Source organism: Mauremys reevesii, linkage group 2, assembly GCF_016161935.1.
Source record: "Mauremys reevesii isolate NIE-2019 linkage group 2, ASM1616193v1, whole genome shotgun sequence".
In the NCBI taxonomy this organism is placed as follows: Eukaryota; Metazoa; Chordata; order Testudines; family Geoemydidae; genus Mauremys; species Mauremys reevesii.
The window spans coordinates 162,175,295-162,319,473 of record NC_052624.1 but is presented as its reverse complement, the minus strand read 5'-3'; the positions used below and the strand labels follow the sequence as shown (position 1 = coordinate 162,319,473).

Below are 144,179 nucleotides of genomic sequence, written 5' to 3'. Positions count from 1 at the left end.
CATCATTCCTACTTGCTTAGCCACCAGGTATAAGGTTTTAATATCTGTGACAACTGCTACAGGACAATCAGAATTGGAACCTGCAGTTCCTTCTTCTGGATCTGAATCTGAGCTTTCATCTGAGCTTTCATCTGAGCTTAAATCTACAATTTCTATTCCTTGCCTCCTTCTACCTGGATTCATATTTTCCTCATCTGAACCATCAAAACTTTCCACTGGAGAGAATCCTGGGTATCTAGGATAACTTTCCATGAAATGTCTATGGCTTACATCCAAAGTGTCTCCACACTGACGCAGGACATCTCTTAGTCCACTAAAGTCTGGCGTGGTAGGGCGTTCTACCAATACACTAGGTGATACCAGCATATACCACGGGGGTGTAGAGGACCCACGAAATTCCTGGGGTCTAGGCAATGTTGATTGCCCAAATGCCAATAAATGTCCACCCAAAGGGACTGGATTTTCTACTCTATATGGTGCTAATGTAACATTGGGTGGAGGAGCAGGAATTCTATTCCCTGCTTGTTGTTGTAGCTCTCTTTGTAACTTAGAGATCACTACATCACATGCATTAGCTACCTGTGTTACCTGTGATACAGCCTCTTCTAACCCTTGAACAATGACCGATTCTAAAGGTACACTCACAGAAGCTGTCTCTACAGAAGTAGAGATCTTTTTCTCTTTCTCTGCTTCTCTGTTTGTGTCACTAACTGCTTCACTGACTGTGACACTTGTCTCCGCCTCCTGAACTGTCACTTCAGAACTTCCGTCTCTTATCAGCAGACTGTCAGTTTTCTCTGCACTGCCAATTTCCTCTGACTCCACAGATTCAACTTGCAAATTCGCTTCTGAAGGTACTGTGTCTGCTTGAGCTAATTCTCTTGTTTTACTTCTAGTCACTGGTCCAATATGATTTCCTACCTCTGTTGGTTCCACCATACCAATAGGAATGGGAATCAATTCTTCAACCTCCTCTGCTATATTTTCTCCCTTTTCTAGTTCTTTAATCTTTTCCAACAGCCGACCACGGTCCACTCTATAGGCTACCAGCATCTGCTGAACTTCCCTGAGTAACTCCATCTTTTTATCCAATTTCTTTCCCAATGAACTACAAGCTACAAGCAAGCATTCAACAGCTATTCCCTTCACCACCTTAGCTCTTTTCTTTTTCTGCTCTGTTTCATCCTCAAATACATTACTCACAAAACCCCACGGGTTTCTCTGCTCAGAAATCATTTCACTATTTCTCAGCTGCTCCAAACCTCCACCATGTTCCTGAATATATTTCCTAGCAAAGTTTTCCAAAGCTAAACTGCTAGAAATTCCAACACACTCCACTCCTGTTCTATCTTCACTTTTAACACTCTTACTACGAAATAGAGAATTCATCTCTTTCTTTTCCTAGTATTTTCACTAGAATCTAGTATATTCACTAGAATCAATCCTCTGTTGATTTACTTCTGATACACAAAAAGGCGTCCCTTTTACAGAAAACAACAGGATATTACCCCTTGTACACCGGTTTAAACACTGTATCATAAAAGTCCCAAGTAAATAGAGGGAGTGGGGATACTCTCTTCTCTCTTCTCTCGATGGCTTATAGCAGATCGAGAGGTCTTTCCCCTCTGTCGGGACCTGCCAAATATCGGGGAATACTGAGGCAGACGGATCAGAGGTGCAGTCCGGAAGAGTTAATGGGACTAAGATAAGGTATCTTTGAACTATTCAAGTTCTGACTGATTGAGGCCTTTCTGGCGGCTATGAATACCTTGCTTTATTAACTCCCCGCCACCACTAGTGTGGGTCATAGGATCCAGATGCTACTGCGAATTATTTTATTCGGTACCATTCATTAACTTCTTCAACATATAAAAACCCCTTTCTGTGCGCGCTTATCACTTTAAAACAATATTACTTTAATATTCAGTTATCAATACAAAACCTTTAGGCAAAAGTGAAAGTAAAGACCTTAAGATTGCTTAACCACAATACAAAACGGAAATACTGGGCGTGCTGCCAGCAGCAATAACCACAGTTGATTCTGACTTTGGTTTAAAAGAAAGATTTCAGAGTTTTACTGAAATTTTTAACCATTTACTTACGGTTCAAAGAAATTCCCTGAAATTCCTGTCACACACTCCTTAAATCTCCTCCTGGCTGGCTCGCCAGTCTGTTGCCTGATTTGGGGAGGGTTAGTAGGGACAGTGGAATTTATCCACTTAATTTAGGTTTATTTAATACTTAATTTTCTAATTAATTAAGAATGTTAGTAATAATTAATAGATATTAATAATATGGGTATGGCTCGCCAATATGTGTGATCAGAAGATAAAAGTTCGTCTTGAATCAGGCTTCACAGAATTTAATACAAGGAGATTGGGGTATAACAGGAATTACACTGAGACAAAGTTTAGTCAAACAAGACCTTTTATTTAAAATCAATGAAACAAGAAGTAAATGTAAAATGTTAAAAGCAGTTTGATTACAAAGTTACAAAATATCCCAGTTCTTTAAGAGATATGATATATTACACAGTTCTAATGCACTTTGCAGCAAATAGTACTAAAGTGAATTTCACACCTCTGCTAGAGGAAGTATAGTTATAAAGAAACTGGTTATAAATTAAACCCTTCTTAGCATAGATGCTTTAAAGGTGAAGTAGAAATTAAGAATTATTTCATACTCACAACTTTGAAAAGAATTAATACTACGACTTAGTATTGACAGCTTTCATAGGAGAAAAAGGCTTCGAAGCAGGTTGAGACGACCAGGAAACAGAGAGATGTATCGCCTACCCTAATGGTGGATTATCACACCTTTTATAGGTAAAAATCCTTCCCTTTATGCCCAAATTTGTCTTTTCCCCATGGAAAGGTGAGGGTACCTGTTTTCATAGGCTGACCTTTGTGTACGTATTAAATGACGCATCTGCGGGTGTATGTGTTACATTTGTGGTCAAAAATACCCTCCTTTTTACCCTAACTAGGTGAAAGGTTAGCAGATATTCAGAAAGTCCCTAGACAATTTGCGTAGGTTTGTTTCCTAGTATCACTTTTCTGAGTAAGGGTCTTAAAGGTTGCTTTCAGCATCACAGAGGAAATAGGCCAGGATGTCTGGTTTAGAAGCTTCTAGGTATCTTGCATTTATAGCTATTGCAAATTCTATTAATCTATGCAGCCTACACACTTTTATCAAAAAGACATTTTATACAGACCAACAGATTAATCCTCAGGGCTACAAGCTTTCGTGGGTGAATACCCACTTCTTCGGATGCAAGCAGTCAAATATAATGCCACTTTTGAAGATACGACTTGTACAACTCTTACAGCATACTCCAGACAATGGAACATTTAGCGTAAGAATAAATAGATAGTGTATGTAGTGTCAGTAGACAAGGAGGCATGAAGGTCTAGAAATAGCAAATAAGGACTGGTATGTGTCTGAGAGAAGATGTAGTCTAGAGGTTATGACACCGGATTGGGAGTTAGGAGACCTGAATTCTGCTTCTCACTCTGTCACTGAATTGCTGTGTGAGGCTGGGCCAGTCATTTCACCTTTGTGTGCCTTTATTTTCACACACTCCCTGTCCCAAATCTTTCTCAGACTTGTGTTTTTAGATTATATGATCCTTCCATCAGGGATTGTCTCTTACAATGCTTGGCACAATGAGACCCAGAATTCAGCTAAGGCCACTAGGTGCTACAGTAATGTAAAAAGTAAGTAATAAAAATAGTATTGTGGGAAATAGCATACAGCTGATAGTTCCAGGCACCATAGAAGAAGCAGATCATGTGATGCATTTTATACACAGAGTGTGACATGGGGGAAGGAGTGACAGAACTTTTCAGGTAGCTTTAGCTTCATCATTGATTCACCCGTGACTTTCATGGGAAATAGATGAATTCATTTCTACAGCTGGAAACCTGATTTGAAGCTTTCCTAAGGGTTCTTTTATAAGCAAATGAAGCCAGATGGTAACATCTGTTTAGAAGTGATTCTGGGATTTTAGTACAGAAGTAACATACTACATTATTTAAAGTTTTAATTTAGCTGATGTCTTAACTATTCATACATCGTGGGGAGGAGGGAAAGGGAAGGGAGAAGGAAGAATTACCTAGAGATTTAAGATACTTGTCATTTTGCTTGCTATGGATCTGATATGCACATGAGTGTAATAAAGCAATGCTAACAATACATTTGTTTTATAATTGGTACTACTGTCATAAAATCCACCAAATCCAGGAGTATGGAGTGGCAATAAGCAGCATTAACTCTAGGTGGGATCTCCGCAGAGTGTTGGAAGCTATGGAATGCATGATGCCATGGAGAGTTGCTGGTCTTCTGCCCTCCCCTTCCTTCCCCTGAAAAACCCTGTAGATCTCCTTCCATGCTGGCTCCCTAGCAGAGGGTCTCCCTTTCACACCCCATGAGGGATTTCAGCCTATGGAGGCTCCCCTCCACTAAGTGGAGGGAGCAACCAGGTACATCAATATTACATACCGTATGTAAGATTTCACCTTTTAGAAAAGCCAAAGATCCCCTGCGGGAAAAGAATAGTCAAAATTTCAAGCAGGAAGTATTTCTTTGCTGACTCTAATTTTATCTATATTATCATGCCAAATTCTCACTACACATTCCTAATTTAATTTCTACCAGGAAAAAGGACACCCTGTATTAGTTCTCTGGAGTATTTAACAAAAAATCAGATTGATAATATTTAATGCAATGGGTTGCTAGAAGTGCCTCATTAGAAACTCTATACTAATTTAGTATTAAAAATTAATTTACTTTCTGTTTAACTTGAAATTCAGAGTAAACAGACTAAGATTGTCTGTTGGGTCATGACTAAAGTTAAATTGTTACTGAGCAAATTGGTATGACTCTACCGATTGCTTTCCAATTAGTGGTGTTTGAGCTCATGTGCTGCTGTAGGATGACTTGGTAAGGTTTAGATAGTCAGTGATGTCTTTTTTTCCTTCTAGAGCCAAAGTTCTTATCTATTGCAAGCCCTCTCTTAGGAGAACTGAGCTGATAATGAATTGAATAATAAAAAGAAATGTTGAGATGTTTTTATAAACATAGAAATCAGAAGAGTATATTTGGATCCATTTGGATAAAAGGTACAGAGTCCTGCATGTGTCCTAGAAAAAAGACAGAAGCATACATATTTAGCAAAATAGTAATAGGGGTTGGCCCCTCCTCTTCCCTTCCCATTGCAAGAGAGGAGGATTGGTCTGGAAAGAGAGCCAGTCCCTCAGGTAGCCCTTGGATATTCAGCTCTAAATATTTAGTCTCCCAGAGTCTATTGCCCTTTTTCAGGGTTTACCTTCTACCCCTCTTCCTGGGGACTATTGCTGTGCTGTCATTCAAGGTGGCTTTGGAAGTGGTGCATCTTGCCACTGTCTCCTCCTTGTCTGGACTACATCTGTTACCAGCAGCCTCTAAGTGGAGCAACTTTCTTACCATTCACTACCCCTTCATGTGGTAAGTTCCCCCTTTTAAGCTCCTTCTCCTCCAGGCTGAAGAGGCGTTACAGGGGCATCTTGTTAACATTGAACAGGCCCAGAAGAGTTTATTAGTCTCGTCCATACCAGTGTGAGGGCATGTCCCTTCACAACAATGCATCCATCCAGCACATTGCAGTCAGACTCAAGTATGCATCCTAGACTCTGATCTAAGATAAAGATAAATCACAAATAGACATGCGTGTAGTAATATGAATAATGTATTATTAGCTCATGAATAAAGTAGGTTGGAATTACATCAAAATATGCCATGACTTTAAGTCTGTTATCGGGGGCCATTCCTTGAAGGAACTGTGTATCCTACTTGGCAGATGAGTACCCCCCTTTAAAGTGGTGTAAAGCCTCATTTTCTAGTCCTACAGGGCATAAGATAAGAGAGTTTAACATTATGACTTTTTTATATCTGTGCATGAAAAAGCATCTATTAGTGCAGGACTGAAACAGGCTCACTGTGGGCATAGATCAGGTTTGATTTTGGGAGAGAAATTCCACATATAGAGGGAGTAAGAGGAAAAAACACTTTTCTAATGGTTTGATGGGGTTTTTTGTTTTTGTTGTTGTTGTTGTTGCTGCTGTTTGGTTTTTTTTGTTTTGTTTTTTTAAGATGGCAGGTGTTGTAACTGCTTAGTGGTTTGAAATGTTAAAGTAAGTCTTAAGAGAGATGTCCTGATAGATGATAGAAAAGGCAGTTAAATGTACATGCTATATTCATTTTTATAGAGGTACGAGATTTGACACGTGTGTGTGTGTGTGTGTGTGTGTGTGTGTGTGTGTGTGTGTTATAGGCAGTATCCATAGTGTGACTAGTGAGGAAACTGAGAATGTTACAAGGAGCTGAAAGGGAGCAGGAGAGGGAGACAAAGCTGTGATGAAGTGGGGAGAAATGGGAGCTAAGAAGTGTGTTATGAGGAAATTAACAACTCTGTCTGCAGAGCAGAGTTTGAATATTGTGCAGTAAATAATTCATGTGTCACCCATTGAAAAACAAGGGTAAAACAAAATATAGAATAGCTGCTCATTAAGTACAGTTCATTCTGTATACTGAGGCAGGGGTCCTGTGTAAAAAGTAGTATGTAATCATGCACACATACAAAATGGAAAATAACTGCCTAGGAAGGAGTACTGTGGAAAAGGATCTGGGGGTCATAGTGCATCACAAGCTAAATATGAGTCAACAGTGTAACTCTGTTGCAAAAAAAGCAAACATTCTGGGATGTATTAGCAGGAGTAGTGTAAGCAAGACATGGGAAGTAATTCTTCTGCTCTACTCCATGCTTATTAGGCCTCAACTGGAGTATTGTGTCCAGTTCTGGGCACCACATTTCAAGAAAGATGTGGACAAATTGGAGAAATTCCAGAGAAGAGCAACGAAAATGATTAAATGTCTAGAAAACACGACCTATGAAGGAAGATTGAAAAAATTTTGGTTTGTTTAATCTGGAGAAGAGAAGACTGAGAGGTGACATGATAACTGTTTTCAAGTACATAAAAGGTCGTTACAAGGAAGAGGGAGAAAAATTGTTCTTCTTAACTGCTGAGGATAGGACAAGAAGCAATGGGCTTAAACTGCAGCAAGGGAGGTTTAGGTTGGACATTAGGAAAAAGTTCCTAACTGTCAGAGTGGTTAAGCACTGGAATAAATTGCCTCGGGAGGTTGTGGAATCTCCATCATTGAGGATTTTTAAGAACAGGTTGGACAAACACCTGTCAGGGATGGTCTAGATCAGTGGTTCTTAAACTAGGGCCACCACTTGTTCAGGAAGAGCCCCTGGTGGGCTGAGCTGGTTTGTTTACCTGCCGTGTCCACAGGTTCGGCCGATCACAGCTCCCACTGGCCATGGTTCACCACTCCAGGCCAATGCGGGCTGCAGAAAGTGGCGCGGGCCGAGGGACATGCTGGCTGCCCTTCCTGCAGTCTCCACTGCAGCCAGTGGGAGCCGCGATCGGCCGAACCTGTGGACGCAGCAGGTAAACAAACCATCCTGGCCTGCCAGGGGCTTTCCCTGAACAAGCAGTGGCCCTAGTTTGAGAACCAGTGGTCTAGATAATACTTAGTCCTGCCTTGAGTGCAGGGGACAGGACTAGATGACCTCTCGAGGTCCCTTCCAGTTCTATGATTCTATGTAATTAAATTGCCATAATGCATACACACAAGGGGATTGAATTAAGGTAGCATAAACCATCTTTAATTCTGGCATTTTCTGAGTTTTGGGTGTTTGACTTTTCACAACCTTAATATTGTTTTAACATAGTACTTTGTGTGTACAACATATATAAAATATCAAGTATTGGTGTGATAAAATTTGGGTTTGAGTTTTACCTCTAATTGGATTTTTCTGATTTTGAAATGAGGACAACCTTTTGAGGGATTTTTTCTTTGTGACTCTATTGTTAATGTAGAACAGGAGCCTGGATTAGGTGTTTTTTTATTTTTTTCTTTGAATCTGGGCTATTTAAAATATCTCAAGTCAGGAAACCACAAAATAATAAACTGCATATGCATAAATGTATGTGCATAGGGTCTGATCTTACAAATCCTAATTTTACAGATCTGCAGAGTCCCTTTGTCCTCTGAGGGACTAATCATGTACAAAAAGTCACATGCACATTTGAATTTTAAGGATGGGGTCATACTGTGTAAAGTATCAGGGAGTTGCCGTGTTAGTCTGTATCCACAAAAACAGCGAGGAGTCCAGTGGCACCTTAAAGACTAACAGATTTATTTGGGCATAAGCTTCCATGGGTAAAAAACCCACTTTACCCACGAAAGCTTATGCCCAAATAAATCTGTTAGTCTTTAAGGTGCCACTGGACTCCTTGTTGATACTGTGTAAAGTAATATGTAATTCATATATAAAATAAACAAACTAGGCTGAGTTGGAAGTGAACAGTTTTTGTATTGCTACCTTAAGTAAAAACATTGTTTCTTGTGTTGTAGCCGTGTTGGTCCCAGGATATTATAGAGACCAGGTGGGTGAGGTAATATCTTTTAAGGAGCCGACTTCTGTTGGCGAAAGAAAAGCTTTTGAGCTACACAGAGGTTTTCTTCAGGTCCTGAAGAACTCTGTGTAGCTGTAAGTAGCTCACCCGTCTTGTCTTTCTTAAGTAAAAATTGGCATTACCTGTCAGCTATACTTGTTGAGTAGCCCTGAATGCTAGAGGAGTCTTCACAGACCTGTGGTAATGTAGACTTGGTAGGTCTAGCTTCTTGTGGAAAACCATGCTTTTCAAAAAGCTGTAGGAAATCATGACTCCATAAAACAGACCAGGCTGTTTATAAAACCCCCATTGCTCACATCTACTGTCAAAGTTTGGATGGAATAGAAAGAGAGGGTTTGCTGAAGAAAGTAAGAAATCTCAGGAGTTAAGTGCAAATTGTCATTGTTTTATTATTTGCAAATGGCTCATAAACATAAACACTAGTAAAGCTGACAAATTTTATAACAAGTTTATAATATGTGGTAGAGCTGTGAAAGCTCAGAGAAAAGCTGCTCGGACAGCAAGTTGTCATTTTATTTCTTCAACTCTATCCAGGTTAATAGGCTCTTTTAGTATACGCATAAATTTTCATAATAATAAACATTCCATTCATTACAAATATTAAAACTCAAGAGGGAATTTACATTCTTTCCACATTGGTACTATTATGAAATTGTAATTTTGTTACCTCCACTACAAGGCATAAAAATGCTTTTTATTTAGAAATCTAATATAGGATGCTGGAAGATTTAAGTCCTGTGTTACCTCTAGAACAGGGGTCGGCAACCTCTGGCACACGGCTTGCCAGGGTAAGCACCCTGACTAGCTGGGCCAGTTTGTTTACCTGCCGTGTCAGCTGGTTCAGCCGATCGCGGCTCCCACTGGCCAAGGTTCACCGTCCCAGGCCAACAAGGGCGGCGGGAAGCTGCGGCCAGCACATCCCTTGCCTGTGCCGCTTCCCACAGTCCGCATTGGCCTGGGACAGCGGTGGGAGCCGCGATCAGCCGAACCTGCTGACGCGGCAGGTAAACAAACTGGCCCGGCCCGCCAGGGTGCTTATCCTGGCAAGCCACGTGCCAGAGATTGATGACCCCTGATCTAGAAGATTGTCTCATTTACAGGGTCTCCACAGCATTATTTGAAATCAGTGAGAATGTTGCCCTTGATATTAATGGATTTAGTATCAGATCCTTATTGCTTGTAGTAAGTTTTAGTTTACATTCTCTAACCCCAATACACTTTTTCTTTCAGTTGCTCAAAATTTTCCTTGATTCTTGGTCTTATTCCAAAGATTTGTGTTTTCGCTTGCTTGTTTTATTTTTGGGAAATTTAAGCAAAATTCATTCACCCATTTTTGAGATATGGGCATTTTTTTTACTGTTTGTATATTGGGACTGAAATTTCGCACTTTGTATAATTCAAAAGCAGTCAACATTGTAAACACCAAGCTTAACTTACTTTTAGGGTCCTGGTAGTGTGAGGAAAAACAATCCAGTTTGGGAGAAGATCTGTCCAATATTTTTAAAGTTATGGAGTTTTTCAGTTTGAATATTCATGTATACACATTAGTACATGTGATGCTCAGTCAGAAAGAGTAAGCAACTAGCAGGCTACCCAAATTCAACCTTTAAGGACATACTAGAAAAGTATATAAATGGTAATTAGGGCTATTTCTTATAAATAGCTAACAAAACCATATTAGATAGACTAAAGCTTTGAAATGTATGCCTGCATTGTTAGAGAACTGGAGTTAATGCTATTTGTATGTGTTTACTTATATCTTGTTAGATGTAAACCATGTCTATCACTATGTTCTATTGATTCAAAGATCAAAAGGGAATATTAACCATTTGATGAAGTTTGGTGTAACAATATCATTGTCTTTATTTCTTTTTTGAAGTTTGTAGTAAACTACCTGTAAATGGTGGAAGATGGGCAGTTGCAATATGTTAATCTATGCAGCTAATTAGCTGTGGTATATAGGAAATAGGAGATTCTACTTCAAAGCCACAATGCCGCACCCAAGGAATGCCTGCTGTCAAGAGGCTGCCAGAGAACTATAAAAAGAACACTAGGGCACTGATCCTGTATCTCAGATCTGCGTAAGCTTTGTCAGGGGAAGTTTGAGTCACAAGACTGAGGTCTCCAGCTCCAGTCTGGATCACCCTTATATTGGACATTGGACTATAACCTATGGAACTAATTCTGAAAGAACTCTTTGTAACTCTGAAGCTCACCACCTCTACTGTGAAACTGACCTAAGAACTTTATTCGTATCTGTATGTATAATGATCTTTTACCCAATACACACTCTTTTCTTTTTTAATAAATTTTAGTTTAGCTAATAAGAATTGGCTGTATTTGGGTAAGATTCATTGACCTGGTGGGCAATGTGTCTGATTCTTTGGGGTTGGTAGAACTTTTTATATGATGAACTCTATTTTCAGTATCCTCATCATATTTGACTTTGCTGTCTGGGTGGGAGCCCAAGGTCGGATTGTTTTAAGGGAACTGTGTTTTGGCTTCTGACCATTGTAGAAGCTGTTTTGTTCTGGCTTGGTGAATCTAAGTACTAGAATAACCCCCAGTTCTGGGGATTGTCTGCCCCATTCTTTGCAGTTTGCTCTGATTGAGTAATCTCAGCATGCCCCCCCTGGGACCCAAGTCACAGGAAGTTTTTTTCTATCAATATTTTATTTTTCCTGCAGCCTGAAGCAGAAAATTTAGATTGTTGTGTACATACTCAGTGCTTTACCTTTATGGTGCCTTTGACTGCTTAGGGTCCTCTGAGCTAAATGTCTCATTTAAGCTCTCCATAGTTAAGAAAATGTGAGTTAAGGCTTTATTTAAGAACATCTCTGTTAAGGAGACATGGAGTTGAACTTGGGGTAGGGATGGGGGAAGGCAATGGTACTCTTTTAAGCTTTGCAAACTTGACATGCCCACCTGATGTGCCATGGCAAACTGTGCAGATTTGGCTTCTTTCCTAAATGTAAAGAGTTTTTCAAAGCACTTCCCTTTTGCTCACAGTATTGACTCAGTATTGGCTGGAGTAAACTTTAGCCATGATACTTTTCATCTTTGTGCTGATTTTGGCTAGGCATTGGGAGAGCTGGGACATGCTGCTGTTTGTTTGATGTAGAGCAAGATGACAGATGTGTGCAATTAGCATTTCAACTTGTGTTGCCTCCAGTTTCTTGACAGCTTCATATAGAAATAGACTTTTATCTGAAAATGGGATTGAACTTGGGGAGGGGAGGGCTCATCAGGTGGGGATCCCAGAGCTAGAGGAGCTGGTTCTCATAATGTCCATCTTGTTCTGATCTAAGAAGAAAGACTTGAGTCTTTGCAACATAGTTCCATTTTCACCCTTGCAGCTTCATGGAGTTAGGACAGGAATATCTGGTGAGCAGCAGTATCAAAAGCAGACGAGGATGCTTATCCTTCTCTTGTTGATGAACTGGAAGTCATTCCACTAGAGAAACAAGTGCTGCCTCGGTGTAATGCCCTGCCCTTAATCTTGACTGAGAATAGTTCCAGATACTTGCTGCTAATAGCTGGCACAGTCATTTTTAGATTAGTTTATTGATTAATTTAATTAGAAACTGGGAAGAAGTTCATGAGGTGTCTTGTGTCAAATAATGGTTTCTTTAGCACTAGTCATACCATTGCATATTTTATGGTGGGTGACAGTCTGTGTTAGTAGCCTTACTCCAGGCATTCTCTACTCTCATAATCTAGAAAGGACAAGGTTCAGAGTCACAGGTGATCACCTTGATTGCTGTCACTTCTTCCATGAATACTATTTGTTGGAACAAGTCAAATTCTTCAAAGGAGAGGTTGTGTTTCTCGTCCTGTTCTTGGTTTGTTGCTTTTAGTGTCCCAAAGGTCATCTCAGTTGCGGTTGATCTCTGTGAAATAAGACTAAATCCTCACAGTAAGAAATGTTGTGGTTTGGGGGTGAGTAGAAGCAGTCTTGGATTATGACAAAATGTATAGTTTGGAAAATTTCTGCAGGCATAATCTTGCTGTTTCAGTGACAGAAGGAAGTTTGGCTTTTTTTCCTCCTTGATAACATTGGCATAGGATTGAACATTATACAAGTTTGCATTAAATGCCATTTTAAATGCAAAATATAACATTAATAAATATTTTTTTGTGGAGCCACTGTGGTCAGATTATTGGGTTTTGTTAATATATAGTGGATTTGTCCAGACTTAACTAAATATTGATGTCAGACAAATTGTTGGCTTTAAACTTCATAAAGGATTTGAGCTTGATTAGATATAGAATGTTTGGCATCTGATAATGCTCATAAAATTACTGAGCTTATTTAGATTTTTCTGCTGGCAGCCTGACTTGTAATGACTGCCAAAAGAAAAATCTTCAACTCTTCTGAGATTCTATAGCTGGTTTCAGAAAGTTCGATGTATTTTAATACTTAGAAAAGCTAACAAACTTTAAGGGTAATAAAAAGAATGGTATTACATTAGCTTTCATCAAATTAACTCATGCTATGCTAATGACTTAGAAACCAGCTTCCCTTAAATCATTTGTTCCAGTGTAGCTATGTCTTTAATTTTATCTTTACTTAATATGACTGCAAAGTGTGTGGGTATCTGAAAATGGATGCAGTGACAAGTATTTGATCTTTTTATTTTTTTTAACCCCAGAAAGAATGTCATTTTCTTAAAGTACATATTCTATCATGTTGATTATATGTTGATTTAGGACTTGGCAGGAAACTGTGCACAGTGATGGGTAGACAACTGCACAGATTTCTCTTTGCTCGTATTTTTTGTCACTAATTATTCATATATTCTCCCCGATTTAACAGTGCCAATGATTAGTATTCGTTTTAGCAAGCTTAGTTTTTATGAAGATGTGTCCCATCAACTAGTGTGCACCATGGCAAAAAGACTACTTTTCATGTATATGATGATTATACTGCTTTCACTTCCAATGATCTCAAAGCACTTTACAAACATAAATTAAGCTACACAAAACTCTTGCAGAGTAGCTAAGTAATATTATGCATATTTCAAAGATGACTAAGGTGAAGCACAGAGATGTTAAGTGAAGTGATCTGTTGTTAACACAAAGTGTCAATTCAGAATAGGGAGTCAAGCAATCCTGATTCCTAGAACTATTAATTAACCAGTAGATCACAGTCCCTCTTGGGGTCTATTTAACAACTTAAAGCAAAATTCTCTTCTGAAAATTTCTCTATAAAAATGAGTAACATTGTTTATGGACTTTTGCTTCTACATCATACTTGTGCCAAAAAAATAGCATAAACATATTCAAAGTCCATCCATAAGCACCACAAACATGCCACTGCAGTAAAGGCAGCCACTTCCCCCAAATCAGTCAGGGTTTTACCTTGCCCAGCCCCAGCCCTCTACAGGGCTTTTCCAACCCCTCCAGGGCCAGAGTGGGTGCTCAACCTGCTACAATACCCATACTGGGGGAGAGGGGATATGCAGGTACATTTTCTTCATGCTGCTGAAAGAAGCATGCAGTGTAGATGTACATTTAAAGGGATCTCAAATAAGTGTTGGTGCTAGTCCTCTTTCTGTACCCCGCTGGGATCAGAGAAAGGACATGAGTGTAATTTCTCCCTTTCTCTGAAGGACAGGAAAGATGATATATCAGATTTTCCTACCCTGTTCCATGGAGATCACGGTCCATGTAAACAGCACTAGTATGCTCTTCCGACTTAAGGCTTGTCTTCACTATGGAGCTAAATCGGTGCTACTGCAGTCGATGCAGCAGCATTGATTTAGCGAGTACATTGAAGATGTGCTCAATCGATGGGAGAGAGCACTCCCATCGATTTCTGTACTCCACCTCAACAAGAGGCAGAAGCAATGTCAGCGGGAGAGTAGCTCCCATCAGCATAGCATAGTGTGGACCCCACGGTAAGTAGATCTAAGCTACATCGACTTGAGTAAAACTACTAACATAACTCAAATTGTGTAGCTTAGATCAACCAGCAGCTGTAGTGTAGACCAGGCCTTAGTGTCTGCAAAGAGGCTTGGGTGAGGCAGGATGATGCCAACATATCAACTTTTTTCTTGTTTTCACAGAGGCCCCAGCATGGATGATGCTAGACTAAGGGTACGTCTACACTACGGGATTATTCCGAATTTACATAAACTGGTTTTGCAAAACAGATTGTATAAAATCGAGTGCGCGCGGCCACACTAAACACATTAAATCGGTGGTGTGCGTCCATGGTCCGAGGCTAGCGTCGATTTCTGGAGCGTTGCACTGTGGGTAGCTATCCTGTAGCTATCCCATAGTTCCCGCAGCCTCCCCCGCCCCTTGGCATTTCCGGGTTGAGATCCCAGTGCCTGATGGGGCAAAAATCATTGTCGCGGGTGGTTCTGGGTACAGCCTCACCCCTCCCTCCCTGAGCAGCAGACAACCGTTTCGCGCCTTTTTTGCTTGGTGAACCGTGCAGACGCCATAGCACAGCAAGCATGGACCCTGCTCAGCTCCATACCGCAATCGTGAATGTTTTAAACACCTCGCGCACTCTCGTGCAGTCTATGGTGAACCAGGACCTTCAAACCGAGGCGAGGAGGAGGCAGATACGGCAGCGCGGCGATGACAGTGATGAGGACGTAGACACAGAATTCTCTCAAACCGCGGGCCCCTGCGCTTTGGAGATCCTGATGGTAATGGGGCAGATTCTATCCATTGAACGCCGATTTTGGGCCCGAGAAACAAGCACTGACTGGTGGGACCGCATTGTGTTGCAGGTGTGGGACGATTCCCAGTGGCTGCAAAACTTTCGCATGCGTAAGGGCACTTTCATGGAACTTTGTGACTTGCTTGCCCCTGCCCTGAAACGCCATAATACCAAGATGAGAGCAGCCCTCAAAGTAGAGAAGCGAGTGGCGATAGCCCTGTGGAAGCTTGCAACGCCAGACAGCTACCGGTCAGTCGGGAATCAATTTGGAGTTGGAAAATCTACTGTGGGGGCTGCTGTGATGCAAGTAGCCAAAGCAATCACTAAGCTGCTGCTATGAAAGGTTGTGACTCTGGGAAACGTGCAGGCCATAGTGGATGGCTTTGCTGCACTGGGATTCCCTAACTGTGGGGGGGGGGCGATAGATGGAACCCATATCCCTATCTTGGCACCGCAGCGCCAGGGCACCCAGTACGTAAACCGGAAGGGGTACTTTTCAATGGTGCTGCAAGCACTGGTGGATCACAAGGGACGTTTCACAAACATCCACGTGGGATGGCCAGGGAGGGTTCATGACGCTCGCGTCTTCAGAAGCACTACTCTGATTAAACGGCTGCAGCAAGGGAATTACTTCCCAGACCAGAAAATAACAGTTGGGGATGTTGAAATGCCTGTCGTTATCCTGGGGGACCCAGCCTACCCCTTGATGCCATGGCTCATGAAGCCATACACAGGCAGCCTGGACAGTGGTCAGGATCTGTTCAATTACAGGCTGAGCAAGTGCAGAATGGTGGTGGAATGTGCATTTGGCCGTTTAAAGGCGCGCTGGCGGACATTACTGACTCGCTCAGACCTCAGCCAAACCAATGTCCCCTATGTTATTACTGCTTGCTGTATTCTCCACAATCTCTGTGAGAGTAAGGGAAGACCTTTATGGCGGGGTGGGAGGCTGAGGCTAATCACCTGGCCGCTGATTACGCGCAGCCAGACACCAGGGAGATTAGAAGAGCACACCAGGAAGCGGTGCGCATCAGAGAAGCTTTGAAAACGAGCTTCATCAATGGCCAGGGTACAGTGTGACTGCTGTGTTTGTTGATGAACACCCAACCCCCTTGATTGACTCAGTCCCTGTAAGCAACTCCCCCTCCCCCTTCGAGTACAGCTTACTTATGCAAATAAAGTCACTCTCATTTAAAAAGCATGAATTCTTTATTAATTCATTATAAAAAGAGGGAGAGAAGTAAGGGTGTGGTTTGGGAGGAGGATAGGAGGGACGGAGAAGGCCATTAAAAAAAATTCACAGTAACGACAGCCTTCTGGTTGGGCTTTCCACGGGGGTGGAGTGGGCGGGTGCACGGAGCCTCCCCCCACGCGTTCTTACACGTCTGGGTGAGGAGGATGTGGAACATGGTGAGGGTTGAGGGTGGTTATACAGGGGCTGCAGCGGCACCCTGTGATCCTGCTGCCGTTCCTGAAGCTCCACCAGACGCCAGAGCATGTCAGTTTGATCACGCAGCAGCCCCAGAGTTGCATCCCGCCATCGCTGATCTTCCTGCCGCCACCGCTGATTTTCCTGCCGGTCTTCCTGCCGCCACCTCTCATCTCGGTTGTCCCTCCTGTCCTCACGTTCATCCCTCCTGTCCTCACGTTCACTGGCCTCTTTCCTGTAATTTGATACCACGTCCTTCCACTCATTCAGATGAGCTCTTTCATTGCGTGTAACTTCCATAATATCCGAGAACATCTCATCTCGCGTCTTCTTTTTCCTCCGCCTTATCTGTGCTAGCCTTTGGGATGGAGGAGGGATGGTTGAAAAATTTGCAGCTGCATGAGGGAGATAAATATTTAGAAAGATACATTTTACAGAACAATGGTTATACTCTTTCACAGTGAACATCACTATTCACCTAGCACATGTGATTTCCCTACAAGGTCGCATTTTTCATCTTAATAGTGAGTGCTTGCAGCCCTGGAGTTACAGACCTCACAGACACAGGTCCAGGCATCAGAATTCAGCTTGCATGCGGCCATGGTAAGCCACTGTCTTTCGGCTTCTGTAGTGATTTATCCCTCCCCCCCAACGCATGGCTAATACCACGCTAGCTCCCTGCTAATCAACAACCTTCCCACCCCCCCCCACCCACTGCGTGGCTGGTAGCTTGGGGAAGATCGCCGGTGACCAAACACAAAAAAGATCATTGGCATTTCACTCCTCCCCTCCCCCCGCTTCGCTACGTCCAGGAAAGGTTTTTTTTTAAGCTGCTGCAGTCCATGAACCCAGTAGTAAAATGGCCATCCCCCTTACTTAAATTCCTGATTTTTAACCAGGTTATCCTGAACGATATCACTTTGCTGAGGATAACACAACAAGATAAAGAGCGGATGCTTCTTGAATGCCAGCAGTCACCGGGACCATACGCTGCTATGCTTTGCCACGCAATGATACCTGATTACCTGCTACATGCATGGCGTGGTAAAGTGTCCTACCATGGTGGGCGGAACGAGGCTGCCTTGCCCAGAAACCTTCTGAAAAGGCTTCTGGAGTACCTACAGGAGCGCTTCATCGAGATGTCCCTGGAGGATTTCCTCTCAATCCCCGGACATGTTAACAAACTTTTCTAAGTAACTATACTGTCTGCGAATGCATCTCAAGTCCTCAGGGCAAATCAATCATTAAAAAAGGCTTGCTTAAAAAACAATGTTTGCTATTTGCAAAGGTACACTCACCAGAGCTCCCTTCCATGGCGCCATTGTCTGGGATAGTTGCTTGTGAGGGCTGGGAGGAGGGTAATTCCGTCAGGGTGATAAAAAGCTCCTGGCTGCTGGGGCTCACGGAGTGCTGTGTGCTCTCTGCTAGGTCTTCCTCCTCTTCTTCATCTTCATCTTCCCCTTCTGCATAATCCTCAGCCATGGCAGAGATTACAACCCCCACCTCGGAATCCACGATCAGGGGTGGGGTAGTGGTGGCGGACCCCCCCAGAATTGCATGCAGCTCAGCATAGAAGCGGCATGTTTTTCGACCTGCCCCGGACCTTCCATTTGCTTCTTTGGTTTTCTGGTAGGCTTGTCTGAGCTCCTTAACTTTCACTCTGCACTGCACTGAGTCCCTGCTGTGGCCTTTATCCGTCATAGCCTTAGAAATTCTTTCAAATACTTTTTCATTTCGTCTTTTGGAACGCAGTTCTGTTAGCACTGAATCCTCTCCCCGTATAGCGATCAGATCCAGTACCTCCCGTGCAGTCCATGCTGGGGCTCTTTTTCGATTCTCAGGAGACTGCATTGTTACCTGTGCTGATGAGCTGTGCGTGGTCACCTGTGCTGATGAGCTCTCCACGCTGGGGAAGCAGGAAATGAATTTCAAAAGTTCGCGGGGCTTTTCCTGTCTACCTGGCCAGTGCATCCGAGTTCAGAATGCTGTCCAGAGCGGTCAGTGGTGCACTGTGGGATACCGCCCGGAGGCCAATACCGTCGATTTGCGGCCACACTAACCCTATTCCGATATGTTAATACCGATATTAGCGCTACTCCTCTCGTCGGGGAGGAGTACAGAAACCGATTTAAAGAGCCATTAAAATCGATATAAGGTGCCTCCTAGTGTGGACGGTTGTGGCGTTAAATCGGATTTACGCTCCTAAAACCGATTTAAACGCCTAGTGTAGACCAGGCTTAATATTTAGCTGCTTTTCACAAAGGGGTGGGCACCAGTATGTACCTCTACATCTCTCTTCCTTACCAAGGATTTTCCACTTCTTTCCATCAGGCCTGTGGTGTGGGATCAATAGCTAGACTACATATTGCTCAAATAGCCACACTGGCAGAAAGCAACATGATTCACAACAGTGACCTCATGATCTGAGAACTTTCATAACTCAGCCAGAGGTTATTGGTTCATTACAGGAGTGGGTGGATGAGGTTCTGTGGTCTGCAATGTACAGGAAGTCAGACTAGATTATTATGATGGTCCCTCCTGACCTTAAAATCTATGTGTCTATTAGTTCTGTGCAAAAAATCGCCTATGAGAAACATTGCTCTGTGCACCCAAAGTTTTGAAATATCATGTTTTGTGTGTTCATGAATCATATTTATTATTAGCTTATGAGAGATTTTCCATTACATTTTATTAGCTCTCTTTCCTCTTGGATCTGCAGACTACCCTTGCATGGCATAAGTATCCTCATTGCACAATACACAGGTGACTGGTAACTGTTGATAGTGGTCTGGCACAATGGCAGCCCCCCACCCCCTCGCCACCATAGCCACAATCAACTTCCTGGGGACTGCCAAGGCACCCTCCAGCAACACCCTCTTGAGCACGGTGCCCCCCTGACTACACTGCCCTGTCACCCACCCTTAAGGCCAGCCCTGATAGCCTTAGGGAAATTGGCAACCTGTATGAATTTTTTTTTTGGTGCCCTGACCCCCGCTGCCTTCCCGAGCCCTCCACCTATCCCTTCATCCCCCCTCCCTGCTGCCTTCCCCACCCATCTCCCTATTGCTCTGGCCCCCACTGCTTCCCCCACCCATCCATCTATCGTCCTAGTTCCCGCTGCTTCCCTGGGCTCCCCACTCCACCTCCCAGAACCCCTGGACCCCACTGCCTCCCCCACATTGCCCCGACTAACTCACTGAGTTCCCTTCTCACACCCAAGGCAGGCTAGTCCAGACCCATACTCGAGCAGGTAACTGTGGCTGGCAGTGAAGAAGGGATGGGACTCCGCAGGCTTCCCCACACCCCCTCTGGCAGAGAGCTATGCTACCAGTCCAGCCTCACTTCCCTGCTCTAGGTGCCACTTAGTGGGGCTCCGCAGGAGCGCTAGCTGCTGGTGCCTTTCATAGTCATATCCCTTCAACAGCGCTGACTCCCACCCTGGCAGAAATCGGGGAGATCGGGGGGAGGAATGTGACTGCGCTTGCCTCCTCCCACACATCGCTTATAGTACAATGACTATGCCATGTTTCGGAACACCAATTGCATTTACATGCACAAACTTTACTACCACCCCCAAAGCAAACAAACAACCCCCCAGAAACATTTTGACTATATTCATCCTAACATGGGCATAATTCTTTAGAGAATAGTGTGCCTTGCTGTACAGAGTCAGCAGCACACAGTAATTGGATGTTGGACAGCTTGGGAATGATCATATAAATACATTAAAAGAAATATTTGTCAGTTGTGAACTTTTGCATCACTTAAGACAGAAACATGGTATAGGTCATGTTCAATGCAGTGAGAAGTAGGTCTTTATTCTTTGTCAGACTGTCAGCTCTTACATTCAGCTCAGCCTCCCCTCAACGTCCTAGTACAAAACAGCATGTATCAGATGGTCCTCTGATAAAGATAAGAGGCCATCACTTATGATAGAAGAAAGTTAACTGTTTAATGTATTTCTCCTTTTTATTTTTGGAATGAACAGAACACTTATGATAGAAGAAAGTTAACTGTTTAATGTATTTCTCCTTTTTATTTTTGGAATGAACAGAACTTTCAATTTTTATCTTCAATTATGAAGTTTATGAATAGCTCGTCTTATCTTGATTTTCCATGAGTCATGGCCTATATTTTAAAAGTGATTTGGGGCATCTCCATTTTTGAGTGCCCAGTTTGTTACACCTTAAAAGGCCTGAGTTCCTGAAAGTGCTGAGCATTTGCCCTCTGAAAATTAGCCCCCTTTGAAGAGTCTTGGGTTGAACACCTGCAGCCACTTTTTAAAATGAAGGTCCATTTGTCTGAAAGAGAGAAGAATGTGAAGTGGTTAAGAGCCACCAACTCTCACTACTGCTACCAAGGTCTGTCCAGTTATATGCAATTATGCAGTTAGAAATGTAGGGATCTAGTCTTTTCTATCACTTTATCAGGGATTCCATTAATGTCAATGGGACAGACGGTTGCAGGACAAGAGGAAAATATGCCCTCCAATTATTACATGTTTTCTATATTTTATGAGAAATATACACAAATATTGTTGTGATGCAAATTAATTTAATACATGTCACCATTGTGAGATATTACCAATTTATATGTACCTTTGTATATATAATCTAATCTAATTTTAGGGCTTAATATTGATGCTTCACTGTAATATCTGAATACTTTACACATAAAATTGATAGCAATAACAAAGTCCCTAGTGGACTTTATGAAATTTCTGGCACTTCTCTGTTTTCAAGCTATAGACTTTTTTGAGGGGTGGAGTATGGATTTTGTTTTTGATTCTTTTTGGTTGGGAGTTTTAAATAGAAGGTGGTGTCAATAATGAGGGTGTCATTCTTATGTTGGAAAATCCTTTAAAAAAAATGAATCTTTGGCAACATTTCCTAAGACAGTCAAACTCTGGATTTACCTAATTTCCTGTGGAAGTTTGTTATAAATATCTTAAATTAAGACACTATAAGACACAGATGCTATGTAGGAAAGATGTGGAGTATTTCTGTACCACAGATGTAGCAGGAAGTGTAATAGAAGGATATGTATAGAAACGGGCAGAGAACTTGTCTAAGCACTGTCAAGAGATGAAAGCCACATATCCCCAATATTTCCAAATAGTCCTCATACTCTGAACTATTCACCGAAAAGTTTATACTTTCAATGAAAGCAAGTTTTTGTAGATAGCAAACAGGGCTGCTTAGAACAACATTAACTTGCTGCCAATTTTTGTTTTCCATGGTAGGTTCATTTGTCTTAACTTCTCCCACATTTCATCATTATTTCACCCCTTTTTGAAGTCTACGGATTCTCTGCAGATCTCTGCATGAATTCCATTTTTGTACTGTAAGTTTGTTTTGCAACATCCCAAGTAGGAGTTTTTGGCTTGTGTAGAATTATGTAGACTGTTTTGTAGCAAGTTTTCACCATTTGAACCATCAGTTCATATGGCCCCTGGAAACTAGCCACCCACAGACACACAAACAGTGTTGGGGAGGGAACAAATGACTGACAGAAGTAACTTTAATCCACTACTGATAAATAAAGTAAGATTCTCTCTCCTCAGGCTGTGTCAGCAAAAGTATTATAGGAACCAGTTATAGTCTCAGTTGCTCTGTTGTGAATCCAGAATAACTCCATAGTTACTGCAGTAAGTGAGAGCAGACTTTGACCCATTTAAAGGAAATGGGATAGATATAACTTCAGCTTGTCAGGTACTGTATGTGAAAAGGCCATCCAGAATGTGACAGTGTTCACTAGAGACTAATAAGTATAAATAGCTAACCCAAATAGAGGAAATTATAAGGAAGCAATTAAAGAATGCCATAAAGATTTTTACATTTCAGAGGAAGCCACCTGATGGTGTGACAAAAGTGTAGATTAAGGGAGCCCAATATTAAAATGATAGATTGAACAACCAAGTAATCCTTAATGGAGCCAGGGCATTTGATTGGTTTAATAATGTTTAATTGCATATTAATTACACATGAATGGTAAATGCTTGATTGACAGGAACTGGGTTTTGTATGAAACTCACATGAACTAAGAAAATGGTCCAGTTCCTCAGCTGATGTAAATCAGTGTAGATCCATTAAAGTCAGTGATGCTATATTGATTATATCAGCTGACGATCTGGCACATCAGCTTCATTGATGCAAAGTCAATTTTATGTTCTGCAGCCAGATGGAAAACATCAAATTTTACAACTAAATTCTTTCTGTTCTAATGTAAATCAGTATGACAAGAGAAAATTAGTTTCCTTGCCTCCATATTATAATGTATGGCATCCAATAGTATGGGTGTTAATCATGGGTTAGACCTGCTCATTCCACCATAATGGAGGCATCTTCAGCTACATTTTTTCTGTCACTTCTTCTGAGTTCAGACTCTCTTCCACTGCAGCAGTACGCTATGACTCCAGGAGGTTGTGAACAGAGCAAAACCACATAAAAGAGATGGAAAATATAAGTATCACACCTGTAGATGATAGCATGAACAGAATAAAAACTATACTATTTACAAACTAAATTATGAGTACATTTTTCAGTCATCTACAGGATTTAGGAGCCTAAGTTCCATTTTCAAAAGTGACTTAGGGACAAATTTTCAAAGGCGTTTAGGCACCTAATAGGGTTTTCAAAAGTGTCTGTCTGTATTTTTAGGAGTCTAAATAACTTTGAAACTCTTTGACTTTCAGTGAGACTTAGGCTCCTAAATTGCAAAGTAACTTTAGAAAATTGAACTTAGGCTTCTTAGTCAGTTAGGGTAATTTTCAAAATTACCCATATTCAGAAAATTTTGATCTCTAGGGAAAATCTATCCAGATTAGTGTAAATATCCTCTATTATAAGAAATGAAAATTACTTTCCTTATCTGTAATTTTTATTTCCTGCACCATGGATGTGTACTGGTCTGGAAGTTACTCATGGGACGTAGCAAGCCATACAAGCCAATTCCTTGGGAATTTTATTTGCTTTATTATGCTTTGTCCAGACTAGGAGCATTTTAATTAATTGCTGTTCAAAGGTATGTTAGTTCCTAGTGTAGGCAGCTTTTAACTCTCTTAAAAACCTGTCAGCTGGTCATAGTCAATGCTAGGCTTCCAAAAGGCTGTGAAAGCTGAGGAAAGAATGTCATTCTTACAGTGCTTGATGAAGCAGTTGCAAATGTCAAGTAGCTGTATTGCAAATCTCGTTGTACAGAGCTCTTTGTTTCTCAGTCCAAAGCTACGAGGATCCACTTACAGAATATACTTTCTTATATGCTTGGTATATGTTTGATTTGCTCTATTCAGAAACTGAGTATTTACAGTCTTCAAATATTCTTAGAGGTAACTATGAAAGAAGAATAAGGTCTCTGAGGCCACGCCTACACTGGAGAGGCCTATACTGGCAAACCCTCTTAGTGTAGATGTATCTTATAATGGCAAAAAAAAGTAGTGTTTTCTGGTATTGCTTATACCAGTTCTTGGAACATCATAAACTATACCAGCAAATAGACTTTTTACTGGTATAACTGCATCTATGCTGAGGCTTATATTGGAATAGCTATGTCAGTAAAAAGTCACACCCCTAACTGACATAGCTCTGCTGGTGTTGACAAGGCCTCACTTTTTCCATTCTTTGTTGCAGCATAGATAGTTTTTAAAGCCCATTTCACGTCCAAAGCATGAAGCTATCTTTTTAGTCATATTAGAATTAAGAGTAAAAACAAGGAAGAGAAATTGATGGGTTTTAGGGAAACTCTCTTCTTTTCTGGCTGTGTACAGTCAAGTTAAAACTGAAGATAGCAAATAAGGAATTATATAGACCCAATTAATCTGATGTCCTCAGCAGTTTGTTTTGCATAGATTCCAAGACCAGAGGGACCATAGTGATCATCTACTATGACGTCCCATAGATATAACATAGGCCATAGATCTTCCCAAAAATAATTCCTAGAGCATAACTTTAAAAAAAAAATCCAACTTTGATTTAAATTTTTTCAGTGAGATTGAAAGTACATCACAACTCTTGGTAATTCTTTTTCAGTGGTTAATTACGATGATGGTTAAAAATGTACACCTTAATTCCCATTTGAATTTGTTTAGCTTCAACTTCCAGCCACTGGATCATGTTATAACTTTTTATGCTAGATTCAAGATCCTGTTATTGAATATATGACTGCAATCATATCATTCCATGACCTTGTCTTTGTTAAGCTAAATAACTTGAGCTCCTTGATGCTATCACTATAAGACATGTTTTCTAATTCTTTAAACATTCCTGTGGCTTTTCTCTGAAACCTCTCCAATTTATCAATTTACCAGTCCTTCTTGAATTGTGATCACAGAACTGGACATAGTATTATAACAGCGGTTGCATTGATAAAAATGTTAAATAGCATAGGGCTGAGAAATGATCTCTGAGGGACCCCACTAGCAACATACCTGTTCAATGATGGTTCCCTGTTTACAATTACATTCTGAGACCTATCAGCCAACTTTTAATTAATTTAATGTGTGCCATGTTAATTTTATATCATTCTAATTTTCAATCCATATGCATATTGTACCGTCAAACTATTTATATGATGGCAACACTGTTACCTGTATCAACCATCAAAAAACTCATCAAAACAAGATATTAGGTTAGTTTGACAATTATTTTTCATAAATACATGTTGATTTGCATTAATTATATCACCCCACTTTCGTTTTTCAATAATTAAGTCCCATATCAACTGCTCCTTGATCTTGCCTGGGATTGGTGTGAGATGACTGGCCTATAAATACCCATGTCATCCCATTTACCCTTTTAAAATATTCACACACTGTTAGCTTTGTTCCAGTTTTCCTGAAGTTCCCCAGTGTTCCAAGACCTACTGAAAATCAACATTAACAATCCAGAGAGCTCATTAGACAACTCTTTTATAACACTTGGATGCAAGTTATTCAGACCTGGTGATTTTAAAATGTCCAACTCTAGCACCTGCTGTTTAACATCCCCCTGAGATACTAATGGAATGGAAAGAGTGTTATCATATGATATGACTACATCATCTCTGCCTCCCCCAATGTAGAACAGAAATATTTATTGAATACTTCCACCTTTTCTGAATTATATTGATAATTCTAAATTTCCATCTGGTGATAGACCAATGCCATTGTCAGGATTCTTTTTGTTCCTAATACACTTAAAAAAACCAAACCCTTCTCATTTTTTTATTTAACTCTGCTGTCCACAGATTTCTCTTTGTATTCCTATACTTCCCTTATCAACTTTATACAGTTCCTCACTTCTGATTTATATTATTGTAACAGGAAATTCTCACACTTTGCATAGATTCTCTACAACTTGAAACCTTTAAATGAAGATTTGAGGACTTCAGTAATTCAGCCAGAGGTTGTGGACCTATTACAGGAGTGGCTAGGGCAGGTTTTGTTGCCTGAAATGTTCAGGGGTCAGATTAGACCAGGGGTTCTCAAATTTCATTGCACCGCAACTCCCTTCTCACAACAAAAATTACTACATGACCCCAGAAGGGGGGACCAAAGCCTGAGCACTGGTGTGTGCATGTGGGAAGCTCAAGGGCTTCAGCCCCAGGTCGGGGGGCCTGTAATCTGAGCCCTGCCACCCAGGGCCGAAGCAGAAGCCTGAGACCTGCCACCCAGGGCTGAAGCCATCAGGTTTCATCTTTAGACTCGGGCCCCAGCAAGACTAATGCCAGCCCTGGCAACCCCATTAAAATAGAGTTGCAACCCACTTTGGGGTCCTGACCCACAGTTTGAGAACTGCTGGACTAGATGATCACAATGGTCTCCTTTGGCCTTAAAGTCTGTGAGAAAGTAGCCACTGCTACAGAGTTAGTGCACAGGTGGGCTTACTCTCCACCCCTGCCTCCACCACCTCCCTCTGCAGTCTCAGTTTCAGAATTTGCCCTGGGCCCCCAAAAAATTGTATGGTCCTGCTTACACTTCTGTTCCCTCCATAACAATGGCAGTGCTTAATACAACTAATACTTAATAAAACTAAACATTACTTATTTAGAAAAAAAGCATTTCTGAGAAAACATACCTTTAAAAATACCAAAACAGACTATAGGCATATCTTGCTTTTCCCCTAATGCTTACCATTTCCTGAATCTGGGAAGGGCCTACTGTTTCAGCTCCCCTCCACAGCCACTCTCTCTCTCTCTCTCTCTCTCTGAGTCAGCCTGTCTCCCCAGATAGCTACTGACAAATTATACCCCTTTCCCTAAGAAAAGCTTTTTAACTCTTTAGGATTCTTTTGATTGCTAACCTCCTCACTTTGGCAGAATAAAGCTTGCAACCTAGTAGAGATCGAGACAGGATTCTTGAAACTAACAGCTTGGCTTTCAAATATGTGTTGGGTGTCTTTATCTAGACATATTGTGTTGCTTTCCTGATTGCTCTTCCCACAGCCTCCAATTAAGTTGGAATTTCCTGCATGACTATATTGATCTAATAATCAAATTTACCATATCTCCCCTGGATGACAAGTTCACATACAGTGCTCATAAATGGTGACATCTCCATGTTCACAAATTAATACACAGCAATTCCACATCTGTAACACCTTAGTCAGTACTTCAAATAAATCAAAGCAAGACTTCACTAAGAAAATAACTAATTTTACCATATCAACAAAAGGTTTTCCCTAAAAGTCTTAAAAACACAGGCAAATACGAATTGACATGCTGGATCCAATGTGAGGTCCACCTCATCCAATATCCACTCTCAGACAACAGCCAGCAACAGAAGATTCAGAGGAAGGTACAACTGTTCCATGGCAGGCCGATGTGGGATAATCTGTCCCTCTCCCGGCCCCTCTTCCACCACTACCACAGACACACACACATTCATATCTCATCCTGATATCTGATAATTAGTAATTGATATAAACTTTGGAGCATGAGGTTTAATATCCCTTCCAAAAATGTTATTGGCATTAACTATTATAACTCTGGGTATTCTTGTTATTTCTGAACATGTTTTTTCTTTCTTGTTTAACTAAACACAGCAGGCAAAGACTATTTTAAAAAAAGTAAAGGGCTGCACAGAGGGACCTTAACTATCCTTGAAAGTGAAAAGACAAAGGGCATAGTTGATGCAACATGTTTTTTGCAGGATGAATCTTCCTTGTCGTATATTCAATAACATTCAGACTCAAGGTGAAGAGGTAGCTCTGTTAGGGAAGGTGTCACAGAAAAGAGCATCTATGGACATCTTGGAAAAAGAAAAATCTGCTTATATTGTGCGATGGAAACACAGTACCTAGAATTTCCATGTGGAACAGTAATTTTGCTTGTTTTCTGTTATGGTTGCTTTGCCACATTGGAATTATTATTTCTGGATACTTTTACACCATCAGCTCAGGATTAAACAAAGACTGCGAATGGCTTGCCAACTACAAAACCAGTTTCTCCTCCCTTGGTTTTCACACCTCAGCTGCTAGAAGAGGGCCTCATCCTCCCTGATTGAACTAACCTTGTTATCTCTAGCTTGCTTCTTGCTTGCTTATATATACCTGCCCCTGGAAATTTCCACTACATGCATCCGGTGAAGTGGGTATTCACCCACGAAAGCTCATGCTCCAAAACGTCTGTTAGTCTATAGGTGCCACAGGACTCTTTGCTATTTTTGGATGGTTCAGCTATTATTTAACAATACAGAAGGTTCATCCCATGAATTTGTTAGCAATCAAGTACTTAAAGGTGAAACCCCCACTGTATTTCTCATGTAAAATACAAAATGTCCACTTTTAATATAGACACTGGTTCAATTATAGTGCCTTTGTCTAGAAAAAATGATGATTTGTCTTTCCCTATAGCATGAAAACAAATGCTGTTTATTTTTTTCAATCACAGAACCAATTTACCATGAAAAATATTCACAGTTAGAAAGTGAATTGTTTCTCAGGGATACACAGTGGAGCACGTAGGCACAACTTCTTATCCTCTTGGGGGCAGAAACTGTAAATTAGATTTTAATAGTCCAAATACAGGCAATATAAATTTATATAACAAGACTTGGCAATGAAGAGAGAAATTTCTCATTATGTATACTTTGGAAAAACGCCATCAGTTAATACTGGAATAGCCTAAGATGGTTGTTTAAAAGCAAACATTATAGTAAAACATTATGAACTGTACCTAGAAATTTAGGAATGCCACATAATAAACAGGATTAAATACTTAGCACCTATTTTACCTTAGACTGGAATAACGTGCATAGAGGAATGCAACTCTATAGAGTTTCCAGTTAATTCTTCCACTGGGGAGGCAGGGGTCAGACTACAGTGGGGTGCAGAGAGATGGTGGTACTCTTCCAAGCTCTTCCCACAAAGTAAGCTCATCCCACTTGAGTCACTGGAATGAGACATCATTGTCAGTAAATTTTTGCAGATCTATCATCCTCCCTCTGCTCTCTTACATGAAGAATAAATAGTTAATCATGTTGACGTTTACATTATCATCACTGGGGATGTGAGTTAACATCTGACTGAGGCAATAGGTGGAATTCACATCTCTCAGAATGTTTGTGTTCTTTGCAGACTCATGCAGACATCTCTGAATCATATGTGCTTGGTTCCAATGTTTTGCATTTCCTTTGAAACCATAACAGGCAGAGATTTACTTAAAATAAATAAATAAATAAATAAAAAAGATAAAAGAAAGCTTCAGAGAGGCACCAGTATGGTGTATGAATGCATATGAGACGTTCCCAAGCCCTGAGGGAGAGGGCAGGCAGACTTGCTCTCTACCACAAAACCAGAAACTGCTGGTTCCATTCCCCAAAACCACATATCTCAGAGGATCCTCTGGAGCCAAAGGACATCTATACTGAGCCCCAAATCTACTGGCACCCAAGTGCCTCTAGGCATTACTGCTTTGAGAACCTCAAATGGCACTCTCAGTGTAGGGGTTATGCCTAGGAAAAAGGGGTGTGGCCTGGACATACTTGTAATGATCTTGGGGTTCATTAAATATCAAATCAGTGAATAGGAAAGGAATAGAACTTTAATAAAACAAACTGGAGAGGTTCTGCAGTGAGCTGCTGCACACAGCCATGCTGTGTTCACAACCCCCACCTCCAGGGCACATCTCCAAACTTCTACATTCATAATACTGTCTCTTATGAGGAATCATCTCTAAATTGTAATCTCCTACAAACATATTTCTACAATACTTGCGTCTGGCTGATCCATGGCTGCTGGCAGACACCTTAGAAGCCTTTGCCTGCTTCCTTGCACCAGAGCTGACACTTGGTGAGGCCAGGTTCAGGGAAACACAAAGGTAGCTTAAAGCAGAGGGGAGCATGAGGACTATATAGTGTTAAAAAGAAGTCTATAAAATATTAAAGGGCAGCAAACAAAATCTTCTTTCAGGGTTGAACCATGACTTTTCAAACTTTGTGAGTTTTGTGCATACTTGGGCACTAAGCCAACCCTGACAAATTTGTAAGCAATTGCACAGCTTAGAAATGATTTTAACATATTTGCTGAAATTTATTACTATTTTATTGTAAACACTTTTATGCCACATAACTAGGATGTTGTTACTGCTTATGTATACAATCTCTGCATCACATGGAAGGGCATTGAGGGCATTCAATAATATCTGAACACTTCTGATGGTGCTCAGTTCATGGCAGCAGTAAACTCACCAGCCAGAATTTGAAAAGGAGAGATGATGACATCAAGAGTAAAATACCCCAGTAAGAGAAGTTGTCAAGGTTCCTTCCCCCACTCTGAACTTTAGGGTACAGATGTGGGGACCTGCATGGACACTTCTAAGCTTAATTACCAGCTTAGATCTGGTCTCGCTGCCACCACTCTCAAACTAACTCCCTTTTTTGGATAGTCTTGAGAGACTTCCTCACCAATTCCCTGGTGAACACCGATCCAACCCCTTGGATCTTAACACAAGGAGAATTTAACCATCCCCCCTCTTTTCCCCCACCAATTCCTGGTGAGTCCAGATCCAATCCCCTTGGATCTTAAAACAAGGAAAAATCAATCAGGTTCTTAAAAAGAAGGCTTTTAATTAAAGAAAAGAAAGGTAAAAGAAAGAAAAAATGTAAACCCTCTGGGAGACAGCATACCAGCGTATCTCACAGACAATAGATTGAAAACACAGGATGTTCCCCTGGGCAGAAATCTTAGTACACACAAGAATATCCAGTTACCCAATTTGATTCTTCCTCTAATTGCACAAGACAGGTTACAAAGAAATAAACAAATCTATGTATTCCTTTCTAAAACTTACTACTCTGATAAGAGGCTGGTTCCTTGATCTTTTTTTCTCCGGCTGAAACTGAAACTGACTAAACAAAGGAAACTTCCCTCCTTCCTTTTGAAACATCTTGTTCCCCCATTGGTTCCTCTGGTCAGGTGTCAGCTAGGCTAGGTGAACTTCTTAGCCCTTTATAGGTAAAAGAGGCATTAACCCTTAACTATCTGTTTATGACAGAAGTAATGTCACAATAATTACATGGTTCACAGTACAGACGGTGTGGTTATTAAGTAGTTCTAGAGAAGCTAATTAAGCGAATAAAAATTCTTTTTAAACCAGTTTAATCTGGGGGTTTTCATAGCTCCTGAACAACATCAAAATTGAGACTTTAGAGATGAACAAAAAGAAAACAAAAAATTGGGAATTGTGTACTGTACTGATTAGAGATGCTAGCCTATGGAAAGGAAATGGGTGCCATGAGCAGAACACATGAAAGGGCCAGTGATAGACCAAAACAAAACTATAGCTCATTAAAATCATATTAAAATGTGAATGTAATGTTTCTGTATTTCTTTCCCTGTTATTGCTGACTACCAAAGTACCCCCCACCCCACAGAACTAAGGTTACTTTATAACAGCTTTCCAACCCTTTCTAATTAATTCATTGATATCAAAATTAGGCACAGATGAACTAGGTTGGAGATTAAAAACAAAAGCCCTTCAAACCTTTCCCCATTAGAACCAAACTCAAAATGAATCTTTGTGAAGAGTCTGAAATACTTGAAAGACTTGGTTTTAGTTGAGATTGGCTTTTGGAACCAGAAATAAGAGAGGCTGGTTTATGAATATTTTCCTGAATGCAAGCACTGTGTGTGCTTCATTGGGATTCATGCAATGTAACAGAGTGGCAGGCTTCTCCTGTCGCCCCAGCCTCTCAGCAGGTGTTGGAACCCTACAGGGATAGTGCAGTATGTGCTGTCCTGCTCTACCTGCTAGAAAGAGGGATTGTGCCTCCTGAGGCAGCATGGATCTCCATTTCCTTCAACACAGACCCACTGTGGAAAACACAATCTGTTGCTAAGTAGGTCTTTTTCAGATGCGTGGAGTACTCATTCAACAGTGTTTGTTGTGAGGTTCTATTTAAGCGGTTGTAGGATTATATAGTATTCTGCATTTCAGAATAAAGGGAAGTGCACCTTTTACAAGGTGGCCACCTGGAAAAGGGAGGGAGAGAGAGAGGAGTTTGCTCTAAGTAGGGTGCACTATAGACAAGTGGTTTTCAAACTGCGGGTCATGACCCAGTACTGGGTCGCGGAATGTAAGGCACTGGGTTGTGGCGGCTCTGGTCAGCACCGCCGACTGGGCCGTTAAAAGTCCCATGGGAGATGCTGCCTGGCTAAGGCAGGCTAGTTCCTACCTGTTCTGACACTGCGCTGCACCCTGGAAGTGGCCAGCAGCAGGTCCAGCTCCTAGGCAAGGAGGCCATGCACTGCCTCCATCCTGAGCACCCACTCGGCACTCCCATTGGAAGTACCCAGGAAGCCTGCCTTAGCACTCCCACTGAGTCACTCACTGGGAGCCACCGGGGTAAGCCTGCACCCCACCCCACGGCTCAATCCCCTGCCCAAGCACTGGGCACCCCCAAACCCAGAGTCCCCTCCTGTACCCCAAACTCCTCATCCCTGTGTGACATTGCAGTCTATATGATTTTATAAAAATTCAATAATGACTGAATATAATGTAACTGGACTATCCTGTATGCTAAAGGTCTTTTGTAAGGTATCATTACAAAGCTTATTATCTACTGAGTGTGATCATCCTATTTGTATAAATGTACCACTCTTGCATCTGAAACTAGAAATATGAAATATAACTCTGAGGGTCTATTGTAATTATTCAAAGTGTGGGCCATTAATGGTGGTTTGGAATCTTGATGATTCCCGTTAACCAGGACAATTGTCTGCAGATGGGTGTGTTCTACCTGTAAATATTCCTGTATATGTATGTACTGGCAAGTGGGCTTGGGGTTTTACAGTGACATGTGATCATGTCACATGAACTGGAATCCATCTTTAACCTGGTGCTTTTCCAATGACGGGGGGTGGAAACCCAGAGAGAGACAAAGGATTCCTGCCTTATGCAAAAGATATATAGAGGGGTGGAACAGAACAAAGAGAGATCCATCATGAAGAATCCCCTAGCTACCACCTGAGCTGAAACAAGAGTTGTACCAGGGGAAAAAATTGTGCCCAGGCCTGGAAGCGGCCAATCTGAGGAAAAAACGTACTGAAGCATCTCTGAGGGTGAGATTATCTGTATTCAGTTTGATTAGACATAGATTTGCACATTTTATTTTATTTTGCTTGGTGACTTACCTTGCTCTGTCTGTTACTACTTGGAACCACTTAAATCCTACTTTATGCATTTAATAAAATCACTTTTTACTTATTAATTAACTCACAGAGTATGTATTAATACCTAGGGGAGCAAACGACTGTGCATATCTCTCTATCAGTGTCATAGAGGGCAAACAATTTATGAGTTTACCCTGCATGAGCTTTATACAGGGTAAAACAGATTTATTTCAGTTTAGACCCCATTGGAGGTTGGGCATCTGAGTGTTAAAGACAGGAACACTTCTGTTAGCTGCTTTCAAGTAAACCTGCAGCTTTGGGGCAAGTAATTCAGACCCTGGGTCTTTGTTGGAGCAGATGGGAGTGTCTGGCTCAGCAAGACAGGGTGCTGGAGTCCCGAGCTGGCAGGGAAAGCAGGGGGCAGAAGTAGTCTTGGAACATCAGGTGCCAGCTCCCAGGGGGTTTCTGTGATCCAACCTGTCACACCCTGGCCCCATCCTAGAGCTTGCACCTCCATACCAGAGCCCTGACCCTCTCCTGCACCTCAACTCCCTGCCCCAGCCCAGAGCCCCCTACCACACCCTGAACCCCTCATTTTGGCCCCACCCTGCAGCCCTTACCCCCACACCCAAACCCTCTGCCCAGCTCTGAGCCCATCCCACCCCTCATCCCCAGCTCCATTGGGTCATATGCATTAATAATTTTCTTCAACTGGGTCACCAGAAAAAAAATTGAAAACCACTGCTATAGACAGGCCCCTGTGTTTTCTACAATTTTGCAACCATAGAATTGTCCAATGCCTCATAACTTGACTGTGGAATCTAAGCTTCCACTGAGCAGTTCTAATTGATAAAGTGACTGCCAAAACTGAATTGTAGATTTCTGTGTTTATTGTGTCTCAAGACTTTCCAGATCAAATTTGCTCATTGTTGAACACCTAAGAGTTTGGCCAAATACCCTGTGGATTAGGAACATTTTAAAAAGTTTATATGCTTTAAGTTTCACCAGCCCCTGCAGAGATCTTAAACCATATCCCCTGTGCTTTACCCAACAGTTTACTGCCAGGGAGTATATAGCTATATAGATATTGATACACACATACACAGGAAGATGTTCACAATGACAGGAAGCTAGACCATTATGAGTAGTAAATGGCTGAAATGGCTGCAAAGTTGCCAATGTTTAGCATGACAGAAATACAGTATGTCAGAAAGGCAGGAAGGGAATTGGATAGCTCTTTGATGTATATGGAACAGGAAAGATACTACTGTGCCAAGGAAGATAAATTGGAAAATAATCTGTGGTCATGAACAAGGTACTAAGCAGTGGAAGGATGGTAAATGCACATGTATGTTGAGTGTGGTACAGAGTACTGGGAGTATATGGTTAGTGTTTGTGCTGCAGGTGAATGGCATACAGGTGTAATGGAGTCACGTTATGTGGTAATTAACACATCTCCAGTAGTACTGTTGGTGTCACTAGGCATAACCCTAGGTAACTCGGGAGGATGGAAGACCACGAGTGTCGATGAAGCCCTCCTGCTCTAGGCCTAAGTGAACCAAAGCTCCTCCATGTTGAACTTTAACCAACCTAAAATGCCAGTAGCTGAAAAACAGAATGTATAACAGTTCAGTTATCAGTTGCAACACAGCTCAAACCAGTCTCAAGATAACTGCAGAAGGAAAAATCACTAACAAGCTGCAGCTGCCAAGGTTGATGTAACTGCTACAGGGGGAAGAAGGGGGGGGTGAAGAAAGGGGGGAATTAGCTTGGGTATAAAAGAAGGGAAAGCTGCTTGTATCTGTGTGCTTGATTTGAGACATATTAGCCTCCTTGCACCCGCTTTGAGATCTCAAATAAACTTTGTCTGCTTCTCCACCCTGGTGTGTTCATTGGCGCGAAGCACACCGGGCAACGAACCCCGCTGTTGCCCCCTCGGGCCCTCTGTGCCGGCAACAGTACTATCCTTTGTACAGAAACACTACTACAGTATGAGCATGTGGTTGAGAAGAAAAAACTCTCAGAAAAGATAAAGTCAAATGAATAGGAAAGTCAAATGGAATTGGGAAGATACAAGTACTGGGAACTAGATCTGGCCTGTAAAGAGGAAGCAAAACCAGACAAAGACGTAAGCAAAAGAAACCATAATTTGTGAACAAGTTTTGAGTATACTTACCTTTTTATATCTACATTTTTATAAAGGTGCACTTAAGCTCAGCATGTGAAACAAACAGCTGTTGTCCCCAGAACATGCTACTGCACATAGACAGCAACTTTATCTGATGCTGGTGGGTACCCATGCCCCTTGCCCCTTTCCCCGCCTCTGGCCCCACCCTGACTCCACCCCATCTCTGCCCATGGCCCCACCCTCATTCCAACCCCAATCCCAAAGTCCCCGCCCCAACTCCACCCCCTCCCTGCCCCTATTGGATACCTTCCCAAAATCCCTGCCCCAACCCCGCCTCGTCCCCCAGTGCGCCACGTTCCCCCTTCTCCCCCCTCCCTCCCTGCCCCATGAATCAGCTGTTTCACAGTGCTGGGAGGGAAGAGGGAGAAGCAGGACGTGGCGGTGTGCTTGCGGAGTAGGCGGAGGCAGAGGTGAGCTGGAGCGGGGGGGTAGGGTGGGGCCCTGGGGAGCTGCCAGTGGGTACTGACACCCTCCAATTTTTTTCTGTGGGTGCACCAGCCCTGGAGCACCCACGGACTTGGCGCTTATGCTACTGCACATGCTGCACATGCTACTACAAATTAAACAATAGAAACCTGCAAATTTCACACCCTGTTGTGAGTGTTACAAATGCAGCTTCAGATTTTATACTTGCAATTTAGGCATGCATTTTTTGAAAATGTATTTTAATTTCATTACATTTTTGAAAATGTATTTCTTCCAGTTCTACTATATTGCTAACCAACTGCCTTTGAATCGTACTTCTTCCCTTCCTCTGAGTCTGCCCTTAGGCATGCAAAATAAGACATCATGATGTTTTCTGTGAAAATCCAGTGAAGTCAGTGGGAGTCTTTCCATTCACTTCAGTGGGCTTTGAATCAGAACCTTAATAGTTAAAAAAACTAGGCACACACATTTCTGTCCTCAGTGGCTCTGTCGGAGATCACTGAACAAGAAAATGTATTGAGTCTTGTAGGAATTGTGTTGTGAATTCAGAATTATCTAACAACTAACAGAATAAAGCTTTTTAAACTATAGGCCTAATACACATATTTAATTTAATGTAGCATTTAGAATCACTAATTAATAAATTAATAATTAAATAGTTACCATAGTAGAAGGACCAATGTATAAAATAAACTACTGTGCAGTAACAAAGCTATATATTTATATTATACATTTTCCTAATGTTCATTTTTGGAATTGTTTAGCAATCACCATTGTCAATGCAGCTTAATACAGCTACAACAAATTAAGTTTATTTTATATTAAATGTCTGCATAACACCAACCTTCTAATCTATTTAATTTCTACTATTAAACAGTATTTACAAAAATATGATGCATCATTAACCTATATTTTTTCATATGTAATAATTTTTATATCTTGAGAATTATTCGCTCAGTCCTGCCAGGTGCTGAGAACTCTGTCCCTGAGCCAACAAAGCACTTACATACATGCTTAACTTTAAGCACAGGAAAGTCAACAGTGTGACAGGGTTGGCCCCAGTGTGGACAGTTTTTTTTTTTAACCCCAACACACACCCATTCAGCCAGCCATTGAGCAGGCCAAGCAAAAAACCCACATCTGGGTGGTAAAGCGATGTGGTGTCCCCAGAAGGTTGCTTTCAGGGTGACCACTCTGCTCACCACCCCTAGGGCCAGCTCTGTTAGTGGACTTAAATGGGACTACTCACAAGCTTAAAGTTTGGTACATGCTTAAGTACCTTTCAAACCCTGTGAGTCTCAAACGTGGGTCTGGTAGGGATCCTGGGGAATCATTACATTCCAATTCTCCACCTTGCAGCTCTCAGACAACAGAGCGTGTGTGTGTGTGTGTGTGTGTGTTTCATAAAGCCCAACCCAGGCACAAGGCCACTGTTTGGGAGAGCTCCAAGGGTCCTGACTGGGCCACAGCCCCCATTTAAACCAGAAGAGGAATATGAACTTATCTATTAAACCAGTCTTCACCATGCAATGGACCACTGGTCTGGTGTTTACCTGCTCCTGCCTTCTGACCTCCTGGTTCCTGCCCTCTAGTTCCATTGTCCAAACCTGACCTCCTGACTCATAGTAACTAGCTCTTGATCCCTGCCCTCTGGTTTGTCTCTCGATTCTGATCTCCTAGCCTTGCAACCTGGCCTGATTCCTGACCCTAATTAATTAATTAATTGGTTCCCAGACCCTCAGATTGCATCCAACACTAACCCCTAGGTCAGGCTGCCAGCACTCCAGCCCTGACAAGACCTTCCTGAATCAGGGCCCAAAATGCCTCAAACTCAAGGTTCCTTGAATAAATGTTAAAGATACAGATTTTGTCTTCACTGAAAACAGATCTCTACTCTTTCTTAAAATATACATTTACACCCCTATAAATAAAACCAAAATAAGACTCCAGGTAATAGTAGGTGAAAAGCGAGTGGGGACCATTAGAAAACATCAAATAGGACTTTGGCTATGTTAAGCTAAGTAATGGGTGAAACTCAAGTTATGGGGTGTTTGTTTGTTTCCAATTAACAGAACTGTAAAACCGGTGAAAAAATGTCTTAATTTTTTCTTGACATTTTCTGCCAGTTTAGGTAAGTTTGTGCTCCTCTGATTTTGCTCTTCTGTGAAATTCAATTAAATTCCTTCTACAATTTTCAGATAAAAAAAGAAAACGACAAAAAACAAAACTTGACGTGCAAATGATTAATTATGAAGTCACTTTCAACTCTGAATTGCTTTTTTTTTTAAAAAAGGACCCATATTATATTCATAAAAGACATGAAAAATATGTCATTGAGACTATTTCACACACCTCTAGTGATTAAAATTTCAGTTAAAAATCTTGGAAAGTCATTCTCTCTCTATCCCAAGTATTTTAACTGATCACCACTCAAATTTGCCAGCATTGGAGATACCACCATTTCCCCCGCTAACATTGGAATAAAATGTTGGTCACTATTTACCTCTCCCTTACCTCCCTCACAGGCCATAAGTATCTGTCTGCTGAATGTTTTTGTTTGATTGATTTCATTTTAGTCTGTGTCTTCCTGCCTAAAAGCAGGAAGTGCTAAGACACATGAAATTTAAAAATGAAATATATCAATCCTTCTCAAACCTTAAAAAAGTTAGAGTTATTTTATCTTCTGCTTGCTACTCATGCAAATAACATTAGCTCCACCTCTGTAAAGCACTCTCAGGGGTAAGACATCTTAAAAGATTTGGCAGTATAAAGTCAGCAACCTCCATTTTAAAAATATATAGTGAAAAGGCATAAGATCTTGATTATTTTTTGTTTAACTGCAACCTAAATAAGAACAAAAGTTTCACTATGAAAAAGGCCAGTAAATCCTGATTATAAAAATATATTGTCTATTTAAACGTTACAGAAATAGTCTGATCATCATACTTTGTGAACAGTATGTTTTTATAATCTGGATTTTGGGTTTTTTTTCCCCTTTGTGCCCCCAATGATAACATGCCAGTGTACATCAATTATCCCATTCTCTGTGGAGAAAGAAAATAAAAAAACTTTATTCCTCTGTCCTACCTTCTTCCATTTTCCGTTCTTAAATCTCTCACCTTCCCTGCAACTGAGAAGAATTGGAGTGGGTACAGAAGTTCTTTCAGAAGAAGAAGGCAAAAATTAAATCAGGAGGAAATCATTTTCACTGGTTCTGAGAAGATGAAAACCTAAGAAAGGGCCTTGCTTAATTTCCAAAAGGGTCACTAATACACAAGAGTGAGAAGATGACTTTAGAGATGCCATTGTTAGGACTCCAGAGAGTTTCCATGAGATAAGAAAGACAGGTAAACTTTAGGAAGCCCAGCTGGGAGAAAAGCAAAATAGGTGAATGGACTTGGGGAAGTCTACCAACAGCTTCTGCACAAATTGATGGAGCTTAGCTGATGCCATAGGAAACTGAGGAATAATGGACATCATACCCTTCTGTTAACAGAATATCTGACATCATCTCACTGACTTGGGCATCAGCTTAACTCTGGCCCTGGTAAGGTGTGCACCAGGGAGAAAGAAAACTCCTTTGCAACCATTACACCCTAATGCAGGGATTGGCAACCTTTGGCCCACGGCCCACCAGGGTCGCCAGGGTAAGCACACTGGCGGGCTGGGATGGTTTGTTTACTTGCTGCATCCACAGGTTCGGCTGATCGTGGCTCCCACTGGCTGCAGTTCACCGCTCCAGGCCAACAGGGGCTGTGGGAAGCGGTGCGGGCAGAGGGATGTGCTGGCCGCTGCTGGCGGGCTGCGTGCCCAAAGTTGCCAATCCCGCCCTAATGCATATATGCAAAGAACCAGGGACTTTCTGGCCCACAGACACTACCTCTTTGCATTAGCTAATATAGTGTGTCCTACTATTTGCAATAACATTCCCAGAGCTAAGAACTACCAGAAAACTAGCACACTATCAAAAAAAAAAAGTTGTCATCCTCAAGCAAATAACATTAACAATGAGAAGCACAAAGCTGAAGAGCCAGAAGACAAATGCAGACAAAAGAAAGTATCCACCTCCATTAACAGAGACAGAAGTGTCTCAGACTGTGTAGTATTTGAGCATATTTGATTGAAAGTGTGAAGAGAGATGACTGAAAAACGAGGTGCCAAAATGAAAGGAAAAATAAAATGAAAGAAGGCAGGCCAAAGGAATCCAAGGAACTGTGTATGATTAAATTGAAAACTGAAAGGGAAACAAGGGACAATGATATTCAAAAATTTCAAGGTCTACTTGTGACCTATTAGCAATTCCTACTAATTTGTATTTGTAAGGTTTAAAAAGATGACAGCTGGATTTTGTGAGGCAAGAAATCCAGCATAACATCTCTCTTTAGGCAGCATTCTCCTGCTTGAAAAAAATGCCACTTTCAAGTGTAATGTCTGTAAGGAAAGAGCTTTCAAGAAATTCAGAGTTGAAAATTTTAAGATGAAAAAGAAAATTCTAAGAAAGGAGTAAGTATTTTGTCAAATTTTATTTGCACACATTCATTACTATTAATGAGAGCTGTGCATATGAATACAGCAGCTCGGGAGGAAGCACAGTCTTGTGGTTGAGTTTCTGGCTTTGGACTCAGGAGGACTATATTCAATTCCTAGGTCTACTCCTATGCGATTATGGGTGTAATAACAACACTTCCCTAACTTACTAAGGTGTTGTGAGAGTAAATGTGTTTGTGAGATTCTTATATATCAGGGTGATGAGGGACACCTCAGTAGCTAGAAAGCAATGATAAACCTACAGCAAAGAAGTCCCAACACAGCAACTGTTCCTCCATCCTTTTCAAGAAACATTTAACAGGCCCGACTGCTTTGCCCACTGAGATCTCTGAATTGATCTAGTTGGCTCTTCATAACCCCTCCATGATGTAAGCATGCCCTGAAAGTCTTTCAAATTCAGGAAAAATATTTGTGTTGAAGTTTCAGTGACAGATCCTCAGTTGGTGTAAAAATAGGAATAGCTTCATGAAAGTCAATGGAGCTATGCAGATTTATACCAACTAAGAATATGCTTCTCACTATTTTTATACTCTACATTTACAGGTGAAGAAATGGTTCCATTTGCAGTTCTGACCAGTAAAGAACTATGCAAACAAATTGATTGTGGAGAGCTATCCCCTCCTAATAACAGAATCAGCAGAAGGATAAGAGGAAGTAGAGTAAGAGCTAAGAGGTTTTAGCAAAATAGAATGGTAGCAAAGAATGTGAGTGGCTAGTATATGGGCAGGATGCAAGGAAGCAAAACCATGGTAGTGATTACAAAAAAATTCATCTAGTAGTTTCAGAGACCCCTGATATTTCCTTTCATTCCCTACCAAACAAAGTCCAAAGCAACGGGCCAAAAAAGTCATGACCTAGCAAAGAGATCAAGAAAAGTCTGCAAATCCTAGAAAAGAGTGGACCAGTAGACAGAAACATCAGGTTAGCCTTACCAACAATTCCCCTGAAGCAACTAATTCAAGGTCCCTCCATCACCAGTGTGCACCCAAAATTCAGAATATTCAAAAGACTGCATAGTTCTCAATGTACTCCAAAGAATCCTTAAGTGAGGAAGCAACAGACAGATGTGTCACGGTGGATACACTGAGAAAGTGATAATTGCACCAAGAAGAACATGACATAGGCTTGCTCCCGTGATGAAGAGACTTCTTGCTCCCTGCCTTGAGATGATTTTAGCTGCTGTTCAGGGACTGCTTGAGAATCTGAAAAAGACAGGAGAGACAGAGAGATGGAACTGTATTGAGCCAAACATAAATTCAATGAATATTTAAAATGAGAGAACTAAACCCTGAAAACTTAGCAAATAAACCAAAATTCCATAATCAAAACCAAAGAATTTCAAAATGTAATAACAAGATGAACAGGACCACCATTCAAAAATCCCCTTTTAGAGAGGATTTGTAAATCATTAGGACCTGAACAATCTGAAGTGTGTCATTTCCTAAGTCTCAAGGAGAGGAGAATGTCTCCTGTTAATTATTCAATGGAAGAGCGTATGGTGTGCATTGATACCAAAGTGAAATCCAGCATCTTCAGGGATGAACATCATTTAGAGCACTTTTACAAACAAATTCCCTGAATTTCTCTCAACTTGTTCATTTTGTAAATTAATTCATAATTTTACACTACATAATTTCTGAGTAGCTTCTGAAGATCTTTAAGGATCATAAAAGATTAGATGAAATAGTGCAGAGATAAAAATAGTATACAAGCTGAAGATCCTAGAGCCAAGGAGCAGCATAATGGGAACCCAGGTCTGTATTTTTAAAGAGAGCTTAAAAAGGCTTATTTTTCAGTTTTCTCACTCTGGTAATCAGTGAGCTGTAGCCTCTCTCAGAGTATGGCTCAGCTGTCAAAGAATACAAGCTCTTGAATTAAAATATTTCTAAATCCAAACCAAAATTTGTTATATTGAATAGCTGGGAAAGCATTTCCTCTCATTTATTAATCTCATCTATTTTTTACAGAATTCAGGATTTCTATATTCCTATCAAAATATACAAAATCTAAATCCTCTCAAGTTGCAAACATGGACTGTCAACTGCTGTATCCATGAAATATTATAGAAAGGGCTTGATATTTTTTTCATAAACTAATCCATTTTCCCATACGTATTTTATCTATCAAAGCAGCAGGGAAGATTGGAAATAATCTATTCCATATTCAGAGTTTGGAAAAACAGCAATAACCAGATTTAGTTTGCACTCTTCCAATTTTTAATAATTGTCACAGGTAAGGCATCAGTGAATGTTTTCAGTTTAGCATATTTACTTTGTGCCATTTTCTACACTGTACCTCAAAATGAATACGTTAAAAGACTGCCCAGAATGCATTTCATGACTACAGCCTACTAAAATGTTATTAGATTTCTAAAATAGTCCAAGAACTTACTGAAGAGTTCCCTTTGGGCCCTGTAACAATCCTACATAGGGATGCACCTTGTAAATATAAGGATGCTGTTAGCCTCTAAGTAGAACATACTTTAATGTGGGGGGGAGGTTGGCCCTCTCCCAATACCAGGAGAAAGGGGAAGGTGCGGTGGAGCATGGGTGGGACCTCGGGGAGGGAAGAGGCCGAGTGGGGCTGGGTTCTGAGGGTGGAACGGGGGCTGGGCCGTGGTCCAGGTGCCGGGGCTCACAAATGATTAATCCAGCCCTGAAGTCAAGAGCCTTTGGATCATCTTCTGTGTGATCTGTGGCTGCACAGGTGGAGTAAGGCAAAACAGTGCCGCAGACCAGAGTAAAGCCCAGGGCCTGCAGCAGCCAAAGCACCAGACACCTGCTGCACTGACAGTGAGATCTAACTGAGCTACAGTGGAGAACCACGTGACCAGAACTGCGATAGTGAGAAACTGCAAGTAAACTGGAGCCAAGAGCAATGAGTGGCTAGGGAGAACAAGGTGGGGATCCTGGACAAAGAGGGTCAAATGTAGGGAGATGTCATCAGATAAAGGGAGCCTTGAATGCTGAACTCAGAGGGCAGGGGGGATGCAAACCCAATGGGATGGTCAATCCTGGGGAGAAGGGTCCCACCATCAAAAGTCTTAGGCACGTAGCCACAACCAGAGCAGATGTCTTACTCACAGTATCACCACAGTGCAGCCAGGTCTTCAGAATGTGGCAAAGGGTGAATAAGGAATAGGCTGTGAATATTCTTGACTTCCAGAAACTATTGTTTACTACTGTTGCCTGTGCCCATAGTATGGGATTCCTTGATCATTTAAGCTTTTCAATTCATCCCTCTCCTTTTTTGTTGTTGTTTAAAATTGTTGTTTAATAAATAATATATGGTTTAAAGTCAATGTAGTATCACTGGGCCAGGTAAGTGGCCAGTGAGCAGAAAGTAGGCTGGAGTGGGGATACCCTAGCCCCTGACTTGACAGCCCTATGACAAGAGTGGGGGTTAAATCCTCCAGGGAACCGGGTACCCAGTCTTATTGGGATTATGAGGACTCCATTGCATGAGAGAAAGAAAGAGGAGTCTCCAAGGACAGGCAGGCAACCGGGTAAAGGGAGGTGGGGTGGTGACTCAGATACATTTGCTATCCAATTCCACCGGGGTAGTAGAGAAGCCATTTCCCCATGATAGTGGGTCCGTTCCTCTGCTTACATAATTCTGGAGTTGGAATGCTGTATAAAACTGCTGAGAAACTCTTTGGAAAAGATGGAGCTTGTTAACTTATAGGACCTAGAAGTCAGCAGGAATTAGGGGCAGAGAAAGGGAGGTTCAGCAGGAAACATTAGGAACCACTTGGGATTTAATTGGAAAGCAAGGCAGCACCATTTCCCCACAGGACTGATCCTGTAGCTACTGAAGTCAGTGACAAAACGCCCATTGATTTCAATGAGAGCTGGATTGACCCGTTTGTGCCAAGGCAGTTAGCATTTTCAAATATCTTTTAGGATGTTGCCATGATGCACGTCATGACCATAAAATGCACTCATGTTCAGGGACGGCTCCAGGCCCCAGCACGCCAAGCGCGTGCTTGGGGCGGCATGCCGCGGGGGGCGCTCTGCTGGTCGCCAGGAGGGTGGCAGGCGGCTCCGGCGGACCTCCCGCAGGCGTCCCTGCGGAGGGTCCGCTGGTCCCGTGGGTTTGGTGAGGCATCTGCAGGCACAACTGCGGGAGGTCCACCGGAACCGCGGGACCAGCGACCCTCCGCAGGCACGTCTGCGGGAGGTCCACTGCAGCGGCGGGACCAGCGACCGGCAGAACGCCCCCCTGCGGTGTGCCGCCGTGCTTGGGGTCATGAAATGGCTAGAGCCGCCCCTGCTCATGTTTACATGGACATTGAGACAACACAATGCACCAAATTTGCTGTCAGCCTCTGACTTGCACACATGAAACTCTCTGTGCACACAACCTGCAATTAACAGTTGATTTCTGTCACTGTATTTACTATTTGATTAGAACAGGCTCTTTGCACTGCACAAAATGAAGGCCAACTGAAAGTCCTACAGTTATTCCACAGTCCTCGAATTCTTGCCTGTCCTCATGCTTTACAGGGGCAATAATTCCTCTCTTCTCTGCATGTCTTACAAAGTACTATGGACTGCATTATGAGGAACAGTCCTGCAATTGGGAGATGCAATACCACAGGGGAAGCAATGGAAGCTGTGCCCTTACTACCCTAACCCTTTGTGATGTGTAACTTCCTTCCAAAACAGAGCTGTGGTGTCCTTCCAGCTTCCTCTGTAGTGTTCTATGACTCCAGGAGAGTAGGGATGGAACAGATCCTACACATCCTTGAAGTCAAAGGTTACAATTACGTCTCTTGTGTGTTGAGGTGGAGAAGAGGGAGGGATGTGGAGAAAAGGTTTATCAGCATCCCCTCCACCTCTGCACTGCACTGGGCATAAGGAAGAGAAATGATAAGTAAAAGCCATTGTGTGCACTACTGGGTTTCCATTGACTTCAGTTGGAGAATCTGATAATAGAATTTGGTCCTCAATATTTTAGATAGATCAACAGCATCAATTGCACTCCATAAAATAAAATATTTACCTCACGCCACATCTCCCTCTCCCAATTAACACATTATTCATATTTTAAACAAATTAATAATAATCTTTCCCCAACCTTCACCTCCTAGTTACAAATGATTTTTGACCTTTTTTTAAAAAGTGTCTGGTGTTTGTTTATGGCATGTCTCCTGAGTCCCTGGTCTAGGTCCAGTTCTTGTCAGTAATAACCAAAAGTCATTACTCACTTGATAGAGAGAGAGAGCACACATGACTGAGTGTGGGTAAGACAAACAAGACAAGGTTTTTAAAATAACCCAGCCAACCAAGAAAACAGCTAAATAGTTTGGAGCCAATCAATGGCCTCTGAACCAGCAGTGTTCAGCTTAGGAAGACATCCGGGAAGCCCACCACGAGAACAGTAACCATTCTGCATGCATGCAGCATCCTCTATAGCCTGATTACTAAGTTCAGTGGCTCATGTTACATTATTTGCTGATCCTAACTCATTCTAAAAAGACAGGTGTCCTTATGACAAAAAACATCAGCACACTCTCGCTGCAGTCTCAAACAGAAAGAACAAGATTTGCTTGGGTATGGCGAATGAAAGCTCTCTCACATCTTAAAAGCCACTCTCTGTGTTAGGGTAGAGACAGAATAGCAGGCCAGTGTGGCAGAAGTTTGCACCTGTCCAGTGAATAAATAGAGCTTTGGTTTCCAGAGATTTAAATCCAGAACCTTTCCTAAACTCTATTTTTAAGGATAAATAAAAATGAAATAAAATCTCAACAGCCAAAAAAGCCCTCTTGACTTAATTATTTTTCATTCTTTGTCAGAGATTTTTTTTCACTAGCTTCTTAACCCTGGGAATGACCAGATTGCTCTCTGATGAATGTCACCTCAGTAGCAGCAGTATCATCCTTTTATCTGCTCTTGACAAATCTCATCTTGTTCCACTCATATCCATTCAGAATGCTACTGCAAATATCATTTTCCTCATCCATAACTTTGATCATATAATCCCTGTCTTTGCATCTCTCCATTGGCTACCCCCTTTCTATTGCATCTAACATAAGTTACTTGTCTTCACTTTCAAAGCCCTTCACAGACCTATCACCTCTCATTCACTATTCAGATGTCAACTCCCACCTCCAATCAGCCCATGGTGCCAGCTTCCATCACTCACTTGTTACATTTCCAAACAAGCACCTTTCTCCCATGTAACCCTTCATGCTTGGGAGGTGCTTTCTGTAAACATCCACAAAACTAACTCATTCTTCTTCTTCAAATCCCTCCTCTAAATTCTTTTGTTATTGTACCTACAAAAAATTGACAATGGTTAGGTTACTGGTGTGCTGAGACCAATCCCTATCATGCTGATCAATATTGTCTCAGTGTTTCCTTGCACTTCCCTATTTTCCTGTATCCCTTTGCTGTCTTTTTTCTTATCGTTAGATTGCAAGCTTTTGGGGCAGGGATCATCTTTTTGTTTTCAGTTTTTACCACCCTTGTACAATAGGGTCCTGATTCATGACAAGGATTCTGGAGTGCTATAGTAATACAAATACATAAATAATAATGAATAACAGGTAGAATGCAAGCCTAAGGGACAGGTAGCAGTATGCAAACCTATAGGTCCTGGCAACACTTGAAATACTGCTGATAAAATAATTAAACATTTGGTGACTGCAGATATATTATATAGATACATACATAAATAAACACTCTTCTATTCTTCCTTCCTTCTGTGAAATTCAGTTGAGTAGCAATTTGAGAATAAAGATACTTAAAATATGCTATATCATAAGCACAAGTCCTTAAGTCCCATTCAAGTCAACAGGATTTAAATATATGCTGAACTATAAATGAATTTAAGTGCATGGATGAATCAGGGACAAAAAGACACCATACATTACAGAGTCTAATCCACCAAACTGTTGCATTCTTCCTTTGCTAAAGCCAGAGATTGTCCATTTTCAGATCTGCATTAATATAAGCAGAAGATTTAATGAATGTGTACTGAATTCTAATGATATTTTAAATGTTGACTAGAATGCCAAAAGACTATGGGGCTTTTGCAAGATTTACAAACGTATTTAGGCACCTAAAAGGTAGAGATAGGAGCCTAGTGAGACTTGCAAAAGTGCCTGAGCAGATAAGGAACCTGAAAAAAATGAGTAAGTTCACTATTATTTTTTATGACTATCATATGAAACTCAGTTTACCTGTTTGATTATTATCTTGCCTGACTACAAAGAATCAAATCAAAAGGAGGCTGTTAGGAGAAAACAAACTGGAAATGAAACAATGACAAAGGGTACCACTGGAAAGAATGCCAAGTCGTTAAGGAAAGAGCGGGGACACTATTAATTGGGGAATGCCTATCTGCCTGGTTCAAACCAGGCTAGTGGGTTAATTTTCCCCAGGTCCAAACCTAGGATCAAAGGGGCACTAATCCATTAAACACCCTGGCCTAGAGAGGAAGGGAGGTGAGCGGCAGCTAGAGATGAGACTCTGCCAGAGAGAGACAGAATGTGGCAGGGGCTGTCTTTCTGTCCCAGCCCATAAGTAGGGATGATTGGGCTGAGTGGAACTACCCAAAACTTGCAAGGAAAGAATGAAGTGTAGGCAAGAGCTCAGGCCTACTGTTGTTTTATACCTTGTCTCTTCTTGCTGTGTATCCTTGGGTGAATGAATAATATTTTGTTTTGAAGAAGCAGTTTCTGAATCACTTTAAATCGGTGGCTGATCACAGGCTACTGGAGGAAAAGGGCTTGCAGGTGCCACATACATTTGGGACTATTGTGGCACCACAGATGGGCAACAGGAGGAAGGGGGGACCAGAGACCTAATCTGAGAGTGGTAGGACCATGTAGTTCCACCCAAAAAGGAATGAATGTAGTAAAACCTGTCACAAGAGATTTTTCACTCAAGAGGGATACAAAGGGTTCTAAAGGCAGTTCACCCTGTATCCATGACAGCATTTCACTTCCATTGGTCTAGATAATACTTTGTCCTGCCATTAGTGCAGTAGACTGGTCTACATGACCTCTCAAGGTCCCTTCCAGGCCTAAGATTCTATGATTCAATGAGAGTTAGGCATCCAAATCTACTTAGACACTTTTGAAAATTCCATTGCAATCCCATCTGCACTTTTAGGCATCTTAGTAAATTTGGCCCTATATGAATAGAGACTCTTTCTTAGTAAAGATCAATGTGCAACCTTATTTTTTTTTAAATAGGAAATGTTTGCAAATCTAATTTCATATTTTTAAATGTTTGGTTTATGTGACTGGATACACATTTTTTTATATCCCATTTCTATATGTGGCTTCTTTATAAGAGTAATTAGCATTAGAAAGGAAGGAACTATTCAGTCATCAAGCTGTTCCTCATAAATGTTTTCATTCCACAGGATAACTGTTCCCTTCTGAATAGAAATCTTCAATGATTCTTCAATTAAGTTGAATGCTGTAAATAACAGAAGCTTCATTTTTTCACAAGAAGACTAGATTGCAATTTAGAGTTTTTCGTTATTGATTATAATGTGTTATCAAGAGAGTTTGTTCTGTGAAGACTTAAGTATGTACCAATATTAATTTTCTCTTTTTCTCCACTCTTTTCGGTGGTTGACACAGTATCATTGTACTTTAAATAACAGTGCTCTCTCTTCCTGTAATACATTTTTAAAAATCTGATTGCTTTGAATTTATAAAAAAAATTCCTTCTGAGATAGAGCTTGTATAATGCCAAATGATAAGAATCATTGTATAAATGCTGGGCCAGACAAAAGACATGCACTGATAAATAACTTGAAAAATCTATTTTTACTAACAACATAGAATTGATTTAAAAAAAAAACTTGATTAAAAGCTTATGTAAGAAGAGAGAGAGGAAGATTGCTGGATGCATATGTTCCCTACAAGATCCTGAGTATCCTCAACTCCCATTGAAGGCAGTAGGAGTTGAGGGAACTCATCACCTCAGAGAATAGGGTCTGGTATCAGCAGGGGACCTCTTTTCTCCTTACCTCTTCTCCTTTTTGCCTCTTTTGTCATTACCCATAACATATCCTATTTCTTTTAGTATCTCTCAACCTATGTCACCAATAATTATCAGAATCCCTTTTTCTCCATCAGAAGCAATGGCACTGCTAAAGGATGTATTTCCTGCTATTCTAGTTTCTGACTTAAACATTCTCCAGTAAATAATTAATTTGTGCATCTCTTAGGCCACCCATGAGTAAGTTCTCTAGTGTATATGGAAATCAGCAAGAGTGGTCCCTTCGGATTCTTCCTGTGAACCATTTTCCTCATGACATTTGCACAACTGTTTCTAATTAGTCAAGAAAAAATAATATATCAAAGCAAGACAATCACCAGGACCCTGGGCTTGCATTGCATTACACCACATTAAAGGCCTAGAGAATAATGAATGCATTTAAAACATCTTTATTTATATACAATACTTTGTGTCAAAACACACTGTCTACATTATTATTATTAAGATATTGATATTTGCCTGTCCTATGGTATACCTATGATGGGGGAATATAGTTTACCCCAGGTCCAATAGCTAGAGATTTAAGATACACAGGGACCTAATCACATCAGCCACACTATCAGAGGCTCATTCACTTGCACATCTACCAATGTGATATATGCCATTATGTGCCAGAAATGCCCCTCTGCCATGTACATTAGCCAAACTGGACAGTCTCTACGCAAAAGAATAAATGGACATAAATCAGATGTCAAAAATTATAACATTCAAAAACCAGTCGGAGAACACTTCAGCCTCACTGGTCACTCAACTACAGACCTAAAAGTCACAATACTTCAACAAGAACAACAACAAAAACTTTAAAAACAGACTCCAACGAGAAACTGCAGAACTGGAATTAATTTGCAAACTGAACACCAATAAACTATGCTTGAATAAGGACTAGGAGTGGATGGGTCATTACACAGAGTAAAAACTATTTCCCCATACTAATTTTCCCCTTACTATTGCTCACATCTTCTTGTCAACTGTTTGAAATGGGCCATCCTGATTATTACTACAAACGTTTTTTTTTCTCCTGCTGATAATAGCCCACCTTAATTGATTAGTCTCAGAGTTGGTATGGCAACAACCATTTTTTCATGTTCTCTGTGTATGTTCCTACTGTATTTTCCACTGCATGCATCCAATGAAGTGGGCTTTAGCCCACGAAAGTTTATGTCCAAATAAATTTGTCAGTCTCTAAGGTGCCATAAGTACTCCTCGTTCTTTTTGCTGATACAGATTAACACGGCTACCACTCTGAAACTTGTCAGTGGGCGTTATTGACACTACAGGGCTCAGACCTCAGGCAAAATAAGACACTAGCATTTTTTTAACTGACTCGGAGATAGTACACACATTCTATCCACCCACTTTTAGACCAAAAGATCCAATGGCTGGACAGTGAAGATTACCAGTTTGAATGTGTCTATCAGGCACACATAATGGAGCAGCTGATATGGGACTCAAAGAGGAGTAATGTAATTAAGGCAAATCATCAGGGGTTTATGGAAAATAGATCCTGTAAAACTAACTCAATATCCTTTTTGGATGAGATTACAAGTTTGGTTGATAAAGGTAATAGTGTTGATGTTAGACTATTGTAAGAAATTTAACTTGGTACTGCCTGACATTTTTATTAAAAACCTAGAATGATATAATATTAACATGGCATATATTAAATCTATTTCCACTGGGGTTCTGTTCGTTCTATGTTATTTAACATTTTTATCAGTAACCTGGAAGAAAACATAAAATCATCTTTGATAATTTTGCAGATGACACAAACATTGGGAGAGTGATAAATAATGAAAAGGCCAGGTCACTGATTCAGAGGGATCTTGATTACTTGGTAAACTGGCTGCAAGCAAACAGTACACATTTTAATACTGCTAAACATAATTGTATATATCTAGGAACAAAGAGTATAGGCCACATTCTACATTCTGAAGGAACTCTATATAGGGTGACCAGACAGCAAATGTGAAAAATCAGGACAGGGAGTGGGGGGGTAATAGGAGCCTATATAAGAAAAAGACCCAAAAATCGGGACTGCCCCTATAAAATTGGGACATCTTCCAGCAGCTCCCATTGTCCCGGAGCAGCGATCCGCGGCCAGTGCGAGCCGTGATCAGCCGGCCTGTGGACGGGGCGTGTAAACACACCGGCCTGGCCTGCCAGGGGCTTTCCCTGTACAAGCAGCAACCCCTGTTTGAGAAACTCTGCCCTAACTCTATCTTGGGAAGCAATGACTCCAAAAAAGATTTGGTGATTGTGGTGGATAATCAGTTGAACATGAGCTCCCAATATGGTACTGTGTTCTAAAGACCTAACACAATCATTGAATGCATAAACAGAAATCTCAGGTCGGACAAAGAGGTTAGTTTATCTTTTTATTTGGCAATGGTGCAACCGCTGCTGGAATATTGTATCCAGTTCTGGTGCCCACAATTCAAAAAGGATGTCTTGAAAACCAAAAAAAATTTGAAATTTCAGGTATTTTGTTTTCCCCCCTTTTTGCCACTGAATGATGTAGAATGCATGATGGGTAGGGTTAGGTTGTTTTGTGTCTCTTTTGTAGTTATGTGTCTTCACTTTTATTTTTTTATAACTTAAAAACCTTTTCAAAACTACTCAACTTTGGAAAGTTTGAGAAGCTATACATTAGAAAAAAAGGAAAAAAATGGAAAGAAACAGACTCCATTCATTCTATTGCATTTAGTGACAAAGAAGGAAAGAAGGGAAAAACAAAATTACAGACTTTCAAAAAAAATTGAAAAAGGAAACAAATGTAATTTCAAAGTGAAACAAAATTAAACAAAAAAATTTGAAATTGAATTAAGTTATATTTAATAACTGTCATTACATAAATTGAAAAAAAAATGAATGAAAAATTTACTTTCAAAATATTTTGTGAAGAAAAAATATTTTCTTGACCAATTGTTCTTAAGTCTTTCAGATCTATGGAAATAAGTCCAAATGTATCCATTGATCATCCTGAACAGGTGAGATAACTTCAATCAACAATGAGACCTAAAGAAGAAACCTGAATCATATCACACTTCTACTGTATAACCAGTTCCAACTGAAAATTCAGAATGCCCATCATGAAGCTGTCCATTTAGTGTACAACTTCAATTAAGAAAACTTTTATAAAAAGTTTGCTGATCAAAAATTTTATACAGAACACAGCATGTTCACAATAGCTATGAACACTTGAAAGTGGACAATTTTCAATGTCTGTTGCACTGAATATTTCCATGATCACTATATTGAAATTTGAAGTCATTTTTCTAATTTGAAAACAAAATACTATTTTAATTGAACTATATTTCACCAACTACTGCTACTACCATTCTTTGGTGTATTTGAATTTAGATTTCACTACATCCTTTCATTTTAATGTAAACAACTAGTAGGGTGACCAGTTGTCTCATTTTTAAAGGAACAGTCCCATTTTTGGGGACTTTTTCTTATATAGGCACCTATTACCCCTCACCCCCTCTCCTGTTTTTTCACAGTTGCTATCTGGTATCTAGCATCTAGCTACCGAATAGTTTTACATATGTAGTATTTTTACTTAAATACACCTATGAGACCTATATTTAGTTGTGGATATAGCAAGTAAGGAGCCTTAGACTTGTGGATGAGAAAAAGGAAGAAACAGCTGAAAGAGACCCGTGATATTGGGATAAGGAAAGAAAGCAGAAAATTGACTCATTTGCCATAGGTAAAGACTTCACATTTCAAAAGATACTGCTGAGTAGTCCAGAAGATAAAGCATTAGGACTAGGAACCAGGAGACCTTTGTCCTATTTCAACTCCACCACTGGCCTGATGTTATACTTACAGGATAGTTATACTTACCTTTTTATGGATGAAAAGCATAATAAGAATTAAGTATTATTACAATGGAACATTAGACTGTATAGCGTGGTAGTGCAAAATGTATTCCATTGTTCAGAGTGTGGCTCCTCAACTCCCTATGCATAGGAACTAGTTTTGCATCAATCTAAACCATGTACAATGTGTCTGGATAATACAATGATTTGTGTCATAGAAATGGTTGTAATACTAAATGAAGATTGATCATTATAAAACCAGCTAGCCATATTAGAAAATATTGTCCTATTAGTAAGATCAATGATCAAGTTAACAAGACAGTTAAATCTGGCTTGTTTCCCCCCAAAAAAATTCTATGAGAACTGAGTCCTTACGGGTAAGTTCATAGGAAGGAAGGAAGGAACAGCAAGTTTGCCTTATTTATGTCTTGATTAACATTTGTTCATAAAGTCAATCATGTGCTTAAATGCATTTCTGAATTGGGATAGAAGGAGGTACTTTGCTAAATCAGGGCCTTAAGCAGCTAATTCTTTGTTGCTGTGCAGATGAACGGGTCATTTTCTATCTTTTTTAATATATAAATGTTCCTGATTAGATCATGTTGAGTCTTTACAGAGGCTGTTGATTACTTTAGAAAGTGAATGCACACACATATTGATACTTTTTGGAAGTAAAATACAGCATGTTGCCCAAAGCTAATAATTGGAATTAGTTTGGGATAAAACTGATTTATAATTACCTGTCTTTACCTTTTAATCCCATGCTTGTTTGCACTGTCTCAGTTATTTTGCCAAAGAAGGCAGCTATCAGTCATTAAGCAAATAGAATGGTGCTTCCCTTCACAATTATAGCTTGGTCAGATGTATCTCCATTACAATTTTCTCCAGAGAGAAGTTGTCATTTTCACTCTAATTCCAAGACATCTATGAAAGATCACCTTCATTATAAGACTCCTGTCATCATCTTTATGTTGTCATTCAGCATGATTGACGCATATGCTGAGTTGTCAATCCTAAAATTAAACATATTTTCCAAATGTATTTTTAAAATTAACTATTTACTTGTTATGAAACAAAGATATAAAATATGCCTACAAATGAAAAACAGACAACTTCCAGATTTTGAGCCTGATTCTCAGCTCACTTCCATCAGTGTTACTCCACTGAAATCAGTGGAGTTACTCCTGATTTACTCTAGGACAGGGATCAGCAACCTTGGGCCTGCAGTCCGCCAGGGTAAGCACCTTGGTGGGCCAGGCCGGTTTGTTTACCTGCCGTATCCGCAGGTTCAGCCAAATCACGGCTCCCACTGGCCACAGTTCACCGCTCCAGGCCAATGGGAAGTGGCATGGGCTAAGAGATCTGCTGCCCACCTCAGGGGGAGGGATAGCTCAGTGACTTGAGCATTGGCCTGCTAAAACCAGCATTGTAAATTCAATCCTTGAGGGGGCCATTTAGGGATCTGGGGCAAAAATCTGTCTAGGGATTGGCCCTGCTTCAAGCAGGGGGTTGGACTAGATGACCTCCTGAGGTCCCTTCCAATCCTGGTATTCTATTGACTTTCCTTCTCATACTTTATTGTGCCTCTTACTATATAATCAGCTGTACTCCTTCCCTTCCTGAACCCACTTTGCACATTAGCTAGAAATCCATTTCTCTCTAGGAACTTTGTTAATCTTTCAGGAACCATGTTTTCCATGGCTTTATCCATACCCATACATAAGGGGAATTGACCTGTATTGATCAGCTCGTTTGCAGCTTCCCTGGTTTCCACACTGGGACTACAACTGCTAGTTTCTACTCCCTTGGTAGCTCACCTGTTTCCCATATGCTGTTGTATAGTTTTAGTAATACTTTCAGAGCCCCTTCATCTATATGTTTTAGCATTTTGTTATGTACATCATCCTTGTATGTTGCAGAGAGTTTTTGCTTTTATCTATATAGTTTACTGAAATTCCCTCATACAGAAGTTTTTGTTAATATTGTATCATCACCTGCCTCTCCTCTTCCAGTTCTTATGTTTCTCTTTAGTATTATTTTCCCCTCACACAAATTTCTATACTTTGATTTTCATCGTAATTAACGTTGTGGAATATCTCTGCTAGGGCTTCTGCTTTTTCTTCATTTGAGCTTTTGAATCTTTTGGCTTTCTACAATGATACCTGATATATAGCTGATAAAATGATACCTGGTATCATATTGCTCTTACTCCATATTCCATTCATTTTCTTAATCTGCCTCTGATGTTTCAGTATCTTTATTTTTCCACGCTACTTTCTCCAGCTTTCTTTTGCCTTTTTAATAGGCCTTTGTGCAATTGCTTTGTTCCTTTTATATCTGATTAAGTCCTCAATATTCATTGTATTTTTCCCCTTTTTCTATGCCTAGTTCCTTTCTTTAATTGCTTTTTTACACTCTTCATTCTATCATAACACCTGGCTTACCTCTGGAGGGGAATTGATTTCTATATAGCTAACTTTACTGCTATCAAGATTCCCTTATTTATACTGCAACTAAATTCCTCTATCCTCAACATTGCCTTTATCTTGATAAAGCGTAAGTACTGGGAAGTGACCACTTCCTATTCCCTCCTCTTTATTGACTTCCCAGCTGCATTTGCTTGCTATACTACTTGGTACAATTCTGAGGACTACATAGGAGAGATTTCCATTGACTACATTAAATCTAGTGAGTGTACTATCATTTAGTATTACTAAATTATTTTCATCAATGAATTGTTCTAAATATGTCACTCTTATAAATTTTTCCACCTCCCCACACTCTATTATGGTGGTATAGGATTCCACATATGATGTGTGTGTGCCTATTGCATCTTCCACTATCTCTGTCAAATCCTTAATCTTCAGTTTTCCACATTATATATTCTCAAATATACTGATTTATTCTGTACTGAAATAATATTAAATGTATTTGCCTCAATTTCAAGATAATTTAGGTTTTCCTTCATGAATGAACTCCCCCCACCACTTCTTACTTCCCTGTCTTGTCTGTAGATCGGATTCCTTGGGATTCTGAAATCTACTTTTCTTATTAACCATGTTTCTTGCATGCAAGTTATAATAGGGATAGTATCTTTATCAAGATTTTTTGTTTTAGTTCCTGTCCATGTGCTATTAGGCTATATGCATTCCAACAATAAATAGTTATTACTATTCCATTTATCCTTCAGTATTTCATCATTTAAAAAAGCATGGATTCATTCCACTGATAAATTGCTAACATGTAGATATTTTTCTGCTTCTTTAACTGTAATTTTCACTTTTTCTGGTCCCCACCACCCCATCTGTGATGAGCAGTTTATTACTTCAATCCTAAATGCTATAAACCTCTATTTATGCATAGTATGTCTTCTCCTATTTTCCTTGAATCACTCATTATATCCTTTGATTTATTCTCTTGTGTATTTATCTCTTTCTTCTACAGTTTCCCTTCCTCTTCGCCTTTTGGTCTTAGATGTCTCCTAGTACATTCCACACATGAGATGCTATTTGTAACTTTTATATTTTTCTTGCTTGCTTTTCTGCTATACAACTCCCATATGTAGCACTGTGCTTTCATCCATAGTTGCTACACTTTAATTCTATCTCTTCCACATAATTAGTATAGGAGTAATCTAATTTTCCCTTTACATATATTCGCCATATGTCCAAACCTTTGGCATTTTCACCAGGGATGGGATATATCTTATTGTTACCCTATCTGGAAGGGTTTCTCCCTTAAATGTCACTAGCCCAGCTGTTGATAGCTTGCTAATTAGACACTTAGCATGTAGTATGTTATCATCCCCTATGCCTTGCTTTACTTCGTCTTCAGTCATTTCATCTAACACCCCATATACAACTCCACTTGCTTATATCAGATACGCTGGCAACTTACTTTCAGTTTTGCTAACAGTTTAATCCATAACAGTTTCCCCACTTGTTCCTTGTTTTTACCTTCGATTAACAGATCTCCTCCTTGTAGCTTTCTAGTTATTTCTATGATGCCAGCACTTTTTAAAAAATCCACTCTGCCACTTTCAGAGGGTTTGTATCCCTCATCTTCACATCCTTAACTAGTGACTTTATTATTAAAGTAGATTTTCCTCTTTATTCTTTGCTAACTTTCTGCTTGTTGTTTCTTCTTCTAGCTCTGGCATATCCACCCCTTTCTTTTTCCTAATCTGTGCCAAGTCTTCTGTCTCCATCATCTTCTAGACTGGTTTCTGTATTCTCCACTATATCTTCCATCTCACTCCAAAGTATAACTCAGCAAGAGCCACTCAAACTAGCTAGCTAGAAAGCCAGCTCCCCAGCAGCCCCATCAGTGTGCTATGACATCAACCAGCCAGCAATCCCAGCTCCTCTTCTGTTCTCAACTTCCTGGAGTTATACTAACTAGCCTGCTCCTGTCCAGCTGGGCTTCATGAGCTGTTAAGCTGACTCTCCCTCCAGGTGCAGCTATGTACCATAATAGGTATTTTAGGAACACATTAACCCCTACAGGGCATATGTGGGATACATACCCCATCACAGTATGTTGATTTGAATCATGTCTGTTACTTAGTCTTGGCTTTAAGTCAAAATGAGGAAATACAGTCAACGTGAAAATTTAACCGAAGAAAAAGGAGTTAAAATGGAGTGTATTATCTCCTTAAATAGGTTGCTTTCCAAAATAGGGATGCTCTCAGAGATCCTTTCTTAAGGGTGAAAGGTAAAATCAATTTACAGAAACATACAAAACTTTGATATAGGATAAGATGGCACAATTTGCTTTAAAAGGATTATGGTATCATGATTATATTTAAGAATAATAAGAGATTTAAGTGGGATGTTTGATCATGAAAGGAATGCAGGATTATGGCTATAACACATAAGAAAGACAGAAGAGGATACAAAGAAAAAAGAAGAAAGAGAAAAGCAAAGAGGAGAGGAAATACCACAATTGGGAAGAAAAAAAGAATTAGCAATTGGTGTATTCTGGAAATGGATCCTAGGCATGGTTGTACTTAGCTTTGTAGTGTAATTCTTAGTGATGTTCTCATGAGAGACTGTTTCTGTCAGAGGTAGGGCTTGTCTATACATTTTTTTAACATATATCTTTAATGATACAGAACCCGGAATAGTAAAGCAGAACAACCTCCTCAGGTGGCTGCAATTCTACTGGTATAAAGGTGCTCATATGGACGTAGCTTATTCCTGGGGATTTAGTGGTTTGTATTATACTGACTGGTATAAGGTGCCATTATACTGGTATAACTATGTCCACACTGGGGGTTGTACCAATTTAATTATTTGGGTAAAATAAAATCACTTCTCTAACTGAAATAGTTAGATTGGTACAAAAACAGTATGTAGATAACACTTCATTCTCTCTCTCTCTCTTTGGGCATAAGTAAGCTGAGGCATATATGAATGCTGGTAAAACAAATCTTAATTTCCTGGGCTCCATCACCTGACATAGGTCAGGACTGCAAAAGATTAAACCCATTCACATAACAGGTGGCAGAATTCATTGACTTTAGTAGCTACTGTTACAAGGAAGCACTTCCCCTCCCAGGATTTGAAAGTATTTTGTCCCCTTATTGGTCCTTTTGGTCAGGTGCCAGTCAGGTTACTTGAGCTTCTTAACCCTTTACAAGTAAGAGGATTTTGTGCCTCTGGCCAGGAGGGATTTTATAGTACTGTATACAGAAAGGTGGTTACCCTTCCCTTTACATTTATGACAGTATGTATTATTTATGAGTATTATGTGTGAGTCAGTTTTCTTGTTTAATTGCATATAGTTGCCTGAGTGAATGCACAGAGTTAAGTCAAAGGAGGTTGTAAAGGAGTTGTTGAGGGGCTGAGCGTGGAAGGGGAGGGATAGCTCAGTGGTTTGTGCATTGGCCTACTAAACTCAGGGTTGTGAGCCCAATCCTTGAGGATTGGGGACAAATCCCAGGGATCTGGGTCAAAAATCAGTACTTGGTCCTGCTAGTGAAGGCAGGGGGCTGGACTCAATGACTTTTCAAGGTCCCTTCCAGTTCTAGGAGATTGGTATATCTCCAATTATTATTTTTATTTATTATAAGGTCAAACAATGACACAGGTAAGTCACCGTCACATATAGAGCTTCAAGAGAGTTAAGATAACAAGTACTGGCCATCAATTGGAGGAAGTTAGCATCCATCTGGTTCCATCCAAACTAGGATATTTTATTTTCCCCAAGGATACACCCAGGATCAAACAAAACCTTAAAAGATTTAAACCAAAAGAACAGCCCAAGTGGCTAAAAGGCACCCCTGACAGAAATGGAGCGGGGGAAGTTGTCAGAAAAGTTGGCCAGGTTGCAACAGATTGACAGTCTGACTGAGACACAAAGATAAAGGGAGAAGGCTACAAGCAATGTAAACTGATTCTCCAACATAGATGGGGAATATGCCAGATCCAGAGATAGGTTAAGCTTAAGTAAGGGAACAGGTGTGAAGAACATTTTGTTATTTTAAATCCATCTCTCAAAGCATTATGTACCTTTTGTGCAAAAATAATTTATAGGTTTACCTTTTCATTCTATGATTTAGGGAAAACTCAAACTGGGAAGCACATTCCCAGGTGCAGTATAGACATACTCTAAAAGAGGATGGCAGGAGAAACTGTCACCCAAATCAAATGGCTTTGCAAAGAACTTCTCTGCATCAACTCCAATGCTGATATTCAAGCCCAGGGAATTTAGTAGCAGCTGGCCTCCTGGATAGATTGTGGATGGATGCTTAAAATTGGGGATCCTAATAGTAGCCACTCTCCTGTCCATCCTCTACTCCGCATCTACTTCTATACCAAAAGGAAACACGGAACACGGGGGAGTTTAGTAGTTTTAATGCTCCTATGGCCTTCCACATGTGTGAGAGTGGGAGGGAGCATTTGGCAATTATTTTCCACATTATCATCAAGTCTTTGCTCCATTATTTCATGTATCTGTTTCATATTCATCTGATGACAGAAGATATTTATAGAGGATTGAGGCTGAACATTTGGTTTTAGCTAATAATTTTGGAAAAGATCATATTTCAGGTTTCTTCCAAATATTAACCCATTCCAAGGTTCCAATAACCTGAATGGGCTTTAACATAAACCAGGGAGAAAAGGTAATATCTGTCTAAGGCAGTGGTCCCCAAACTTTAACAACCTGTAAACCCCTTTCACTAAAATGTCATGGTTCGCAACCCCCCTCCTAAAAATGAATATTTCCAGGGATTTTCTCCTTTACCTGAGTATAAATGATAAAAGCAGTGATCTTATTTTATTATTTATCATTACAGTATTTTTATTGCATTATGAAAACAGCAACACTCTTCCAAGATCTCACTTTTATAACTTGTACCACTTTGAATAAGCCTGTTATAAGACAAGGCTCCTATGTTTCATCAAGGAGTATCAGATGTGAAACAGCATGAAAGTATTTAAGAAGCCAACTCCAATTGTTCCTCCTACACAAGCATTCATGTCTTGAGCAGTCCAGGCAAACAACGCAAATTACAAAAGGTTTAACCTTGTTCTTCATAATCATTTTAAAAACAATACTAGCTGCCTATTTAATTTAAAAAACAGAAAAAACATCCACCTCCCTTTCCATTTCTTATAAGGACTCTTGAAGTTTAAATCTCCTCAGTGTGATAGATATGCTTGCTTTGATCTGCTTACCTCTTGGAAGTCCAGGGGCTCTGGGCTGCCAGCTCCTTGCTGCCCGGGGATAGCTGTGTCCGCCATTAGGGATTTTTTTCCCGAGAACCCCCTGTAACATTTCCAGAACCCCCAAGGGGTTCCTGAACCCCAGTTGGCAAACCACTGGTGTAAGGCTAGTTCCCAGAAAAGGGCTCACAAGGACAAATCAGCTGTTTCATGGCAATATACATCCACAGAACCTGCAAGGTTAATAAAGTGCACCATCCTCGTCTCAGTCATTACTGATGCCTCATCTATTACAAGTCCAATTATTTTTGTTGATAAAGCATCGTCTGCTGTTCTTTGTATGCAGGAGACTGAACGATGAATTGGGTATGGTTTCTTGATTACTTCCAGAGGACACATGGATGTGTTGTTGACATTTTTAATTACATTTTCTGAGTGGCAATAAAATACTTGAGATCTGATTTATCAAAAAAAGAGGGGGAAAAAAAAGAAAACAGCCCTCGCTTCAAGCTGCCAAAAAGCAAATTCTAGATGGGAAAAGTTAACTACTGCTGATTTAGGGTCAAATGCTGACCCAATATAACACAGGAGTAAAGGTGCGTTAGCTCTGCCCCCTCCCCCCACAACCTGACTTTTGATCCATTCAGCATGATAGGCAGATTGGGAGAGGATGGGAGTACATAAGACACCCATGTCTACAAACAGAAATGAGGGTGTTCCCACTTGAGACAGTCTCTTGCCCTATGAATGCTTATCCCCTTCTCTCTCGGCACAGGGCCTATGAAGTCTATTGCAGCCTCTAAATTGCTGCAGATTGAACCCAGACTGGATCCCCTGCCCCCAAAAAGGAAAACTTTACCTCTTGTGGGAGTGGGGGATAACACAGGAGATCCTTCTCTCTACCTCATTTTTCTTCTCATCAACGTAGTGCATCATTACTTGCAAAAGCCCCATTTCCTTCCAGTGGCATGTCATGATTGTTGGCTTTCAGCTGTGCTAACCCACCCAGTTATCTTCCCAGATGTCATTAATCTAGGAAGAACCTATTTCCCTGCCACCCCCCAATATGGGCATCAGGAGACCCATAACCATTTTCCACCACCACTGCTGTCAACAGAGCAGAGTCCTGTAAGGGTATGGGTTGAGCTGCTGCATCAAGACAGCACAGATATCCTAAAGGGTTGAGATGGGCTGCTCAAGATGTAGGTTTTGAATGCAGAGCACAGCCAGGCCTCACAATGTCAACATTGCCAGCATTCAGTTCTTACTTTCTAATGCTCTCTCTATATCATTATAGCTCCTGTGAGAACAATAGATAACTCCAGCTCCAGCAAGTCTAACAAGTTACAATAGGTGGAAAACGAAAAAACTCTTTTTGCCAAGGAAGTTACATCTTGTTTCTGAAAACAGCTTTTGAGCCCACTCCGTGTCTAGCACAAAAGCTTGCCAAAGTTCTTTATTCCCTTTTCCTCTCATCCTCTTTACAGAACTATATGCTTTTGAGTCAGAGTTCATACTGCATATCTTCTCTCACAATAATTTGAAGGTTTTTGATTTGGCAGTTAAATTTATCCTTGCTGATGAGCAATGCATCCCAGACAGATGTGCTTGCAGACATGTGCTTCATACATTGCCCATATGCCAATATTCCAAATACCTCCTTTGTAATTAACCGTGGGCAACAATTCTCATAGGCATGGGAACTAGGGGTGTGGGGGGTTGTGCAGGACCCATTCCCGGGGCTCTGCTCCCGCTGTGGTCTCAGCCCCCTTACCCTGTCCATGTCCCCCCACCTCCCGGCACCTCAGCCTGGTTCTGGCCCCAGCTCTGGGGAGAGAGGGCACAGACATGGCTAAGGGGGATGTGAAGTAAAAAGTTTGGGGATCACTGGCTTTCAGCACCCCACTGTAAAAAGTGTTCCAGCGCCACTGACAATTCTTTTCACTGCTTTGCATTCCCCACTTTAGAAATATTAGAATAGTATTTTAATTCTTGTTTAACTGACATATGAACTCCAGCATCAAATGGTTTCTGGATATAAGCACAGGAAAGTTTGAGTTCTGTCTTTTTGACAGCTTAACATATAGATGAACATTTTACATGCTATAGGTAGATAGATGTGCACACGTAGAGAAGCCTTAATTGTTCCAATCTTTTCATTCCATCTTCCTATGGAAGTATTTTCTCAAGTTCTCTAAAGGACTGCATATATACGTGCATACCATGCACAGTCCCTTAAGGAACTTGAGAAAATACTTCCATAGGAACAGAGAATGAAAAGATTGGAACAATTAGGGCTTGTCTATTCAGTGTGGCAATCAATTTTAAAGGAGTGTTGTTTCTACAGCGCAGCAACATGTTACACACTAAGTGGACAGTTTGAAATGAGACTACATAAATGAACATGAGGGAATTTTTAGTTCATGACAGCCCAGCAGGGTCTACACAGACCAGTTAGTGTGCATTGTGCTGGTGCGCTTTAGAAATCATATATCTCTACTGTGCATTGTCATGCCTTGTGGACAAGCCCTTAATTTAGAGAGGAGATAAATAAAAGGAGACACGTTAAAGGTATACAAAATAATGAATATTAGGATATCCTGATTCACTTTCTCTATTTCTCAAAATAATAAGACCATATTCCATGAAACTGTCATGCAACATGTTTAAAACTGATTAAAATAACTATTTTTTTTCCCTGCAACACAACACAAGTAGCCCATGGATTAATTTCTACAAGACATCACTGAGGCCATTAACTTATCAGGGCTCAAAAGAAGAATTGTACATTCATGCAAGATTCTGTGTTCATATCTGTTTACTGAGAAGATGTAAAACAAGATAGCAGATCTGCATAGTAACATGCAATGTGCAAACAGATACACCTCTACCCCAATATAACGCGACGAGATATTACACAAATTCGGATATAACGCGGTAAAGCAGCGCTCGGGGGCGGGGGCGGCTGCGTGCTCCAGTGGATCAAAGCAAGTTCAATATAACGCAGTTTCACCTATAAAGCGGTAAGATTTTTTGGCTCCCGAGGACAGCGTTATATCGGGGTAGAGGTGTATTAGCCTGGACAAAAGGCCATATCAAACCTGCTAAACAGAACAAATGATTGCAAATAAAATATGCTAAGGAACTGGAAAGAAAGAAAGAAAGAAATCTCATAGTTTATGCCTCATACGAGAAAATCTAGCACAAGTGATAAAATGGAGTTCAATAAGATTTGAAATTCTTTCTTAAAAATTCAAGACAGACAACATTACATCTTTTAGGAAGGCTTAACTGTCACAGCATGATATCCTGGCCTTGTTGAAGTCAATGGGAGTTTTGTCATTGATTTCAATTGATTCAACTAAAATTTCACACCTGTTGATTTGAGTCTAAATTATCATGAAAACTGCATGAGTAAGGGGATAATGGCAAGAAGGATATTCTTTCCTATTTTAGAGACATTATTAAGGTATTACAGCTTCATTAATATAAATATTTTCTTTTCTTCACTTGACATGAAATTTTAGACACGATTCAGTTTATAAGAGGATGATGAGTTCATTAGATTTCAATAGTGCAAGAAGTTTTACTCTTTTTATTTCAGATTTAAAAAATAATAATATGCTTATTATGTTCATAATCATGGTAGATGATATGTAGCCAATATTGTGCAGCCAATATTGAGATGGCCTTTCAAATATACAAGCCAGGTCTGGTGCAAGTATTAAGTGTTTTTCCTTCATAATTTGAAATTTGCATTTTTATTTATTTATTTGAGCACTCTACATGCTGGTAGACAGTGACTCTTTTCACAAGTTTTAACTTTGCTTTTATGAGGAAGGAACTCAACCAGTAACTGACTGTGGTAAATACAGAAACTTGCACAAATAGGGCAATGTCAGAGATATTATGTTTATTTTATTAAGAAATCTGTAACTATATATAGGTGAACCAAACCAGGTAAAAAGGAAAACACTTTCTGAGTGTGTGTGTGTGTGTGTGTGTGTGTGTGTGTGTGTGTGTGTGAGAGAGAGAGAGAGAGAGAGAGAGAGAGAAGGGGGGGGCTAGGCTAGGTAAGGTATTCAATTACTTAGACACAACCTATGCATGACCAGAACTGTAGGTTAAGTAGTCTGGACTCCTAGTAGGAATCAGACTATTACAAGCAGGGGTGACTCTAGACATTTCGCTGCCCCAAGCAGGGCGGCATGCCACGGGGGGCACTCTGCTGGTCGCCGGGAGGGCGGCAGGCGGCTCCGATGGACCTCCCACAGGTGTGCCTGTGGAGGGTCCACTGGTCCCGCGGCTTTGGTGGACCACCGGCAGAGCGCCCACCGCGGCATGCCGCCCCAAGCACGCGCTTGGCGTGCTGGGGCCTGGAGCCGCCCCTGATTACAAGGAAGCAATTTTTATAGTCCAAATTAATGATCTCCCATGTTTCAGAAACCACAATGTAAATTACTTGATTTCTCTGACACATCAGTCACCTTTAATTTGGCCTTTGACAAACATCAGATCCATATAAATTTTAAGAAAAAAATCAAAAAATCAAACTAAAATGCTTCATAAACTAGGAAAGTAACAAATTTTGTGAAAAAGTTGTGTGTTTACAGAACAATTTTCACATTATACAGTAAATAATTTAAAAGCTACCTTTTAAACATTCATGGATGTTCTCCTCCAGTATATTCATACTGATACAAAGTAGTTATTTTCTGTTTGAAACTTTGTGTGGGCATTTCAGTGTATACAGCCAGCATGGTAACTTTGCAGGTGCTTATATCTTACTTGAAACTCAAACACAGCAGGTCTGTTCAGAAAAGCACCCTGATTTTGCTTATACTGTCCATGAAAGAGAACATGCTGAACCCAGATTGGATTTTACTACATCAGAATCTCCCAAATTAGCCTAACAACTGTAACCTGTCAATTATTGGGATTGACCCTGTGCCCACTAAAGTCAATGGCACTCATTGACTTCAATGGTGCAGGATCACAACTATTTTCTTGTCTTCACTCTACTGAGCTGCTTCTAGGTTATTGATATAGACTCTGATCCAGCAAAGTGCTTAAGCACATGTTTAAATTTAAGCATGTAAGTAGTCCCACTGAAGTCTGGATGTGAGTGGTAGGCCTCAGTCCAGCAGAATTATAAATCCAGAACTCCTATACACTTCAGTAATACTTATGTATTTGGGTTGACTGAAATATCAGTCCCAAAGACCAGGAAGCCCAGTCAGAAAGAAAGAGAAAGAGAAAATATGACCACACCCATTAGCGTGGGTCCTCCTCCACTAATAACTTTTTCATTTCTGTTATATAAAACAAAGTTTAGTTAGATACTGAATTCAAAGGGAGTTTTGCCTTGTTATAGTTTTTTGGCCTACGCATTTACCCTAATTGTGAGCTTATCTGTGAGAAGTAAATGAAAGTTCATAGAATGTTACAATTACCTATAACAACAGATGTAGATGGGAGAAGTTGCAAAAGGGAGACAAAGACTGGATTAGTCCAAATACAAAGGCCTACTGATATAATTCAAGGACTGTGTTAAGATCTCTTGTTTGCCAGGCATGAAGTGTGGAACTGGAAATTAATTAATGAAATTGGTGTGTCAGAAATTAGGCCTAACTAGTGGACAAGATAATGAGGGGGTGGGCTATTCCCCCTATCGATTCTTTTTGGGTCCTCAAAAGAAGAGAGTCTGGGGGACAAAGTGCAGGCAATCTGACAACAACTGCCTGGGAGACTGGTTGGGTGAAAGGACTGAGCTTCATCAGCATGGCTGCCATCTCGCACCATCACATAGGACCCCAGGTTCCACTGTCACACCATTGGGACTTCATCCTGAGAGATGATTTGACCAGACCAGGAGAGAGAGGGGAACCCAAATGACATCACTTTGTCTATTGGCTTTGACTAAATCCCAAATACCTCCTGGGATTTGAGACTTTGTTTCCCCTCCCTTCATGTGCCCTTTTTTTTCTCCCCACCTTATTTCTTCTCTTTCCTAAACCTCTCTTTTTGTCTCCTGCTTAAGAGAGTCTAGCTTAGCTAGCCAAGACTGCAATGCCCCTGTAGCTAAAAAGCAATACACTGAACAGCCTAATTCTGGTAAAAGTTTGCAAGCTCTTTGATTGGCTAATATGACCATGTGCCATTCCTGTGTCTTGTCAGCAATGAGGTTGCAAGTGAGAGGTAACACACCAGAGACAGAAGCCACATTTTCTCTCTTGCTTGTGTTTGTCTTGTTTTGTCTTTTAGGAAATGGGATCAAACTTTAACAACAGAAACAACAGCAGCTCATTTCCATTTCCCCAAAAGGACAGTTATCACCATATTTACTATCATCTAAAACCTGTCAAACAGAGGGGTTTCCTTCTATAAAACCTCTCCAACAAAAGAGAAAGGAAAGGGATATTGTTAAAATGAAAGCCTTATTAAATAATTCACATTTCAAAAGCCAGAACTGTTTTCCTTTTCTATATCTTTAATAAAAGGTTAAAGGGACTTTTAATAGTGTTTTATCCATGATACCAATGCAGGTTGAGGTCTCTGTATACCAAACCCAGAACTTTGTTTAAAACTTTTAATGTTGAACTGTAACCACATCATAGTCACACATTTGACTCTTTAAGCCAACTTATTCCATCACAATTAATACAACCCTTAACGTTTAGAATAACATTTTTAGTCATAGAATGATTCTCCTATAAGATTTCAGTCTTTGCTTCGACATCCTGCAGAAAAATAAACGTTTTAGAGCTGCAGTACAGATTTATGCATCCCACTGCTAATCCCCAGGGTATATGTCTATTGTTCTCTCCCATACAATGGGTATAATGTTTGATCAGGAAGTCTGCAGAGCAGTTGTTTCTTACTGATCACCTTGTATCCTCTTCCCTGTACATTATTCAGGAGATGCAGAGATTCTCTTTCATACTGGATTCCGAGGAGACTATATTTGTTCACTTCCCAACCAATCATATTCTGAAAACTATAGATTTTTGATTACTGAGAAGTTAACCAAAAACATATTTGTGAGATTCCCTGGAAATCAGGTTACCTTTGATCCACGAGCAAACTCATCCCTGATTAAACTGAGCTCTAAAATGCCATGAAGCAGTATACTGAACACCAAAAAAGAGTCCAAGAACTCCTGAATTCTAATCTCAACTGTACCACGGACTTTGTTGTGTGATCTTTAGTAACCCTCCTCAACTCTCTGGCCTCATCCATAAAATGGGGAGAATAATGTTTTATAAAATGTGGTATATTTATTATCTCATTTGTCAATTTCAAATTCAAGCGCGCTAAAATAAAAGGTGAATTGGCAGCCACTCTTACTCTGTGGACTTATAGGATTCCATTTGTTCCTGGGCAGTCAACATTGCAACTCTTTATTTTATTTCTATTGCAAGAATCATTGCAAGAGGCTTTTGGTCTATAAATAGTAAGGAAGCAGCAAATACCTTTAATACATTTTTGCTTTGTGAGACTATATATAAATACTCATAATGAATAATCTATTCCCCTTTTTTTAAATGACACCCAACTTAAATATACCACTGAATACTGACAGTCATTTAGTAGAATAAATATCACAGAAAGAAAATGATCACAATAGAAAATGAAAGGTCTTTTGATAAACTTCAAGGAACTCATGGAGAGAACCTGGTTAGGATGACAGGATGGACATTAAGACTTAAAGAATAAGTGTCCTCATTCTAGAATATTAAAATTTTGGACCCTGAAATCTGGAGAAACAGCCTCTCCTAAATGTAATTGAGTTTTTAAAGGTTTCTGTAAAGTTCAGTCTGGATTTAGGATGAAGAATTTCAAGCCTGCATGGCTATAAATAAAATATGTTCTTTAATGTTTGAACCAAGCATATTTTTTTCTTGTCAGCAGAAAAAAAATGATCATTGGAAGGAAATGAAATATGACTGATAAGTTCAAACTAGTTTTCATCCATGTTATGCTGTTTTATCACCACATATCAAAGCAATTATTATATTTCTGTACTTCTCTCTTTTATTTGAAGTTATCTGACACATATTAAACTGTTTCAATTAGAAATCCTGTTTTGGAATCTGGTGTCTAAAGTTGGGTTTCCTTACAATAGTTGTATTTTTCCTCTTTTCTTTCCAGGGCTTCTTCTCTTGTAAACCCTCAATATTAATTCATTTGAAAATAAATTAAAAAATATATAATGTCAAATTCAACGTTATCTGCTCAAGTACACACATAAAAACTTGGAAGATGAGCAGGGCCGGCTCTACAGTTTTCGCCGCCCCAAGCAGCATGCTGAATTGCTGCCACAGGTGGGGGGGGGGGCAAGGGGGCAGTCCCTGTGCCCTTAGGGTGGCAGGTGCGTTTCCGCGGCCGCGGCAATTCGGCGGCAGCTTCTACGTTTAGCTGAAGCAGCCCCGGACAGCTAAACGTAGAAGCTGCTGCCGAATTGCCGCCACCGCGTAAAGGCGCTTACCGCCCTAAGGGCACACAGACTGCCCACCCCCCGCCCACGGCGGCTATTCGGCGCGCTGCTTGGGGGCAAAACAACAGGGACTGCCGCCCCTTGCAGATTGCCGCCCCAAGCACCAGCTTGGAATGCTGGTGACTGGAGCTGGCCCTGAAGATGAGACAACATAAGCAATTTTAAGATGTGTAGAAAAAAGGCAGCTGGAGTGAAATAAAGGGCAAAGATTCAAAACCATTCTTTATAAATGGAAATCAACAGAAAATTCCACATGCTATAGCAGTTTTATATGTAAGCACTTAATTCATTGGCGTCCTTGGGACTACTTGGGTAAGTGCTCACCAAGATGTGTAAGGGCTCCAGAATCAAGCCCCCAGTGAGTACTTGTAAATGAATAATTCAGTCACAGGAAGCAGGATTGATTTGCAAACAGAAAAATAGAACTAAATTCAGAATGAATAGGGAGGCTTATTTTATCTGCCCTTAAACCAGTTTTACTTCCTTGTAACTCCATTGGCTTCAGTAGAATTACTCCTAATATCAGTGACACCAACTTTTGCAAGTAATGTGCATCATGGGAGATATGGTCCAGCAAGGGAGCAGGGCCCATAGTGGAAAATGAGGAACACAAAAGTATGCTGTTATGTTTCTGAATTGATTTTGCTTTAAACAAAAAAAGCTTTTAATTCTTTTCATTTTATGAAATGTTGCATTTAGTGAAAAGTTTTGGGAACCTAAGAATGCAAGATTGGGCCCAATCTTTAGACCAAATACGTTTGGAGGGGGGGAGTCTTAAGTGAACAACTTTTCTTCTGAAAACTATTAAAGAATTATTTTAAAATCCACCCCCACTTCTTGGCCTCACTTTTACCTTGTCATTGCTTTTAACTTTTATTCAGCTGTCATATTTCTGTCGCTCATTTTCTTTTTTGAAAAAGTTACCATCTGTGTGGATCAACAATATTTTCATTCCTACACCATTTTCTTCCCCAACATATGTCTTCAGTTTCTAACGCAGATCTGAATACTTGAAGAATGTTGTCAACTACCATGCCACCAATTTAAATGAATCAGCTTCGATATTTTACCAATTATACTGTGCAACACTTTAAAGACAAAAATATAAATAGCACTTAGTTGGCTGAAAAAATCAATTGAGCTTACTCACTTAGGAACACAAACCATTTCCCAGTGGGGTGTTTTTGGTTGTTGTTTTTTTGGTGGGAGAGTAGGAAATTCAGTTTTGTCCATCCTCTCTTTTGAGTTAGTAACTGCACGTCATTGAAATATTTTTAAATTCTTTTTAAAAACTGTATGCTAAACATTTTTTATACTTCTTTGTAATTCTTCAATTAATATACTGCCTGAGGGAAAAAAGACATTCTGCCTTACTATCAAAGCACCCTTTCAGCTAGTATTGGATAGAATAGCAATGTTATATTTTAGTGGAGTGGCAGTCACTGACATATTATGTTGATACTGATGGTAATGTTGCCTATTTGTTTCCATTCTAATCCTCTGGTTTAGGTTACTCAAATTGCTGACATTTTCTTAGCTTGAGATCTGAAAGATGTTTTTCTTATTTTTAAAGTTGGAGCAGAAAGAGTTCAGCCACTTTTAGTACAAACAGGTTTAAAAAATTCACTTTCCCCATTAATAAATCAATATTGATATAGATAGATATATTTCAGTGCTCTTTCTGAAGCGAAAATGGCAGAGAATAGAAAGTTGGAACATAACTTGAAAATAGAACTTGCTGAAAAGTGACTTTGAGTGTTCTGGTGAAAAATGGTTTCAGTTTGACCAAGTTGTTAGTCATTGGGAGTAATATGTGTGTGCAATACATTCTACAACATATTTTTCACTGAACTTGTAAACAGATTGATCCTGCAAACTGATGAGTGCCTTTAACTCCCATCAACTCAGAGGCAGTTGAAGATGCTCTGCAGGGCTAGTTGAAAATTTTCTGCCAAAACTGTTTTTGAAAGGAAAATTTGGTTTTCGACTAAACAAAATGTTTTCACAAGAATGCTCTTTTTTCCATATATAAAAAAGATTTTTTGGTTAAACAGCTTATGAAAAGAAAAACATATTTGCCAAAAACTGATAGTGCCCAAAATGCATCTTCCGAGGAAGACTATACTGTCCAGTTGTGCTCTGCCAACTTAGCTATCTAATGAAACATAAATCAAAAGTGCAAAGAATAAGGGAGGGATATTGAGCACCATGTAAGGTGCACAAGTAGAAGCCCTGCTCTGATGCACCTTTCAAGGTCTGCAATACAGCTACTCTTCCAGCCTATAGACTGCAATCTTCTCTGCAGACAGGCTGTTCTTACCATGAGGCGAACTGAGACGGCCGCCTCAGGTGCCAGACTGTGGGTGAGGGGAGTGCCACTACGACCCAGAGTGTAGAAAATTGTGTCTGCTGCTGGTGCATATGTATTCTCTCTGCTCTAGATGCACAGAGATGGTGGAGTGCTGTGCTGGAGGAAGGAGGGCACAAGAGACATAACAGGCAGGCAGGAGAAAAGGTGGGAGGGAATAACAGAAAGCAGCAGGAGGGAGGGAGAGAGAGAGAGGAGGAGGAGGAGCCTCTTATGTACCTCTCTAGCAGCCCCAAAAACCTGGACTAATTAACACCAGCTTCTCAGGGAGCTTCCTGTTTCCGGCTGCTTCCCTAAACCCACTTGAGGTGAACAGGCAGTCAACTGAAGTAATAGGAGCCAGTTAGGCCCTTAAGATGCTGATATCTTCCCTCACTCAGGCCCTGCTACGAGCCTGCTTATTTGTCCCCTTCAATTGAGTGTTGAGAGCCACTATAGCTGGAAAAGAAGAGCAGTCATGAGTGAAAGAAGAAAACACTCCTCTGGGACAGCATTCAGAAAAAGAAAGCAAGCAAAGGAAGCTTTTCTATCTAAGCAGGAAGGAGCTCTCCTGAGATACATAGACACAAATGTTCACGGTGAGCCTTCCGGCCCCAGTGAGGATGTGAGTGGTGAGGAGATGCCTGATCTTCCAGTTAGTCAGAGTGCAGGTGACCTTACAGCTACTGCGGCATCCATATCTCCATCTCAAGTGGATGTAACCATGCACATTCCTGAAGAAAAGTGTAGATCAGAGAAGTGTGTGGTGGAGGCACAAGAAACAGCTGCTGCTGAGTTTAGTTCCTGAAGTCTAGAATCCAGGACTGTGGACCCACTTGAGCAGTAGCCTGAGGGACTTCCTTGTACTGCATGGGCCACAGCAAGTGAAAAACTTCATGTTCCCCAAAGACAATGAAAATACAAGTTTCCATTCAACACATTACTGGAGTGAAATCCCCAGTGGTGACAAAGTGGAGAGGCCACGGTTTATGTACTCAAAACCCACAATGCTGCAGACTGTTTTTGTTGCAAACTCTTCCAGTCTAACATTCCAGCCACATTGGGTTCTACAGGAACAACGGACTGGAAAAATCTGGCTAGAAATCTGGCATTCCATGAGAAGGCAGCAAATCCATAGAGAGCATTCCATAGGTGGAAAGACCTTGAGATGAGACTAAGCTTAAAGGCCATCATAGATGATCAGCACCAAGAGAAGATTGCATCAGAGTGTCTTTACTGGCAAAATGTTCTGAAATGGCTCATTGCCATTGTGAGAATGTTTGCTACCCAAAACCTAGCACTGTGTGGCACTTCAGATCAGCTGTATGTGCCAAACAATGGAAAATTCCTTAAAATTGTGGAGCTGATGGCTGAGTTTGATGCTGTACTCCAGGAGCATCTAAGAAAAGTCACCACCCAAGAAATGTACACACACCACTACCTTGGAAAAACAATTCAAAATGAGATCATACAGTTACTGGCAACAAAAGTCAAACAGAAGATTGTGGCAGATCTGAAGTCAGCAAGATATTACTCTGTTATTCTGGACTGCACACCTGATATCAGCCATATGGAACAAAGGACTTTAATGGTGTGTTTTGTAACAACAACAGAACCTAGTGAAAATGTCCCTTCAATGGAGACTGTCAGAGAACATTTTCTAGAATTTATTGACATTGATGATACTACAAGAGCTCGTATGACAAACATACTTCTTAAAAAAGCTGGAAGATACAGGAATTGCAGTAGCTGACATGAGAAATCAGGGCTACAATAATGGTGCCAACATGAGAGGAAAGAACAGAGGAGTGCAGACACAGATCTGAGAGTTAAACCCTTGAGCTTTTTTTGTCCCTTGCAGTTCTCATTCATTGAACTTGGTGGTCAGTGATGCAGCATCAGTTTCTAGTGAGGCTGCTGAATTTTTTAATGTAATTCAAAGCATCTATGTATTTTTCTCTGCATCAACTCATTGATGGCAAATTTTGAAGCAACATCTGGGAACATCCTCTCTGACACTGCGAGTGGAGGCGATAAAGCTTATCAAACACCAAATTGGGAAGATAAATGATGCCATAATTGCCATTATGGAGGATAATGCTATGATAGAAACTGTTCATGGGAGAACAATGGCAGAGGGAAATGGAATCACCAGAAACATACATATCTTCAAATTTCTGTGTGGCTTAGGGTATGTCTACACTACAAAATTAGGTCAATTTAATAGAAGTCGATTTTTTAGAAATAAATTTGATACAGTCGATTGTGTGTGTCCCTAATAAGCGTATTAAGTCAGCGGAGTGCATCCACAGTACCGAAGCTAGTGTTGACTTTTGGAGCATTGTACTGTGGTAGCTATCCCACAGTTCCCGCAGTCTCCGCTGCCCATTGGAATTCTGGGTTAAGCTCCCAATGCTTGATGGGGCAAAAACATTGTCACAGGTGGTTCTGGGTACATGTCGTCAGGCCCTCCTCCCCTCCTTCCTCCGTGAATGCAATGGCAAAAAATCGATTCTCACCTTTTTTCTTGAGTTACCCATACAGACGACATACCACGGCAAGCATGGAGCCCGCTCAGCTCACCGTCACCGTACATCTCCTGGGTGCTGCTGGCAGACCTGGTACTGCAGTGCTACACAGCAGCATCCCCTTGCCTTGCCTTGCGGATGGCAGATGGTACAATATGACTGCTAACCATTGTTGTCGTCCCATGGATGCTCCTGGCCGACCTCAGTTAGGTTGGTCGGGGGTGCCTGGGCAGACATGGGTGCTCCTGGCTGTCCTTGGTGAGGTTGGTTGGGAGCGTCTAGACAAAAATGGGAATGACTCCAGGTCATTTTCTTCTTTAAGTTTCATCTAATGGAGATTCAGTCCTGCCTGGAATATCATGCCAGCTGGAGGCTTCTGCCTCAGGCTTCTCTCCCACTCGTGTGGTCGCACCTACCCCAGCCTACCCCTTGCTCCCATGGCTCATGAAGCCTGGACAGTAGTAAGGAGAAGTTCAACTATAGTCTGAGTGCAGGGACTGGACGTAAGGTACCCTGAGTGAAGCAGGGGCTGGGGAAGGGGGAGAGGAGGGGGGGCTCCCCTGAAAGCCCCAGGGCTGCGCCCTAGCAAGGGGCCAAAAAGGTACTGGGAGTTGCAGAGGCAGCCCAGGGGGTAGGACGCAGCAGCAGGTCCAAACCCTTGCCTGTGATGAGTGGGGGACTGCAGTCAGCCCCCCCAGGTGGGGCTAGCCCATGACTGACAGTGGCCACTACTGAGGAGGCAAGATAGGGGCGGTGGGGGGAGGGGGGGGGGGAGGAACCCCAGATAGCGGCCGGGGGAGGGGGGGGGGGGGGCAGGGGAGAGGGCCAGCGGCCGGTCACCAGCCCCCGCCGGCCGGACCGACCGAGGGAGGACCGACGGACCCCGGAGAGGGGCGCGCAGGGGGGTGAGTACCCCCCGTCTTACACTGAGCAAGTGCAGAATGGTGGTAGAATGTGCCTTTGGACATTTAAAAGCTCACTGGCACAGTTTACTGACTCAGTTAGACCTAAGCGAAACCAATATTCCCATTGTTATTACCGCTTGCTGTGTGCTCCACAATATCTGTGAGAGTAAGGGGGAGAACTTTATGACGGGGTGGGAGGTTGATGCAAATTGCCTGGCTGCTGATTACACAAAGCCAGACACCAGGGTGGTTAGAAGAGCATAGCAGAGCGTGCTGTGCAACAGAGAAGCTTTGAAAACCAGTTTCATGACTGGCCAGATTACAGTGTGAAAGTTCTGTTTTTTTCTCCTTGATGAAAACCTGCTCCTTTGGTTCACTCTACTTCCCTGTAAGACAACCACCCTCCCTTCCCTGCTTTGATCTCCACTTGCAGAGGCAATAAAGTAATTGTTGTTTCAAAGTCATGCATTCTTTATTAATTCATCACACAAATGGGGGGATAACTGCCAAGGTAATCCGGGAGGGGTGCGGGAGGAGGGAAGCACAGGGGTGGAATACTTGTTGGGGTACCTCCTAGAATGGCATGCAGCTCATCATAGAAGTGGCATGTCTGGGGCTCTGACCTGGAGCAGTTGTTTGCCTCTCTGGTTCTTTGGTAGGCTCCATGCGGTACTGCTGTGGGTCCCTGTTATAACCTCTGTCCTTCATGCCCTTGGAGATTTTTTCAAATATTCCGGCATTTTGTCATTTGGAACAGAGTTTAGATAGCATGGATTTGACTTCCCATACAGCAATCAGATGCAGTACCTCCTGTTCAGTCCATGCTGGAGCTCTTTTGTGATTCTGGGACTCCATGGTCACCTGTGTTGATCAGCTCTGCATGGTCAACTGTGCTGATCAGCTCGCTATGCTGGCCAAACAGGAAATGAAATTCAAAAGTTCGCCGGGCTTTTCCTGTCTACCTGGCTAGTGCATCTGAGTTGAGAGTGCTGTCCAGAGAGGTCACAATGGAGCACTCTGGGATAGCTCCCGGAGGCCAATACCGCCAAATTGCGTCCACACTACCCCAAATTTGACCCAGCAGGGTCACTTTCAGTGCTAATCCCCTTGTCGGGGAGGAGTACAGAAATCATGTTTAAGAGCCCTTTAAGTCAACAAAAATGGCTTCGTCGTGTGGATGAGTGCAGGGTTAAATCGATCTAATGCTGCTAAATTCGACCTAAACTCGTAGTGTAGACCAGGGCTTAGAGTTGTGGCATGACATACCGTTTGAAATAAATGTTGTAGGCAGGAGACTCCAAGATGTTGACCTTGATATATCTGGAGCAATGGACAACTGGACAAAGCAAAGTCATACCTACAGTCTTACCAGTCAGATGAGGGATTTCAAAATGTTCTGAAGAGTGCACAGAAGTTGGCAGAGGAACTTCACACTGAAGCTATTTTCCCACCCATTCGAGAATACAAGAGTTACTGAAGAAGAAGACATTTTGATTATGAGGCATGGGATAATCCCATAAGAGACCCCAAACAACAATTCAAAGTTGAATTCTTTAACCAGGTGCTAGATTGTGCAATACAGTCAGTTGAAGAACACTTCATGCAGCTCAAGGAACACAGCAGTATATTTGGGATGTTGTATGATATTCCAAAACTCCTCACTATGCCCGAAAAAGACCTATACCAGCAATGCAGGTCACTAGAGATAGTATTGACACATGGTGACATGCGCAATATTGATGCGAGTGATTTAGGTGCTGAACTGAAAGCTCTTTCAAGATACATTTCAGCAGGATCAACTCCAAAGGCTATTTTGGAATATATGTGCACAAATAAGATGACCACCCTCTTTCCAAATGCTTTTGATGCTCTGCACATACTTCTAACACTTCCTGTAACAATTGCCAGTGGAGAACGCAGCTTCTCCATGCAGAAGTTAATAAAAACACATCTATGCTCCACAATGACACAGGAAAGGCTGGTCGGCCTTGCAACCATCTCAGTAGAGCATGAGCTGGCCCAGACTGTGGACCTTCAGCAGGAAGCTGTTCAAATCTTTGCAACAAAGAAGGCACGGAAAGCACCACTTTGATTATTCAAGCAGATAAAATGCCAGTGTTTACTATGCAGATAAGAAAAGTTATATTTGCTGTTCAGGCATTTGAAAGTTAAGTGTTACTTAAAATTTGTGAACAAGGCATTTTAAGTTGTTAGTTCTCCTTTATTGGGATAGGTAGCAGAGCACTCCCATGGGAGGAGTAGAACAGGAAGAAGGCAGAATTGAGACCTTTCAACGTTTTGGCCCAAGTGAGGGGGAATGGGGGCGGCATTTGAGCTTCCCGCCTCAGATGCCAAAATGTTGTTGGCCAGCCCTGTCTGCAGACCTTCACTACGAGGTGTATGAGGTACTAGGGCAATTGGACCTGCATAAACAAATGTGTGTCTATGCCCACACCAGCCCCTGTCTCATTCCCAGTCTATTTCCAGTTTGAATTTCCACAGCAACCTATGATGCAGGGGATGTGCAGGTACCCTGGTACAGCTACTGAGCCAACAATTTCTGCCACGTACCTACCTTCACACCTGAAGTATATCACCCATTATGAGTACTACAGGAAAGAGCTCTGCTCTTGCATGCGATCAGACAGCCACATGAAAGAACCCACCTCTTGCAACTCCCAGGAGACATGCAGCTGGGGAAGGTCTGTAAATTAGGCTGTAGAAAAAAGTATGATATTGTATTGGTTGAGAACAATCATGTGATTCAGTCACAATTCCTTTCATGGGCTGCTTCTGGGCCACCCTTTATAAAGAGCAAGATGTAAAGTCCCAATCTAACCTGATGCTATAATTTTCTTACATAAACTAAATTGTGTAATACTCTGAGCACTTCAGCAGTGAGACATTTAGAAATAAAGTCAGGATGATGGGTATTTTACTTTACATTTGCAGAGATATTTGTATTTATAAAACAAGTGAGAGCAAAAAGGTAGTGACATGAAGACTAAAAAAAAATCAATCAGACTTACTTCAGATCTCAAATGACATGTAGTTACTGCAGCCGATAACGTGAAAAATACTTTTCAGTTCCTTTTGGGTAGTTTAAATTGACATTTGTGGGATGGGGGCAGGAAGCACCACATGTCTATATTTCACTATAAAGTAAAGCTTGCATCTATGACCAGCGTTACGATCAGTTATGGTCTTCTATTTTTTAAAGCTGAAACTCATTTCGTTTAAGGTTAATCTGATTTTGGCATAAATATCAAGGAGGATCACAGGGTTTAAAAGACACATTGAAACAGCTCGAATGAGTTTCAAGTAAGGAAACCATTCTCTCTGTAACACAGTGTAGCTGAGGCCACAGCATCAACAAGTCTTTGTGATGTTTGTTATGCTAAGTGACATGCTATTTTTTTTAAATAGCACAGCAGATTATGGTAAAATAGTCTATCCACTGGTGTGGATAACAACCAAACTGAGACATGTGGAATGAAATTTGTATTCCAGTCAATGGTTGTAGTGTATAATCAAGTACTGTATGCAGTTAAATGAGTCTCTTGTCTCACTGTAATGAATATCTACATCCATCCTAACAGTTAATGAGGAATAAATGACTTATTATCAATGAATGGCAGTATCTAAATAGCGCTGCAACAAAAAACAGAATATTAAAATGTGTAGCTAAAATAGATCTTAAATGATAATGAACTTACTCAGACAATTAATTATTTTAAAAGCCTCTAGGAAAGTTTACTGCTTTTTGTATAGAACTTGTTTAAGCAGACTTGCACATTTGCAGACTCAGTTAACAAGTGGCCTTTTAAAAGTCACATACCAATTCTTAAAGGAACGACACTGCAATAGTGTTGAAGTCACTCCGGTGCAGCCGGTGTTGGTCAAGTGTGGCATAGCTGGTGAGCCCTGTATCATTTCCCTTCATCCAGATTATCAGCAAGTCCAGGCAGACATTTTAAATTAAAGAGCACACCTCCTCTCATTTTCTAAAGCTCTCAGTTATTAATAAGATCCATACATTAAAAGTTAAAAAAACCTGAGCCTGTTTTGTCTTGAGAAAAGAAGATTGATGGGGGAACTGATCACAGTTTTCAAATATGTTAAAGGCTGTTATAAAGAAGATGGTGATCAATTGTTCTCCATGTCCACTGAAGGTAGGACAGGAAGGAATGGGCTTAATGTGCAGCAAGAGAGATTTATGTTAGATATAAGGAAAAACTTTCTAACTATAAGGGTAGTTAAACTCTGGAATAGGTTCCAAGGGAGGTTACGGAATCCCTGTCACTGGAGGTTTTTAAGAATCAGTTGGACAAACACTGTCAGAGATGGTCTAGGTTTACTGCATTCTGCCACAGCACAAGGGGATGAACTGGATGACTTCTTGATATCTCTTTTAGCCCTACACTTCTATGTGTAAGTAAGATCTTACTCAGACATTTGTCATCTCTGTCTCCTTGTTTCATAAGACTCTTCTTTCCTGTACCCATAAGCAGTCTCTGTTCCTGGAACTCTTCCTGTTTCCTTCTGTGCTACTCCTTTCTGTCCATCCTTAAGCAAAAGTCCTGAGCTCTCTTCTTTGGAACTGGGCTGTATGAATTAGTCCTTCATTCTTTCCTTAACCAGAGTCTCTCCAGCTCTCCTCTCTGGACCTGGGTTCTCTAGTCCTTAAGCAGTAGCCCTCAGCTCTCCTCTCTGGAATTGAGTTCTAGGTTAACATGCTTCTCTCTCAGAAGCCTCTTTTCTTTAATCAGCCTCCGAGGGCTTAGCAGGCCAGACTTTCCCTGCTGATGTCTTCCCTGCAAAGAAGGAGGCAGCAGCATTAACACTGGTCCTATTGTCCCAGCTCATCCCCAATTGACTGGGTGAGACGGAAACTTTGTGCAACCTTCTCTGCAAGGCTCCTGGCCCCAGACCCTTAAAGAAACAGATTTTCCTCTCCAACACTTCTTACTCCTGGGACCACTTCCTCTCTCTCAACGTTTCTGAGGTCTTTGTGTGTATATATAATCATACCTTCCAAACTTTAAAATTGGACCTTTTCCAAAAGGTCCATACCATGTGATGGGATGGACTAATGATTAGGCCTCATTACCCTGTTACAGGCACCTTTCTAAAACACAGGAATTGCCATGCCAAATCAGATCATCTAATTCTATCAGTGACACTTTTTCAGAGAATCCAGAACTGTAGGTCACCATGTGCCTCTGCCTCAAGTGAGCGAGAGACTTGCTGGTGCTAAACTGGATGACAGTTCCCCATCCCCCAGTCTGTTAGCCACAGAAACTTCCCAGAACTCTGCCGGCCCTTACTTTGCTTTGCAGGTTAACACTTGTTACCCCAGTTCCCAAACTTCCTATAAGCATCCCCTGGTAACGTCCAGCCCCTGCCACTGGACATTCACAGTAATTAACCAGTCTGCTGTCTCCAAAAGACAGTATACACACCACCTCACTCGATACCACTGAGAAGGCATGCACTACTCAGTATCACAGCACTGAGATTACTTTATAGTTAAAAGAAAATTTGATTATTAAAAAAAAACCAGAAATTCACAGATTCAAGAGTATTGATTAGGGATAATGGAGACAGTGAGGGTTACAAATAAAACAAAAGTATAAATAGAACAAAAGTATAACACCCTTCTAAAGATATTAATCATAACTTTTAACAGGCTAAAACCTAAAGCAATCTCTCAGCATCACCAATTCCTGGGGCCAGGATCCAACTTTCATGGATGCAAAAAGCATGGTCCTATTTGCTCTTTCAGTGATAGATAACAAATGCATCTTTTTGTTTCTCCTTATATTTCCCCAAAGCTCAACATTTTGACCCCAAAGATAAGACAATCCCCTGTGGTATTAGTTTCTAGTGTGTTCTCACTCTGATTATACATCCCCCAGTTAACCCAGCTACAATGGTGTTTCAGCTTTCACACTGCTTTATTTAAATCAGAGACCTAGGGGGACAGGTAAATCAACATTCCTTTGTCTAAGACAAACTTGTGTATCAGCCTTGCATGGTTACATGGTTTAAACATATTTTTAGTATGTATCTACATACAATGCTCCTGATAAGTATAACATAAGCTTTCATTTGATGACCTCCTTTACAGACAAATGCTGTGACCACAATGTGTTAGGTGTAGTGAGTTTGTCAGGTCTGATAAGAGTTGCTGACAAAGTAGCGAACCACCAGCATTACACTGTTTAGTCCAGCATCTTATCTCCAGTGGAGGTGAGCACCAGAAGAAAAAGGTTCTCACTAGGGAAGATGCCTTCTAAGCTTCATCCATTAGTGATCGGCACAAATTCTGAAGGACAAGGGTTGATATCCCCTAATTTCTTCTTCTCCAGTCCTGTGTAATATAACAGGATGATCTCACTGTCCACATGAATGTCACATTCATTTTTGAATCCTACTAAGTTCTTGACCGGGGTATCATTGTGACAGAATGTACCCATATATCCAATCCTACATACTACTGTAATAATCTTTGTACAAAGTATGTCATAATTTGCTGGTCAATATTGTCCTGATAAAATATATGTGGCAACATTATATGTGAAGTTATGATTGCACTGTAAAGTGTTAACAACACATGTGAAGCACCTCAAGACACACCCTCTCTCCCTCTACCTGCTTCTAATTCTCTGCACCTGAAGCAACAGAGGAAGCCTTCATTGGATTCTGGAAAAGAGGTCCTGACTTAGAGAGTTTGGTCAGTAAGAATACTGAAAGCATATGGTGAGAAACTTTGCTTGAATCTGATATAGTTTGTTAAGTTAGGCACCAGTAGTGTTTTAACTTTATTTTATTGTAACTATTTCTGACTTTTATGCCTCATTACTTAGAATCACTTAAAATCTATTTCTTTGTAGTTAACAAACTTAGTTAATTGTTTTATCTAACCCATTGTGTTTAAATTAAAGTGTTTGGGAAATTCCATTTGGGGTTGCAAGTTCTGGGCATTTTATTTCTATTAAAGAAGGAACTGACTTCATATAAGCTTGTATTGTCCAGGAGAGGGTTGGCAGTAAAGGACATACCTTTCTAGTGGAAAATATAAGATTTGGAATGTGCTGAGTTAACCCTGTAGTATAGCCAAGACTACTAAGAGCCAAGGTGTGGCTGGATAGCTGCAGCACACAGAGACATAGCTGGGAGTGACTTGCATCCCGGAGGCTATTTGTGAGCAGTCTAGGCTGGAGGCTACAGGAGCAAAGCAGTGTAAAGAGCACCACTGGTTACAGGGCAGGGGTGACAGCTACTCAACTGTCTGAATTGTATCCTGGTATGTCACAATCAACTTCAAGCCATGACATTGCAGCTAGTGCAGAGAGAGATGGCCTGCCTGTTAAGCAGTATTCCAGCAGAGAATAGAGTACACCAGCACTCTTTATCTTCACTGGTTAACAGTTGACTTTGGGATGAGGTTTAAATTGTTGGTTTGTTATTTGTAAAGCCCTACCTAATTTGGGTTCTGACCAATGGAGAAAGCTGCTTTCTCCATAACTGCTGTGGTATCACATGAGAACTACCCCTTCCATATATATTGCATATGGGATGGTTCTTTCACTCTAGAATTTGCTTTTCCCTTTGGTTCAGCAGTGCCTGGCTTTAATGACCTGCAGGATACACTGCAAGGAGCACCCATGCTCCCATGATATTCATTTGAGAATGGGGGATGCATGTGAAATCAAGTGGGAGAGATGTGGAGTTTATGTCTATGACAGTGAATACCTTTTTAGGAGTGTTTTGTTATTTAAGATCTTTTCATATATTGTGATAAAAGTTTGATGCTATAGCAAAGGAACTCTTAGAAATGTTTGCCTGAATTGGGATACCAAAAGAGATTCTGACAGACTGAGGCGCCAACTTTTCATACCAACTAAGAGTTATGCAAGTGTCAAGGTTCCTTCCCCACTCTGAACTTTAGGGTACAGATGTGGGGACCTGCATGGACACTTCTAAGCTTAATTACCAGCTTAGATCTGGTATCGCTGCCACCACCCCCAAACACTACTTTTCTTCCCTGGGTAGCCTTGAGAGACTTCACCAATTTCCTGGTGGATCCAGATCCAACCCCCTTGGATCTAAAAACAAGGAAAAAATCAATCAGGTATTAAGAAAAAGGCTTTTAATTAAAGAAAAGGAAGGTAAAAGAAAACCCTCTGGGAGAGATTAGCATACCAGCTACTCCCACAGACAACAGATTCCAAACACAGAGGATGTTCCCCTGGGCAAAAACTTAGTTACACAAAAAATACCCAGCACCCAATTTTGATAATTCCCTTAATGGTACCAAAACAAGTTACAAAGAAAATAAACATAAACCTATTTATCCCTTTCTAAAACTTACTACTCTGATAAGAGGCTGGTTCCTTGATCTTTTTCACTCCGGCTGAAACTGAAACTCTGAACAAAGGAAAACTTCCCTCCTTCCTTTTGAAACATCTTGTTCCCCCATTGGTTCCTCTGGTCAGGTGTCAGCTAGGCTAGGTGAACTTCTTAACCCTTTACAGGTAAAAGAGGTATTAACCCTTAACTATCTATTTATGACAGCAAGCTACTAAAAATCTGGGCCATGAAGACTTCCATCTACCATCCCCAGACTGAATGCTTAGGCAAGAAATTTAATGGGACCTTGAAATCAATGCTCTCTAAATTCATAGAAGATGATCCATGGCATTGGTATAAACTGTTACCTGCCTTGCTATTCGCGATATGTGAGGTACCCCAAGAATCTACAGAGTTCTCCCCATTTGAACTGTTGTAGGGAAGGCAACCCAGGGGATCCTGGACCTCCTTCGTGAGACCTGGGAGGAACAAGAGTCCTGGGTTACCGGGTTCATCCCGTATATATTACAAGTGCAAGAGCGCCTTAAAAGACTTAGAGGTTTTGCCCGCGAGAACTTAATAAAAGCACAACAGACCTAGGAGCAGAGTAACAACCAGTGCGTCCATCTGTGGACCTTCGAACCAGAGGATCATGTCTGGTTGCTACTCCTGTCACCTGAGTCCAAACTGTTAGCCAAATGGCCGGGTGTGTTTGAAGTAGTCCAAAGGGTGGGACTGGTAGATTATGAGGTCCTGTTGCCCAGACAGCAGCATGAGACCCAGGTGTACCATGTCAATCTCCTAAAGGCCTGGAAAGCCTACGAGGACATGTTAATTGCCCCTTACCCAATTGAATCTCAATTAGGGTCAGACACTTAACCTCCTCCCCTCTGACACAACAATGATTGACATTGGGAGCTCAATGAGGAATGACAACAACTACTGTCTTTCTCAACCATTCTATCGCCCCACCCTGGGTGGACAAAGATGGTGTACCATCACATAGCCACCAGCCCAGGACAGAAGGTGCGGGATCATCACCAACTGATGCCCCAGAAGATGTGAGGGATCGTAAAGGAAAACTTGATGTGATGCTAGCCTTCGGGGTCATGGAGAAATCCCATAGCAAGTGGAGGAGTCCTGTCGCCTTTGTTCCCAAGCCAGATGGGTCCACGATGTTCTGCATTGATTTTCGGAAAGTAAGTGCAATCTCCAGGTTTAATGTCATACCCTATGCCATGGGTAGATGAATTACTGGAATGGTTGGGGAATGCCAAGTTCTCAATCTCACAAAAGGATATTGGCAAATCCCCCTGACTCTGGCATCCTGGGAGAAGGCAGCCTTCGCCACCCCAGTTGGCCTCTTCCAATTTACAAACATGCCATTCGGGCTACGTGGGTCCACTGTGACCTTTCAGAGGCTTATGGACCAGTTAGTGAGGTCACACAAGCAATACGTGGCTGCCTATATCAACGATATAGTGATACAGTACCAACTGGGAGGACCATCTTAGAAACCTCACCACTGTGCTGCAAGCCCTTGTAGAAGCCGGGTTGATGGCTAAGCCCTCCAAGTGTCACCTAGGGAAAAAAGAGGTAACATATCTTGGGTACATAGTGTGGCGAGGGCAGCTGCGTCCACTCTTGGATAAGGTCCAAACCCTGAAAGATGGTTCAACCCTCACAACAAGAGGCAGGTGAGACAGTTTCTAGGCCTGGCCAGCTACTACAGATGCTTTGTTCCAGAGTTTGCCACATTAGCAGCACCCCTAACAGACCTGATGAAAAATTCCCAACCCAAGAGGGTACAGTGGTCCTGGGACTGCAAGTACACTTTCCAGGTCTTGAAGGCACGGTTAAGTCAGAGGCCAGTCATTTTTCACCTGGATTTTGCTAAAAGGTTTATACTCCAGACCAACGCTTCAGAGGTAGGCCTGGGAGCTGTCCTATCGCAAGAGCATGGTGGAGAGGAACACCCGGTGCTTTACCCGAATAGGAAGTTATTCCCTCGCAAGACCAAGTACTCAATCATTGAGAAAGAGGCACTGGCTGTGAAATGAGCCATTGAAGCACTATGATACTACCTGCTTGGGAACTACTTCTTGCTTATCACAGATCACAAACCCCTCCGATGGCTTCATTTTATGAAAGACACTAATGCCAGGATTATGAGATGGTACATTGCCCTCCAGTCCTATGATTTTGAGGTACTTCACCACCCAGGCCGAGCCCATGCAAATGCGGACTTCTCTTCCCGGGTAGGAGTGGAAGTGGGTGAGGTGGGCACCTCCATCTGGTCTGGACTTGAGGGGGAGGTTGTGTGACGAGGTGAACCAGCCTTGCACTGGACCGCCAGAGGCAGACCAATCATTGTGGGCCAAGGAGGCCATGCCCCTTCTTCCTTGCTGCACATGCTCCAAGTGGAGAATTCAGATAAAAGGAGGCAGCCCAGGCCAGTCTGGGGGCAGGGATGAAAAAGGAAGGGAGTATGCTACTAGCTCCTGCAGAGGTACCTGTAGCGCCCCTGCGGGTAAAGCCTGGGGACTGGGACTACCTGCCAGATGATCCACTGTCTGTGGAGACTGCCATGGAATCCGGGCTTCTGCCCGTTCAGGATGCTGCCTAAATTACGCCCCAGCCTTGAGAGATGTGAGACCTATAGACTGACTGATCGCTTGCTTTGCCCTGCCCATGGGGCTAATTCCCCAGCTGCCCCAGCAAGGAGGCCTCCAGGCTATAGACTAATTGTTTACTTTGCCTCTCCCAGGGACTGCAGCCTGCTTTCTGCTTCACTCTAACCCAGAAGCTAATTCCACAGACTGTTTGATAGTTTTGCCGCTCAGAATCAGCAGTATACCCATTTAGGTGACCCCGTCCAGGGGCCAGGCCACAGTTGGCAAAAATCACCCGCTTAACGAGAAAGCCCATGACTGAGTGTTGGAGAGAACCACCCCCATACTGGACTGATGGAGGTGCCCCAGCTTGACCAGTAAGGTCCCGCCCATCACAGGCCAAAAAGATTAATTTTGCAACAAACTCAAACTTGACAGATTTGCTTCAGCTATTCTAAAAATTGTTTCTTTTCTGGCCTATATAAGCATGAGAATTTTCTAGGTAAGGAGAGTGTGTGGGGAAGGAGGAGGGAGTGCCTGCAGAGGAGAAAGGCTGGACAATTTGGGTGGTGAGAAATTAAGAGGGCTTTTAATGGAATGCTGGTTGTGGCCTTTAATGTGGAACAGCTGCAGCGGTAATAATAAAATAAATTAAATTTACAGTGCATTGCATAAATGTTTACAATGAACAAACTGAATATACTGGATAAATGTTATCCAAATTTCCCGTTTCATAAATTCTCATTGCACCTAATGTTTATGAGAATGAAAGGTTACATTATTGAGCTAGTCAGGGAGAATGTCATGGTCAAAGCAATCTGCAAGCACAGCAGTGCTTTGACTGTAACCTGAAAGCAATTTTCAATGAAAGTGTTGCAGTATATCACATAAAAATTGATTTAAGTGTAAAGGCATGCTTTTAGGTTGCCTTAAGTAAGCGAAAGAATATGCAGAGTTGGTGATGTATATAAAACCTACAAGATGTTATGTCCACTTATTGTTAGAAGGTAACTCATACTGCTGCTTTTAGAATGAAGTCACCTTGATCTCTCTAAAATAATAAAGAGAAAAGGTTTGGTGAAATCATATCATGGATTTGTTTAATGTTATGTAAGATTAATAAACATTTTATTTACGATATGTAGCAAACATTAGGGAATCTAACTTGTTTACTAAGGGCATAGATCTTGAACCATACTTTTTATGGTGAAATCAATTTAAACTTCCGTTCCCTATTTGGTTGTCAATCACCATCAATCAGTAACATCTTTTTAAAGCAAAGCACAGGAAAATTCACTGGTTCCCATACTTTGCAACTCTTCAAAGGAATCATATGGGAAATGTGAATATGTTCAATGAATCATACAATGTTGCATACAATTAAATATACATTTTAGCTGCATTGAATATTTATTGTATACAGTATGCCATTTTTGTTTTCAACTGGGTTGGAAATGCTTTTCATATAGCCATATAAAAAGAGTCAGTATTTAGAAGATTAGATATATGCTGTGATTACAAAAGCAGACCCTGTGTTTTTCAGTTTTCCTCGGAAGTCAGAAGATCTTAGTCAGTTTACAGGTTTCAGAGTAGCAGCCGTGTTAGTCTGTAGCTCACGAAAGCTCATGCTAAAATAAATTTGTTAGTCTTTAAGGTGCCACAAGTACTCCTGTTCTTTTAGTCAGTTTACAGTTATACTTGTGTAAATTTGGAGTAACTGTACTGAAATCAGTGAAGTTACCCAAAGTTTCTGCCTGTTTAACAAAGCAAGATTTAACAACTGGATATACCACATAGTTTTTCTAAACTGTAGCACAGCATTATGATGTCATTAAAGTCAGATCAATCAAGCCTTACCTATGCAAACCATTGAAGTGATTGGGATTTTTCAATGAGCAAAGGTTGCAGGCTCACACATAAACTGGATAGGCATTTTTCTTTTAATATTGTGATTGTAGTTGTATGGACCTACACAACCAGACCCATTTCACCCATTGCAGCATGGAAGGGTGGAATGTTGCCAGTGGTCTAGATGTTCACCCCAGACAGAGGACAAGCATCCTTCACAATCCAACACCAGGTTTTTAGATTGGATTACACCACATTATTACAGCACCTTCACCATAATCATGTGAGAGGACACCCTCTCCAGTGAAGAGGAAGGAAAAGAGAAGGAACTGACCCTTGGTCTTACCCTAAAGAAATGGGGGTAGGAAGGAGTCCGAAACGTGGAAAAACAGTTTAGCATCAACAGAATTGCCCCAATTTCAGTTATAATGGAAGTAAATGGGACTTAGGCTCCTAAAGGTAATTTTTTCAAAATAACCTAATTGATTTAGGAGCCTAAATCCCACAGACTTTCAATGAGATTTAAGCTCCTAAATACATAAATCACTATAGAAAATGGGACTAAGGGGCTTTTGAAAATTTTACCCCTAGTGAAACTGATATGCTTAGCATACAACAAAAATCTCTAATATAAAACAAAACTTTAGACATCTCTCAAAATTATATTAGTGATGAACTAGAGGTCAATGTTAGCACTCGCTAGCACAATCCTCCTCACCACTCAGTCCCCTGAATCACTTCAGCTGGCTCTCAAAAATAATAGTAAAAATTCATATTTTAAAAGTGAATTTGTTTCTATAATGCTGGCAAAATACAAACATCTAAAACTTAACAGGGTGTCCTTAATGTCAGTGTTTCTAATGCATAGATACATGCATGAGATTCCTGGTTTCCAGTAGAATCAAGACAATCTCACCAATGTTTTCATTTTGAACTTTATACATTCTGCTGGGTGCCACATCCTTCATCCCTCCACTGGCATAAGCCCAACTAGTGGCTCAGCAGTGAGATACAGGTGTGACATGTTTTCTAATACTGTACTATATTTAAAATTCAGGGATGCATATCAATTTTTCCCATTTGAAGTTTATCTTTTAAGTCATGCTCTGACTCTGCAATAATAAAAATACGTGTTGCAAAAACCTATTTCCTGGGGAAATCATTTAGAATTGGTTACATGTTTTCTGTAGTGTTTAAATATCTATTTTGCAACATGAACAAAACCAATGAAAGTAAAACCAGCTCCATATTTACAGCCTCATGATGAGCATAGCTCTTTATTGAATCTTGTGGAGATTCTCTTTGGCCTTTGTTTGTTTGCTTTCTCTTTCTACTAGTTTTCCTCTGTCTGACCTCTCAGTGTCCATCCCAGGTGAAATGACCCATTTCACTACCTTGGCAACCATATATACTACCTCCTCTATTTCCTCCATCCAGCAGATGCATTGTAGAAAATATGTCCTCGGTCTTCCAAATACATCACTTCTGCCATACATCCCTTTTTCCTGACTCAAAGTAAAAGTTCCTTGCACAAAGTCAAAATGAAGACTATATCCCAGGAACAGAAGGCTATTTTTTCTCAGATTGTCTAAATAATACATACTATTCTCTACTACAATAATAAGTGTATTTCCATAAAAGTCTGATTGTGTTATTCATTGCAAATGAAATTAACCAAGAAGTTACCTCTTTTTAGTTGGGATTTTTTCCCCTGATTTCTGCTAATATATCTACTGTTCATAAGCATTTGCCCAAAAGTGTGAATGAGTGCTTTCCATTATATAGATTATTCATAAACTGGTCACTTAGACTGTTCAGTATTAATTATGGACAAAGTCCCCCCTTGTACAGAGAGTCCACACAAGCACTATGTAGTGTAGCCAGCTCATGATTTTACTGAGTTTTGCAAAAATCTTGTTTTTTTCTTAAAGTCCTAGCTCCTGGCATGATGCGGTTACATCAGGAACTCCACTTTCATAAACAAATGTAAGCTCCCAGGTTTCATGGTTGTAGAGATAAGATTGAAAGTGTTACTGCTAAAGGCTCAAAATTCAACAGGCAAATACAAATAATTCATTTTTAAATTCAAATTCTTTTTAAAAGTCTAATGATCTCTGGACCTGGATCATGATTTTTGAATGCTTGTGATTGGCAATACATAATCATGCACCACATAAATTCCATTATAGACCTATTTTAAGTGGAACTTATGTGGTGCACATTCTTTGTGAGATACCTCTATATGGGATGAATTTCTCCCAGTAAAAGTCATATGGTATTCCTTCTGCTCGCTGTGTGGAGGGTTAAAACATTTTAGACCAATTATAAATAGCAAATAAAAAATACACCCATTCTCTCACAAGTAACACTGATAACATTCCAGCCCAAATTAAACAAATAAAATCTTGCTCTTCTGAATGCTCACAAACAGAAAATAAAAAAGGGGCCTGAAATATGCCATTACAAGTGACCTATGCAAGACTTACTACACATTGTGGAACATCATTAATAGTTTCTTTGTGTGTAATTTTTTTTGGTTAATTATATGGGCATTCTGAAGTAAGGGATTTGATTATCTAGCGAAGATTCCAACAGTAAGAAGACCTGATATGACATCTATACAGATCAGAATTAATGTAACCAATGGCCTCATAAGTCTTTTTTTCTGCTTCAATTTTCAGATCACATAATACATCTTGATTATTGGGTGGCTAAGTATAAATGAACAGGAAAGGTGATAAATTTCATTGACTATAACCATTTGTGTACAAAATCTGCAGCTAAATTGGAACAGGTCAAATACAAAGCCTACCCCCACAGCCAAGTTAAAAGCACAGGATTCATCATGTAAATCAAAGCTTAGCTTTAGGTTGTATTGGAAAAGTTCAAGCTTGTGCTATTCAAGTGGGTTCAATTTCATTTGTTTTTGCTTGTTGTCTGTATGAGACTCATTGAAGCTGCTTCCATGAGTGCCATCTCATTATTTTATCTTTCACTGTAAAGAATTTTAAGGTACTTTGTATGAAGGATGCCTTATAAAAGTAAATTGATCTGAATTTTGCATAGAAGAGTGGAAAAACTTTTTACCTTTCAACTGCCTCAGATTTTTTCATTAAAAAGTTATCACAGTGGCTCTTCAATGTACTGATGCTCCTCTGTACAGGCTGTGAAGAAGAAATAGAAAACAATGTCAGATTTTAGATAAATTGTTCTCCTTTCGTTTAGAAGTTTTCTTTGTTTTCTTTCACAGCAACCTTTTTATTGTTAGAATTGGAGTCAGTGCACTCCACCCTTTTCCAAAGCATGTTTTATGCACAAAGTATATAATTATATTTAATATTGACCAATTTCTAAGGCAGTTAGTAAATAATACCAATAACACATTTTAAGATTAATGAAGTTTCAAGCAATCTTGTTATTGTACAGAGCTATAACTTCTTATAAAAGGCTTATACATAAAAATTTCATCACTCAAAAATTTCCTTGTGCTTCTGTTTTGCTTTTTATTTTCATTTTATAGCTAAATTCCCTAGGGAGTAGTGACTGGCTGAAGCTAATGGCCCTCAGCTGTGCCTTGTGCTTTCAACTCCTCTCAGCCCGTCACTAATCCCCAGGAAATGACCTGCACTTTGATCATTATTGCTTTAAATAGTCACTAAGGATGTTAATGAAATCTAAGTAGTATCTAGGTTACCCCCAGAGAACATAACTTCTGTAATATATGGAGAATGATGTTTGATGATCTACAATATTTCGTATTTATGAGTAAAAAAAGAAAGTTAAGGGGGCTGACTGCACCACTCCTAACTGAACAGGCAATGTCATCAAGTGCCTATAACAAAATATTTATTGCAATGAGACCTGCTGGTATAAGAGTTACAGCGGAAAGAGGGCAATGCTTTTAATTAATGGGATTTGTATACCAAAAGCTGCACACAAATCGGAATAGGGCACATAGATACACACAGAATCAAAGTTAATACAAAGTCTGAATTTGACAAATTCCTACCAGCAGTAAAAGCAAGTGTCTCTCTCCACAGACATTTAATATTGTCACTATAAAGATGGCACTGTGGAAGGCTTGTTATGCAAAGTGACAGCTATTTTCACTCCCTACTTCAGGACATCTGCCCCTATATTTTCAAAACAACACACAGAGATTTAGTTTTGTGACTCCAGTCAAAAGGATTACAGTCAAAAGGAGCTTCTGCCAAGCTACTCTCCCACCCACCCTCCCCCCCGCACCCGCCTGTCCTAGCACTTTGAATCTGTGTCCTGCAAACTATGGGGTGCATTTTGAAAATGCTACACACGAGTATGAAGAGCAGAACAGTCTGTTGATAAAATAATAGTTTGTCTTTTGTGCACAAATTAAATATCTCTATCTATCCTAACATGCAGTTGAATGAGCCAATACTGCTGCATTGATTAGGCACAGTGAAGAAAACTTGTTGCATAAGAAATCATTCTTATCTTGAGGAACCTTAACCTTGCTGATGAAAAATGAATCCCACAATGTCAATAAAGGGTTTACATTATATTTTGAATACCCCAGAATTTGCCACTCCTTTACTTCATGTAATTTTACTGTATGGACTGTTGATAAAGATGTTGCCATTATTATAAGACTTCTCTCTTTCTCAGCACTGAAAAAAACAATTCTCAATTACCCTTCTGGTGCCAATGCTATTGACTGCAGCAGAGGTGGGACTGGTAACTTTGTAACAGGGCCTGCTGCCACCCAAGTGCCCCCTTGTGGCCAGAAGTCACTTTGTGGCACCCTGCCTCTTTTTCTCCTCCTTCTTCTTAAACTCCACACCCTCAGTCCAAAGGTAATTTAAATGCCCCCCTTTTGGAGTCCACTTTATTCAGTTCTCTGGGTACATACTGCTCCCTCAAGCTCCAACCCCACTTCAGAATCTCTCTCTCTCCCCATGCACCACCTTAGGTAGGGAGCTCCCACCCCTCTTGCTGCGTTTTAGATCCCATCCTAATTCAAGGTCTCACTCATCAAGCAGGAGTTTGACCCTGCAAGCCCCAGCCACCTATTCAACGTCTCTCTCCCTCCGTAAGTAGGGAGTTTTCACCCCTTCTTCCCAGAGTTGGGTTCCAGTCCATTTCCCTCTCCGAGGTTTTTTCTATCTGGAGTTGATCCTCCAGGCTCCAACATTGAAACTCCCCTTGTGTCAGGGTCTTCTCCTGCCTTCGTGGACTATTTCCAGCCCTCCTAACTAGCTCAGTTTACCTGGCAACTCAGGTCTTTCCTGAAGGATCCTCTCACTCTGTAATCTTCGCCACAGTCTCTTGAACACCCCCCCCCCAGATTCCTGATGTTGTGGTAGGATGCACCTATCCTCTATTACATGGCCTTTATTTCCTTCACATAGGGAGACAAGTTTAACTTGTAACAAGTGAAATGCAGCCCATCTTGTGTGAAGATGGTGACAGATTTTGCACACACTGGAGATGTGGAAGAAGAAAAATTCACTGTCAAAGATGATGCTCTTATTATACACAGAGAAGGCAAATGAAAGCTCCAAGTAGTAGAGGAAAGATATGAAGAAAATGGTATTCTCTTGTGACAATGCTCCTGTTGCCCCAAGAAACATGTCTGTCTTTGAAAATATTTAGCTGAAGGAAATGGATAGGCCACAAATTTATTCGGCCTAAACAAGCAGAGATGGGAAGCAGTAAGGCACCACTAAACATGTCTATAGTTATATACACCTGTGTATTTATCAATACAGAAGTCGTTTCTAAGGTTGAGAGTGTATATAAGATGACCAAGAGAAGTATATTAGAAAGATTTACCTAATAAAGTATAGACCTATAATCTCAGGCAAGGTTGTACTGGGACAGCTAGCCTCATCTGCCGCAGCCACACTGCTAGCACTTGTACCTCTCCCCAAGCTGGAAATTATAATTTGCAGCTACAGAGTAGGTACAGACTAAGTGCCTATTTGCATTCAGGCACCTAAATACATTTGAAGTTCTGGCCCTCCCCGAAGAGACCTCTCTATTGTAAACCACTTTTACCTCTTCCCAAAAAGCCACTGCCATTTGCCTATACCCAGGGTGCTGATAAAGAGCCATGAGACATCAGTAATTAGTCAGCATTTTCTTGCAGGATCTGAAATCTTGCTAACACAAGAGAGCCAATAGAAGAATTACCTTTTATAATAGCACTTTTTAAAAGTACTGTACTTTGCATTATACATAGCTATGAAATTATACCAAATGGCAACATTTTTCTGCAAATTATTGTCTATATTTTCTCCTACATATTTTTTTCCAGGGTGACTTGGTCCTCCTAATGGCCAGTCTTTCAGGCAGTATCTGCTTTCTTTGTTAAACAAGGATAATGATGACCTGGTCAAGTCAATTGATTTTGGTTGCAAAACTTCAAATTTCTGACCTTAAACAAATTGCAGTTTTACATAGGATTGTATTTCAGTCCCTCTATAGTCTGATGTAACATGATGTGATTAAAACAACCACAAATTAATCAGACAGCTGCATTTTTGTTTGTTAACCTTACATATCTATTCTATTTTACAGTTTCATATGGGGAGGGGAAGAGGGAGGGAGAAAATCTACACAGAGGTTTGGTGCGATGCTTCAGAAATATTACCTAGAGATGAACCATCTTTTTTTTTTTTAAAGTTTAACAATATGCTAAAATTATCCTCTTTCCAAATCAAAAGCTGCTATTCTGATCTTCTCTGTACATATTTTCTCAGCAAAGATAATGGGAAAAATGAATAAAATCATATTCACTGGCACTTGTGTAAACTCTGGAATCAAAAGAAACAGAATAAGTCATATTTGCTCCTGTAACACTTTTGCAGTTTGGGGAAATAAAAGCAAAAGTTGTAAGCTAAAATAATGACAGTTGGTGCCTCCAAAATGAAAACTTTGAAGAGAACCATGTATATTCAGCCTTTCAGAAGTGTTCACCATTAGATTACATAATAAACCAACATATAGTGGTAAGGTAATTACTGTAAACAGAAAGACCATATAATTACTGAGTGAACTAATGGGTTATTTTTGTCCTCTAAAATGCAGGTTAATAAATGCTAATTATGTTTGTACCTGAATTTAACAACCAAATATTCTGCAGTAAATATATAGCTAATATGGAGACAATGCTCCCCTGCATAGTACAGAGAAGAGTAAAAGGAGTCAGAAAGGTCCCTAACACAGTCAAAGGGAGAAAATCAGCAGCATAGTAGCATGTGTGGCATTTTTGGCATGTAATTAAAGATAAATGAGGATGTGCTCTTGTTCTGAGTACTGCACCTTTAAATGTAGGGGTAGCTCCCTTCTTGTATTTGATTGCAGGTAGAATGTTTTACCGGATCTCTGTGTTCACTCTCTCTAGGACACTTTGCCTTTATTTTTATCTGTTATTTTCTTTACTCTAGGGAAAAAAATGTCATCCAGACTGAAAAATATGTTTTGCTCTTTGCTCTGTAGCAAATATTATTAATTATTTGTATTACTGAAGTGCCTAGGAACCCTCATAATGGACCACAATCCCATTGCGCTAGGCACTGTACAAACAGAACAAAAAGACAATTCCAAAATTACAGCTGCTGGTAGCAGTATTAAATTCCACTCTATACTGTGTGAGCTTCACTGGAAAGGAGTCACGGTATAATCCTGGCCCCATTGAAATCAATGGCAAAAGACTCACAAAGTCTGGGTACAGCAGGCCCAATATGGGTCTTCAGACAGTTGTGGTTCCTGAAGAAATAGAAGCCTCGGTCAGAGCACTGGAGAGGCTTCCACTCTCACAGGTGTTATAGGATTGGTGGGGCTGGCGCCATCATTCCTTGTAGATCCATAAACTCCCTGTGGTTGGAAAGTCCTATCTACTCTTTGCTTGTACGAGCCTCTTGCTAGCGTGAATGATTCAGACTCCAGGAGTCAAACCCAAGGAGTTCAGCATGAGTTTCCCCTCAGATAATGTAATTATTATAATTATATAATTTTACTAATTTAAGCTGCATGTAGTTACCAAAGGAGTAAAGAATTATTACAAGTTGTGCCACAGATATATCTATATCTGAGGAATAAAGCTCTGAAAGAAAGAAAAAAGACTTGCCAATCAAAATGCTAGATTCTGGAGCCTAGTGGGGGCTACTAAGTTTCAGTTGCTAGAGTGTACATTTTTGAAACTAAAAGGCCATCTATGAATGCTACAGTGACCACCCATCCCTTATTTCAAAAGACTGTCCTTTATTTAATTGATTTGGCCCTTTGCAAGACCACCCATTCCTTATTTTATGATGTATTGAAATGTATTAAAACTGATAAGTATCATTATAAACATTAAATTGAATCTTATGATAATTGCATTGTATACTTGAGATGAGTAGAAACATGCATTTGAGAGAAAAATTCATAATATACTAGGGGAAATGGTATTTCCCTAAAACATCCCTTATAATAAAGTGTTGTCCCTTTATTCTTTGGGTTTTCCCCTTATTTCCATCCAACAAAGGTGGCCACCCTAATAAAAACAGCTGAAAAAAATTGGGGGCTTTACACAGCCTTAATACTCGCTGGCTTTTATATTTACTTATTTTGTGTCTTCCCAATGTCACATTGCAGAATCTGCACAGTAACAACGTAATATGAATATGTAAATATGCCAAATATGCTTTAAGCTTCATTCTGACATGTTGATAAACCAGGAAGTTATTGTATGCTTTGAAACTAAGCATTAAGGCTCTCCACATTTACTACCGTTAATCGAAATGGCTGCCTGCACAGGAGCTTGAAAGATGTTCAATTAAAACTCATTCTGCGTGGTATAAATTACTATTATTATGTCATGAAAGGAATGCTAGAAATACCTGCTAACTTGTTATATGTCACTGCCCTTACTCTCACCTCCCAGATAGTGATTTCAGAAAATTGCTTTTAGTTATTTAAAATTCTGTGATAAGTTGGTTTAAGAAAAACAATGAAGAGTTGAGTACATGCATAAATTCTTTTGAAAATTTAGTGCTTTCGGCTATCAAATAATACCACTGGCCATATCTATATTTTGAACATGAATTGTCATTTTCAGTGTGGGTAAGCTTATATATTTGTAGACTGATATTCATTTGCACAGGCCATTGATCTGTCTTACAATGTACCAAGGACAATTTAATACAGAGTGACTTTAGGAGCCCAAATATAAGAATATTTTATTTAGGTATTATCATGGTGATACAAAATATTGAAGCAATGCCATTTTTTGTAAATTCAACTAAGCAGGTTAACTATCCAAACATTAAATTGTATATTTCTATGACCAAAAAGGACACATGTAGACATCTGAAGGGTAGTCAAATCTACACATTAAAAACAAATATTTCGTTCTTAAAAATGCCCATTCATTTTAAGGACTGCTTATTTTCATGTTCAAACCTTATGGCATAATATTTTGAATTAAAAATTCACTTCTTTTGGTAAGTAGGTTTGGCAGAATTGATTTTTTTCATAATGTCAATAATATCAAAATTTATTTTAAAGGTTTTTTTAGATTATCAATTTAATTTTTTACAGTCTGCGGAAATGATGGGGGCGGAGTCAGGCAGTTATTTAATGACAGATATTGAGAATCAAAATGTTAACACACAAATTGTCAACATCACTTCAAATAGTGCCAGGTAAGTATCCTTAAATCAAACTCTAATAAGTTCTCAAGCAGCATTTTTCTTACTTTGCCTATCTATAAGTGTCAATTATTATAAATGGAAGTATTTTTTCATTGGAACAATGACATGCATGTTTACCAACATTTACCAATAAAAAGCTAATCCTTGCAGACCTAGTCATTAGAATTAAGCCAAATAGGGGTCTGTAATTGACTAGGATGCTATGTAGATTTCTCTGAAAAGCTTTCAGAAAGCCACTTAAGCATATGCCTAGCTTTAAGCATTTGAATAGTCCTACTGAAGTCATCATATAGTGAAAAAGAACATGTGCTTCAGTACCTTTCTGAACCAGGGTCATAAAATCTACTAGACAATTATGTGTTCCCTATAGATATTTTTAAATGAACATATATAATTTAATAGAGAATTCAGTCCCAGCTATAGACTTCTATAGGTTGGTTTAAGAGTGTAATGGGAAAAAATATATATTGTTTCCTATTAAATTAAAGGGATTTTCCATTAAACAGTCTCTTAAAATAATTTAAGGCATGGTAGAGGTTGTCTGCAAATCTTTCAGTCAGACATGGCCAATACATATGAAGCTTCCTAACCCGTAACTATGTAAATCAGGGAAGCAACTACATTGCAGGTAGTGAGCAAAGCAAAAGCTATAAACACCTTTGGCCCAAAAAGCCACAGCTGCTTGCCTATAACTGGGTTTACTGGTGCCTAGAGATTTCATCCCACCACCTAACAAGGAAAATCAGATATAGTAGCTTTGGATTGCGTGCAGCAGCAGCACTAGTCAGTATTAAAGGAGTGCCCCAGCATGGAGTAAGGCTGGGTCTACAATAGGAACTTTTACTAGTACAGTAATGTCAGGTATAGGTGTTTGTTTTTGGCAACATTTCTATACTAACAAAACCTCTAGTTTGGATGCAGTTATACCAGCATACCGGTTTTTTTGCTGTTTTAGTTTACTTCACTCAGGAAAATGGCATAAGCCAGCAAAAGTGTAATTGTGCTGGCATAAACTCTCTCTCCATAGGAGGGTTTGCTGATGTAGGTATGGCAAACATCTTCCAGTGTAGACCTGGCCTAAGTGAGTTCTATACAGCTAGACATATGTTATATTAATTTAGATGGACTATGTGGGCCAAAGGTGTTAACATAACCCAGTCACTGTCCAATACTAAACAAACTGTGTTAAACAACAGCCATGATTTGATATACAGAGATCTCAGACTGCTTAGTATCATGGCAAACACACCATTAAAAATCATTTTAACCTTTTAGTAAAGATACAGAAAAGAAGCACAGTTGAAGCATATGAAATGTGAAGTATTAAATAGGGCTTTCATTTTATCAACATTCCATGTTCCCTTTCCCTGTAGCTGGAGTGAGTGTTAGAAGGAAACACTCTCTTGTTTGACCGTCTCTTAGTTAGTAATTACTGTTTGGGGAAAAGAAAAAGTTAGTTACAATTGGCTGGAGCTGTTGCTGTTGGTTCTGTTATTAAAGGCAAATCCTGTTTCATCTCAGGTGGGGTTTGAGTTTCTGCTGGAGCCAGTAGAAGTGGTGATGTCATCTGGATCCCTCTCTCTAACCTGCTGTGGTCAAGACATGTCTCAGGATGATGAAGGCTTGGGATCCCAGGAAATGGTAAGGGTGGCAGCCACAATGGTGAAGCTCACCCCAGTAGCCTCTGTCTGTTATTCCGTATTCCCCAGTTTCTCCCCAAAATCTTTCATTAAGCAACCAAAAGAGGAAATGGTGGGCAGAATAGACCATTCCCTCATGATTTTGTCCACCAGATAGGCCTAATATTTGACACACTGACTTTGGTTCATTAATTTCAGGTTCCACATCTTCTGTTTTTACCAAACATGATTTTAACATAGTCTATGAACCATATTAGTAGGCCTTTTTGTTTAGACTAATTGAGTTTGTCTCCTTGTTGTGCCTTTTCCAATCAACATATGTTATTATAGGTTATTGTGACATCTTTTGAACTTTCACATACTTTTACAGTTGAGCTCACAATTAGAGTAAATGTATAGGCCCAATTACTACAACAGGTTGCATCTTTCCGATGAAATCAATGAGTGCATCGACATTTGAGCTGGGAGGTGTGATTCCCAGCTCATGTAGATGTATCCATGCTAGTTCTGCTTGAGCTAGCACCTAAAAATAGCAGTGTTTCTTTGGTGGCAAGGGCAGCCACTCAGGCTAGTTACCCTGAGTACAATCCTGCCTAACACCTGGGTCCATATTTGGGTGGCTACCCTGAACCACTGCCCATGCCCCCATGAACACAGTGCTATTTTTAGACACTAGCTCAATCAGAGCTAGCACAGGCATGTCTACATGATCTGGGAAACACCACTCCCCTAGCTCAAATGTAGATGTATCCGAAAACTCAACTCCATCTGACTAGTCCAGGGTTTCTCAAACGGGTCACCGCTTGTGTAGGGAAAGCCCCTGATGGACTGGGCCAATTTGTTTACCTGCCTCATCTGCAGGTCCGGCCGATCGCGGCTCCCACTGGCCATGGATCCCTGCTCCAGGCCATGGATCCCTGCTCCGGGCCAATGGGAGCTGCTGGAAGTGGCAGCCAGTAAGTCCCTCAGTCCGCACCCAGCCCGCCAGGGGCTTTCCCCACACAAGCTGCGACCCCTGTTTGAGAAACTCTGGACTAGTTATTAAAGATTCAACAATAAGGAGGGTCTTTTCCCACAATATTGTAGGCCTTAGACCTGATCATTAAACTAGCCTTCGGTGAAACTGAGGGAGTTCACCATTAAAATTGAAAAAAAGAATGTTCTGCTGCTGATAAAGCAACCCCACCTCAGGAATGTCCCAAATGAGAGTTATAACCACCAAGGTTGTTGTGACTAAGTGGAATTTTAGTCATCTTGTTATGTTGCATGTGAGTCTTACTGTCCTATACTAATACTGTGTATACCTCGGTTTCCTTGTGTACTGCACCAATACTTCGGTGGTGGGAATTGGGTGTGTGATTTTTGATGAGGCTCTCAGGGCAGGTGAGGCTGCCTAGCTGTTTGCACTTCTGTAACCTGAGACACAGGTGGGGGATGCGACCAGGTGACACCTTTTACCCAGGAAGCGAAACAAAGAGACGGAGGAGGAGCAACATGGGGGTGTCGGAGGTCAGGTTGCTGGAAGCTGGCAGTCCCCCTTGAAAAGGGGGAGTCCAGGGCATCTGGCCCAGGACTACCAAGATGGACTTGGCTGAAAGTTACTGATTTCTGTAATAGCAAGCTCTGTTCTACGCTGTGTTCCTGTTGACTAATAAACCTTCTGTTTTACCGGCTGGCTGAGAGTCACGTCTGACTGTGCAGTTGGGGTGCAGGGCCCTCTGGCTTCCCTAAGAGCCCCGCCTGTGTGGACTCACTGCAGGAAGCCCATGGTGTGGAAGGAGATGCTTAATGCTCCAAAGTCAGGCGCAGGAAGGTTGAAGCATGCTCAGAGGGAGGAGGCATTCGCCCCCAGAGTCCTGACTGGCTTCATACGGAGTAGTTCCAGAGCACTGACCCGGTGACTCCATGATAATTGTAAAGTAGAGAAACTCAGGCTCTAGGAAGTTAGGGAGGATACAGAGAGAGACTCAATAAATGGTAAGATAAGCTCTGGCAAGCATGTTTAAGCTGACCATGTGCACACACAGAGAAGGTCACAACTGAGTTACAATTCGGGCATGAAAGATAAAATGTAAAAAACTTGGGCAGAAAGGAGGACACATAGGTGCCAGGGCGTAATGGTTAAAATTTCTGTTATTTGGGAGTGTGAATAATATAATAGGTTTAGTAAAGTTGAAGGAAATAGCTAGTTTTAGCTATAAAATGTAAATGAAAAACAATGTTCCTTGGGAACCATTTCCGGACTGCAGTTCAACATCAAGCTGCTGGAACTCTGACCCCTCTGCATGACCATGGTGTGCAGAGACATTGCCAGGAACTCCCAGATGAATGAATCCTGACTGGCCATTGAGTGAAATTTGTATATTGTGAAAGCTGTATATTGAGAGTGGTGAGCATAAGAGATTTGCTTGGTATATGTATTCTGTATGTGTTGCTAATAAATAGATGTTAAGAGCACAACTGTGTAAGGCTCTTTCGCTGGGAAAAGGTTCTGCAGACCCATAGAGCCCTGAGACCCCAGGGAAAGAGCGGGTACTTAAATGGACCAGGTTTCTTCCTGAGCCCCATGGGTTAGGATAGGTGCCTTACACCCTGAGCCCTCGGAAGAGAAAGGGTGGGGGTGCCTAAACTGATTGGGGCACGCCTTGAGCCCTCGGTAGAGTATAAGCAGGGTGCCCTAAATTGACCAGGTCACACCTTGAGCCCTCACTAGGGTATATGCAGGGTGCCCTAGATTTTATCAGGTAACAATATCCTGAATCAAATTCCTACAGAGGTAAATCAGCAAATTTAAATTATATCCTGTGGTTTCTACTGGATAAGATATACTTCACTTTCTGTTCTCAACTGCTTTATAGTGTTTTTGTGTACTGCTAAAGCTGTCACCATCTTTCAAATTGTTGGCACTTCAGCGGTAGCCTACATATTATATATAAGCCCTGACTACACTGACGTGGAAATCAAATTAGGGAAAGAACTGACAATTTAAATACCTTTCTATCCCAATCTAACGGTTCTCATTGGGGGCGGGGGCTGGTTGGTAGGGCAGCAGCACCTAGTGATCAGGGCTTAGTCCCATGACTTGCAGGGGGAGCTGTTAGTAGGGGAGTCTGGGCTCTCCCACTCCACCAGGCTCTGACCCAGGGACCTTTGAGGGCTATCAGTGCTCTGACAGCCAAGGGATGCTTAAGACTGCTCTATGTGGGCCACTTCCTAACACACACACATGCACACATACACACACACACTTGTCCCAAAGTTGCCATGTGGGTTAAGGCAACATGGCGGGTGGTGGCTCATCAGATGGCACCTTCTGGCAGCTGTGTGTAGCATGGTAGTGCTCGCTTGCTCTCGGGAAGCAACTGCCTCCTTCTGTGATATGGCCCACCCTCTTGGGCCAAATCATTCCTAGGGCTTTTCCCTGCTGGGGTAATCCAAACAAAATAATGGGGAATTCATAAAATTCAGAGTCCTTATGAGAAGGAGGGGGCATTGCTTCTCTCTCAGGTGGTGTCTGTAGCAGGTCCTCCCCTCCCTCAGGGAGGACCTTTTAGCAGTTGGCATGAGGAGAGATTCTGCCTTTCCTTCAGCTCTCCTCTGCTGGTGTTTCTGGTTTGCTCTCTTCCCTGGTCTGTCACCAAATGAGCTGCCTTTTAACTCCTACTCCAATTACAGCATTTCCTTACAGGTGTGGTGGCGTGGGGCTGGCTGAGCCCAGATCAGTTCCTTAATCTCTTGTTGCTCAGTGTGGGGTTTGTACATCCCATCACCCCTAAGCAATTTAAACACAATTATGTTCGCTAGTGTGAAACAGGGCATAAACTTATTTGACTTGTTTCTGAAAACTGAATTCCAAGAAAAGGTCTTTAAAGGCAGGTGAAGATCCCATCCCCAGCAGCTGATGTGGCGTGTGGGGGCGGGGGGCAAAGGGTATCCATGTTAGGGAGAAGTGGCTGTAAATCATGTTACAAACTTATTCTCCTAATTCAATCCCTCTACAATTGCAAGTAGAGCCTTAGTTTACAAATAGAGACCAGATTCCAACAACTTTTCTTAAAGTAGTACCTTAATAATTGAGATTACTCACAAGCAGAGTGCTGCCCAGCGAGCAGGGGAGGCTCTAGCAATTGCGCCGCCCCAAGCAGGGTGGCATGCCGCAGGGGGCGCTCTGGCGGTCACCAGTCCCGCCGCTCCGGTGGACCTCCTGCAGATGTGCCTGCGGAGGGTCCGCTGGTCCCGCGGCTCCGGTGGAGCATCCGCAGGCATGCCTGCGGCAGGTCCACCGGAGCCGCCGGACAACCGGGCCCTCCACAGGCACACCTGCGGGAGGTCCACTGGAGCTGCCTGCCGCCCTCCCGGCGGCATGCCACCCCAAGTGCGCGCTTGGCGCGCTGGGGTCTAGAGCCGGCCCTGCCAGTGAGCCAGATCCTGAACTCAGTGACATCAGATATACATCATGGTAAATATGACCAGAAGCTGGGCCCAGTGTAACTAAGAATGAGAGGATCTGGACCATATTGATTTTGGACATGATTTTGCAGCCTTTGCACTCGCCAAATGCCCACTGACTTCACTGTCGGCTGCAAGCAGGGGCGGCTCTAGGTATTTTGTCGCCCCAAGCACGGCAAGCAGGCTGCCTTCGGTGGCTTGCCTGCGGGAGGTCCCCGATCCCACAGATTCGGTGGCATGCCTGCGGGAAGTCCGCCGAAGCCACGGGACCAGCGGACTCTCTGCAGGCATACCACCAAAGGCAACCTGCCTGCCGCCCTCGCGGCGACCGGCAGAGTGCCCCCTGTGGCTTGCCGCCCCAGGCACGCGCTTGGCGTGCTGGTGCCTGGAGCCGTCCCTGGCTGCAAGCACGTGTAAGCTTTTCAGTGTGCTTGGGAAATCCTTCAGGATGAAAGTTGTTATATACATAGGGTATGTCTACACTACGAAATTAGGTCAATTTTATAGAAGTCGATTTTTTAGATTTCGATTTTACAGTCTATTGCATATGTCCACACTAAGTGCATTAATTCGCTGGAGTGCATCCTCACTACCGTGGCTAGCATCGACTTACAGAGCGGTGCACTGTGGGTAGTTATCCCACAGTTCCTGCAGTCTCTGCTGCCCATTGGAATTCTGGGTTAAGCTTCCAATGCCTGATGGGGCAAAAACTTTGTCGTGGGTGGTTTGGGGGTACACGTCATCAGGCCCCCCTCCCTCCTTCCTTCCATGAAAGCAATGGCAGACAATTGTTTCGCGCCTTTTTTCCAGGGTCCCATCCGCCGGACCCGCTCAGCCCACTGCCTGCCTGGATGATCGGAACCCCAGGCAGGCAGCGGGCTGAGCAGGTCCCACTCAGCCAGCAGACTTTGGTGAAGTCGATCAGGGGCGCCTGGACAGACATGGCTATCCTCCTCTTACAGCACCAAATGGGAATGACTCCAGGTCATTCTCTTCTTTACGTTTCATCTCATGGAGATTCAGTCCTTCCTGGAATATCATGCCTCGGGGTGCACTCCCAGCTGCCATTACCACACAGTTGCACCTACCCCAGCCTGCCCCTTGCTCCCATGGCTCATGAAGCCTGGACAGTAGTAAGGAGCAGTTCAACTTGTGGAATGACAAATCCAGAACGAAGGATTGCACTCTATGGGCCATGTTAAGATTATTTCAGAGTCCTAGATAGCATTTCGTCCCTATAAAAGGCTTCATGAAAATTTTCCCCAGCCCCAACAAAAATTTTAATTTATCATAGCAGCTGAAAGGGTAAGGAACCTGGGACTATAACTTAGAGAGAACTTCCATATTATTTAACTCATAATTGATATAATTCAAAGTAAAATTTCACAGTGTGGTGTGTTCTAAGGCTAAAAATGCAGGAGGGGAGTCAGAAAAAGGAACAGTGACCTGTTTCCACATGGTTTCAAACCAGGAATGTTTCACGTGTTAGGTCAATGTGGTCACCACTACACTACAGGGCTTTTGCATGTTAGGTGAACATGATAACCAGTACACTACGGGGCTTCTCTTTTTTTGCCACAGACTTTGCCGAATGCACAGGAATGTTTTCTCTAGCTACAGAAGTTACCTAATGCAATGTCTATATCTATGGCCTTCCTGCTCACAAAGCAGTCATGCCCCCGCCCAAGGCTGACACAGCGCAGAGTGAATGTGACACAGTGATCTGGCTCAGGCAGGATTGCTAGCGAGGCATGATACTTAAGCAAACACGGCAATTCTTTCCTGGCCTCTGCCTCTGAATGCCTCCATGAATTACACTGTGCCCTATCAGTGCAGGAGGACTGCATGAGCTCGGAAAACGTCATCGCGAGTGCATTTTGGGTTTTTTTTGCCTTCTAATCTGCGATAACCTCAGGAACGGAGAAGATAGGAGGAGCATAGAAACATTCTGGGGGGACTGCATGGTGACCTGTGTTGCTGAGTTCGCCATGCTGGCCAAACAGGAAATGAAATTTAAAAGTTCTCAGGGCTTTTCCTGTCTAGTGCATCTGAGTTCAAAGTGCTGTCCAGAGCAATCACAATGGAGCACTCTGGGATAGCTCCGGGAGGCCAATACTGTTGAATTGCATCCATACTACCCCAGATTCGACCTGGTGATGTCGATTTCAGCGCTAATCCCCTCATCGGGGACAGGGCCGGCTCTGGCTTTTTTTCTGCCCCAAGCAAAAAAAAAAAAAAAAGAGGGGGAGGCGGAGCGGCAAAGCAGGAGGGGAAAAAAACAAAACAAAATAAAAAAACTGTGGCGCGGCCAGAGCAGCAAAGTCGGGGGGAACATCTGCAGCGCCGGCCGGAGCAGCAAAAAAAACAAAACAAAAAAACTTGTGGCGCGGCAGGAGCGGCAAAGCAGGAGGGGGAAAAAATAACCAAACAAAAAACCCTGCGGCGCGGCCGGAGCAGCGAGGGGGAGGGACCTGCAGCACAGCCGGAGCGGCAAAGCAAGGAGAGAAAACAAAACAAAACAAAAAACCTGGGGCATGGCCGGAGCAGCAAAGCAGGGGGGAAAAAAAAAACGGCGCGGCTGGAGCGGCAAAGCTGGGGGGGAAAAAACAACAAAAAAAAACCCTGCCAGGCAGCCGGAGCCAGGGTGCAGGGGGACTCCTTGTGCTGCAGACGTGCAGCGGAGTGCGCACCCAATCTATCGGGGAGGAAGGGGAGGGAGTGGGGGAGAGAGAGAGCAGGGGGGTGGCCAGGGCTTCAGCGGGGCGCTTGTCCTGCGGTCCCGACCACTGTGCGGCCTGCCGGGAGGGCTCCACACTGCTCCAGTCGGTGGAGAGGGAAGAACAGGGGCTGCCCTCCTCCGCACTGCCGCCCCCTACAGGGCGGCCGGAGCGGCAAACCAAAAAAAACAAAAAAAACGGCCGTGCTGCCCTAGGTTTGGGCGGAATGCCGCCCCAAGCACCAGCTTGCTCAGCTGGTGCCTGCAGCTGGCCCTGGTCAGGGAGGAGTACAGAAATCGATTTTAAGAGCCTTTTAAGTTGACAAAAATGACTTTGTTCTGTGGACGGGTGCAGGTTTAAATCGATCTAACGCTGCTAAATTCAATCTAAACTCGTACTGTAGACCAGGGCCTACATGGAGAAGTTCCCAGGATAATCATCACGATGATGCAGGATCTCCTAGTTATAAAAAAGATATAGGGCAGCTGGCAGGGAATTCTCTGCCAGGGCTCTGGAACTCTGCAATTTGTTACTCTTTGCTCCAAAATAATCCTGAATTTTGGGATCTTCTGGTCATGCTGCTAAAAGGGTCTGCTTGAAAGGGCTTTTTGAGAAGATTGAGGGGAAGCTTCCTGGATGAAGAAAGAGTGGAAAGGCGTTTGACTGGCTGAGCTCCTGCTGAATGGATCATTCAGTGCTGTTCAGTTTTAAATTGTATTGTTAATGCGAGTTAGAACACCTAGAGCTTGAATATCTGTATTTTTAGTTATTTTAAAATAAATACATCTTTCTTTATATTTAATAAATTGTAAATGGACACACCACTGTAAATTAGTGTATAATTGCATTCCGGTGTAACACAAGAGTTTGTTACATTGAGTTAGCACAAATTGAAATATGACCTATTTAATACATAAACTTGCCAAATTGGAAATAAAATAAATTATTTTAATGTTGTAGTTGGTACCTCTTCTGGATTATGAATGAGTGAATTTATTTCCCTAATGGACCTCTGTCATGTAGATGTGTTTAGTCAGGCCCATGCTAATCATGAACTTTATTCTTCCCCATAATGCTGAGTAATACAAGTTGTTAAAATTAAGGATCTGAAGAAAAAAAAAATTTACCCAGTAGACCCAGGGTTTTTGCTGGCAGATATATTGTTCCCTTTAATTTGCATTTTAATTACTTCAAGGACATTTAGCCATCTATAAGGATCACATTAGCAACTAAGAGATCAAGGGAAAACAAATTACCTCAGATATTACCAACTGCCAGTTCAATGAACAAAGGTTCTAACTTTACAGATCTGGGTCATGTTGTATAATGGCACTTATCTACCTCCAGGACACATGGGAAATTAGAGAATAATAATAATGCTATGTTGTTTTCTATAAACTGGCAAGTCAACATGTATATCATGTATTGTTCAGATTTTCTTTATGAAAGAAAACATTGATTGATTGGTTGATTGGTCTTTTATGAATGTGAACTGATCTCTTTGTTCATGTTGTTTCTCTGGGGATTTCCAGAGACCTATTTTCCATAACTGGAAAATCTTTACTAGGTAATTCATAACCAGGTAGCAGTTCACTTTATACATTGCCCTTTATTCCATTACTGAAATATTGCTTTATTTTAATAAAGGGCTACTAATCTTAGCCCTTTAAACTAGAGTAAGCCATTCATACTCTCTAAGGTATATACTTCAGTTAGACAGCAACAGCTGACCCATGCCAGCTGACTTGGGACTTGTGGAGCTTAGGCTTGAGGGGCTATTTAATTGCAGGGTAGACATTCTGGCTTGGGCTTCACCCAAAGTTCTGGGACCCTCCCATGTAATGGCCCAAATCCTATCACTCTTAATGCCACTAAGTCAAATTTTCAGAAGTATCTTAGAAGCCCACCCCCTTTTGGAGTTCAAATAGAATTTAGGCTCCTAGGTGACCAAGGCACTTTTGAAAAGGGGACTTGGGGTCCTAGGATGGGATTCACAAAGGTATTTAAACACCTAACTCCCAATGATTTCAATGGCAGCTAGGCACCCAAGTATTTTGGGAAGCCCAGGCCTAAATCACTTGGTTGCTTTTAACAGTTTTACCCACTGACACAGAGTAGTCACTTATTATGCAAGTAGTCCCACTGGAATCACGAGTACCCTGAACCTACTCTGATTGAGTGAGTCTGAAATAATAATAGAATCCTTCATACATACTTAAACATCTTAATGTCACTAATATATTCTCATAATATGTTGTATGTAAATATTAAATATCAATCATTGTATAGTGTTGTAGGCTACAGTACATCAAACACAGTTTTGTTCAAATTATTAAGAGGAACCAGTTTGTATTCAAGATTAAATGCATGAAGTGTTTTTAAACATGTCAATCATGTTAGGTTGAAGATGGAATAAGGAAGCTTTCTGAAACAGCTGTAACTATAAATTAGTTTCAGTATATTATTGAGACTGAGTTGTTTAAAAATGGTGTGAAAAATTCTACTATGTTCAGTAGGTGATGATATGATGTTTTTATAGTCCATTTGCTAATTGCCATATATTTTTTTCTTCATAGAGGGCTAGAAACTTGACCCCACCACTGTCATGCATCTGGATGAGCTGAGTGGCCATTTTAACATCTTCCTGTGCCAGGCATGTGTGGCTGACCTGGTAGGAGCATCACCCTTCACTCCAATCTGATACCATCCTTGTAGGTATTAGGAAGCTGAAGGTTAAGTCCCTATAAACATTGGGAGGAAGAGAAGTACATCTTTTCCATTGCCAGGTGTTGGTCAACTAATCACCAGGAACTTCACAACTGCTGAATCCATGGGTGTTAGAGAATGCTACATCACGGCCCCCAGAACAAGACTTTGGGAATAATGAAATCAGCTCCGAGAGGTGGCAAGGGGTGAGTCAGGCCCCACCACAAAGGACAGTCAGGGTTGGCCCACTGCAATCTTCTGCTCAGAATCCCTCAATGTCTAGAGCACTCAGATCACATGAACTGGATGCCTCAGGGCCTGTTCAGCCCATACTTATCCACACACAGGATATCATATATTTGGTTTCTCTAAATCAACATCTACATTCATTTTTTTCTGTGAAGAGATATGATTAGCATGCGCAATATCAGCCTGCTGATATTAGGGAGTATCAATAAAATGAGAAACAAAGGGACCCGCATAGTCCAATACATAGGACACTGAATTGACACTCAGGAGACTTGTGTTCAGTTTACCCTACTCTTCCTCCTCTCACTTTTTGTCTGTCTAGATAGTTCTTTCTCTGAAAAGCTAATGGTCCCCTACTCTGTGCTGTAGAGTGCCAAGCACAATGAGGTCCTATCTCAATTGTGGCCTCTAGGTACCATAATAACACAAATAATAAGTGACAAAGGGTAACATTTTTAAAAGTGCTTAAGTGAATTAGGAGCCTAAGCCCCATTTTCTTTCAGTGGAATATATATGCATCTGACAGACTAACACAACCTACCCAAGAATAATCAATAGCCGAATGTTTAGAGGACTCATATGGTTGGTGGGAGACCCAGGATCAAATCCCTACTCTGAATCAATGTCCTAACACTGAGCTACAGCGTCAGTCTCTGTTTGGCCCAATGAATATCTAATGATTTACATAAATTTGATCAGTTCCATCTTGTGAGAGAGATTGATTCTTTAGCTTGGTTTGTCAGAAAATGGAATTAGTGTTTTCCAGCCAGCTGTAATAATCACATGTATAAAGAAATAGGCAGGTCTTCAGTATGTGTAATGGAAAACACACCCCACAATACTCTGAAAACAGAATGACGACTTCTTATGAATTTGATGGGAACAATATTATCTGCACAACTGGAGATGAGACCCATTATAGAAACAGTGCAAATATCTATGCTTCAGAAATTGATTTCAGACTTACAGCATTGCTGTCATAGTGCTGCATGAAAGCAACGCCATTCATTCTGAGGCAAGCTAACACTAGGAGGAGGAATAGTACTGACAGCAGACACAGCTGTAATATCTGTGTCTATGAAAAATGAAATAAGCTAGCACATATCGGGGACATTTAGGAACTGAAACCACTTCCAAGCTGTTTACCAACCAAACTCATATGAAAGCACCAAACCAATGAGAGGGAATTGAAGTACTTGTATTAAATATCATTGTCATGAATATAATTACAAGGTGGCAGGGAGGGAGGGAGTGGGGCAAGAGTAGCTCTCTAGAGTCAGTGATGCTGACCCCTGCCATCTGCATAACCCTTTGTAACTCTGACCCCTATTATACGATTAGGGTTAGGAAATAACAATTAGTGTTTTCCCAGCACTCCTCTGTGTCACTCTTTGATGTGCATAGTGTCAGAGTAAACTGAAAATCTGGCAAGACTGGAGCAAATGAAGCTACCCAATTCCGGGAAAGGGAATCTGGCAGATAACTGAAGGAGGTGATTGCAGATATTGCATACATTCCTGGTAATGAAGAGAAGTCAGAGACAGTAGAATCCTCCCACACAGTTACTTGTGGTGGGAACAAAGAGACTTTGTACAGACATGCTAAGTGTAGCTTAATTGGTTCAAATTGTGCCATCTTTTAAAAAAGGAAGTTAAAAAAAGTATCAGTCATTAAGAAAACGCATATTTGGATTTATGGGCTCTTCATGTACTGTAAATTGGATGTATATTCTGTCCTGCAGAGATGTCAATAAAATGCAAATTCACACCAATAAAACCTGACCGGCAGCTGAACCTGCCCTAAAAAATTAGGAGTTTAAAATACAACAGAAGAAATGCTGATAAATCAACCTACCATTTTGTAACAGTAACGCAACAGAATATTGCAGATAGTGGGTAAGAGAATTTCCACCTCAGAACTCAGATATGAAGTAGGGTTCTGAAGGAACTAACAGCTAGATCTTTAAATGCCATATTACCAGGTATAAAAATCTTCTTTAGCAGGATCAGAACACATCTTCAGGAAACTGATGAGGCATTTGAGTATCTGCCAGGCATAGACACAGGTATGCTGCACTCAACTGGACAGGGTTTAAAGGAGATGGGATATGAGCCAGGGTACAAGAAGTCAATATCAGACTATGAAAACACTGAGACAAGTCAGGGAACAACAAAAGAAAATTGACACTAACAAGGAGGCTGATAAACATATACAGTAAAATGACACTGGAGCTGATTCTGCTCTGTTATGGCAATGTAAATTAGTAATGTCTATGGAGCTACTTCTGGATTTACAATATATTCATCTTTGGATTCTCAAAAGGTCAAAGTGCATTACTGTACAATCCAAATGAGTTGAATTCACAAATAAATAATTAAGAGCTAAAAGAGAGTGAAAATATTGCATTTCGATGACTGATTTAAATTTGTTTGATTTTCTTGTAAAGAATGGGGAAATCAGGATACAACGATATACTGCAACAGGCTACTGTGGTAAATGTTTGTTGTAATATAATTTTCTTCCCAGTGAATAAAGGTGAAGCACAGATTCTCTCTTATATTCTGCTGTTCTACATGACCGATCACAGATCTTCCAAAAACCTTCTTCTTCTAGATAAAATTGAGATGAAGGGGTTTTGTCAGGTCCATTTCACACACAAAGTAACAACTAATAGTATTAGGCTATTCTGAAAAGAATAGTTTATTATGGGTTACTTTAGTAAAACACTGCTTGAAAACTGTTCTATAAAATATGAAAAATCATATTCACATATCAGCCACAAGAGCACCGTCTTACAATGGTCCACACATAATTCTTGGACTGTTTCTCTGGCTCTTTAGTAACAAAGAATTAGCAAGCCTTAAAAACAGAGGCATGGTCATAGATCTCTTTAATATGGAGATGTACAAATAACCAAATTTTTGGTGTGCTGCCCAAAAAGATTAGCTTCAGATCAACCCCAAACAAATTTTTTCCATTTTTTTTTCCAGAAAACTAACATTCTTTAAAAAATGTGTTTAGGGTTAAACCACATTTCATTGACTTTAAAAAAGGCATTTTGTTTTGTTTGACCTTTTGAAAACATTTTAAAATAAATTGGAGCAAATTTTGACATGAAAAGTTGTTTCAAATTGATCAAAACATTTCATTTTGAAAATGTGAAAATGAAATGTTTGAATATTTTCTTTATTTGGGGGGGGGGTTGTGAGAGTGTCGCAATAATTTGGTGAATTCATGTTGAATTCACCAAATGTTTCATCCCCTCCAAAATAATCTGCATTTTTTCAGAAAAAAAATGTTTTGGCCAAAAAATTTCACCCAGCTCTACTTTAATAAAATATTTTAGTCACCACTTATTGATCTAAAAGTTGACTACAGATAAGGGCAATATTTTCATCATTCAATCTAAATTGCTGGAAAACAACAAACCCAGGTCTCCATTCCATAGACCACAAGGGACCCAGAAGATTTAGAAAAAAACTGTCCTCCTTAAAGTGGATATTGAAAGCTGTTTGTTCTCTCAAAATAAGATACAAAGGGCTTCAAAGGACTTCTAAAAATATCCTCAACATCAAGACGAATAAACTGTATTGGAAAATTTACATTTCAGGGTATAATATTTTTATCCCATAACCAATGATCCAGAGACAAGAAGAATGCAAAATTAAAGAATTCTAGCAATGCAGATAATTGAATTACCTTTGCACACAATAATAGAAGCCACCTTCATTTTGTATTTGCATATTTATTTGCAATTAGTTAGAGTTATATCATCCCTTGGTACACATTTGCTCCAAAGAGCAGTTTCCAATAAATTAAAGAGGGAATCTTTTGTTTATTGTTACTTAATTTTCCCAGTGAAATACCTTGATGGGTAAAGTAAATGAATGGTAATGGAAGTTAACTTTACTTATTTGTTATGATAATTAACCAATGTCATAAATACCACTATAAAGGGTTATTTTTTCTATAATTGCTCTTATTTCTTTGAATCACCAACTGAATGTTAGAAACACCTACAGCTGCAAGCAACAAACCGTTTTGCTGTTCATAACAACTCATCTGGCCTGAAATAGCCAACCAACCAGAGTAGGTAAATAAATAAAACATCTCCCAGCAAAACAAAAAACAAACAAAAAACCCACATCATCCCACCTTAAAAAAGGAATTGGATTCTGCCAGCTTTACTCTCACAGAGTATCATCTTACTCCTAACCAATGAGTATTCCCAGTGGAGTCAATGAGTATGTGCTCCCTACTTTGCCCACTCAGCTGTACTGATCCACGTGGAGGCAAGATGGGTCCATTGTTCCTTTTGGATATGCCATGTACATCAATTTCCTATAGTCCTTGCACTCCCGGAGGGTGAGGACTATAATGACGGAACTGGTTAATTCCAATCTGGGCATACCTACTCTTCAGTCAGAACTTTCTTTCACGTGGCTGGTCTACACTGAGGGGGGCGGTATCGATCTAAGATACGCAACTTCACCTACGTGAATAGTGTAGCTGAAGTTGAAGTATTTTAGATCGATTTACTTCAGGTCCTCACGGCGTGGGATCAACGTCCGCGGCTCCTCGTGTCGACTCCGCTACCGCCGCTCGCTCCGGTGGAGTTCCGGAGTCAACAGGAGCACGTTCAGGGATCGATATATTGCGTCTAGATGAGACGCGATATATCAATCCCCGAAAAATTGATCGCTACCCGCTGATACGGCAGGTAGTCTGGACGTACCCACAGTTTAAGGCTCTATCTACATGAAAATACACACAACTTTCCAGCATGCATAACCTCTGAAAGGAATCAACCTGCAGAACAAGGCCAGAAAGGTAAAACACAGTTCTACATCAGGGATTTGTAGTACTGTTTGGGGTTCTTTTGCTCACTGAAAATTCCTACATTAAGTCAGGTCCAGTACTTTTTGTCTCCACTACTGAAATCATGCAGCCCACAAAAATTTCCAAAATCTCTAAGACAGGAATGACTGCAGTATGTGTCCCTATTTCCACCGTGGAATGAGAACTGGTTCCCTCCACTAATTTAAGAGGAGGAAAAGAGCTTTTTGACTCACAATCCAGTAATCTATTAGGAGGTGAGGTTCTGCCCCATACTCCCCCTATCTTACTGCAGATGGTTGGGGCTAACAGGATATTCTCTGATTTTTCTACTTGCAAGTTCATGAACTTAGAATTTTTGGGATCCTATTTAAGCCTCCTAGATGACCTCTCCATTTCAGCAGTGTCAGTTAAAGAAAAGATGAGTCAGTCAGAGAAGAACTTACATCAACTAGTGCTATGCATGGCTATAGATAGCTATGCATGGTGTCCTATACTCACTTGGACCAAGTCTTTCCCTGTCAGTTTGATTGAAAAGTAGTGCCTGATCTTGTTATATATATAGCCACCAGGGGGCATAGCATAGCTTGTGTAAAGTGACTACAGGGACATTTTAAAAAAAGGAGATGCTCCACTTGCAAAGTTTGCTTACACAAGCACACACCTTCATTTATACATGTAACTCAGCCAGCCACTCTTGAAAACAAGTAACTCCATGTGTGTGCACATGCACAATTAGCAGACCAGTGCACACAAATGGGTGAACAGAGGCCAGCAAGTCTTTTATACAAAACACTCTGAATACTGCAGCCTATTGTAATAACTGCAACCTATTTTTATCAGCATGGATTTTCTGATACCCAAAAATTTAATGTGATTAAGACAAGGAGGTAGGAGCTGTATTATTTTGAGTACAAATGATTTGGCTCCCAAGATTTGATCAAATAAAATGGAGAATATTGTTAAGCAGCAATGAAGGACTAAAATAGAAGTGACTGTCTATAGTTTTTCTCTTCATTTTTTCTTCTTTAATTCATTTGTTTAGAAAAAGATTTTTTTCTGACTAACTAGCCTGTCATTTGACTTAAAGGGTAACTCTCAGCTGATACTGGATAAAAACTGGATGGTATCAAGAAATACTGGTAGTTAGTTGTCAGAAAAGCTGTGTAAAGATCTTAGCTTCCTCTTTGATAAACACTGCATCTAAATAATTTATCATGGCCTAATCTTTGAAGCTGTAAAACATATAATAGAGTGAACAGACTTAAGTTTGTTCAAAAACTTTTAAGCTTTCATTTTAACACTTTTCTACAAGAATAAAATAGCACTGATGTATCAAACTCACTAGAATGTATTAAAATGTTCCATATCATCTAAAGATTCCTTAAAGAGACGCACTAGGTCCCTTGAACTGAACAGAGTGCATATTTCTTCTATTCAACACTATATAGGTACATGCCTGACACTGAAGAGACAAAGGACCTCAAATAAAAGTACTGGCAGCCAGAACTATGTTCCAAACTCTTCTATCAACACAAACATATACCAGGAGAGTGCTTTTCTTCCCATAGATATAATCACTGAAAAAGGATAGGCAGTAATTATAGTATTATATACACAACAGGCAGTGTAAACAACTATTAAATATATTTGTATTAATATCGCTCATGATTCCCGCCTTCCAATCAACCATTAATCCTGGCAACAATAATTACATAAAGTTTAAGAATTCTTCCAAGGGTGTGAGGAGAATACCTTCTATGGTGTCTCTAATGTTACCCAATGATGGAAAATTCCCACCAATTGTTCTATGAGGTGACTGTTTTGCTTTCCCTATGGTCCACCTTATAAAAAGTATATATGTAAAAGTCAACATGCATTTTTATACATGTCTAGCTTGCATGTGCAAAAAACCTTGCTCGGTGCACACAAACCCTGATTTGTTTATTGACAGATGTACATGCCTGAGCTGGGTAAATCAGTGATTTTTCAGTTTGATGACTAAACTAAAAGATCCCCCCAAAAATTTTGTTTGGGAGCAAAGTAAACATTTCATTTGACCTGAAACAAAATGTTTTGTTTTATTTTGGGGTTGTATTTTACCTCTTACTTAAATCTAGCTAAAATTAGAAACAAAACATTGTTTCAAAATGAAAAATTTAAACATTTAAAAATGTCACCCGTTTGGAACTTTTTTTTGTTTTGACTGAAGCTGTTTGCCAAAAGTGACAAATTCACAAACAGTTTGGTCCAGCCAAAGCTGTGTTTTTTAGTGAATAAACTTTTTCCCCAGCTCTACTGTAAGCAAGTCTGGAAATCATAATATGCCTAGAACCTTATTTTGTAATCATTTTGTTGCACAATCTGAATGATGTTGGTGTTCCCCAAGCACTTCACATAATATATTAATTCTGCCATTAGAAATGGCCATATTGACAGCCAAATAAGCTTCTCCAGCCTGCACCTTTATGACCTTGTTAACTGATTCCATCAGCTTTGGTAAACTAAACACAATGGGAGATATCAAACTTTGTCCAATCCTAAACCAGTCACTGAGGGCCAGATTTTTAAAGGTGTTTAGGTGCATAGTGGACTTTCAAAAACACCTCAGTGCCTAACACCCATTTATTTCAGTGAGTGTTAGCCACCTATATGGTTCTGAAAATGTACTCGACACCTAAATAACTTTAAAAATCTGTCTCTTAGGGTATGTCTACACTATGAAATTAGCTCGAATTTATAGAAATCGGTTTTTTAGAAATCGTTTTTATACAGTTGATTGTGCGTGTCCCCACACAAAATGCTCTAAGTGCATTAAGTCAGCGGACTACATCCACAGTACCAAGGCTACCATCGACTTCCAGAGTGTTGCACTGTGGGTAGCTACGGGTAGCTATCCCACAGTTCCTGCAGTCTCCGCTGCCCATTGGAATTCTGGGTTGAGATCCCAATGCCTGATGGGGAAAAAACAGTGTCACAGGTGGTTCTGGGTACATGTCATCAGGCCCCCCTCTCCCTCCCTCCTTCCATGAAAGCAATGACTGACAATCATTTCGCGCTTTTTTTCCTGGGTTACCTGAGCAGACACCATGTCAAGCACAGAGCCCACTCAGCTGTCACTGTACATCTCCGGGGTGCTGGCACACGTGAGACTGCATTGCTACACAGCAGCATCTCATTGCTTTTTGACAGCAGACGGTCCATTATGATTGGTAGCCATTGTCGTCATACTCCTGGGTGCTCTTTTAGCTGACCTCAGTGAGGTCGGTCAGGGGCACCTGGGCAGACATGGGAGTGACTCAGCCAGGTCATTCCCATCTTCTGCCGAGCACCCAGGAGATGACGATGGCTAGCACTCGTATTGCACCATCTGCTGCCAGCCTAAGATGTAAAAGATAGATGGAGTGGATCAAAACAAGAAATTGACCCGATTTGTTTTGTGAAATCAACGGCCTGATAAACCCAGGGTTTTGAGTTCAATCCTTGAGAGGGCCATTCTGTGTGACAGTTGTTTGTGTTTCTCCTTGATGCAAAGCCACCTCTTTTGTTGATTTTAATTCCCATGTCATCAGTCCCTCCATCATAGCAATGGCAGACAATTGTTTCACACAAAACCAGGTGAGGAGGTGATGGTAATGCGGTGACGAGAGTGATGAGGACATAGATATGGTCATAGACTTCTCACAAAGTACGGGCTGGGCAATGTGCACATCATGCTGATGAGCTCTGCATGGTCACTTGTGCTGATCAGCTAGCCATGCTGGCCAAACAGGAAATGAAATTCAAAAGTTCGTGGGCCTTTTCCTGTCTACCTGGCCAATGCATCTGAGATGAGAGCGCTGTCCAGAGCGGTCACAATGGAGCACTCTGGGATAGTTCCTGGAGGCCAATACCGTCAAATTGCCTCCATACTACCCCAAAATTGACCGAGCAAGGCCAATTTCAGCCCTAATCCCCTATTCGGAGGTGGATTAAAGAAATCGATTTAAAGAGCCCTTTAAGTCAGAAAAAAAGGCTTCATTGTGTAGACGGATCCAGGCTTAAATCGAGGTAACGCTGCTAAATTCGACCTAAAGTCGTAGTGTAGGCCAGGCCTTAATCTCTGTGCCTCCACATAGTCTCAGTTTGCCATGAAGGGAATTATTCACCTAATTCTCCAGTTTTCAACAATGGGATTCATGTATATTTCAATATCTAACTTGCTTAAGAACAGAGCAGACAGGTAAAGTTGTAGTACAGTGTTATGTGCCTTTGTAATCATGAATCAAAACAGTTAATAGATCTTATTGTAAGTCTAAAGGTATCCTTTAATAAATAAACTTTTGTGATTGTTTGATTTGGAGCTACAACAATCCTATCAGTTTCATATCACACATGAATGTCTGTCTAGGAAGAGAAAGTAAATACTATAGCTGACACCAACAAGTCCATTCTGCCATTTATATGCACCTATTGCCCCCATTGGTATTACTGAAACTTCTGCATGTGCTCTGCCAAGAGAATAGGCTCTCAAGAAGAACACAATTTTAGGTATCACTCAACAATTCATATTTTCTCATACAGAAATATTATAAAGATTAATTGCTACAATATTTACTTTCTTCAACTTGGTTTAAGGCTTTCTATCCCGAAAAATCTGATAGAAAGAAATGCATTGTATTTACTGAGATTAAATCCTAATATATACTTTTTTAGAGCTGGTCAGAAAGACCTCAATGAAACAGTGTTCTGTTGGAAAATGTAGTTCTATCAAAATTAAAATTTTGTGAAATTTTATCAATTTCACTGAAATTTTGTTTCAGTGAAAAAGGGAAGCTCTAACAATATCAAAGTCTCATTCTAACATTTCCAAATTGAAACATTTTGATTGCTCCTTAGGAAATTACTTGATTTTTTTCCAGAATTTTCTTTCACAGAGAATTTAGAAATGTTTTGGGTTTTGTTTTGAATTGGAATGAAAATGAATTTTGAAATCTCAAAATCCTTTGCCGAATAAAATTTCTATTCTCCGCCCAATTCTAACTTTATACAGCAAGCCAAGGGGAGAAATATGATGAACAGTTGAAGAGCTATTTAAAGAGATGTTCTCTCCAGCATTTTGGGGGAAAAGGTTTATAATACTAATTACAAGACAGAAGAGTCAGAATGTTCCAGAAATGAATTTTTAACTGCACCTGAAAGTAATCATATTTCTTTTAGAGATGAAAAACTAAATGATCACATGTATAATTCACTTGTTTGGCTGTCTAAAATTCCCCTTAGGCATATATTTATTTATAAGGTCTACAGTGTCCCCCATGTTTATTGCCTCCTGGTATGATACCTCTTTTTAGGTATGGTCTCCCTGGAGGATATAGAAAATGGCTTTGATGTCAGCTTCCGTGATTTTACAGTATCAAAAGCAGGCAAAATTATTGATAACAGTGGAGGAAACTGCAAAGCACAGTTTCTAGAGACCTGAATTTCATATTCTTTAAGCACATGCCTTAAAGGATTGCCTCTCTGAGTGTCAGTGATAGTTAGAGAATAACTTGATGGTTTATTTATTTTATATAGAAAGAAATATAACCTTTTATACTAGCTCTGTCACTAATGGGAAGCCTTTAAGCAATTGAGTACCTAATGGGAGATATTCACAGTTTGCGATTTACAGTTTAGCTAGATGAAATGCTCAGAAGAAGCAGACACTCTAAATTGCAAAACTTACATGGCAAGTAAGCTCTTTCTTGTTTTTTCCCCTTACAAAGTTATCCAGGCTTCAGAGCATAGACTGAACTAATTAAAGTCAGAGATTTTAGAAGGGAGAAAACACTAGAGGCTTTCTTTTTCTTTTTAAGAAACCGCCTTTTCCCCACTCCTCCTCCTCAAAAAAAATTCAAAACAAAACAGTGCAGCAGGTCCAAATATGAACTTGTGCTAAAATACTCTGACTGGAAAGATAGCCGAGATCTAGATGCAAACTCTGTCTATAATGGACTGAACCAAACCCTAAGATTACAAACACTACCACATATTTGGAATGTTTGAATCCAGATCTGAGCTTTGCAATTCACAGCCATCTCCAGCATCTTCTTACAATACCTTGTGACTTATCACACATTCTAATAAGTAAATGGTGGAGAGGAAAAAACAGTGCATATGACTACGACAAGCTTATAAGGGTTCATTCAGAAAGAGGTAAAGTATCATGACTTATATGCGAAATGTAACCTTTGGAGTTCTGTAATGTGATCTGAGATTGCTGTCATTCTGACTATGGAGATTTAGCCAGTGGCATAGCATGTGATTCTCTATTTTGAGCCAAGCTGTCTAGATCAGTGTTTCTCAACCCCTGGTTCATGATTGGTGCCGAACCATGAGATCTCCCTGACACAGTTTAGGAAGGCAGCAAGCTAGTCCCTGGTATGAAAAAGGTTGAGAAATACTGGTCTAGATGTATTCCAATTGGGATGTGCAAACCCATTGGGCCACAGCTCCATCTAAGAAGGAGATGGCTAAAATCTACTCCATTTTATGAAAATTAGTTTCAGCCCCCAGGCTTCTGGCAGGTTTCCAATGTGACCTACAGTCAGGCAACGTCTGGGTACATCTGTTAGCTGAAGATGAAATCTTAAATATCTTTTTTGTATATTTGCCTGTTCCCAATTTGCTTCCAACAGAAGCTGTTAGCAAAGGTTCTTTCCAGTTGCTAGTTATTCACAGTTGCCAGCATGTTAATTGTTTGACTTTCAAACATTGGGGATAATGGCATTTTTAATTTAATGTCTTCAGCTATTTTTGCCTGCCTTTCTCTGAAAGGACTCTCCAAGTCTTGCCGAACACATTAGTATTGAGGCAGCATGTATGGCATTTATCTTGCTTGATGATTAACAGCAGGGTAGAGCTCTCTATGTTTTTTTGATGAAATCCCACAAAGTGAAATTTGAATAGAAAATAATGCAGTTGCAGAGCTTTCAAAGAGAAATAAACAAAATGTGAAGAAAGACTTGGAGGTTGCCTTTGAAAATCTTTGAAGAAAAGCATCATTGTTGCCTCCATAAGTCTCAGGAAGATGACAGAAGCTTTTATAAAGCTCATTTAATTATGAGTTTATTAAGACAGTGATTTAGAAAGGTGCCTGTAATCTCCTAATTCACTTAACTTGGAATCCCACCATTTACAAAACAGTATTAAGGAAAAAAAAAGTGTAAGTATGCCAAATAGCTATATGAGAGCATGGGGGGGGCGGGAGATTCTGAACCTTAGGTTGCTGTTAGGAATTTAGACACTGTCCTGTTATTTAACAGAAACTGGGATGCCAGACATTATTAGAAGATGACTGAATGTGCTCAAAGTGCATAGAAATCTCAGACTTCTTCCCCATGCAAACCTCACATGGGAGTCAATAGTGTTTTGTCTCAAAGACTACATGATCAGGCCCTAAGTGTGCATCAGTTGATCATCATTAATCAAGCAATAGTAATGACCATAGAATAATGGTTTGCTTATCTTACAGTTGGTAAGCCAGACTCTCAGAATGTCAGCAACATCAACGGCCAAGCCTACTATAACAAGGAGTGACTTATGGTCTGGAAACCACATTCCTTCTTGGGTGAGTGAGCCACAATCATCTTTGTCCTCTTGCTCAGCCCTCACAGACTGGAAATCTGTAGCGCTTTATCTGACTTTCTGACTTTTGCTTTCAGAGATGTTGATTAAACTCTGTTAACACTGTGCATGTCATGAAACATTCTGTGGGAGCAGCAGTATGTCACATAGTGCATAGGAGAGAACAGTGCACAGTGACATTTCTGATGCTTAGCTATAAGATATACTTAGTGCTTCACGTAATCAGTGTTAAATCTTGAAAAAGAAAGGTGAACATGAGCAACAAATTTCAGACAATGTAAAAGGCATGCAGAAGACCAGAATACAAAGAGGGATTTAAAGATTAGATCACTTACAATGGGTATGTTTTCAAATGCCATTGAACTGACATTCTATTCTAATTGTTTGCTTCAGGCAACAGAAAAACTTAGAAGTATTACTGAGTTTTAAATTGACCTCTTCAAGCACAAGCAGTGGAAAAAAATAAATAAATAAATAAAACTCCAGACAAATGCATTCTGTAAAATCACCATCAGAAAGCCAAGAAAAGTATAACTAGCCATTTGGGGATGGTATATAAACTTCGCCTGTAGTTCCAAAGTACAGTTGTACCAGGTCAAGAACAGTAACAGAAAGAAAAAATCCTGCTGCCCCATAGAGAGGAAACTGCTGTCAGCTTCTTGTAGAGGGTTCATATTTGTACAGCTAAGGTGGTTGATAACTCCCTTTGATACACACAGCATTATTCCCATTTCTTAATCTCATTGTATTAATACTAATGCCTAATGATGTACAAAGTGTTGAAACAAACATCTTTTCCCATCACTTTGTGCATTATCAGCCATTCATTTAAGTGTTTTTTGTTCCATCAGCATTTCAACTAACAGCTTTTTCATTTTTAATATTGCCATTTCATAAACAAGAACAGACCGTGTTAATGGTTTAGTTTTAGAAACAGCATTAATCTTCACTTAGTTGGGAATGTGCACAGTTGTGGCTGCACCACTTGCGTTTTATGATCTAATCTTCATCATCTAAATCATGAAGATACCTAAAAATAAGCTATCACTATGTGTGTTTGGGGTTGGGGGTATATGTGTGCATATAACTTGTGCAGACAGACTCTGGGATGGATCCTGGTCTTGGTTAGCTAAATACTGATTCTAAAAGATTTATGATTATTTTGTTTTTAGAGCCAACAAAATCTACTTTAGATGGCAAGGGTTAGGGTCAAACATACATTAATAAATGAGCCCTTGTGTATGTGCACCACTGCTTTCTATTACATGGAATCAGAATTGTTTACCTCTGTCGTATGCTTTCTACAGTTAAATGCTAATGGAGAGATTCACCTTTAGTCCAGCTAGTAAAGACCTGTGTTGATGGAGTAGAAGAGCCTCAGCACTATCTCTGGTGATGGTGTAAATCTCCATGTGGCCTGGTGGTGCAACATAACGCCAACCATAAGTGCTAGTTGGCCCTTGATTAGGTATGATATTTTGTCTTAACTCTTCTTATTGCCTTCTCCGCAAATGAGCGATGCAGGGTTGCTTGCCTCGTAGGCCAGTGTAAAGAACACACAGTATAGGGTAACCTTCATGTTTCGGCAACACATTTAGAAGAAAAAAAACTGTATTTGAGATATTACACATCTGAGGCCTGATCCTAAAATGTGCTGAATACCCTTAAGGGGAGCTGAGGGGACTCATCTTTCAGGAGATACTCAAGACTCTATAGGATCTGGCCCCTACTGTAGCTTTTGTGGTATATTTCCTTGCTCTTCAACTGTTTCCATCTCCTTAGTCGCTTGTAGCAGGGTGCTGGTGCAAAGGCATCTAATTAGCCCCTGCTCATCCAGCCCCAATCAGGGGAAATAGATTGGGGCTGGGGAGAAGCCTGGTGCCCGCCTTTAGAACTGGCTGCACCTGCGGGCCTGAGGGTTCAAGGGCAATAAAGGCTGGCTGGCAGCCAGACGACAGGGAGATGGCCAGGGGAAGTCAGTTTCTGAGCAGAGGGCAGACTCTGGGTGGAAGAGGAGACTGTAAGGCCTGCTCTGTATATAACATATCACTGGTGGTGGGAGAACATAGGTAAATAAAGCCACGGGTGCTGCAGAAGGAGAAGCCTCTCTGTGCTTTATTGGTGTAGCCAGTGGGCCCCAGGAAGAGGGGCGGGCAGAGGACTTGTTACATAGCTCTATCTGTGACAGCTGCTGTGCACTAGCTAATCACACAAAGAATTAGAATTATTACATAGTAGAATATTTTTGTAATCAACAGGACATTCCTTTCAGACTGATTTGGAATGAGGTAATTTGGATTAAGGTGTTTGCTCAGGAGTCAACCCTCTGTTTTTTGCCAGACCATGCCCCTCTCACAAAAATCTGATTCCAGCACACATACCATGCACAGAGCGTGAGTAGGCCATCCAAACAGAAATAGTTTCCACCTGGAAACTGAGCAATTGACTTTCAGTCACAATCTCAGTTCAGATGAAACATGAGGATTTTGCCCATGGAGTTTTAACTAAAATAAATTAATAAAATGATAAAAATTGAGCTAAATGCTTTGGTTCGATACCCCTCACCCCCAACAAAAAATATAATATTGATTTAATATATTTTGCTTCAGGGGAATGAATGTGAATTGAATTTGTCTTCATAAACAGTTATGTATTATGGTGAAGATGAGAAACTTCTGGCAACTATATACCACAGTTTTAGAAACGCAGATAGACAGGAAACAACATCGACACTTAGCAATTTTCATGCAGACATCTCAAAGCACTTTGAAGTTGTTATTATGCATTATTGCATTGCAGGAACCCCTAGGAGCCTCAGTCATACACCAGGACCCCACAATGCTAGGTGCTCTACAAACACAACAAAAAGGACAGTCTGTGGCCCAAAGAACTTCCTCTCTCATTATAAGATAAGTGAATAAGTATTATTATCCAATCAGCCACAAGAGCCAAGTGCTCATAGCATCTGGGAAGATTAGGTGTCAGCCAGCACTTACTTATGCATGATTATACAGCCTACAATAGCTTATGTTGCAAAGAGTGCATATCTCATACAGTAGCTACCTATGAGAGAATGCCCCTTTATTGTTCTTCTCTTCCATAATATTTTTTAAAAAAAACATGCCCTATTTAGTAAGTAACATATTACAACTTCTAATTTAACTTTCCTTGTTTTTCAGCTTGCAGAGGTTTGTTCCTTTGTTGTGGAAGAAGACGCAATACTGGGAAAGAATTTGGAGATTTCGGAACAAAAAGCATGGAGTGATGGATATGGCAATATTTCCTGTAATATCCTGAAAAAAACTCATTGTATTAAGTGTATGTATTATTGTGGGTTGGGATTGTACGTAACCTCTCTGGGGGGAGGACATGACAGATATCGCAACCTCATGCAGTATCTACAGGTTTCAATTTTTTTAAATTAATGGTTTATGTATGACTGTGTTCTGTTCCATGGTGGAGTGCTCCCGCAACTCCTCCGGGAACTAAAAACAGCAGGTGGTGATTAATGCAAATCAGCCAGGTTGTAACACCTCCCCCGTCCGAGAGGTCCCACCCCCTGAGGAAGCTCGCGTATATTAATTCAACTGGATTCTCCAGAGGCCAACAAACCAAGAAAGGACTTTTAGAAAAATAACCTGGGTTTAATCTGACTCAGGGCCTTTTTTCCAATCCAGCAAATGAACAGGAACTTCTATCCAAGGGAGAACCCCCAATCCCCACAGAAGGATTGGACTGACTTGCCCTATTAGGGCCCCATAAGACTGATGGGTGACCTCTGGTAAGCTCTTTAGCATATTTACAGGTTATATTATTGTTTTCAATATGTTTTCTCTGTAACACGTTCACCTTAAGAATAAATGTGTTTACTTAGAAGGAGCTGTGTGGTAACTTATAACTGCAGACAGTTATGCTGTTCATAGCCTCTGCAAGAAAGCAAAGAGCAGACACTGTCCTTTTAAGCAGTCTGGCTTACTAGGGATCTTACATTGTAGTCAGGGTACTGTGCAGTCTGAAAAACAAAACAAAACACACACAAAAAAAACAGGAGGGAATAAGATGTGGGTGACTTTGCCTAATGCAGGTAATTGCTGGGAGCCAGAAATCTTTAGCTGGGTGTCCTCAACAGAACACAGAACAAAAATAAAGATTCAGTTACCGTGAAACTGACACATGGTACCAAATTCTCATTAACATTTCCCTACCAGAAATCTTAAGGAAAACAGAATGACTATGAATAATGAGGTACAAGACTACACACACAAATTATAGTTTAAACCTAGTCATGTTAATAAAAGGTGACAGCAACATATTATGCTGCTAGATGAAATTTCAGCCTTTTATTATATGATTTGATTTTCTTGAGATCCATGCAGATAAACAGAAATATTTAGTGACAGCCAATATTTTTTATTGCCTTCTTCTCAGACACAGATCAAAGAAAGCAGACCTGCTGTTTATTGTATTTGGCACCCTAATAAAAATTCTGAATATTTACATGATTGAATCACTTTCTCAGTTCCAGTAGTTTCTTATCTGTCAAAATTAGTAGTTCATATCTCTGGGTAAACAAAATATTCACCAAATTAAACAAAAATATAAATATGTCATTGAGAAATAAATGGGATGAATAAATTAGAGACCAATGCCAGTCACACCACTGTGGTTAATGTTCTGCCAACATTTTCTGGGAGGTTTACAACTTAGCTGTAAAAATTCACACCAGACTGTCAAATATCTTTCAAAACACTAGAATGAGGAACATTTGGATTTTGCTTATTTGACTGGCATTTTTTAAATGTTATTGATCCATAACAAGTTTTCATTTCTCCACTTAATGTATATGATTTAAAAAACAAAATGTGGTTATTCTGTGCAACAATATATATTTTAAGTGTTCTACTTTTTAAAAAGCCAGTTAAATTAATAATGTAGGTGCGTTTGGAATATAAAAAATGATATGACTGCTAAATTATTTAACCTTGGAATACTGACTTTTTATGATTTTCTTTGCGCTTGTGTAAAGCGATAAAGTATTGAGAGAAGATATTTATGGTAAGCAGTGTGGGAGTTATTTTTAAACTGTTTTTCCTCCCTTTTATGCAGCCATGAGTGTGTTAGGTGCTTTACAGAAACAAAAGTGTAATGTTTCTGCCCTGAAGAATTTATAGTCTAATTTTAATCTTAACACAATTATATGGTAACCAACAATCAGAGAAGAGAGATGGAAGAAGATCCAGTGTTACAATACTAAGATCATGAGGGCACTCAGTTTTCGTTCAGACACATGTGGAAGATCTTCTTAATTGTATTGTTTCTTTTTTATTAACTCACTCATACTGCAAGAGTGAGCGAGTTTTAAGGAGTTCATGGTGTCTATTAAGTAAAGTCTACACTTGAGGGAGTTTAGTTAATGTTATTTCTGGAGATAAGCTCAAGCAGCAAAATTCACATCCTGATCTGAATTCTGATAAAGTTTAGGGGTCTGCAGAGTTCAGCTCCAGATTTTTAAAGTTCAGCTCATTATAGACACAGTATGAGTCCAGGGTTTGATCCTGTGAGTACTTATGCACATAGTTTTACTCACATGAGCAGGACCACTGTAGTAAAAATTAATATTGAGGTAATGAACCACTCAGATGCTTAAATATTTACAGGATCAGATCTGTGATGGCAAGTGATGAAGATGAGTCCTGGATCCAAATTTACCCCATACTTTGGAGGTGTTCAGAACAGAAGATTAGATTTGGGTTCCGACACATCTGAGTTATAACATCAAAACTTATTGCTGTAACTACAGGTCTTGCTCACTTGTAATATCCATGGCTTTACTGCCATTCATGGATATATATTTACAAATCCCTTTCCATTACTCTTTTGCTCCATTGCATTGGGTCCATTGCACTGAAGTTAATGGCAAAACTCCCATTGTCTTTAATGGGGAAAGACTGGGTCCTCTATTATCAGTTAGACAATAGTGAGCAGGTCTCTATAGCACCTTTCATGGACAAAATGCTATTGTTTTCTTGTGCCCTAATGTTCTGTGGGCAGGGAGCATCATGTGACATGCATGTAATATGCCATTCAGCTTGAATGCAGCAAATGGAGGGCACTAGTAACATGTGTCATGTCAGTATATCTTGCAGTAATGCACTCACTAATCACTTTACTTTTTTCTAAATTTAAATATAGCATAGGGATTAAATATCACTTTTAGTTCAAACCTCCTCTCCAAGAATGATAAATTAAGTTTTACTATGGTCGGGATGTAACAATGTATGAAATGTATTTACCCACTAGACCAGAACAAATTCTTTGCGGCAATTTAAATCTGTGTGGATAAGTAAATCTTATTTCCAAATATATTAAATGGCTTGGCAACCTAGAAGGAGCACAATGCACAAATGCAAGGGGATGAGAGCATGGGATATCATTTTCATCGTTGTTATTATTTATATTGTAGTAGCTGGCCCCATTGCACTGTACAGACATGTCATAGCCAGACAATGGTTGCTGCCAGTGCCTCACAATCTAGGATGATATCAAGACAACAAGTGGTTGAAACAGAGAGATGGAGGGAAAGGAAACAAAGTAACCAGAAGATAACCTCATTTTTTCACAATAAGCTTGCCAACTGCTTAGCAATTGATTTGAGCTTGAACTTTTACTGCCACTGCTCTAAGGAATACTCATGTCACTCTCCAGCCACCTCTGTGATCAACTCGGGGAGCAATATTAACATGCTCTAGTAGGAGTCATGTTCGCCCTCCTCATTTCTAAGTGTTATCCAGAGGCAAGCTTAAAGATGGCAAAATAAAGGTGATAGGAATTGGTGGGGGGAGATCCTGGGAGCGACGACAGGGAAGAGGATGGTCCTCCCCATGGGAAAGAGTTGTATTTAACTAATAAACTGAAACAGCCACAAAGGAAAGGGAAGGATGTGAATCATGTCATTTTTTCACAGCCATCATTCAGTTTTTGTCTATGTGGAGATATGGTATTTTGTGTGTTTTACTTGATACCATTGAGAGATTGGTTGTAGAAGAGTTGTGTGTATGTGGGCAGTGTTCTTCTGTTCCTCCATTTAGATCAATTCTAAATTTTGCTATTTGGATACTAATGCATGGGGGAAGAGGGGGCGCGGAACCTCTCTCTTTTTCTCCTTTGCTAATTGTCAGTGAAAATCCTTTTGGTACTTTTATTTGCAGCAGATTCTTTTTGAGTGAGAATCTTAAGTACATCACTTATCTTCTGAAAAAAGCCAAGACTCTTTAATACCTGGCAACTGAAGTGCTAGATGTTTTCCCTTGAGGAATATAGATTTTCTTGACATTTGCCTACATTGTGTCCTTCTATAGAGGAATGGAATCTTCCAACACCTTCCTAGCAAATGACAAGATGATATTGTTTTAGATAAGTACAACTACTTATTTTCTAATAATTACTTAGGTACAGGGCCATTTGTTTAAAATCTGGTGGTTGTTCTATTTAGGTGACCACTCATTTAAAACTGACAGTTTATTTAGAAAGATAAATAGGTACATGGTAGTAATGAGGCTTAGTACTAATAAAGGTGACATACAGAGATTCACTAACAAAGATTTGCTCACAACAGACCTGGTAGAGCAGTTCTGATGAAGATAAGTGGTACAATTACAAGATTGGACTGCAGAAAACAAATTCCGCTTGTGCATACGTGTACAAAGCCCTATGAAGTCAATGAGAACCTCTCCCTTTCATCCAAGGGCAGCATTAAGCTCTAAAGTCCCCCTCTCCCCCGAACTCTTAAGCTATTGCTTGCACTTTTAAAAAAGAATTTTTAGTTAATGTTAAAGATCTGTCTGTCTTAAATCAATGGAAGAAGGAAAATTAACAGACTGTGATTCCATCCTTAACTCACACCACAGTGTCACAGTATAACTGGAATGTAAAATTACCAACCACAGTTTACAGTCTCTGCAATGTCTAAGCACAAGAGGATGAAGTAAGGATAGAGTTGCAACATTAATTCAGAATGTCCTAAATCTAAGGTAAGAACTTTAGGTCTCCTGGAAAGTGCCTGTATTTCACTAGCTGCTAGAACCAGCTTCCAGGGCAGACCCATCTCGTCCAGAAGTCATAACAGCAACATATCCTCTAGTCTTCTGCATATTTTCTAGATTCATTCCTTCTGATATTCCTCCTTCCCTCTGAACCAAACAGTTCCACACAAGCGTCTGATTCTACACACCTGAGGATTCAATGTTGACTATTTGCCTGTTTGTTCTGACCCACTCCCATGATACATGCTCTTACTGAGCACTTTCAATCTCTTTTGTTTAATCCTTTACCCTTTTCCTTTCATACACACCTCTTGTTTGTTCTGATCCCAGTTCCTCTTCCCTGTTATTCACACGTTCAAACTCATCCCCTCCCTTCCATTGCCTTCTTCCTATATCTTGCCAAATCATGAGGAAACCCCCACAACAACAACAACTTGTGACCCAGGAATCCCTCAATACCAACTGGTTAGTGTGTTTAGAGGAGGGAGAGGATGATTTTGTGGTGTATGCATTCTGGTTCACCAAATAATGAATGTCATGTGAGGGCTTAAATGAAAGCCAGCATCACACTGGTCATTAATATTTTTGTATCTTATATGTACAGATAGGTTCTAGGGAGTTATACATGTATACTAAACATATGTTCTAAAGTCTGAATCAAGGCAGAGTTCTCTCTCAGAAAAAAAGATGTTTATTCACCTTTCTTTCTTTAAGCATATAAATTAAGCATTAAGCCAACACATGCAGAGTCAACAGGAAAGGAAAAGAAAGGAAAGGAGCCCAAAGGGGAAAAACAAGCCAGAGGCGGTAGGGCAGGTGGTGAGGGGTTGTTAATCCAGCAACATGCAAAGATCATGAACTTTGGGGAATATATGTAGGAGGCAAAGATGACACCCTGTCATCCTGCACCTAGGAAGCAATTGGCCAATGCAATTACATTCAAGAAAATGGAAAAACAGCCTTGGTTGAAACATTGCCAAGAACATTTGGTAAGAAACTTCTTTAGACATTTAACAAAAATCAGGCCCACTCCTTTGTGTCAGCAACTTTTGTCAGGCCTGACATACTCACTAAACCTAACACACAGTTGTCATGATATACACCCAGAAGGTTGCCTATCACTGGAAAAATAATAACTCACTGATCATTAATATTCTTGCATGATGTATGTATGGGAAGTACAAAGAGTTACGAACATGTGCTAGAATTATATTCTTGGAAAGCACTCCATAAGCACAGTCCCCTTAGACAAAGGAATGTATATTTGTTGTCAAGCAAAGACAATTAAGGCACATTTAATTAAAAGGTAAAAAAGTCATCAACCTAGTGCATGGTGGAGATAGCTGCTGGACTATAAAAAGCGGGGAGAGGGTCTGAACCTCAAAATGATAAATAATTAAATCAACATATTTTATTACAATATTACCACATTAAAAAAGTGGATCCATCACTGGATAGATACAATGAGCTAGAGCTCTTTCAAGGTAGGGAATACAGGTCCTTCAATGAAGGGGGTTAAGGTCTCTGGTAACTGAATATAGGCAAAGATATTTCACTTAGTTAGACAAGGGAAACCATCAGCTTGTACTTCTGTAGAAAGCCCCGATGGAGAGAAAGTCAGCAATGTCTGAAATGAAGAGATTGATAAGAAATTAACTTTGAACAAAGGCTGTAGCTTATTAGGCCTTAGCCACTATAGAAATCTATTTTACTTTTATGTAATTATAACCATCCTGTCTTTATTCCATGTACTTGAACTTACTTAAAACCTCTCTCTTTTTGTTAATAATCTTGTTTTACTTGGAATCTAAACCATCCAAGTGCTATGTTTAAATTGAAGTGATTGTTAACTCCAGTTAAAGCAATACACTGCTCCTTTAAAAGCACAAAACCACAGCAACTGACCTAATTACATCTCTAAACATTCCAGAGGAGGGATGGACATTTCAGGGCAGACAGTTTTGGGTGAAAGCTGGCATTGGGGTCACTTGGCTAGTAGTAACCAAGGCTGGTGGAGACCAGAGCATGCCCGTGGTATAACAAGCAGGCTGCTGGAGTCAGAGTTGCTGAACAATGGCTACTTAATATAGAAACTACTGAATATTTTAGGAGGAGACCCAAGAAGATAAATTCTATCCATAGTACTTTTTGGCACTCCATAACCATAGTATCTGACAATCTTTAATGTATTTATCCCTAGTACAGCCCTGGTGAGGTAGGGAAGAATTACCTCATTATACAGCTAGGGACTGAGACACAGGGATGCTAAGTGATATATCCAAGGTCATAGAGGAAGTCTGTGCCATAGCAGGGATTTGAACTCAGGTCGCTCAAGTTCTAGGTTAGCACGCTAACCATGAGATCATTCTTCCACTCTCTTTAGTAGGAACTGGTAGATAAGATCAGTGATCCCTTTGATACGATATCTTGTCTCTAAGAGTGGCCAGTACTAGATGCTTGAGCGGACAGTCTAACATCTTTGTAACACCAGGTAGTTAGTGATTGGCTCATGATCTGAAGTGGGAGCTGATATGCCTTATTTTGTTATTCTGACTAGTCTAACCTTGAGACATTTTTATTGTTCATGAAATTGTTTAAACCTTCTTTGAAAGCTACATGTATAATATTTTATATCTCACATCATAGTGGGGAGCATCCGTATGCTATAGGACTCAGTGTAGTAGGGCATTGGAGTTGTGTGCATCTCCCCCTTTTGCCTTCATGAAAGATTGTATACAAAATGGTTGATTTTAATGTAATCAAAATGTATCGTGCAAATGCAATACTCTTGAGAATTGGTTATTTTACTGACCTAGATGCTCTATCTTCTATTTATCCTCTGATAAGGTGCAGACAGAGAGAAGCAGCATGAGCTGCCCTCACATTACCCTGGTGATGTGCAAGGAGGGACTCATCTCTGGCAGTGAGGTAGCAGTCAGGACCTCATCACCTAGATCAATCGGTCGGTCTATCAGCCCTGAGAGAGAGAGAGAGAGAGTGCGCACCGATCACAACACATCATTCGTGTTGTTGTGGCCAGTCCTTCAGCCACCCTCTGGCCAGACTGTCAGTGGCACCTGGCAACCAATCATCATAGTGCATCACAGGCCAGAACCCCTGAGTGATCTGCCAGCCTCAGCCTCCCAAGTATCTAGGATTAAAGACATACCCCACCGTGCCCGACCAGGACCTCATACCTGTTCAATATTACCCTTTTTGCTGAGATTGCTAAAAAGGCTATCAAACAGCACAAAGGGTTTTGGTGAGAACACCTGTCCACTAGCCACTGGACTTAGAACATTAAAACAGATATCAGACCAGGAGTTTTGGTCATTAGTAACATATGTTGGGTTTGAACTCATGAGCTAACCTTTTTCATTTTTGAGAAAAATATCAGTAATGTTTTTTTTAGTTTTCTGAAGCCCTGATCTTTCTTCATTATAGTGAAGTCAGTGAGCTGAAACCAACATCCAGCTACATCCATTGAGTTGACTTTTAAAACTCAAGCCATTTACTTAGATACTTAAATATGGATTTGAGTCTTTTTGGCTACTGTGTTCCAAGTTTGGCCAGTTTATCTATTATCTTGTATTTAGCAAAAGAATAAAAATGTTTAAAGAAACCTAAGAAAAGGCAATGTGATCTAGTGGCTACGGTACTAGACTGGGACTCAGGAGATCTAGATTCTGTTCTTGGCTCTGCCTCAAATCTACTGTCAGACCTAGAGCAAGTCACTTCACTTATAAATGTCTTTGTGTTCCTTCCTACCCCCTGTTGTGTCTATTTAGACTGTAAACTCTTCCAGACTCTCTCACTATCTGTTTGTACAGTTACCGGCATAATGGGAACACAGTTGCACAAAGGCCCTAAATTTATATCAATTGTATAATGTTATATATGTATATAATTATAACAAAGCTCATCTGTTAATACACAGGTTAGGAAAGGAAATAACTGAACATCTATTTGTGATAGTTTCATTTGAAGATAAAACTGAACAATGGGTGTGGTTTTGGGGGATTGTTTTGATATTCTGAGAGGTGATATTACTTCCAGGAAGAAACTTCTAGCTATCCCTTTATGCATTATTACCTGCCAGTTTAACATTCTAAAACACCAATTCTATATTCCACTGCAGAGATTATCCCAGCAAGGTGTGTGGGCAAATTTTTGAAAAAGCTAAAACTTGTCTTAGCTGGGGAAGCTGGCATCCAATATGAATTTTTGAAAACTCTTCAGGAATCAGATTTTTGTGAAATTCAAATGATTGAATTTACAGTTTGCAAACTGACATCTTGTGCTGATAATGAATCATTAATTGCAGTGTTACATACTTAACTCCTAAGTAATGTCAGCTGATAAAAATGCAAAGTTGATTTTACTATTTTACTCCTGTTTCCACCAAATATATTCCCCCAGTGCCCTTTCTGAATACATTTGAGCCATGGCAGAAAAGGACTGAATGAACAAATTTGTCAACATTGTTCAAAGATGACATTCCGGATGCCCTGCAGAAGCCTCATATGCCAATTTTTCCCACACCACTGGTTTCAAGGCTTTTCATGTGTTTTCATGACTGGTGATAAGCCTCTCTGATGTTCATTTTAGATTCACCTTTTAATACCTTAAATACAGTAATTTTCAGAACTGAACCTTGTGAAATTAATTTTACAGATTAAGTTGCATCAGGCAATCCCCCATTCAAGCACAACATGGATCGTGCTGCCTCAAAATAGTTTAGCAACATGACCTAAATACCTGATAAATTTTGTGCACCAGTATCCACAGTTCTGTTAATAAATACTAATGAACTTTTGAGATATAGTAACAGGAAAATTAAGTGTGAATCACATTTGTCAAATGCTTAGTACATGTCAAAAGGGTTGTATACATAAATTCACATAAATTAGAGAAAAATAGTTTGACCTAGACACTTTAAACTTAGTATACTCATTAATTCTGTGCATTGCTGAACATTGGATGGGGCAAACAAAATGTTTGACAACATGGCAAACCAAAGACCATGTTAACAAACCCCATGCCATACTCCTGGTATTAACATATTTAAATAAGACAATCTATGTGATCATATTCTTTGGAGCTAGGGGAAAAACAAAAACAAAACCACTCTGAGCCGTCATCTAGCACCGTCAATTAAATAAGCAAGAAAAAGCACATAGCTTGGGCTTGCACTCAAACACAACATGCAACTATTTTGTGTGTGTCATGAGGAAATAAATCAATTTTAAATGTGGCCAAAGCTGATTCTCTAGCTAGGTCATTAAGATGGTCTGGCTGGATATTCAATTTATATACATCATTGGTGAACGTATGCCACTCGTGGTTGCTGGCAGCGTAGCTGCATTCCTTGGAAAATATGCTTGTAATTCTTTGTCTTCTGTCCTAATAATATATCCCTACCAAAAAAGCTGCTGAAACTGAACCAGTGCAGATGTTTTGACCATGAATATCCTCGTAGTTGATCTTATCCTTCCGCTTAATATGAAATAGCAAGGACTGACTCAATGGCAGAGAAAATAAAAAGTTTTTAAAATGGTCAAAAGTGTCCTAATTCTATTGGCCCATTTCCTCTTAATATCTGAACAGTGCTCACCCTCTCCTAAGCAAATTAAAGATCCAGTGATACAAGATAAAATTTTCAAAAGCACCTAAATAACTTCAAAGCACAAATCACATTTTCAAAAGTGATTTAGGCACCTAAGTCTCTTTTGAAAATGAGACTGACAAGCTTTTGAAACTTTTACCCTTGATGACACCCTCTAACATTCATTAGTCAGATACTCATACAGGGAAGAGAAACAATACCTCATTTCGAATGCTTCCAATCACACAGCTACAACAAATATACATGAACACAATTAATGAGCAATCTATAGGTTGAAATTGGTTTCCAATCCATTAAATCTTCATTAAGTAATTTCAAGCAAAGTTATAACAGAGCCCATTCATGAACAATTCATGAACAGAAAAAAGGGTGAAATTGATCAGTTAAATTGTTTGCTGTGAACAGCCTGTCTGACTCCTCTAGCAAATGACGTCTCGCTTGACTTTAAGAGGTGCTGAGCTTCCACTACTCCCACTGATTTTCAACTGCAATTTTGCTTGCTCAGTACTTCTGAAAAGATCAGACCCAGAGTCATTTGCTAGAACTGCTGGACAGATTTCCATAGCAAACAATTTAATTGACATAAGAAATCACCATTAGGGACATTCCCAAGAAACATACATATGCTATCTTCTTTATATAGTTTAGAATTAAATCAAACAAGGATTTTTAATCTCAGGAACAGTGTGTATGTGTTGGGATAAGAGGTGTGCTAGCACGAAAGAAGAGTCAAACACAACCCTTCCATTAAGCTCATATTTTAGCATACTTTTCCCCTGAAAAACTATGTAAAAAAAATGTAACCTTTTTACTCAACCAATTTACTCCCTATGTGTATTCAGTCATACCTTTTTACTGTGGTGATTTAAAAAAATGTTTTACTTCTGTTAGCCCTGCAGACCCAACACAGCTAAGAGCGAGTGTGTTGGACTCTATTCTTTCCATGTTCCATACTGAATTGAGGCCCGTGTAACCGAGAGCAGATTTTTGCCCATTGTTTAAAGATGAAATCTAATCTGCTGAAAGGTAAAAGTTCCATTTCTAGACATTTAGCCTTCACACACAAGTAGATGGCCCACAGGAGTCAGTGTAGGCAATTAAGGAAATAGTCAAAGGATCTTCAAGGTACATGAATGCTCAGTAGCAAAATGTCAATGAGGTGGAAAATATGGTTTTGGCACATGGTAACATAATTACAATGCTTATCAAGGACAATATGAGGCTCTCGCATAAAGTTGACAAGCTCAAGAATTAATCCAGGATTAAGCATTTAAGGATTACTGGTGTCCCAGGGAGGGAAAGAGACAGGGGCTTAGTAGTTTTTTGGCAGTGGCTCATAACAATTAAGGGAGGGGGGGACATGTCCAGAATGACATTTTGCTGCCTTTCCCTTCTGAACTCTGTCCAACCTTCTTTCTGTGGCCATCTCTGGAGTTGGTTCAGTGCCTCCATTAACCAACAAGCAAAGAGCAGATGCATTACAAGTTGAGAAGGGTCACTGCCATATATGAGTAAATGTATGCCCAATTTGGACACACACATTTAGATGCATTTATTCCTCCCACTACTCATGCACATAAACACACACACTAAATCCATACCTAAGTAGCTATAAGAGTATGAAAAGGAGAGTTTGCATGTGGCATCACTCATACAACTCTGTCTGTGGAAAGATAATTGGGCCTTTTGTGCTTCATTATTATATGATTTTATCCTTCTGATTTGGTTAAATGATGAAAATTAGAAATATAAAATGTGCACATAATTTGAATACCAGATCTCAGATGCTAGCCAGCTCATTATGATTTTTTCCTACTAAAAGAGCCACTACATTAATTGATGGCTACATTCCCAGATGAACATAACTTTTTATTACATTGAACTTTGCCATGAAGCATCATTTTATCATTTCATCTTGTTGCTTGTTACACAGAAAATGAGGCTGACAAATGGCATGAGTCTCCTAAATCAGCACCCTTCACATATCTAACACTCCCCCCCCGCCCCCCCACCACCAAACCCCACCACAGATAGAAAGTTCCTGCACCACAGAAAATGTGAGAGGATTTTCACCTATTTTCAGCTGGGAAAAGCAAAGCTAATTTATACTGTGCTGACATGTGTTACTGAGAAATTACATGATTGCATTCTAGTGAATAGACATTAACTGTCACTTTCTGTTGCTGTGAAAGCCTAAACCTGAGCGACATGCCAGCTTGACATAACTACTGTACCACATCTGACTGATGCCCTTTGGCTAATGAAAAATGGCAAACAACCACTGCAAAAATTGTTTCCGATTCAGAGTATATTTTTCCTAATAGTAGGAAGTTGGAGATGAGCAATGTAAAATTTGTCTATAACTTTCAAAATGCTGGTGGCAAACTAAAGATAGGGATGCCACCTGTTTCACTCTGAATAAGTCAGTCCTGGTTCTCTGTTCTGCATAACCTGGGACATAAGTTCAGAAGAATAAATTATGTTTTAATTTATACCTATGAGGTTGGTGTTAGGACTACCCTACAGAATTAAATAGAGGAAGAAGATGGGACAGGAGATTAGCAAGTCTAGTTTAAAAACAAACAGCTTTTGATGGTCAACAAGGAAGTCAAAGACAACATTCCTCAATCTGAGACTCAATCTTTAAAGTAGCACCAATGGTAGATTTCATTAAGCCACCTACGCCATCTGTGTTTGTTTGTTTCTTTATGTTCAGGGGAGAGAGACATGAGGTCTTATTTGTCAGGTCCTGGCTTATAGGTGGTCAGGCCTGGTGATTGGAATGGTCGTCAAAGGGTCAGAATCAGGCTGAGGGCAGTGCTGAAACCAGGGCCCAGGGACAGGCCATGGCTCAGAAAACAAGGTCAGAGTCCACGGACATGCCAAATCAGGATCGTAGTCAGAGTCAGGAAACAGGGCAAAGCTCAAAGCCAGGTTGAACTCAGCCAAGGGCTTGGGGAACAGGAGATGGGTGCAGAGTTGGTGGAGATCAGGAACAGGGCTGGAATAGGATCAGGGTAGGGCAAGGACAAGGCTGAAGTGAGATGGAACAAGGTTCAGGCTAGGGTGGGAGTAAGAACAGGAACCAGTTCAAGAGCAGACTGAATGCCTCAGATGTCTAATACTGAGGCAGCATGAGGGTTCCTGGCTGAGTAGTGTTGTTGCATAGAGTAACTTGCAGCTCTGGCAGGATCACTGAAATACCTGAGCCCAGTGGGGATGGTAGTCATCTGACTTGGGCCTTGCTCAGGGATAGGTTGCTGCAGACTCTATTTAGGAGATTAGTCAGTTGCTGCCATATGCCTGAGTGATGAATTATGTGAGGCATGTCTGCCTCACATTATTAGGTAACATGTTAACAGAAAGGAATCTTCCATGCTATTAGCATATTTTACCAGAAAAGTAATTCTGAGCCTGAATAATTCAATATCTTTTATAAACCCCAGCATTAAAATTAAAATTTTAAAATTAGGAACATTATGGTATTAAGCATCAGTGGCTGCAATGGGAGTTCAGGACACTCAGAACTTTCTAGAAATCATGTAGGGCCTTCCAGGACTGACTATTAAACTCCTACACAGACATTGTAGGAGGAAATACCAATGTGAGAATGTCTCATCTCTTCTACTATAAACAAAGAAAAGCTAGAGGAAAATACACAACATGTACTTTTCCTCAATCTAAAGTCAAAGAGTTAATAAAACAAGAGAGGAGAACAAGGTAACCGTGAAATAATTGTAATAAATCTGATGAGCAGGGGTCACAACACATTAGCTGTCTAATCATTATCGAGTGGTTTGCAATCATGTAAGCAGAAGAAAGTTTTAAGAAGGGATTTGAAGAAAGACTAATGCATTAGCAGATTTTTGTGGGGTACTATTTTCATGCACAAGAAGCAGTACAAGAGAATGAATAAAAGTGCTTGTCACATTTTCCAACAGTCGGGCAATGTACGCTGACATTGTTGGCAAAGAGTAGGTGGGAGTCAATGTCTCATACCATATCAGACATGATAGGTTAGGCAGGGATAGGCCATAAAGGGCTTTAAATGTGAAGGCAAGTAGTTTATGCTTGATGTAATAGAGAAAGGGAAGCAGCAGGGAGGAAGAAAGAAGGGGGATTAATAATAACTAATCCTAGCTATGAAGGCTTGGGTGGTTTATGTAGATTGCCCCATGCATAGTACTAATGGATTTGTTGCAGAATGGCACCCAAATGTGTTTATTTTCCTGCAAATTATGAAGTTAAATCTGTCAAGCTGTTTTTGAGTTACAAGTCATTAAAAAGTACTCAGAATACAGAGCTACTCCATAGCAACTCAGTAGCATAGTTAAGATTACAAGCAGGGTTCTGGTATAAACCACTATGTTCAATCCCTTTTTATTTTGCACACAAAAATTATTTTTGTGATTGCTTTCAGAGAATACTCAGAAGTTCTTTGCACAATCTGAAGGCAATTGCTCCAGCTATTAAGTTAGATGTTTTAAAATAGCCATCTTCTGACATTTTATAGAAACATGAAATGTTGAGTACCTTTAACTTAAAGAAAAAAAGTTTGATCACAACTCCAGATTTCAGAAGCACTCAGATAACACTAAAACTTAGGGAATAGACCTATTTTTAAAAAGAACAGTTTTATCACTTGGTGTAGTGATACACATTTTGTGAAGTCCATACAAAGAATTTCTGTGTAGGGAAAAGTAAAGCAGATGAGAAATGGCAACCCAGGCATTGCTACATAGGGCACCCACACCTTGAAATCTGCAGGACTCCAATTCTCCAGAATAGGATGGAAGGAAAGAGAGATTGGTCTGCATAGCCCGGTGGAGCTACCCTCAAACTGGGGACAAAACAGTCAGCTATACCCCCAATTCCACTTTTGCTTTCTATCCAGGCTCTTTTATTCTTCTGCCATACACTCACAAAATATGGGAAAGTAATAGTCCTGACCTGGACTGATATTGCAGTATCTTCTACTTCCCAGGAGCTCAAGGTTCAAAGCTTTCCTTTTGCTTCAGAGGGATCATAGGGGCTACCTGCTTTGTTACAACCATTCAGGAAAACATTCCAAGCCCACCTTCTCATCAAAAACTGGGTCTTCACTTTTATCTTTCTGCTGGGAATCAGAGCTAATCATTAGCTTCTGTTTAGCTGGATCTGCTTATTCCCAACATCTGCCTGCTGGGCTGCTCCTTAGGCCAGGGCTTGCTGCTCCCTTTTTCCACAGGCCCTTACAGGGGAAGATTGCCCCGCTACAGCCTTCATGGCAGTTTTAGCTAGGGAGAGCCAGGAACCCTGCAGAGCATGTAAATTCCACATGATAGGGACAGCTGAAACCCTGCAGAGCTCTTAAATTGTAAGATCAGAGAAAACTGAAAGGGTAGCTAGGAACCTGTGCTGCTCTTAAACTTCATGTTGCAAGGGAAATAGGAGAGCTGGGGACCCTCTGAAGCTTCTAGTAGAAATTGTCAGAAAACTACAATATATGATGTAAACTAGCATTAACTGTTTCTTGTTAATAATGGTTAGAAAATGAGGACAAAGAAGGACATTCATAATCTGTAAATACTTCTTTATAAACCCACCCACCAAAGTTAGGCATGTAACTACCTTTCTGTAGCAAACAAATTTGCTGGTAATGAAAGGTTTGGAACTGTGTTCCTTTTATACCCCAAGTATAAATGGGTGCTGGCTTATTTATTATTCTTTTAGTAGGTGTTCCTTGCTGTTCCTGAGTTCAATGTAGTTTAAATCTGTTTTATTTAATACAGTATTGGTAAAGTTTCCTCCCTGCAGAGATTATATTAATTAACTAAAAAAAAGCTCTTAAACTTCAAGTGCGTCTGAATCTACATGCTCTACTGAGTCAATGGTTCTTGTATTTGTTCCTCTACCATCTGATGCTTTTGAATGCCTTGAATATTTACAAAGTGATGTATTGTATCTGAGAACGGTTCAATAAAATACTAATTACAGAAAAGGGGAACAACAATGCTTAATAGTAGAAAGTGAATCCCCACCTCTCATGAGCAAGCCCTAGATCCTGCAATGGGGCTCTGTGCAGGCAGAATCTCCTGTGAGCATGCAGTGCCCCATTGCAACAGGAGTTCCTTAATGTTGAAGTTAAAGATTCTGCATCCCTACCATTTTCCTGAGCCATCCTGTAATCAAAATGAGAGATTACAGTTATAATTGTTTACTATGTTTATAATTTACATAACTCAGGCAAATAGGTACAACATTGGGAAAATTAAGAGTATACAAGAAGTAATTTATTCTTGCTTTGCAATTGGCTTCAAAATTACATATTTAAAAATGATACTATGCCAGGGGTCAGCAACCTTCGGCATGCGGCCCATCAGGGTAATCTGCTGGCGGGCTGTGGGACATTTTGTTTACGTTGACTGTCCGCAGGCACGTCCCTTCCCCTCCACCACCACCCCCCATAGCTCCCAGTGTCTGCAGTTCGCAGTTCCCAGCCACTGGGAGCTGCAGGGGGCCATGCCTGTGGACAGTCAATGTAAACAAAATGTCTCTTAGCCTGCCAGCAGATTACCCTGATGGGCCACGTGCCGAAGGTTGCTGACCTCTCTACTATACCATACAAATCCTGTACACATCTCAAAGGATGTAGAAATATATGAAAACTTGGTATCTATTTCATCTGAATTTGTCCACTGTGTGTGGATAGAGCTTCAGAGAAAAACTATATAGCTTGTCTAAACCTTTAAAAATCAGCCCTTAAAGATCCTAAGAGGAGCAGGTAAGAACCCTTTGATCATCCTTCATGTGGGAACGAATACTGCTGCTATTCTCTCGCCAGACAGGGATCAGGGAGACTGCCAGGGTTGTTAACGACAAGGAAATTGAGGAGGCTCAGGTGATCTCAGTGATCCTACCTCCTCCTAGGGAAGGGGGGGAGGAGAAGGTGAGATAGTGACGAGTTGGCTGAAGGGAGTGGTGGTGTAGTGGGAGGGAGGGGGAGGGATGGATGGGGGGAGGCTTTGGGGACAGACAAGACAACTCATGGGATGGGCTGGGGTGGGGGGGAAGGAGTAAGAAAGGGGAGGGAGAGGGAGAGGGAGGCACCTAAACTAGAAACTGATTTAAACTAGACACTGAGGGAGGAGGTCCTGGTGCTCTTCTGGTCCTATACATATTTACAATTTATACATTGAGAACAAAGAGATAACATATATACAGAGAGGGGGGGGGGGGGCAGGCAGGGGGGAGGGGGGGGGAATCTATATAGATCAGTAGGTGTAGTGTCCCTACTGTGTCCTGGTGAAAGAGAGAGAAGTGAAACAAGGAAAATTACATGTTGAAAATTAAATGGTGTTTGTTAATAAAATGAGGCAAGCAAGGAAAAAATACCGGAGAAAAAGGTCCGCTCTGAGAAAGAATAAGCCGAGGAATAACCGATGTCGGGGGAACAGGTGGGGCTGAGGGAAGGGTATGTAGGGGAGGGAAAGGGCTGTGCAGGAAGAAAGGGGGTAGCATAAAGGAAGGGAATGAATGTAAAATGTAATGATGAGGTATGCAATGCAATGGATACAATGCATCTGTCTGGATATGGCAATGGTCACTGGGCATTGGTCAAGAAGGGGGGAAGAAAACTACCGGGATCCTCCCCGGGATCTACCCCTACCGCCCGGGACGACGAGAGAAGGAGGATTTTTTTCTTTAAGGTTTAACTTAATACTTTTTTTAGGATCAACATCATGGGGACTTCTTTAACTATAGGAGATTAGGAACAGCTAGATATAGATAATACAACATATTTTTTTAGACGAGTATAGATAGATGATTTTCCATCAAGTGATTGCTGAACCGACGAGCAGGAGATTGGGGAGATCTGGTTTTTGGGTGACCGACGAGGAGTTGAGAAACTTGTTTGAGGGGGTGGGGCTTGTGGAGGAAATAGTTGGATAATCTTTTGTGCTAAAAAAAATCATGAGCTAAAATGAGGAAAAAATAAGAGAGGATAATCAATAGTGCATCTGAGACTAGGGGGAGAACTAAGGTAACTAGTTAGAAGCAGTAAGGCGACTAAGAATATTTAGGATCTAAGGCAGGGGACCTTGGGTTACTTCAGGGCAAGGTTGCAGGAGGGCAGATAGCCAGATTGAAGAGAGAAAAGAAAAAGAAGGGGTATCCCAGAAAGGGAAAGCGGCTCGAGGGAAGTGGTTTGAGGGAGCTGCTGGATTAGCAAACAAAAAAAAGGTCATTAAGAAAAAAAAAAGGAGGGATCAGCAAAGAAACCTACCTGAAGAAGGAGGAGGGGTGGGATGAGGTCAGAGGGAAAGGAACGAGGAAAGGGGAAGAAAAGCAAAAAGGAAATTATTAAAAAAAGAAAAGGGGGGAAAAAAAATAGGAAGGTTTTTAAGAAAAAATAAAAAGGAAGAAAAAAAAGGAAAGAAAAGTTGATTAGAGGGAAAATAGGGATGGGTTAAATATAAAATAATATCTGGAATGGCACAATATCTGAGGCAATGAGGATGGCTAGAGAATAAGGATAAGGGGGAGGAAGGGAAGAGGAAATGGGATACAGGGAGGTATGGGAAGTATCGGAGGTGAAAGCCAACTAACAGCTTAACGGAAGTAGCCTAACAAGAATAAATCTTCATCTAGAATATATGATC

At 40.7% G+C, this 144,179-nt stretch overlaps 1 long non-coding RNA gene across 3 annotated transcripts; it reads right to left on the bottom strand.

The window, feature by feature from the left end:
* Nucleotides 1–22,651: 22,651 nt before the first annotated feature.
* LOC120398390 lies at nt 22,652–140,754 on the bottom strand. 3 transcript variants are annotated; one of them, XR_005594344.1, is made up of 6 exons: nt 140,488–140,754; nt 91,075–91,151; nt 79,620–79,986; nt 41,311–41,580; nt 28,839–28,996; nt 22,652–23,104 (listed from the first exon to the last, which is right to left on the bottom strand). It is a non-coding gene; the product is annotated as an uncharacterized LOC120398390 (long non-coding RNA). The 3 variants fall into 3 exon arrangements; XR_005594343.1 differs by lacking the exon at nt 79,620–79,986; XR_005594345.1 differs by lacking the exon at nt 79,620–79,986 and having other exon boundaries at nt 22,652–23,042.
* Between the last annotated feature and the right edge of the window lie 3,425 nt (nt 140,755–144,179).